The sequence below is a fragment of the Pan troglodytes genome, chromosome 2, assembly GCF_028858775.2.
Source record: "Pan troglodytes isolate AG18354 chromosome 2, NHGRI_mPanTro3-v2.0_pri, whole genome shotgun sequence".
NCBI classification, from domain to species: domain Eukaryota; kingdom Metazoa; phylum Chordata; class Mammalia; order Primates; family Hominidae; genus Pan; species Pan troglodytes.
In genome coordinates, this window is record NC_086015.1 from 105,082,417 (window position 1) to 105,226,595 (window position 144,179).

Here is a 144,179-nt window from a genome sequence, read left to right on the forward strand (position 1 = left end):
TTTTTTCTGAAAAGAATAAGTACATTTTAGAGTCCATTTATTTGACGACAGGCAGTATGACAGGTTGCTGAGGTATATAAAATTTTCTAGAGAAATGCTGAGTTTGATGACATTTTATCTTCAGTTTTGTAGAACAGATGTTAAAATGTTAACTCTCCTGGTGTGCAGAAAGCTGTAATCATGACAGTTGATAATATGCAATTTAGTTTGATTTTATAGGTTTAATTATAAAAGGCTTCACAATATGCATGTTTTAGGAAAATGTTCATTTATTTAGTCATATAATTGTTTGTATATATGTAAATAACTTTATTCTGGAATAATGTGGGTGCCATCTTGAGCGTGTGTTTTTATTTGTTTTGGATTATTTTTTGTATACAAACACCATAATACTGTATTTTCCTGTTATCTACTTAAGTCTAGTTCTACTTTTTCCCAATAATTTCAGGAAAATACAAGCTTGAGATATTATACTATCTCCCTTGGTATTTTTTTGTGTTCAAAGTCTTAGAATTGGATTTATAACATTGATAATAAAAATATAAAACGTTTTTCCTCGGGAGTTAAGATGGTAAAAAGAAAAAAATAGAATGAATATGATCATTTCTCCATCATAAAGGAAAGAAGAGACTTCATTGTGTGTGTGTGTGTGTGTGTGTGTGTTTTCAAGATAGAGTTTCACTGTTGTCACCCAGGCTGGTCTCAGCTCACTGCAACCTCCACTTCCTGGGTACAAGCGATTCTCCTGCCTCAGCTTCCCGCATAGCTGGGATTACAGGTGTGCAACCACAAGGCTCGGCTAATTTTTTTGTATTTTTAGTAGAGATGGGGTTTCACCATGTTGGCCAGGCTGGTCTCGAACTCCTGACCTCAAGTGATCCACCCACCTCGGCCTCCCAAAGTGCTGAGATTACAGGTGTGAGCCACTGTGCCCAGCCGAGACTTCATTGTTTAATGTATATTTTTATTTTTTCCAAACACCAGCTCGAATCAGAGTATATTTTTATTTTGCCACATACCTTTAAAAGGTATTTATTGTGTCATAATGTTTTAAATGTTAAATATATGATACCCTCATTCATGAAGTGAAGCAGAAAGGGTCTGTAAGGAACATTCTAAACGTTTTTAATGATATTGCTTTTACTGATCAAGCTTGTTGTGCCATATTAAAATTAAAAGTCAAATAAACAAAGCAGTCCTCACAGCCTTGGAAAGAAATAGATAATTGTCTTCTTAAGATGAGGTGCTTTTTATCTGTGGATGAATGGAAATCACACTGAATTTTAATTCTTATTTATTTTAGTGGATAGCAGGAATCACTCTGTAGTAGTTTTGTTCATTTTCTTTTCTTTTTCTTTCCTTTTTTTGAGAGAGTCTCGCTCTGTCACCAGGCTGGAGTGCAGTGGCGTGATCTCGGCTCACTGCAACCTCTGTCTCCTGGGTTCAAGTGATTCTCCTGCCTCATCCTCCCAAGTAGCTAAGACTACAGGCACATGCCACCATGCCCAGCTAATTTTTATGTTTTTAGTAGAGATGGGGTTTCACCATGTTGGCCAGGATGGTCTCAATCTCTTGACCTCGTGATCCACCTACTTTGGCCTCCCAAAGTGCTGGGATTACAGGCGTGAGCCACTACACCTGGCCTTGTTCATCTTCTAATTAAATATCTTTGAATGTTTTGTAATAATTTTAATGTTGACAATAAGAGTTTAAAAATAATTTGATTTTGGACTGTATTTAGATTTCTCTTTAATTTTGCTGTAGAAATAGTAAATGATTTAAAGTGGTTATGATGTGTTTTATGAAGGCTTACTATTTTATATTGTACTTATTTAATTTGTATTTGAGTCTCTAATTTTAAATAAAAGGTTTATACATTTGAGTGCTTCATCTGTTTATTTTAGTGATTAGTAGTAATGATTGTTATTCATTGTGCTTGTAATTAATGGATAAAGTTCAGAATAAATTGCAAATAGAACCCTACTAAGCAATGTCCAGAGTATTCTCATTATATAAGTGAATTGACAATAAAACAGCTCTTGCCTTATGAAAATGGATATGAAGTGGAAGGAATGCTAATTCAGTTTTATTCAGTATAGATTTCGTTACCTCTAGATACTCACTAGAATTCTCTAGACAGAGAAGAGCAGACATCCTTCAAAGAGCATAGATGACATTGTCCAGGGCTAGTGAAGATAGTGAGTGTTGGGGGGTAAGTTGAGTAGAAGCCCTCTCATTTGACACTATTGGAACCTGTAGTTGGTTAGTGAATACAAAAATTACAGCAGGGAGTCATAAAAGATTATATAGATATGATATATATATGTATCTATGCATCATAAACTTTATTGAAATATAATTGGCATATTTAAAGTGGACATTTAAAGGCATAATTATTTATTTTTAATTTTTATTTCCTTTTTTAAAACTTTTAAGGCATATTTAAAGTTGCATATTTAAAGTGGACAATTTGGCTGGGCTTGATGGCTCATGCCTGTAATCCCAGCACTTTGGGAAGCCGAAGTGGGTGGATTACTTGAGGTCAAGAGTTTGAGACCAGCCTGGCCAACATGGCGAAACCCCATCTTTACTAAAAATACAAAAAGATCAGCCAGGCATTGGTGGTGGGTGCCTGTAATCCCAGCTACTTGGGAGGCTGAGGTAGGAGAATCGCTTGAACCCAGGAGGCGGAGGTTGCAGTGAACCAAGGTTGCACCATTGTACTCCAGCCTGGGTGACAGAACGAGACTCCATCTCAAAAAAAGTACAAAAAAATAAAGCGGACAATTTGATAAATTTTGACACTTTGTGCCCATAATACATCACAACAATCAAGATGGCAAACGTATCTATTCCAAGAGATTCCTCATTCCCTTCATGACACATCCTATTTTACCTGGTTTCTTTTACTTAGCATGATTATTTGAGATTCGTCTGATTGCTTTCTGAGTAGTATTTCATTGTATGTATTTGCCAAAATTTGTTTATCCATTAATCTGCTGATGGACATTTGGGTTATTGATACATTTTGGCTATTCGAACTGAAGCTGGTGTAAGCATTTGTGACTAAGTCTTTGTATGAACATGTGTTTTCATTTATTTTAGGTAACTACCTAAGAGTGGAATGATTGGATCTTACAGTAGGTATATGTCTTAACTTTTTAAGAAACTAACAAACCAGTTTTGTTTTCCAAAGTGGTGGTAGCATTTTGCATTCCCACTAGCAGTATATGATGGTTCCGGTTTTTCTACATCCTCACTAACATTTGGTATGGTCAGTCTTTTTAATTTTGTCCATTCTAGTGGATACATAGTAGTATTTCGGTGTGTTTAATTTACATTTCCCTAATGACTAATGATGTTCAGCATCTTTTAATTAATTTGCTGTGTGTCTATCTTTGGTTAAGTGTCTCTAAATTTGAAGTATTCAAAAAATTTACCCATTTAAAAAAAATGGGGGCCAGGCACAGTGGGTCACACCTGTAATCCCAGCACTTTGGGAGGCTGAGGCAGGCGGATCACTTGAGGTCAGGAGTTCGAGACTAGCCTGGCCAACATCATGAAACCCCATCTCTACTAAAAATACAAAAATTAGCTGGGTGTGGTGGTGCGCACCTGTAATCCCAGCTACTCTAGAGGCAGAGACAGGAGAATCATCTGAACCCGCGAGGTGGAAGCTGCAATGAGCCGAGATCACACCACTGTACTCCAGCCTGGGCAACAGAGTGAGACTCCATGTGAAAAAAAAAAAAAACAATTAAATTGGGTTGTCTGTCTCCTTATTTTGAGTTGTAACAATTAATTTAGGCCAGGCACGGTGGCTCACGCCTATAATCCCAGCACTTTGGGAGGCCAAGGCGGCCATATCACGAGGTCAGGAGATCAAGACCATCCTGGCTAACACTGTGAAACCCCGTCTCTACTAAAAATACAAAAAATTAGCCGGGTGTGGTGGCATGTGCCTGTAGTCCCAGCTACTTGGGAGGTTGAGGCAGGAGAATCGCTTGAACCCAGGAGGTGGAAGTTGCAGTGAACCGAGATCACGCCATTGCACTCCAGCCTGGGTGACAGAGGACAGAGCAAGACTTGGTCTCAGAAAAAAAAAAAAAAAAAAAGAAAGATTTATATAGTCTAGGCACAAGTCCTTGAACAAATATAAAATATTTTGTCTCAGTCTGTGGGTTGCCTTTTCATGTTCATGATCATGGTTTTTGAAGAGAAAAGGGTTAAGATTTTGATGAAGTCTAATATGTTGATTTTTAAATAGTTTGTGCTTTTGGTGTTGTGTTTAAGAAATCTTTGCCATACCCAAGGCCACAAAGATATTCTAAGTTTTTTTTCTAGAGGTTTTGTAGTTCTGGCTCTTACACTGAAACCTATGATCCATTTCATGTTAAATTTTTATATGGTACGAGATAAAGTTTATGGTTTCTTTATTTTTTACTTATGATTATCCAGGTATCCAGCACCATTTGTTGAAAAAGATTGTCCTCCCCCCATTTAACTGCCTTGTCACCTTTGCAAAAATCAACTGGCCATATATGTATGAATCCATTTCTGGATTGTCTTCTGTTCCAGTGATTTATTTGTTTATATTTCAATACTACACTGTCTTCATTACTATAGCTTTATACTAACTCTTGAAATCAGGTAGTGTTTGAGTCCTTTGTTTTTTTCTAATGTTCTTTTCTTTGAGTATAGATGCTCTGTAGTTCTGTGTCTAAATTTTACCTATAATGCACCATTTCCATTTTTAGTTTCTTTAAAATAGAGTAAGAATTTAAAAGCATGTATAAAGCCATCAGAATGCAGAATACTTCTAGGTTTTTATAATTTCTCCATCTGATTTTTGACACATTTCTTGCCCATACCTAACTCAACTGCAGTTTTTTTACCCTTTTAAGCAATTCACTTTTGAGTCTTTCCGAAACACTCAACTTTGTTTTCCTTGAATATTTTTTGTTTTTACACTAGATTTCAAAGGTTCACATAATAAGTGCTTAGATTGCCAGGTGCGGTGGCTCACGCCTGTAATCCCAGCACTTTGGGAGGCCGAGGCGGGCGGATCACAAGGTCAGGAGATCGAGACCATCCTGGCTAACATGGTGAAACCCCGTCTCTACTAAAAATACAAAAAATTAGCCGGGCGTGGTTGAAGGCGCCTGTAGTCCCAGCTACTCGGGAGGCTGAGGCAGGAGAATGGCGTGAACCCGGGAGGCGGAGCTTGCAGTGAGCCGAGATCCCACCACTGCACTCCAGCCTGGGCGACAGAGGGAGACTCCGTCTCAAAAAAAAAAAAAAAAAAAGGTGCTTAGATTATATTATTATAATCACGTTATAACTGGAATAAACTGGTTTGGAAACAAATACGACTCAAATTGGTGGGAGCAGAAGTCCATATTCTGGAAAGGGAGTAGGATAGCAAAGCTTTTCTTGTATTGTTTCATCTATCTTTGAAGGAAAAGAAAACTTTTTGCCCCTCAAAGAATTGAAGCTGATTCCCAGTTTGGTGATGAAGTGGATGTTGGTGCTTCATCAGATCTGAGTTGGCAAGAGTATTGGTTCCCAAACTTTCTGGTAATCATAATCTGGGGAGTACATATTGTATGATCCTATTTATATGAAATTCTGGAAAAAGCAACACTATAGGGAGAGAAAATAGATAAGTGGTTGTTAGAGATTGAGGAACAGATTGACTATAAAGGGCTTGCATGTGGGAATTTTTAGGGTGAAACTATTTTGTATGGTACTGTGATGGTGGATACGTTTGTCTACAAACTTGTCAAAATCCATAGAACAATACATCACAAAGTCTGAACTTTTTTCAAGTTTTGCCAAAAAATAAATCTCTATTGAGGATGTCAAGGGGATCTCAGAATGGAATGTGGACTATGACAAATGACACCAACTGTATTACAAATTTATGACATAACCTCACTGAGCTAGAGACAAAAAGAACTGTATAGGAACACTGTACTCTGGTTGGTAAATGTTTCTTACAGGGGTACAGGTTGTCTATTCTGTAACTGCATCTATACTAGGCTTAAACAAACAAGTAAATATAGATAATCATGGCCAGCTATCTCACTGTTAGAAAAAGAAATTACAATTATGCAAAGGAGAAATGCAGGAATGAACCCTGTGGTGCTGGATTGGAGTTGGAGATATCAATATGAACTCATGTCTACACAGGTAGTTATGGAAGTAAATATAGACATGTATGTCTATATAAATGTAAATGTATATATAAAGATACAGTGCATATGTTTATACATGGGTTAGTATGCCCATGTACATTTTTAGCTCTGTACAGGCCTAGAAAGAATGATCCTTCAGTAGCAACAAGCATACATAGCACTCATGTCTTGGTCTCTACAATTCTTCAATAAAAGGGAACAAGGCTGTTTGGAGAAATGGTTGATTCCAGGGGCGAGGCAAAGAAAAAAAAATGATCCCAGAACATCTTAAGTGCCAGAAAGTAAGGAAGTGATAAGCAAACAAATGATCAAGCATGTAAAAAAGATACATGAACCAACCTGAAAGAGGTCCCAATGGCAAAAGCTGAAATAATTTGAGCAGCAAAATAACAACAGATTATAAATCAAGGAATAAAATAAATATCCATGAGCGCACCCTGATGTAAATTATTGAATAAATAGCTGGAGAAGAAGGGGCAACTCTTTCATTTTTTTTTCTAAGTTTTTAGTCGTCTCAGAGAGGGTACAGAAGGACAACTCTTAGAGAAGACTTCCAAATAATAAATGCAGAAAGAATGAAGGAAATAGGAAAATCACCATTAGAAAACCACTATAATAATTGCTACAACAGAAATCCACGATGAATGCCTAAATTAGTGGGCAAAACTATAAGAAGAGATAGAATATTTGTGTAGCTTCAAAGTATCTTCCCTTAAATACATATTGATTATTATGGTGGTTTAAACATGTACCCAAAAGATCATTGATACTCCTTCCTTCATAAGATAAAGCTTAATTTCCCTCTCCTGAGTGTGAGCTGGATTTAGTGACTTGCTACTAACGGATGGAGTATGGAAAAAGAAAATTAGCAACTCTATTGCGGAGAAACGTAGCATATAACATCTCAATCGAATGATCACGGTTAACATCACCAGTGATAAATCATGTCACGTTTTCCTTAATCTGATGCAGTGAAGACATTTCATTCTGGTGTTCTTTCCCTGAGTCTAACCATGAGTAAACAAACACCAGGCAAATTCAAGTTGAGGGGTAGTCTACAAAATGCCTGATCAATGTTCTTTTTTTTTTTTTGAGATGTAGTCTCACTCTTTCTCCTAGGCTGGAGTGCAGTGGCGCAATCTCGGCTCACTGCAACCTCCACCTCCCAGGTTCAAGCGATTCTCCTGCCTCAGCCTCCTGAGTAGCTGGGACTACAGGCGTGTGCTACTACGCCTCGCTAATTTTTGTATTTTTAGTAGATATGGGGTTTTGCCATATTGGCCAGGCTGCTCTCAAACTCCTGACCTCATGATCTACCTGTCTCGGCCTCCCAAAGTGCTCACACCTGTAATCCCAGCACTTTGGGAGGCTGAGGCAAGTGGATCACTTGAAAGGCCAGGAGTTTGAGACCAACCTGGCCAACATGGTAAAAAACCCTGTCTCTACCAAAAATTTAAAAAATTACCTTGGTGTGGTGGTGCACGCCTATAATTCTAGCAACTCTCAAGGCTGAGGCAGAAGAGTCGCTTGAACCCGGGAGGTGGAGGTTGCAGTGAGCCGAGATTCTGCCACCTCACTCCAGACTGAGCGACAGAGTGAGACTCCATCTCAAAAAAAAAAAAAAAAAGCTACTGATGTTATTTTGATTATCAGTGGAATTTGATTTGAGGACTACTGAACTGCAGAAATCAAGAGTGGAGGAAAAAAATATTGATCTCATTTTTCCCTAAACTATGCATGTGAGAATAGCCATCATTAATTATAACTTTTTTTTTTTTTTGAGACAGAGTTTCGCTCTTGTTGCTCAGGCTGGAGTGCAATGGCGTGATCTCGGCTCACTGCAACCTCCGCCACTCGAGTTCAAGTGATTCTTCTGCCTCAGCCTCCCGAGTAGCTGGGATTACAGGTGCCTGCCACTATGCCCGGCTAATGTTTTTGTATTTTTAGTAGAGACGGGGTTTCACCATGTTGGCCAGGCTGGTCTCAAACTCCTGACCTCAGGTGATCCACCTGCCTCAGCCTCCCAAAGTGTTGGAATTACAGGCATGAGCACCGCGCCTGGCCAATTATGACTTTTTTTTAAAGGAAAATACGTCCATTAATTTGAGAGCATGGACCAACGCAGTAGTGACATCAACTACTTCACTCACTTTTAGTCTCTTACCCTTGGCAGCCTCCTCCAGTTGTTCATGGTGTTTTGGAACAGGGTGGTTGGTACCTAATGTGACAGTGGTCACTTAATTTTCAGTAGGTAGATGGCCTTGGGGCCCAAATTTCAGTGACTTGTTCAAAGGGAGGAAGCAAAGGAACTGAATGAGGAACTGACTTGGGCTCAGGAGTATGCATGTAGGTGTCCGTGAAAACATCTGAATGAACACAGAGTCCACTGTGGTCAAGAAATATAAAAATACTTAATGTGCTTGTGCCTCAAGCTTCTGCCATCAGGGACAGGTTTATTTGCTTTTATTTGTCTACTCTTAAGATCTATGCTTTGTTTTGCTTAGAGAATCAAGTTTAGCATTAATAAACACTAACTAGTGTGTAAACCACATTTTCAGATGGGGCAGAAATGACCAGTTCCTTTGGTTTCATATCATCATATAAACTTTTTTTTTTTTTTTTTTTTGAGACAGGGCCTCACTCTGTCACCCAGGCTGGAGTGCAGTGGCTGCTCTTATTTGTGGTTATGACTGTAAAATATAGGTAAATATGGGTAAGATCACTCAAATGCCTCAGGGTTATGAGTGCTTGGGGGAGAATGGGGTCAATGAGGTCCAAAACCATGACCTAGAAGTCATCTTGTCCTAAGTATTTTACCACTTGTAAGACAGCCAAGCTGTACATGAGGCAGGGGATCCTACTGGGAGATAAAGCATAATCAGAGCAGAAGTCTAGTATATGGGGCTCTTCTTCGATAGCAGAAGGAAGCTACCTTTTATGTCCTCAAAAGGTCCCAGAGTGCTGTATTTCCTCGAGGAAGAAGGAGTATCAGATCATTACTACAATGGTTGAACTAGTTTACAGTCCCACCAACAGTGTAAACGTGTTCCTACTTCTCCACATCCTCTCCAGCACCTGTTGTTTCCTGACTTTTTAATGATCGCCATTCTAACTGGTGTGAGATGGTATCTCATTGTGGTTTTGATTTGCATTTCTCTGATGGCCAGTGATGATGAGCATCTTTTCATGTGTCTGTTGGCTGCATAAATGAACACTTGGACACAGGAAGGGGAACATCACACACCTGGGCCTGTTGTGGGGTAGGGGGAGGGGGGAGGAATAGCATTAGGAGATATACTTAATGTAAATGACGAGTTAATGGGTGCAGCACACCAACATGGCACATGTATACATATGTAACAAACCTGCACGTTGTGCACATGTACCCTAGAACTTAAAGTATATTAAAAAAAAAAAAAGAAGATCATTACTACAGAAGAGATCTTCCACCCTGTGGCAGAACTTCCTTTTATCCCATTCACGGATCTGGTTGCCCACGAAGCAGGCCTGCCATGAAAACATCTGAATGAGCATGCAGAGTCCATTATGGTCAAGAAATGGAAAAATACTTAGTTGTCATGTATATTAATTATTTTTCTTAAACCATGGGGTAATAGTCCGGGGGCAGGCCTGCTTTTGGGGCCTGTGTTAACCCCACTGTGCTCCAAGCACAGAGAAACACGGTGCAGCCCACAATCCCTTCTGGTTTCCTGAACAAGTGTCTTCTCAGGACTCCTCTCAGTTCCTGAATTTCACAAAACTGCTACCGACGTTTTACCAGTTAGAAAAACGTCCAAAATAGAATAACCCAGAATTGGGGATGGTGGAGGGTGAGGAAAGTATGCTTTGCCAAGAGACCGACATCATGTACAGTGAGAGTAAAAGGAACGGGCTGTTTTACTGGCGAATAGAAGTTGTTGACTAATGTCAAAGCAAGGAAAAGATTCAAAGATCCGCTATATCCGTGCTTATACTTGGCAAATCGCATTTCTCCGGTTCAGGGCACAATAAATTCCATCACTCCACAGGAAAGACTGCCCTACTAGAGTCAACTGCGGTTGTGGGCACTTTCGCTGACAAGCGAAAAGCCTTGAGGTAGGTGGATGCTCCCAGGAAACTCAGACGTCCGAAGTTCACGAGGAGTTGGGTCGTGAGAGGGGCGAGACCTCGGTCGGCGGGGCGACAGCTGCAGTGTCGCGTCGCGAGCAGGAGCTTGGCGGCGTAGAGCGCCAGGGTGCCAACTTCGCTTCCAGGCCTGTGGGTTTCGCCCGGCGCGTGCTGCTGTCAGTCAACGCCCTCGGCCCGCCCCCGCCGAAGCTCCACCAATCGTAGCCGGGGGTCGGAGGTGAGGAGACGTCGCCGGGTGAGGAAGCGGGGGGCTAGCGGCCTGGCGCAGCGGCGACCGACCGGGGCGTCAGGATCCCTGGCCCCTGGAGAGCGAAGGGCGGGCGGGTCCCGGAGGTGAGTGCTGGAAGTGGTCTGTATGCGGACGTCGGGAGGGGCCGCTGCGGGCGGAGCGACCCATTGCCCGGCTCTAACAGCGCGCTACCAGACTGCGAAGCCCCTCCCTCCGCGCGCATCTGCTCCCGAGTCCCCAGCCCCGTGCTGATGGGTGCAGCCCCTGGAGTCGTGGCTATGGGCATAGGTGCCAGGGAGGGGAGGCCCGGGTCGAAGGCATAGGCAGAATTGGAGCCCTGGGTTGCCAAAGCGTCGCAGCTAAGAAGCCGGAGCCAAGGCTAGTACCGGCGGGGCGGGGCGGGGCGGGGCGGGGCCGGGAGCGAGCATCTCCATCCTCAGTTTCCTCGACTTGCGGCAACGCCACAGCTCGGTACAGTTCGGACCTCCACGCCGCAGCGAAAGACTTCTGTCCCCCAGGCACCTTCACTAACCCGGTGCGGAGCACTTGGCGACGCCTCCCTGCCCATCTCATATCTCTCGGCTCATCGCTGCTCTGGGCACCAGCTGCCTCTTGGCTGGCGCTGCTGACACACGGTGGACTGTTCTGGCCTTACTGAGCTGCCGTTTGGGGACATCAGATTCAGGTCGTATGGGGAGAAACGAGTGTAACTTTACAAGGTGTGATATGGAGACCCTGGCCTGTTGCCCATTTCTGCCTGATCAAAGGCCACTAGGGTGGTAATAAGAGGGGTTCCGAGGCAGGATTTATGCAGCATTTGTGCAAAATTGTAAATTTTGTTTGCTTTTCATTATTTATATTAAAGGGGGATTGTTGCCACATTTCCTAAAGATAAAGAATCACACTGCTCTGGTGGGCCTCCCCCCCTCCTCACTGTGGTTAATTATCATTTGGAACATCAGGATATATTTGAAACTGGCAGGGCTCCCAGACCCTGATAATTGTTTGGAGGCAGCAGCATACTATTTCTCCGTAGTGTTTGGGTTCTGCTTTTCTTTGAATTTGTTTAGTATTTTTTTTTCCATGTCTGTTATCCTCACAATCTCTTTGGGGCCAATAGAGTGCTGTTATTTGTTACTGAGAAAGGAAACGAAGGGATAAATCACTGAAATGGGGTTAGCCTTCCCCATTGCCTGGGAATTGGGTTGTCCTGACCTGACAATTTAAGTTACAATTCAAACATTATTTTGGAAAGGCCATCCTTTTACCAACTGAAACGAATAACAGTCCCTGGCCACTCTATACTAGTGGTTCTCCCACTTGGCTGTATGTTGTAATCATCTAGGGACCTTTTTAAAAAAAGCTACTTCTTGGGCCTATTCCTACAGATTCTGATTTAATTGTTTGAGTGGGGCCCAGGTGTTTGTATTTTAAAAAGCTTCCACGATGATTATTAATGTTCATGCAGGGTTGAGGACCACAACCTATCAATGTGTTCAATATTTAAAAAATAGCACTTAGTACAGTGTGACTTATATAACTGATTTTATTACTTCTCCACTTGCTATGTAACCTCCATGAATACATGGGGCCCTGCTTTGGAAGAAGGGCAAGGGAAGGTCCAGATGAGTCAGCACTTTGTGCATGTGAGGCTGCGGGACACGAAGGAGAAATGGAATCTGTGGAAACAAGTCCTGCAGACTACTGCCCCTGCTTCATCTTTTTTCAAGGATTGACCCTATTTGGTTAACCCATCATTGTTAGGGTCCTGGATGGGTCTCCAGTTCTTCGTTCTGTAGATCCTGCCCTGTTTCAAGGTCTTACTCAGCATCCTATGAAATACAGCTACTCTTTGCAGAGTTTGAAATGTATGCATTTAAGTGTAGATATTTTCCATGTAAATCTGTGCTTTTGTCTCTTACTATTGTTCTGAACTATATATTCTGAACTAAAGTTCCAGACACTTGCTGTGACTAGTACAGTTACATTTATTTGGCTAACAGGTCAGAGTAGTTAGGATAGGGACTGCCTCAGAAACTGGACAGTTTCTATGCAGTTGTCCTATAATATATTATCTTTGTGGAATGGTTGCCTGAGAACATTAGCTCCCCAGAGGATAGGGTTGCTGTCTAATTTTCTTTGTTTAATATTGAACTCAGGAATTTCATTTGTGTTACTGACAATTGTAATTCCAAATGATGTAAGTGACTGCTTTGTAATTCTCTTGTGAGATGGGGGTAGGAACCCTAATGGCAGTCTGGGGTTGTTGTCACAGGCCATAAAGAAGTTAGATTGGCCACCATGAGTCTTGGATATGGAAGTAGGCTTAATAAAAATTCGGCAGAACACTTCCAACAAATACTGGGTTCCACATGTAAGGCAGAGCATGCATTTAACTTTTTGCTTGTTCTTTGCACATATTATAAAAATAAAGCATGAGTAAGTGGTGGTCTGACATTTGAAAACAGGATCACTCAAGTTTAGATTCCTTGAATAATAACTTTTAGATCTGTACAGATACCCCTTTTTTCTGTAGGGGAAAACAGGATCATTGGATCATTGAACTAAATAATTATAATAGTTTTTAAGAAAAATAACATTTGGAGCTTTTATCTTTGGTTTATATTTTTTCACTTATATTGCTGTTTATAAAGTTTTGACCTTCAGCCAAGGTCTGAGAGTGATTTGCCATGTTGAAGTTCGTGTATTTAAATAGACTATTTAAATTACTGTTTTTTATTAGTAAGGAAAAGGAAACGTTCCTATGCCCACTCCTCCCGCTATATCATGTATAACTCTCTGCCTGTAAAATTGTACTCTTAATTTCTAATGTTTTTCTTTACTTCATTTTCAGTATCTTTAACCTTTATATCATATGCATATTTTTGTTTCAGCAAGAAGAATTGTACAGAAATGTAAAAAACATTTATGTGTGCTTCAAATGTGGCATGAAAAAAATCAGGACCTCTGGTCAAAATTGCCTGAGTTCAGAATTTCATGCTGGAAGGAAAGTTAGATGTAACTTCTAATTTCTAGTTCCAATAAGCATCTCTTCTTGGAAAATTTCCAAAAAAGGTAAATTACATTGAATTATATATTTTTATTTTTTTGGTTAATCTGAGGAACTTTTTTCTAGAATCATTCCCTGCCAACACTGTTGTTCTTACTTGATTTTAAGGCTCCTTGCAAATAGCTTTCCTGTTATAATGCGTAGGTTTTATGTTTATAGGAAAATACCAGAAACCTGTTACAGTTTTTTTTTTACACTACAATTACCTCATGCCGTGGAATAGTTTTCTTCTTTTACTTAAAAATCTTTCAGTTTAAGTTGAATTGATTTCACAGATGTGATTTAATGCTTTGTTTCTGCTATGTCTCATCTTTAATTTTTACTTTTAGAAATTGGTTTTATTCTTTATTTTATTTCATTTTTTTTTGAGACAGAGTCCTGCTCTGTTGCCCAGGCTGGAGTACATTGGTGTGATCATGGTTCACTGCAGCCTTGACCTCCCAGGCTCAAGCAATTCTCCTACCTCAGCCTCCTGAGTAACTGGGACTATAGGTGCGTACTACCATGCCCAGCTAATTAAAAAAAAATTTTTTTTTTTTTGTGGAGTTGGGGGTCTCACTATCTTGCCTCAGCTGGTCTCTAACTCCTGGTCTCAAGCAAACCTCCTGTCTTGGCCTCCCAAAGTGTTGGGATTATTGGCGTGAGCCACCATGCCTGGCCCAGCTTTATTCTTTGTATTTGTGATTTTTATTTCCCGGTGAAAAATTAGGACATACAGATAAAGGAGAAAACAAAAACTGCCAAGAGGTGACAACTATTAACATTTTAATATATATCTTTTCTTTTTTTTTGAGACGGAGTCTCGCTCTGTCACCCAGGCCGGAGTGCAGTGGCGTGATCTCCGCTCACTGCAAGCTCCGCCTCCCAGGTTCACGCTGTTCTCCTGCCTCAGCCTCCCGAGTAGCTGGGACTACAGGCACCCGCCACCACGCCCAGCTAATTTTTTGTATTTTTAGTAGAGACGGGGTTTCACCATGTTAGCCAGGATGGTCCCGATCTCCTGACCTTGTGATCCGCCTGCCTCGGCCTCCCAAAGTGCTGGGATTACAGGCGTGAGCCACTGCACCTGGCCTGGTATATATCTTTTCAAAGAGAGGTCTGTCTAGTGTGCCTCACGCAACATCTATTTAGGTGTACAGATGGGTCTCTCAAATGTCAGTGCTCTACTTACAGCACAGAGTCAGGTCTTTTCCTGGCACAATCCTCCTAAATTATTGTCAGTAGAAGCCTCTAGCTGGGAGGGACTTCTTGCATTGCTGCCTCTGGTCCTGTAGTTCTTTTGCTTTAGAGTCTCCTGCCCTTGCCCTCTTTCTGCATCACTGACAGCTGTGTGCTGCTGCTGCCTGGCTGAACCACACTGATGTCCTTTAAATGGCTAGTGTCCACACAGTGCATGACCACACCTGCCTATGGTGCAACTAAATTCCTGTGGACTACCATCTTTGGTCTTTTCCCTCTCTGGCCATTGTGGAAACCTGATTTTTTTTTTATGGACAACTTTTTGAGAAGGATTTCAATGGCAGAACAGTTGGGACCCTGATGACAGAGTTATCCTCTATTTTACAGCCAGTTTCTTCCAAGAAGTTATAGACAGTTTGAGGTGGATGAGTGTCTGGATATTGGAGAGAGGAGGTGTCAGGAAATGGAGAAGCACAGTCTTTCACATTTCCTGGCATCCCTGTGGAGGTGGCCAGGACTGGTGGATTTATTTCTCCTTAAGAAGGGACTGACATCTTGTCTAATATGAGTGTAAGCTTTTCAAGGGGAATTTCTGGCACTTAGTACAGTGTGTGGTATAGCGTAGGCCTCCATAATTATTTGTTGCATAGATTGTTGAATCATTGTGTACCATGTAAAGAACTAAGTACCTTGAGCAAATCAGAAAAGTATAATGCAGTATCATTAAGTTGCTTTTCTCTGATACATGGTTTTTTAAAAAAATACAGTCATAATTGGTATAGTCTAGTTTGAGAGATAAGAAATACAAATAGAGGGAGCGTGAGGGAGAAAAAAATACAAATAGAGATCAGCAGAGAAGTGAAAATAATAAGTGCTATGGGAACTCTGAGGATGGAGAGCTTGTTGGAATGGCTCACCCTTGTCTCCTTTGTGAAGCTGATTGGCATTGTCATTGTGGTTGGGACTGGTTCAGACAGGTGAGGCAGAGGAGTGAGAGAATGGGGGCTTGCCAGGTCCAACACAAAGTGGAGGGGAGAGTTGATGCAGCTGAGTTATTCTGAGATACTCTGCACCATGATTTTGTACCCTTTCTGCCTTTATTTCTGTGTCCTGCCCTTCATGGAAAGTCTCCCTGGGGATAGAATACTAGGACATTTTCTGTTTACCTGTATCAAAATGGCAAGTGGAAAGGCATTTGAATTTGTTACGTGGGAGAACAGTTAGGCACTGCTGACTCTGAAGTCCTCTGCCTCTAGCAGGTGTGATGAAGGATTTCGGGATCCTGTTACCCATTTTTCAAGCTTGACTTTCCTCTCCCACATCTTCCAGGCAGGTGTGTGTCTTCCTGTGCCTTATTATGTAGCTGAGGGAGCATCAGGACCACATATGTGGTGGGGAGAGCTGGAAACCTGAAGAGTGTGTCGCATCTCCTGCCATACCTCTGTATGAGAGGGGTAGCACTTCTTGTTTGCCAGAGAATGTCAGGATGCTTTGCACAGTATCCCAGAGCTCTTCATGAAAACAGTTTCCTCTTCATGTTCTTTAAGTGTAAATAATGGAGCAGCGTTACATAACTTAAAGGGAAGGGGAAGGGAAGTGATTTTATTGACTGAGGTCTCTGTAGAAATTTAGCAGTTACTTTTATTTCACGATTTCTGAGTTTGAAGACATACTTCCTTACTTTCTTAAAAGTTAAAACCTAAATAGGCAATAGGGGAAATATTGTATTTACATGGAAGCCTGACACTGGGAAAGGAAACTTTGAGGAGATTGTCTGGAAATGAAAAGACGTTACTGTGCTCTGGCTCTTTGCTTTCTCCTTGTGACTTTGGGCCTTAGATATGGTTAAGGAAGAGGAAATGTGATGTTTTTCCTCTCACCCCACCCTAGGCCATTGCAATTAGTGATGTTCTCTCATCTCTCCTCTTTGAAGGATTTCTTTGAAGAAAAATGTGCTTCTTGAATCAACTGCAGTCTCTCCTCTACATAAGAGCTCTTAAGGGTACTAGCAAGATAGAAGCAAATGAAACTGAAAGCTCATCTGCAGCTCAGAAAAGCAAAGACATGGAATTTTAAAGAGTGAAGGTAGCATAGTGTCGGCCATGGGTGAACAAGGCACAGCCAGACAATGTGGACCAATTTCTTCAAACTACGGCTTTTCTGCTGTCTGCTTGCAGTGTTGATGGTGGTGGTGCTGGTCATCAATGTTACTCAGGTAGAGGTGAGTACCCAGTATAATCCCTCATAACTAAGGGAGCCGAGTCTGGGGATTTGGGGCTAACTAGCCTGGGAAAACGTTGGTTATCGGAAGCTTATCGTAGTCACAGTTCTTGTTTTCATTTATTCGGTAAGGATTTGCGTGCTCACAATGGTTATATACTCTGCTAGTCACTGAGGGTACAGTGAAGACATTTCTTCACTTACAGGCCTTTCTTTCTAGAGCTCACATAATAAGTGTGCATGGAAGAAAAGTAGTAGTAATCATAATCACATAATAATAGTAATGATAATTGGACATTGTGAAAAGTACAAAAAGGAAAGGGAGCTATTCCAGGATAACTTTAGAGTGATGAAGGAAAAACCTCTTCAAGGAGGGGACCTTTCAGTCAACCCATGGAAAAAAGCTGAAGGAGTATTTCAAGGGAGGGAGTAGATGAGTCTGTGTTGGAGATTACTAGATGGTACTCAGGGACCATGTCTTACTGAATCCCTCACAAGGGCCTGTCACTAAGAAGGTACTTAGTAGTGTTCCTTCTTCCCTGTCCCCAGCCCCAACATGAACTCATATAACCAAAATTTATGGTGGAGTTTCTGTATGAAGGATGCTGTCCTTTTGTTTTGTTAGCTTGTGGTACTTCTCAGATTACATATCCAACTTAATTATGGCATTTCTTTTCTTATTGGGTTTTATTAGCCTAAGGTGCTCTAAAAGCTAAGCCATAGGCTTTTAAAAAAATTTCTCCTGCTGGAATCAACTTTGTGGTTTTTAGCAGAACACCTAATCTCTCTGTGAAATGGGCACACTAAGGTCCTACAGATCTTTTTCTGTGCGCTGTGAGTAAAATTTGTTTGGTACTTTGGAGAATGTGAAGTAATTCTGTTAAAGATTCTGTTAAAGATTTCCTATTAGAAATAGGCTTAAGGCATAAAAGCTAGGTATTTCTTCTTCTTTTTCTTTGCTTAAACTGTTCTTGCGTGTTTTACTATATAAGATACTACCAATCCTACACCGATAGTTCCTTTTACCTGGAAGCTGTTGATGATGTGTCTAGATATTTTAGAAACTCCTCTTTTTTTAAAGTATTTTTTGTGGTAAATAACATAACATAGAATTTGTCATTTTAACCATTTTTAGGTGTACAATTGAGTAGCATTAAGTACATTCACATTGTTGTGCAATCACCCCACCATCTATGTCTAGAACTTTTTCATCTTCCCAAACTGCAGCTCTTTACCCATTAAACAGTGATTACCTAGGTCAGGCGCAGTGGCTCACACCTGTAATCCCAGCACTTTGGGAGGCTGAGGTGGGAGGATCCCTTGAGGTCAGGAGTTCAAGACCAGCCTGGTCAACCTGGTGAAACCCCATCTCTACTGAGAATCACTTGTACCTGGGAGGCAGAGGTTGCTGTGAGCCGAGATCATGCCACTGCACTCCAGCTTGGGCTACAGAGGGAGACTGTCTCAAAAAAAAAAAAACACAACAAACCCAAAGAACAATGATTACCCATTCCTGCCTATCCCCTGCCCCTGGCATTCACTCTTCTACTTTGTGTCTCTATGAACTTGACAACTCTAAGTACCTTATACCAGTGGAATCAATCATATGATATTTGTCCTTTTTTTGTTTGTTTGTTTGTTTGAGACAGAGTCTCGCTCTGTTGCCCAGGCTGGAGTGCAATGGCACAATCTTGGCTCACTGCAACCTCTGCCTCCTGGGTTCAAGCGATTCTCATGCCTCAGCCTTCTGAGTAGCTGGGATTACAGGCATGTGCCACCACGCTTAGCTAATTTTTGTATTTTTAGTAGAGATGGCGTTATGCCATTTGACCAGGCTGGTCTTGAACTCCTGACCTCAAGCGATCCTCCCACCTTGGCCTTCCAAAGTGCTGGGATCACAGGTGTGAGCCATGAAGCCTGGCCTGGTATTTGTCTTTTTGTGATTGGCTTATTTCTGTTAGCATAATGTCCCCAAGGTTCACTCATGTAGCATGTATCGGAATTTCTTTTCTTTTTAAGGCTGAGTAATACTTCTCTGTCTACACATAGACGGAGGAATATTATTCAGCCTTAAAAAGGAAGGAAATTCCGATACATGCTACAGCATGTACATACATACCACATTTTGTTTATCCATTCATCTGACATTTGGGTTGTTTCTACCTTTTGGCTATAATGGATAACAAGTATTTCTTCAAGACTCTGCTTTTAATTCTTTGGAATAGGTACCCGCAAATGGAATTGCTGGATTATATGGTAATTTTAATTTTTTGAGGAACCACCATATTATTTTCCATAATAGCTGCATCATTTTTTATCCTTATCAACAGTACACAAGGGTTCCAATTTCTTTGCATCCTCGCCAGTACTTGTTATTTTGTTTTGTTTTTTTGATAGTAGCCTTCTTTGTGGATGTGAGGTAATGTATAACAGTAGTTTTAATTTGCATTGCCATAATTATTAATGATGTTGAGCATCTTTCTATCATGTGCTTTTGGATAAATATCCAATTCCCGTACTCATTGTTTAACGGAGTTGTTTGTTTGTTTTTTGTTGTTGTTGAGTTGTAGGAGTTCTTTATGTGTTCTGGGTATTCACTCCTTATCAGACATAAGATTTGCAAATATTTTCTCCCATTCCATAGGTTGCTTTTTCACTCTGATTTTGTCCTCTGATACATAAAAATTTTTACTTTGGATGTAGTCCAGTTTATCTGTTTTGACTTTTGTTGCCTGTGTATTTGGTGTCATATCCAAGAAATCATCACCAAATTCAATGTTGTAAGACCTTTCCTCTGTGTTTTCTTCTAAGAGTTTTATAGTTTTAGCTCTTACGTTTAGGACTTTGATCTACTTTGTTAACCTTTAAAAAAATTGTGATGAAAACACATAAAATTTGGTATCTTAGTTATTTTTAGGTGTACAGGTCAGTAGCATTACGTCTTTTTTTTTGAGACGGAGTCTTGCTCTGTTGCCCAGGTTGGAGTGCAGTGGCATGATCTCGGCTCACTGCAACCTCCTCCTCCCAGGTTCAAGTGATTCTCTTGCTTCAGCCTCCCGAGTAGCTGGGATTACAGGCGTCTGTCACCAAGCCCAGCTAATTTTTGTATTTTTAGTAGAGATGGGGTTTTGCCATGTTGGCCAGGCTGGTCTTGAACTCCTGACCTCAGGCGATCCACCCACCTCGGCCTCCCAAAGTGCTGGGATTACGAGCATGAGCCACCATGCCTGGCCTCAGTAGCATTAAGTCTTATTTACATTGTCTTGGAATAGATTTCCAAAACCCCTTTTATCTTTTTAATATCTGTAGAATTGTGTTTATCTTATTACTCCTGATCACTCTGACCAGAGATTTGTGTTTCATTGATCTTTTTGAAGAACCAGCTTTTGATTTCATTTTCTGTATTTTTTCTGTTTTTTTGTTTGGTCAATTTCCATTCTGATCTTTATTATTTCCCTTCTTCTGTTTACTTTGGATTTAATTGTCTCTTCCTAGTTTCTTAAAGTGATAGCTAAAGTCATTGTTTTGAGATCTTTCTTTTCTAATTAAATGTTTAATGCTATAAATTTTCTTCTACAAGGCTGGGTGTGGTGGCTTAGGCCTGTAATCCCAGCACTTTGGGAGGCTGAGACAGGAGGATCACCTGAGGCCAGAAGTTTGAGACCAGCCTGGGCAACATAGTGAGACCCCATCTCTACAAAAAATTTTGAAAAATTAGCTGAGCGTAGTGGTGTGTGCCTGTTGTCCTAGTTACTTGGGAAGCTGAGACGGGAGAATCCCTTGAGCCCAAGAGTTTGACTTTATGGTGAGCTATGATCATGTCACTGCACTTCAGCTTGGGCAGCAGGGTGAGACCCTGTCTCTAAAAAAATAAAAATAAAAATAATAAAAAATGTATTTCTATATACTGCTCTAATGTATACCACACATTCAGATATTGTTCTCATTTTCATTTTCATTCAGCTGAACTACATTCTAATTTCCCTTTTTCTTTTCTTGAACCCATGTGTTATTTAGGTTTTTTTTTGCGACAAATTTTCACTCTGTCACCTAGGCTGGAGTGCAGTGGCATGCTCATGGCTCACTGCAGCCACAACCTTTGGGATCAAGTGATTCTCCCACCTCCCCCTCCCAAGTAACTGGGACTACAGGTGTCTGCAACCATGCCCAGCTAATTTTTTATGTTTTTGCAGAGATGGGGTCTCACTATGTTGTCCAGGCTTTTTTCAAACTTCTGGACTCAAGCAATCCTCCTGCCTAAGCCTACCAAAGTGCTGCAATTACAGGTGTGAGCCACTGCATCCAGCCCCATATATTATTTAGAAGTGTTACTTAACTTTCAAATATTTAGATATTTTGCAAATACCTTTCTATTATTGATTCCTCATTTAATTCCCCTGAGAGCATACTTTGTATTACTTGAATTCTTTTAAAACATTATTGAAATTTGTTTATGGCACAAAATATGGTCTATTTTGGTATATATTCTATGTGTACTGGAAAGGAATGCGTTCTGCTTTTATTGCGTGGAGTATTCTATAAATGTCAGTTAGATCAACATGGTTCATGGTGTTGGTTGTCTTCTGTATATCTTTACTATTTTCTGTCTACATGCTCTATCAGTTATTGAAAGGAGAATATTGAAGTCTCTCACTATAATTGTGAATTTGTCTTTTTCACCTTGCATTTCTGTCAGTTTTCACTTCATGTGTTGTGAAATTCTGTTCTTAGGTACATAAATGTTTAGAATTGTGTCCTCTTGATGAATTTAGTTGCTTTATCATCATGAGTTGGCCTTCTTCATGCTTGGTAAAATTCTTTGCTCCGAAATGTACTCTGTATGATATTATATAACCACTCTAGCTTTCCTTTGTTTGCTGTTAGCAAGTATGTCTTTTTCCATAATTTTATTATTTTTTATTTTTTTTGAGACAGGGTCATGCTCTGTTGCCCAGGCTGGAGTGCAGTGGCACGACCATGGCTCACCACAACCTCTGTCTTGCGGGCTCAAGTGATCCTCTCCTCTCAGCCTCCTGAGTAGCTGGGACAACAGGTGTGCGCCACCACGTCTGGCTAATTTTTTGTATTTTCTTTTTAGATACGGGGTTTCGCCACATTGCCCAGGCTGGTCTTGCACTCCTGGGCTCAAGTGATCCAGCTGCCTTGGCCTTCCAAAGTGCTGGGATTACAGGTGTGAGTCACCACACCCAGCCAGTTATTATTTTTTTAAACCTACTTGTGTTTTTATATTTATTTATTGAATTGTATTTTTTTAAAACTTTTATTTTAGGTTTGGGGGTACATGTAAAGGTTTGTTACGCAGGAAAGCATATGTCAATGGGGGTTAGTGTACATATTATTTCATCACCCAATTATTAAGCCCAGTACCCTCTCTGCTCCTCTCCCTCCTCCCACTGTCCCTGCTCAAGTAAACCCCAGTGTCTGTTGTTTCCTTCTTTGTGTTCATAAGTTCTTATCATTTAGTTCCCACTTACAAGTGAGTACATGCCGTATTTGGTTTTCTGTTCCTGTGTTAGTTTGCTAAGGATAACAGCCTACAGCTCCATCCATGTTCCCACAAAAGATATGATCTCTTTCATTCTTATGGCTGCATAGTATTCCATGCTGTATATGTAATATAAGATTTTCTTGCATTTTCTTATATTTTTTATGGAACATAAGATTTTCTTTATCCAGTCTGTTATTTATTTATTTATTTTTGGGTCAGAGTCTTGCACTGTCACCTGGGCTGGAGTGCAATGGTGCGATCTCTGCTCACTGCAACCTCCGCCTCCCAGGTTCAAGTTATTCTCCTGCCTCAGCCTCCCGAGTAACTGCGATTACAGATGCCCACCACCACGCCTGGCTAATTTTTGTATTTTTAGTAGAGACATGGTTTCACTGTGTTGGCCAGGCTGATCTCGAACTCGTGATCTGCCTGCCTCAGCCTCCCAAAGTGCTGAGATTACGGGTGTGAGCCACCGTGCCCGGCCTTATCCAATCTGTTTTTGATGGGCATTTAGGTTGATTCCATGTCTCTGCTATTGTGAATAGTGCTGCAGTGAACATTTGCATGCATGTGTCTTTATGGTCGAATGATTTCTATTCCTCTAGGTATACACTCTGTAATAAGATTGCCTGGTGGAATGGTAGTTCTGCTTTTAGGTCTTTGAGGAATTGCCATAATGCTTTCCACAATCGTTGAACTAATTTACGCTCACACCCACACTGTATAAGTGTTCCCTTTCCTCTTCAACATTGCCAGCATCTGTTATTTTTTGACTTTTTAATAATAGCTATTCTGACTGGTGTGAGATCTCACTGTGGTTTTGATTTGCATTTCTCTAATGATCAGTGATATTGAGCTCTTTGGCCGCATGTGTGTCTTCTGAGAAGTTTCTGTTCATGTCCTTTGCCCATCTTTTAATGGGGTTGTTTCTTGTAAATTTTGTTTCAGTTCCTCATAGATACTGGATATTAGACCTTTGTCAGATGCATAGTTTGCAAATATTTTCTACCATTCTGCAGGTTGTCTGTTTACTCTATTGATAGTATCTTTTGCTGTGCCAAAGCTCTTAAGTTTAATTAGATCCCAGTTGTCAATTTCTGCTTTTGTTGCAATTGCTTTTGGTGTTTTTGTCATGAAATCTTTGCCCATTCCTATGTCTGGGATGGTATTGCCTACGTTGTCTTCTAGGGTTTTTACAGTTTTGGATTTTACATTTAAATCTTTAATCCATCTTGAGTTGATTTTTGTATGTAGTGTAAAGAAGGGGTCCAGTTTCAGTTTTTTGCATATGGCTAGCCAGTTATTCCAGCCCCATTTATTGAATAGGGAGTCTTTTCCTCATTGCTTGTTTTTGTCAGCTTTGTTGAACATCAGATTGGTCATAAATGTGTGGCCTTGTTTCTGGATTCTCTATTCTGTTTTGTTGGTCTCTGTGCCTGTTTTTGTACCAGTACTATTCTGTTTTGGTTACCGTTGCCTTGTAGTATAGTTTGAAGTCAGATAACATGATGACACCAGCTTTATTCTTTTTGCTTAGGATTGCCTTGGCTATTTGGGCTCTTTTTGGTTGCATATGAATTTTAAAATAGTTTTTTTCTGGTTTTGTGAAGAATGTTGTCGGTAGTTTGCTAGGAATAGCATTGAATCTGTAAATTGCTTTGGGCAGTGTAGCCATTTTAATTATATTGATTCTTCTTATTAATAAGCATGGAATGTTCTTCCATTTGTTTGTGTCTTCTCTGATTTATTTGAGTAGTGTTTTGTAATTCTCATTTTAGAGCTCTTTCACCTCCCTTGTTAGCTGTATTCATGAGTATTTTATTCTTTTTGTGGCAACTGTGAATGGGATTGCCTTTCTGATTTGGCTCTCAGTTTGGCTGCTGTTGATGTATAGGAATGCTGGTGATTTTTGTACATTGTTTTTGTATTCTGAAACTTTGCTGAAGTTGTTTATTAACTAGAGGAGCTTTTGGGCTGAGATTATGGGTTTTTCTAAATATAGAATCATGTCGCCTGCAAACAGAGATAGTTTGATTTCCTCTCTTCCTATTTGGATGCCCTTTATTTCTTTCTCTTGCCTGATCCTCTGGCTAGGATTTCCAATGTTGAATATAAGTGGTGAGAGGTGACATGCTTTTCCGGTGCTGGTTTTCACGGGGAATGCTTCCAGCTTTTGCTCATTCATATGATGTTGTCTGTGGTGTTTTTATATTTAAAGCAGATTTCTTCTAGCTAGCATGTAATTGGATCTTGTTTTTTATCTAATCTGACAATCTCTGCCTTTTAGTTGGGGCGCTTAGCCTGTTTACATTTAATATATTTTTTGAAAGCATTATGGTTACATCTACCATTTTGCTGTTTGTTTTTTATTTGTCCCACCTCTTCTCTATTCCCTTTTTCCTTTTTTTCTGCCTTTTTTTTTGTATTAATTGACAAGGTCTTTTTTTTCTTTTTTTTTTTTTTTTAATCTGTGCTTTTCCAGTCTGGCTGGTAGGAAGTACTATTCCTGTATAAACTCAGGTTATTGTTTTTATTTTTATTTTTATTTTTGCTTTCAGTAGTTCTTTCCCCAGCCTCCAATAGTTTCCTTATACACATATGCTTATCATCGCTCTGTTGAATACTTGAGTGGGACTGTCTGCAGATCTCCTGAGTTATTTTTCTTCACAGTTGTTTTGCTTTCCTGTGAATTATAATCACCATGGTCTTTAAGACTCTCAGCCTCATCTCCTTGCCTTGGGTGCTTTGCCATGCTCCACCGGGGCTCCTCTTCCTGTGCTGCAGCCTGGAAACTCTCTCAAGACACTAAGCTAAGGACAGTCCTTGGGCTCACCTCGTTTGTTGACTGTCTCTCAGGCATCACTGTGTTTTATTGTCTGATGCCTAGTGTCTGGAAAACCATTGTTTCATATATTTTGCCTTTTTTTTTTTCAGTTGTTTCATGTGGGAGGCTAAATCGCATTACTGTTTCTCTATCTTTGCTGGAAGTGGAAGTTTGAGGGACTTGAATTTGTGGGGAAAGAGATTATAGAGAAGCTGAAGAGGGGGAGGAGAGGATGAGATCTAGAGCACAGATGGAGCATATAACCTTTTATAGGACAAGGAGCATGAGTATATTGTGAGTATTCTTGTTATTTTATTAACTACATAGGAGGAGCCGTGTTCCTTCCTCTGACCTAAGAGGGAAAGATATCCTGATGGTTGGCAATGCAGATACATTTGCTTAGAGAGTAGGACATTCAGGGAGTTTCTGGCTGTGAAGAAGATGGAAGGTAGGAGGGTAGATCCCAGGATGTTTGTGTACAGGGATTTGAAGTAATGGTTTTCTAGATTTCTAGATGGAGTAGGATGGCAGAGGGACAATAAATTTCAAGACCTTAAGTGTGCATGGCGCTTACTGCATTGGTTTTGTGAATGTGTGTGTTAATTTTATCATATTCAACACACAAAGTATTATAATAGACAAAAAAAGATAGTTGTGTAGTTCTTGGGTAGAGAAGGAGGAAGGTAAAGGGAGAGACAGAGAGACTTGAGAGGGTAGGCCGCAGTCCCACATCAGTAATGTTATAACAGTCAGGAAGGAATGTTAGAAAATTATTCTTTTGTTCTACTTTAGTTCTTGGAAACTTCCGTACTTAATGCCAGCTAAAGGCTCTAATTATTTGAACGAACTAACTCTTCTCTACTGAATGGAGAAGGCAGGTATCAATATTGAATAAACAGTTGTGATATTGAAAATCAGATGCGTCTTTTAGTGGAGTGAGCTATAAGCATTTTCACCTGTCTGAAGAGGTCATCTTGTCCAGCATGATACTGTTGTCATGAATTTTAAGCTGCTTATTACTGTGATGATAATTGATAAAGAAGCTTGGAGTAAATGGGGAAAAGGCTCTGGCTCTGAAATTTGGCAGTCTCTCACTCTAATCCCTTTCCATACTATGCTTCTGACACTCACTATACTCTTATGATTGGAGTATTTTATCAGTTTCTAAAACGCAGACTCAATTTTAATGAAAAATATTACATAAGCTGGGCACAATGGCTCATGCCTGGATTCCTAGCACATTGGGAGGCCCAGGTGGGCGGATCATCTGAGGTCAGGAGTTTTGAGACCAGCTTGGCCGACATGGCGAAACCCCCGTCTCTACTAAAAATACAAAAAAGCTGGGCGTGGTAGCGGGTGCCTATAATCCTAGCTACTTGGGAGGCTGAGACATGAGAATCACTTGAATCTGGGTGTCAGAGGTTGCACTGAGCTGAGATTGCACCACTGCAGTTCAGCCTGGGCAACAAAGTGAGACTTATCTAAAAAAAAAAAAAAAGCAGTCCATATTATGAGAAGGGGGTATTGGTAGCAATATCTAGCAAAAGATTGGAGGGAGAATTGCAGTCTTTTATTTCTCCGATAAACTCTCATTGAGCAAGTTCTGCATTTTTTTTCTTTTGCCTTATTCATTGATATTTTAGATATGTATTATAACACCTGTGTATTAGGGCTTTGGGCTTCAAGTAAAGACGCCCGATTCAAGCTAATGGTAATATATATTACTCATTTGAATAGAAGTCAGTAGATAGGTTGGGCATAGTTCTTTTGGGAATCAGCCTCTGTTTGTCTGTAAGCCTCTTAACTGTGCCTTCTTTTGTGTGTTACCTTTCATCTATGGCATCCTCCTTCATGGTTGATTGTAGGATGGCTACCAGAGCAATGGTGTTTTTGCTTTCTTGTACATGCCCACCTGAAGAAACAGTTGTTCTCTTGAAATGATCTCAAGGTACTGTGTTTTTTCATTTGCAAGTACAATTCAAATAGCTGTTACCAAGGGGAATTAGTGGTGCCTGGATTTGGCTGCATGCAAGCATAAGCCTCCAGCAACCTCACCTGGTTCTCATAGTCCAGAATTGGGTCACATGCCCATTCCTGAACCAGCCGTTTACCTGGGACTACCCCTCCATCAGTTAGGCCCACCCCTGGGCTGACAGGTCAGCAAACAGCATTGCTATGGTTCACTAGGCCAGGAGTGAAATGGATGTGGGACAGGCAATCACCATGTTCACTCCAGCCCATAGGTTATGATGGCTTGAGGAGTGAGCCATCTGTTTGGTATTTCCTCTTAGCTCTAAACCTAAAAAGATGGCGGGTGTGAAGTTGCCCTTGTCTTTAGGAAAATTAAGCAAATTGACATTTTTGCATTTTTGTCATTTGCAAGTAAAATTCAGGGGAATTACACCAAATGTGTGGTGATTTCTGGATTGGGTTGCATGTATCAGTCAGTTGGGCGAGGAAGAGAGGAAAAGGTTAGGAAGAGGAGCTATGCTGTAAGCACATGGTGCATGATTTGGTCCTTAATGGTGTGTCACAGACTTACAACAACTAAAAAGGAGAGGGTGGCTGGAACATTTCCTGAAAGGTAATCAGTGAGGTAATAAAGGGAATTTTTCAAAGTCAGTTTTGTTTTCCCCATGCCATTTTTTAAATGAACAAATACTGCCATATACTCCTTCAAAAGGAAGCCTCCTAAATGAGATTCTTTAAAGTGAAAATGTGTGTATGTTAGTATAAAATCAGAGGGGAAAAATACAGAATCTAAGAAGAGCATTAAACATTCTTGTATCTTGAGATTATTTTTACCTTATGTAGGATTTTGAAGTGGTTTGTTATAGGTGGGGATCCTGAGGCCTTGTTTAAGTGTTTTACTAGAAACAAGGAAATGCTATAGCTATTGAGGAGAGAGATTTTTGGTTTTGCTTCGTTGTTTATTCCCCTGCAGTTTAACCAATTGCATAACGTAAGATGTAGTTTTCTACATCTTAGGTAGATTAGTTATATGCCTCAGGTTAGGTATATAACTTTTTTCCTGCCCATTTGTTCCTGTATCCTGTTTACTAATAAAGTAATTCATGGAATAGATGGAAATTTCAAAGAATGGAGAATGGTATTAAGTACACAGTTGGATCCCCTCCCCATTCTTTACTCTGAGTGAATGTAGTTGCTTATTTTTAATTATTTGGGTAGTTAGCACTAATTATACATTACATACTTATATCTTGATTTGTGAGCTTTACGAGGTATCTCCTGACTTGTTCAGATGAGGCAGTGTATCATGGGTGGTTAAGAACACAGGTCTCAATTCAGACAGCTTGGCTTCTAATCCTCTGCTGCTTCTAACCTACATGGCCTTGAGCAAATTATTAAGCTATTCTTTGCCTCAGTTTCCTTGTCTCTAAAATGGACATAATAACAGGACTTACCACATGTGATAATTTGGACATTGAATTTAAAGATTCATGTAAACTGTTTACAAGAGTATCCAGCACATAAGTGATCACAATAAATGTTGGCTGTTTCTGCTACTGCTGTTTTTTAATTTTTCTTTTTTTTAAGCACAGGGTCTCACTCTGTTGCCCAGGCTAGAGTGCAGTGGCACAGTCATTGTTCACTGTAACCTCTAACTCCTGGGCTCAAGCAATCCTCATATATATACATATATATATGTATGTATATATGTATGTAGATATATGTCTATATATAATGTATATATATGTGTGTCTATATATATATATATATATATATTTTTTTTTTCTTTCTTTTAAAGTTTTTGAGACAAAGTCTTGTTCTGTTGTCCAGGCTGGAGTGCAGTGGCACGATCTCAGCGTACTGCAACCTCTGCCTCCTGGGTTCAAGCAATTCTCGTGCTTCAGCCTCCTGAGTAGCTGAGATTACAGGTGTGTACCACCACACCCAGCTAAATTTTTGTATTTTTAGTAGAGACAGGGTTTCACCATGTTGCCCAGACTAGTCTCGAACTCTTGAGCTCAAGCGATCCCGATCTGCCCACCTCTGCCTCCCAAAGTGCTGGGATTACAGGCGTGAGCCACTGTGCCCAGCCCAGTTTTAATTTATATTTATTTATTTATTTGTTAGAGACAAGGTCTCGCTCTGTTGCTCAGACTGGAGTTCCATGATGTGATCATAGCTCACTACAACCTGGAGCTCCTGGGTTCAGTGATCCTCCCAGCTCAGCCTTCCGTGTAGCTAGGACTACAGGCATATGCCACCATGCTTGGCTAACTTTAAAAAAAGATTCTTGTAGAGATGGGGGTCTTGCTATGTTGCCCAGGTTGGTCTTGAACTCCTGGCCTCAAGCAGTTCTTCTGCCTCAGCCTCCCGAAGTGTTGGAATTACAGGCATGAGCCACTGCACCCGATCTACTACTGTTAACATAATGAAAGATGAGGCCTCTGCTTCATTCTCCTTCCACAATTTGTAAAATTAATTTTATTTCTATATATAACATTAAATAATGTATCTAGTCCTTTTATTTCCCCAACAGCATAATATATCTTAACTTCCTGCTCTAAGTGATGAAGAAAGCACTACTCATTCTTACTTATTTATTTATTTATTATTATTTTTTTGAGATGGAGTCTCATTCTGTCACCCAGCCTGGAGTGCAGTGGCACGATCTTGGCTCACTGCAACCTCTGCCTCCTGGGTTCAAGCAGTTCTCTCCCTCAGCCTTCCGAGTAGCTGGGATTACAGGCGCCTGCCACCACACTCAGCTAATTTTTGTATTTTTAGTAGAGATGGGGTTTCAGCATGTTGGCCAGGCTGGTCTTGAACTCCTGACCTTGTGATCCATTTGTCTCGGCCTCCCAAAGTGCTGGGATTACAGGTGTGAGCCACCGCATCTGGCCTACTTCATTCTTTTATATTTGATTTCCACTAGTTATAATATTACTTTTGCATCATTAGGTGCATTCTTTATGGATTGTATCCTTCAAGGAATTGGTCCATTTCATCTGGGTTATCAAATTTATGGGCATAGAATTATTCATAATATTCCTTTATTCCTTTAATGTCCATGGGATCTGTAGTGATGGCTTCTCTTTCATTTCTGATATTAATAATTTGTGTCCTCCCTCTTTTTTTCTTAGCCTGGCTAGAGGGCTTATCAATTTTATCAATCTTTTAAAAAACCAGCTTTGGGTTTCATTGATTTTTCTTTATTGATTTCCTGTTTTCAAGTTCATTGATTTCTGCTATCATGTTTATTATTTTTCTTCTGCTTATTTTGGATATTGTTTGCTCTTCTTTTTCTAGTTTGCTAAGATGTAAGGTTAAATTATTGATTTTAGGTTGTTTTTCTTTCCTAAAATATGTATAGTACTATGAATTTCCCTCTAAGCACTTCTCTTGCTTCATTCTATAGTGTTTAATAAATTATATTTTCACCTTCACCTAGTTAACATATTTTTAAATTTCTCATGAGATTTTGTATGTTACCCATTTGTATACCATTTTGGGATTTTTCCAGCTCTCTTTCTATTATTGATTTCTAGTTTAATTTCATTATGGCTTAAGAGAAGACACTGTATGATTTTTATTTAAAAAAATTTTTAAGGTGCATTTTATGGCCCAAAATGTGGTCCGTTTTGGTGAATGTTCCATGTGAGCTTGATATGAAGTAGTTTACAGATGTCAACTATATCCAGTTTATTGATGGTGCTGTTGAATTCAACTATGTCCTTACCGATTTTCTGCCTACTGGATCTGTGTATTTCTGATAGAGGATTGTTGAAGTTTCAGACTATAATGTAGATTCATCTATTTCTCCATTAGTTTTTGCCTCACATGTTTTCATACATGTTAAGGGTTGTTTTTTTTTTGGAGAATTGACTCCTTTATTATTATGTAATGACCCTCTTTATCTTTGCTAACCTTCCTTGCTTTGAAATCTGCTCTGTCTGAAATTAATATAGCTACTATTGGTTTCTTTGGATTAGTGTTAGCATGGTATATCTTTCTCCATTCCTTTACTTTTTTCTTGGTGTTTCTCCATCTTAGGTTGGACTGGGTGGCTCGAGTGGGCTGGAGTTGGATATTTCCCTTCTCTCAGGTTGGTTAGGCTCTGATAAAACTCCAATAGGCTAGGTTCTGATAAAGTGGTTTCTCTTGAGGGGCAGCTTTGTTAAGAACAACACAGTGCTCTGCATACTTCAAAATGGGTCCTTTTCCCTTTCTCTTCCCAGAAGCCCAAGGGGATTTTTCTTTGATATTCACTGTGAGAATCTGATTGAGCTCCTGGAGCTAAAACTCACAGAAGTGTGGGGAGCCCTCTGAATTTATGCCAAAATACAGAGACCTATTATAGTGGTAATTTCTGTTGTTTGTGTCTTCTTCTTCAGTACTTGGACCATGAGACTGTTTCAGCCACTTTCATCGACAGCAGTGGACAGTTTGTTTCCTCCCAGGTGACAGGAATTAGCCGAAATCCCTACTGTGGCTATGATCAGCAGACCCTGTCCAGCCAGGAGCGCATGGAGGAGGACTCCTTGCTGGCTGCCTTGCACCGGCAGGTTCCTGATGTGGGCCCAGTCCCCTTTGTGAAGAGCACTGACCCTTCTTCCAGCTACTTTGTCATCTTGAACTCTGCTGCCTTCTTTAAGGTGGGAAGCCAGCTGGAGGTGCTGGTTCATGTGCAGGATTTTCAAAGAAAGCCCAAGAAGTATGGTGGAGACTACCTGCAGGCCAGAATTCACTCCCCCAAGCTGCAGGCCGGGGCTGTGGGCAGGGTGGTGGATTACCAGAATGGGTTTTACAAGGTTTTCTTTACTTTGCTATGGCCAGGCAAAGTTAAAGTGTCCGTATCTCTGGTCCACCCCAGTGAAGGGATCAGAGTTCTTCAGCGCTTACAGGAAGATAAACCAGACAGGGTCTATTTCAAGAGTCTCTTCCGTTCAGGAAGAATTTCTGAAACTACTGAGTGCAACGTGTGTCTTCCTGGGAATCTGCCCCTGTGTAACTTTACAGACCTCTATACTGGGGAGCCCTGGTTCTGCTTCAAACCAAAGAAGCTCCCTTGCAGCAGCAGAATTACCCATTTCAAAGGTGGATACCTGAAGGGTCTCCTAACCGCTGCAGAGAGTGCTTTCTTCCAGAGGTATGTACTGCTTTTTCTTGGGGATAATTTGAAGAGTTCTTTTCCACTGTCCTTGTCCCATTTAGGAGACTTTCTGGTATTCGGTATGTGTTTCTTACCTCTCTCTCAACTTGGCCCAATACAGAAGAGGTAGTGAATAAAAAAAAAACATAGATTTGTATTTTTCATTAGTGTTTTAAAAATGAAGCTTAGTGCTTATCTGAGTCCAAATTAAAGACCTTTTACCCTTGAATTTTTGTTCTTTACCCTCATATCTGTGTTTTCCTTTAGAACCACATAGCATGTTTACACAGTAGCTGTGTAAGTAAAATCCCTTATTCACAGAACAGATAGAAGTTATCCAAGGGTCACGTGTGGTGGTGACTCATGCTTGTAATCCCAGCACTTTGGGAGGCTGAAACGGGAGGATCGCTTGAGCCCAGGAGTTTGAGACCAGCCTGGGCAACATAGCAAGACCCCATCTATTTTATGTAAAGAAAAAAATAATCCAAGAACAGGGCTGGTAGGGCTGGTAGTCAGGCTGGTGTTTTATCTTTGTATCTAATGAACTGAAACTTTAAAAAGTAACATAATAACAGTTTTTAAAATCGTTTGAACCTACTGATTAAAAAACTATGAAAATGGCAACATTGCTGGGTTGACGTAATAAGCATAGGAAGTCAGGAATACCACAGAAAACTATATTTTTTAAGCTAAATAGTTGTTGAAATTATTGCAGTATTGTGTTCAAATTTCTATTTCAAATGTAAGCTTAAAATATTTTCAGCACGATGAGAAATACATGGAATAATGTGCAGAAAGGAATATGGAACCAGTATGAATTAAAATTTGTGTTTTCTTCAACATTCCATAACATCACTAAGAAATAAAAAATTATAAAAGCTACATGGTTAAAAAGTACCATTCTGGCCAAGCGTGGTGGCTCATGACTGTAGTCCCAGCACTTTGGGAGGCTGAGGTGGGAGGAAGGCTGGAGCCCAGGAGTTTGAGGTTGCAGTGAGCTGTGATCACAATTGCACTACAGCCTGGACAACAGAGTGAGACCCTGTCTCAACAAAAAGTGCAATTGTTTGAAAGAATGTATACATGTTTTTTACTTTTTAGTGAAATATATTGTTTTTAAACATTCCTTGGTAGAGAGAATTTTTTTGTTGGATAAAAGGGAGGTATTTTTGTTAAGGATATCTGGGCACCCTAAAAAATTTCATACTTTATGTCCACTCATTACCATATGGGAGAAAAGTTGCTACCATAAAGTATGTGGTTTGTAGGAGCTCCTAAAATAAAACCCTTCAGTTTTCCACCCTGAAGTCAGCTTTTGGTCATACCAGGTCATGTACATATGTAGTGGGTTCATGCCATACTTTTAGAAGGCCAGCAGAGGGAGCACTACTCAATGTACAGTGTTTACTGTACTGCTGAGAAGACTAGTATTTTCTATGGCTCAGTACAAAATGAAAACAAAATTAAATTTCACAACTCCTCAAAACAAAACCAAAACAAAATTTTTCGTTTTATTCGTGGGTTCAGGTTTCAGGCATGCTATTTATTAGTAACTGAGCAGATTATTTTATTTCTGTGTACTTTTTTGCCTATATATGAAGACTACTCAATTACCCTATTTTAGAGGGTTTGTTTGTTTGTTTGTTTTGCAACAGGGTCTCACTTTGTCATCCAGGCTGGAGTGCAGTGGCATGATTGCAGCTTGCTGCAGCCTCAACGTCCCGGGTTCGAGGGATTCTCCCACCTCAGCCTCCCGAGTAGTTCGGACTACAGGTGTGCGCCACCACACCCAGCTAATTTTTGTATGTTTTGTAGAAATGTGGTTTCACTATGTTGCCCAGGCTGGTCTTGAACCCCTGGGCTCAAGTAGTCCTCCTGCTTTGTCCTCCCAAAGGGCTGGAATTACAGATGTGAGCCACCATACCCCGTTAGAGTTGTGTTTTTAGATTTTTAAGTTATTACGGATACATCCTAGTTGCACATATTTTTGAGGTAGATGTGGTATTTTGATACAAGCATATAATATGTAATGATCAAATCAGGGTAATTGGAGTATCCATTGCCTGAAGCATTTATCATTTCTTTGTGTTGGGAACATTCCAATTCCACTGTCATAATTGTTTTGAAATATATAGTAAATGATTGTTAACTATAATTGCCCTATAGAGTTATGTTGTCAGTCTACTTAGTGGCCTAGCAAAGAGGAAGAAACATAGTAATTTACGCAAATTCCAGGTGGAAAATAGAGAAAGTTTAGAGAACTAAATTAGTGTAAAACTTAAAAGTATTTCTGACTATAAATTCTACCATTAAAAACAAAAAAGCACCCGTGAACCCACAAGGATAAAATAATGTGTTTGTCCCTGCTCTTCCTTGCATGTCCTGGGTGAGGCTGGTTGATGGTACATTGTTGTAGAACAATTGCAGAATTTTATTTACCTGGAAGTTTGCTGAGAAAACAATGTCTGAGGTGGTGTAAGTTTTTGGAAAGCAAACATTTGACAGAGTCCTCATAATTGATTTTCATTTTCCACCCTTTATTCTGTTAAAGTTCTGAAATATTGCATAAGGCCATCTGAAAAGAAAAAGAAAAAGATCGAAATTGATTTTTTGGCAGATCTTTGGGTGTACTGTTTTGAACTCATGGCCCAAATATGTTGAGCTGATATCCTTTTTTACTTCTCTTCCTTGGTAACTCATAACCTTACTTAAACCAGAAAGAATTAAGAAGCTTAGCCTTGGTATTTGGTTCCCTAAATGACAGTTGAACAATTAAAATATGTCATCTTTGTTCTTTATCTATAAGGGAATAAAAGTGTTACTTTTGGAAAGGACAACAGGGGTTTCCTTAAAGATCCTATTAATATAAGGGAAGGCCTTTTGAAAGAATGGGCTTATCACCTACAACATTTCCCTTTTATTTTAGCATGATTGCTACTTTTTTCTTTCTAACTTTGTATTTAAAAAATTGAATCTTTAGAAACATTGCAGGAATAATAACAATGAACTCATATACCTTTAACTTAGATTCACTATTATTGTTTTGACACATTTTGCTTTATCTTTCTTTGTGTTTATATGTATCTGTGTATAATTTTTTCCCCTGAACCATCTGAGAGTATGTTGTAGACATCATGGCACTGCACTCCGTAAATATGCCTCTCCTAAGAAAATGGACTTTCTCTAACATATAACCATAATGATCACATTTGGGACATTTATCATTGTTACAGTACTGTTATTTAATATGCAGTTCATATTAGATATTCAAGTTTCTTCAGTTGTCCCAATAATGACTTCTATAGCTATCTTTTTAATTTTAACTAATCTAATATATGCTTACGCAGTGTGTTTGGTTATCTCTTTAATCCAAAAGAATTCTTTAGCCTATTTTGTTTTGTACGACATTGGCAATTTTGATGTTGCTGTTTTGTAGAATGTCCTTTACTTTTTTTTTTTTTGAGATAGGGTGTCGCTTTGTCATCCAGGCTGGGGTGCGGTGCAGTGATCTCAGCTCACTGTAACCTTCAGCTCACTTGACTTCCTGGGGTCAAGTGATTCTTGTGCCTCACCCTCCCGAGTAGCTGGGAGTACTAGGCACGCACCACCATAGCTGGCTAATTTTTGTATTTTTAGTAGAGATGGAGTTTTGCCATGTCGGCCAGGCTGGTCTCAAACTCCTGGCCTCAAGGATATCTGCCTGTCTTGGCCTCCCAAAGTGCTGGGATTACAGGCGTGAGCCACCACGCCCAGTCTACTTTGGATTTGCTTTATTGTTTTCACTTTCCATGTGATTAGATTGAGGCTAAATATTTTGGCAGGAAAATTATAGAAGAAATTTTCCTGCAAATATTTTTACAGGAAATTATGTTTTTGTAAGAAAATTATTATTGTACAATAATAATTATATAATTATTATAACTATAGACAAGTAAATTGTATATTTTTTTCTTACCATAAAACTCTAAACTCATGAAAGTAGTTTATATGTGCTCTCTTAAAAATCACTTTATTTAAGCTATGAAATTCGATTATGCTGTAATGTGGCCAGGCCTGTACACTTCCTTCATTACTTGTTTTTTGTCTGTCTCCATGTCAGCTCCATGAAGAAGGAGATGCTGTGTGTTTTGCTTACTGTAGTAGCCCTGGATTCTAGGACAGTACCTGGCTTAAGAAGCTGAAGAATTATTTGTTGAATAAACAGTTTTTTCTGAAATTGATGAAATAATAAAAAATGACTGTACATTCCCATATCAAGAGTTTGAGAAGTTAACATTTTATGTTTTTGTTTTTGGTCTAAGTACAAGAGACCTAGTTTTATTGTGACTCAGTTTCTGGAATAGTTGCCCCGGATTTCGAGTGCTTTTCTCCTTACCTCCACCCTCCCCCATGTTTTAATGCAGCCCTCCAAAAATATTTACTGAGTATGGACTCTAGACCAGGGCCTGTGCTAGGATACAAAGATGAATGAGGCACCACCCTTATCTTCGAGTAGTATATGTTTTATTTTATTTTATTTTTTTCCCCTGCTGCCTCCCTTGAGTAGTACATGTTTTAGTAAGGGGAACAGACACTAAAGAGTCCTGGTAATGATGAGCAAAGTACTGCATGAGTAAGTATCTGGGGGGCAGGTGTCCCCACTAGGACTCCTGTCAGATCTGCAAAAGGCCTGAGGAATCTGATACATGACTTAATGCAGCGTATACTTGCAGCCTGAAAGCTAAGTAATGACAAAATAGACATTCTTGTCAGTGTGAGCCATTCTCTGAGTCCAAGGGGAGTACATAATTCAAACCAGAATTGGTCATTTTGGAGTTTGCACTCTTAGCAGTATACAGTGGAGTGAAATTTAAGAATCAATTTAATTTCTTTGCAGTTTTTATGTACATAAAACCTGCTTACTACAAGAGACCCAGTTTATTATTTTGTGTTGGTTAACATTCATAAGTATATTTCATCATAATAAGGCTCCGTGAAATTAGTCATTTTATCATTTGCCAATAAAGACATATATCTGAAAATAAATGTTCCTGAACCTGAGCTTGTGCTTTTTTATTCCTCTTAAAGTGGTGTCAATATCAAAATGCCAGTCAACTCCAGTGGACCTGATTGGGTAACTGTGATTCCCAGGAGAATAAAAGGTAAAAAAAAGAATAAGCTTGATGATGTGTTGTTTTTCTTACTAAGTGGGTTGAGGCTCTGTCGTTTCATTTATGTTGCAAAAACTTATATGCCATAGTTACTTCTGGGCACAATTGAAAATATTAGAAGTACTGTTTGATTAAAAAAATCAGATCTTATGTGCATAATTCTGAGTTTTGCTATTTATTGTTATTTTATTTTATTTTTTTTTGAGACAGGGTCTTGCTCTGTTACCTAGGCTGGAGTGCAGTGGCGCAATCTTGACTCACTGCAGCCTTGATCTCCTAGGCTCAATTGATCCTCCCATCTCAGCCTCCCGAGTAGCTGGGACTACAGGCACACACCACCACACCTGGCTGATTTTTGCATTTTTTTTTTGCAGAGACAAATTTTTGCCATGTTGCCCAGGATGGTCTTGAATTCTTGAGCTCAAGCAGTCCTCCCACTTTGGCCTCCCAAAGTGCTGGGATTACAGACATGTGCACGGCCGAGTTTTGCTATTTAAGCTCATGTAAAAGTTTTCTTCTCTTGCCAGCCCTCTTCTGTTTGGCTCCTCAAGAGTCTTTTGAACAACCTTGTCCAATATGATAGCAACTAGTCACTTGTAGTGATTCAAATTTAAATCAATTAAGATTAAATAAAATTCAGAATCTAGTTATTTAATCACACATGCCCAATAACTATATGTAGAGAGCATTTTATGTAGAATTTATCCATCATCTCAAAAAGTTGTGTTGGACATTGCTGCTCTAGAGATATGGGTAAAATTATTATGGAAATGTTTAAATCATCACAAAAAGTTGTGTTGGACATTGCTGCTCTAGAGATATGGGTAAAATTATCATGGAAATGTTTAAAATAACATTGGGTTGGAGAATAGCAGCTGTTCTCAAAGTGTGATCTGTGGATCAGTGGCATCAGCATTACCAGGCAACCTGATAGAATTGCAAATTCTCAGGTCGTATCTCAGATGACTGAAACAGAAACCCTGGCTGGTGGGGCCGAGCAAAAAAGTTTTAACAAACTTTTCGGGTGACTCTGATTTATTGGTGTAGAATATTAATAGTAAAAGAACAAAATTCAGAGCAGTAAATGTAAATTTTGCAGAATAGATATAATTAGCTATCGTGATTTTTAGAAAGAAGGGATGAATGTTACTAGTGAGGCTTATGCAGATGGCGGGCAAGGTCCTTCTAGCTTTTAAAAGTATATTAACTAATAGTACTCCACTCTGCAGATGTTGGCAAACCCTTTTGCTGCAGGGGCTTGATATTTAATGCATGTGGATCAAGCAGAGTGGATATTAGCCACAAGCCTTGTATGAGTGGTGGGGAAGGAACTGAAGAGGAAGGACCATCTCAAGGGGCAGCCTCTTTTCAGTTTCTGCTGCTTTATTACCATGTAGAAAAAAACCCTGTATGGCCAGCTCCGTAGATTTGTTTTTTCCAAGAGAAACCAGAAACTTTGATTTTTTAACTGTGATATCTCCATATTTTAGAACATTGACATCCAATTCAAGACTTTGAAAATATTGTATGGGCTAAATAAAATCTGTTTGGCCCATATGCAGCCAGGGCACTGCCAGTTTATATCTCTTGTCTCTAGTATCATATGCCACAAGAATTCCCAGTCTTTTCCTGATGAAGAGCTGTTTTTGATTTACTTGAACCAAATGAATTACTAATTTTAGAGGATATATATATATATATATATATATATATATATATATATATATGACATTTATCTTTTATCTGTTTGGGCCTCAACCCTGAGGTCAAGATGTCAGTAGACAAGGTGTCCTTCAGTAGTACTGCGCTCTAAACACTCTCCATGTTCGACATCTTCAGGAGGCCCTGTCTCCCACTACTGGATCAGTCCTTCTTTCTCACAGACTCGACTGGCTTGCCCTTATTGTGATGTCCGTAGGTGTCCCAGGGATGGTCAGTAGGAGGAACTTTGGAAAGTTTACCTGTACCTGACAAGTCTTGAGGATCAGCCAGGAAGTGGCTGTGGGTTTATGATGTACTCTTCTGGTTAGAGGGAAGATAGATTTGGTAATTAGTGAGCCTTTTGATATATTTTTAGAGGAAGAAAGTAACTATGAATTAGTAGGAGCAGAATATCCTGGTTTTGAATAGGAAAACCATCTTGTTGTAACAGGTATATAACTGGAAAGAAAAGAGAAGGGCAATTGCTTTATGGACTATGGAAGGAACCCAGCTTGGTAGAACTTCACTGAATTTCACTCTGTGGACCAGCAGGGGGCATTCAAAGACCCTAAATCAAGGGCTCATAATTTTTTTTCCTTCTTTTGCTTCATTCTATGTAAACATTCTGTTTCTGCTTAAACTTTCACCAACTAATTTTAGCATTCATCAAGGTTCATCAGATCTTGCCTGTGGCAATGATTTCTGTGGAATTCTAATTGTGACTTTTAATGTCTCTCATTCTTTCAACATTTATTAGTTGGAATTCTTTTGCAAAGAAGAGTTGTCCCTTCTTCATTTTAAGTATTTATATCAGTGTAGACTCATGATAATTTCATTCCTTGGAATGAAGGAAAAAAAATCATAATCCAATCCAATTCAATCATTATTTTATTTGCTTTTATTTTTGCTCAAATTGTTCCAGTTTTGGCAGTTGGGGAACACTTTCAGTTTGGCTTCTTTGTGCCGTTTTGTCATCCTGTGTGCTGTCATCCTTTTCTTTGTTTTGAGCACTTCCTTAGTTTCTGGCACCACAAGATATTTGAGGCTTGTCTTGTATTTTCTTTGCCTTAGCCTTAGAAGGGGTTTATAGTATTTCTACTTTTATTTCACTTATGAATCCTATATTTTGAAGTTTTTTCCCTATGAAATTGTATTTATGTATTAGCTAATTAATATTCTTACAAGGTAAAACTATTGTTAAGATTCATATTTAGATTGCCTGAGATTGGCAGTGCTACTGCTACTTGTGGGCATAATTCCAGTCAAAAGCAAGGAAAAACAGTTTTTAGTTCTAGTTGACTACCTTTTTAAGAGCAAGCATCTGGTTTATGTCAGGTTTTCCCAGTGCCAGAATTACTGCTGAGTTTTCATTAGTACCTGTAATGTAGTCCCCAGATTATCACAGCTGAGTGGCTCAGGGACCTTGACAGATTCTGACCTCATCAACAACTTGAGGTTATATTTTTGGGGGGAACTTACTGAGAGTTTAGAATAAGAGGTGATCTAATGGCAACAGTATAGATAAGAACAATGAAGTTTTACATTTGTGTGTATCTTTGTAGCTATGGTAGGTTGAATACTAAGATGACTTCCAGTGATCTATGCTCTTACATAATCTCCTTCCCCTTGAGTGTGGCAGCGACATGTAAATATGATGGTATATCATTCCTATGATTTGATTATGTTATATGACAAAGTTGACTTTAAGAGAGTGGCATTATCCTAGGTAGACCTGACCTTAGATCAGATGAGCCCTTAACAGGGGCCATGTTCTTCCTGAAGAAATTCAAAGTGTAAGAAGGATCCCATGTGAGGGAGATTCTTTGTTGCTGGTTTTAAAGATGAAGGGGGCCACATGGCTAGGAATATAGGCAACTTCTAGTAGCTGGAGAGCATCTCCTGGCTGATAACCATCAAGGAAATGGGAAACTCAGTCTTAAAACCACAAGTAACTGAATTCTGGCAGCAACTTGAATGAACTTTTTTTTTTGTTTTTTTTGTTTGTTTGTTTTTGAGACAGAGTCTTGCTCTGTTGCCCAGGCTGGAGTGCAGTGGTGCGATCCTGGCTCACTGCAAACCTCTGCCTCCTGTGTTCAAGCGATGCTCGTGCCTCAGCCTCCCAAGTACCTGGGATTACAGGCGTGCGCCACCACACCTGGCTAATTTTTCTGTTTTTAGTAGAGACAGGGTTTCACCGTGTTGGCCAGGCTGGTCTCGAATTCCTGAGCTCAAGCGATCTACCCACCTTGCCCTCCCAAAGTGCTGGGATTACATGCGTGAGCCACGCACCCAGCCTTGAATGACCTTTTTGAAGGCTTTTCTCCAGAGAACACAGCCCTGATAATAGCCTGATTCAACTTGTGAGACTCTGAGGAGAGAACACAGTTATGCTATGTCCCAAACTCCTGACCTGCAGATCTGTGGGTTAATAAATGTCTCTTGTTTTTAAGCCACTAAGTTTGTGGTGATGTGTTACACAGCAATAGAAAACTAATAAAATAACTACCATCTAGATCAAGTTATTGAACATTTAGAACATATAGGATGTTTCCAGGACCCTAGCATGCGCTTTACTATTCACACTATTACAGTATTGAATTTTCACAATAACCCTTCAAAATAACTAGTAGTTGACCCATTTTATGGATGATGTGACCAAAGTCCAGAGATTTCACTTATTGTGTCATCATTTTGAGTCCTTCTTTGTTAGGCTAGACTCTGAGGGTATAGTTAGGGAATAAGATGAAAATTTAAATGATTTCTGAAGTCTCAAGAGTTGGAAATGTGGAGTCAGACTTAGAGTAGGTCCCGTGACTCTTCATCTGGCATTTTCCCTACTGCCCCTTAACCATGTTTAGGAGGTATGGCCAATGATGTCTTGATGCTTTGGTTTGCCTGCAGTAGTTAATTTTTTTTTTTTTTTTTTTTTTTTTGAGAAGGCGTCTCGCTCTGTCACCCAGGCTGGAGTGCAGTAGTGTGATCTCGGCTCATTAAAACCTCTGCCTCCTGGGTTCAAGCAATTCTTCTGCCTCAGCTTCCCAAGTAGCTACCATTGCAGGCACAATGCCACCATGCCTGGCTAATTTTTGTATTTTTAGTAAAGATGTGGTTTTGTATGTTGGCCACAGCCTGGTCTGAAACTCCTGACCTCAAGTGATCCGCCTGCCTTGGCTTCCTAAAGTGTTGGGATTACAGGTGTGAGCCACCACTGTACCTGGCCTGCAGTAGTGAAATTTATCAACCTTCTAGTATACAAATGATGAAGTGAATGATAGTGTTTCATGTTGTGCAGTAAAAACGAAACTAGTCATTTTGTGGATGAGACCTCATCTGATGTTGATTTCTAGAAAATGGCAGATAAATGTTATAACAAATGGGACAAAGCTATTTTATTTTTTAAAAATTTAACTATCTGGATGCAGCTGTCAAAGGGACAAAGCTATTTTAAAGACAACTACTTTCCAATTACTGGAAAAAATAATTTGATACAGAATATCTTTAATTTAGTTAACCGGGAAAATCAAAGGGCTCATGTTCTGCGTATAAAACTACTAACTGATAGCATTTGAGGGAAGGAAGCCTCCTCAATATATCAGCAAAATGTATTTCTTTGTAAATGGTACCATCTCTACCACTACCTGCCTCTACACTTATTGAGAAACTTTGTCAAGTCACTCTGTGACTTGCTTTCTTCATCTTTAAAAGGTATTTCGACAGCCGGGCGCGGTGGCTCATGCTTGTAATCCCAGGACTTTGGGAGGCCGAGGCGGTTGGGTCATGAGGTCAGGAGATGAGACCATTCTGGCTAACATGGTGAAACCCCATCTCTACTAAAAATGCAAAAAACTAGCCGGGCGTGGTGGCAGGCGCCTGTAGTCCCAGCTACTCAGGAGGCTGAGGCAGGAGAATGGCGTGAACCCGGGAGGCGGAGGTTGCAGTGAGCCGAGATTGCGCCACTGCACTCCAGTCTGGGTGACAGAGTGAGACTCCGTCTCAAAAAAAAAAAAAAAAAAAAAAAAAGATATTTGGACTAGCTACTCTCTAAGGTCCCATTCAACAGTCTATGAATTTATAGAATTTCTATCTATATAGCATTCTTAGCTTACCTCTGTAAACTGCAGAGGTTTTAGGGGACTAAAATATATAGGAAAGAAAATTAAATTTCCAAGGTTTCATAGGGGGAATTCAAGGAGTAAACTCAAACTCAAGCCATTACAATTACTGTGTAGCTGGGCCCTTCTCATATTCCCAGCACTTGACAGAGTGTTCCTAACCAGCTCAATATACACTATCCTCATTCCTCATCCTGCTGAGGGCTATCCCTCCCTACTGACCTTATCCCAAGCTTCCTATGCTCATGGCAGTCTCTGGTGCAGGGAATTGGTTGATCCCATTTCTTCTGTCTTGTTTTCCCCCTTATAAACTGTGTACTCCCCTTTGTCCTGCCTTTTACTGTTCTTAATTCTGCAGACAATTCCATACCATAAAATTAACGGACAGGTTTGCTGCACATCTCACCCCGCAGCCCTCCCCGCCCCGCCCCACCTCAATTCACGTTGTGTCCTTTTCGTCCAGCTCTTTCTGGATGATTTAGGGAAATTTATCTCTCTGCCTTTTTCTCTTTCGTTTTGTTCCATCTTCGGCCCAGACAGCCCTCATTATGGCTAATGGATTACATGGCGTGACACCCTTTGGAGGAAAATGCAAACCATGGGCTTTAAAGAGAAGCCAAGAAATTTTAGAGATGCAGGGACATTACTTTCAAATAATAAAAAATATCCCTTCTGGTTTTGCCCAAATCTTCATATCTGCTTTTACAACCACCTCTGTTTAAACTTCTTCCTTCACCAGCAATTTTCAAAATAACCATAAAGTTGAGTAATAACTCATTTTTATTTTTTGTTTTAATTATTTTTATTCCATGTGAATAGTACATTAGGGGTTATATTATCTATTTAAGAGACTTTCATATCTCAGTTATCTTACATGAAATGCATTGTGAGTTCCAAGAAACACCATTTAAACAGCCACAGACTGCTTAAAAATCATATTAAAATTGTCAGGAAATGTTTTTGTCCCAGTTGACCATAAGGGGGCAACATAGGTATGTGCATTTCATTTAAAAAATATGATTTTTTTTCTCATGTAGCATGCAGCATGTTTAAAGAATTAATGTCAGATTTAGTAATTGATTTGCTTTCCTTAGCTCTGGTAGTAAATATAATTAACATTTGAATGGAAATGGTAATTGTTTCCTGTGTGACATATACTTTTCTTTATAACACATATTTGACACAGAATAACCGAGTCTACCAAATTAACAGTGGTAAAAAATTGTAACATCAAAATAACTTTTAATTCTCATTCTAGTAAATGTTTTCTGTGGGCCCTAGGTGTCGTCTCTGGAGCTCTCTAACTATGCAGCCTCGATGTACTGATATAATGAGGGAGCTTTGCACAAGGTGCAGTAACATATTAAAGCTACACTTGATAACATGTTGAGAAATTATTTTTGAACAAGCCAAGGAAATGTTTACCCTACACGCCCCCAACAATTTTTCTTTGATAATCGCATTTGCCAAATAAAGCTTTTAAAATCAGCATTCAGTTTCCTTTTCTACTTGGGCTCTGAACCTGCAAAGAATTAGCAGATGCCGAAGAAAAAAAGATTAGATATGCACTCTGTGTCAAATAGAACATCATCTTTGGAGGGATAAAAACCAAAATAATTTGGAGTAACACAGATAATGTCAAGTCAAATAAGCTAAAGGTAGTCACAAATAGGGGAGTCACTTAAATTTAAATTTCTGAGTTGTGTAAGCATTTAGAGTCCAAATTGTGGCTTAATAGGTGACTATAGAATGACTGGACTTTGATAAAGGTTGTGTAAGAAAATGATATAACCTGGTGGTTTCTTGAAGATTGTAGGTTTGAATAATTGTTAGAAATGAATAAATATATACCTTCAAGAAAAAAAAAAGAAATGGTTAACATCTATAAACATCTGTTTTTGAGAAGTGATCTAGCACACAGTGGTTAAGATCACGGGCTTTGGGCTCACTTGCTTGGGCCAGGTGCTGGCTTTGCTCCTTACTAGCTCAGCTCTGGGACCTTGGTCAAGTTGTTTAGCTGTTCTGAAAGGTAGGGATAGTGATAGGACCTACTTCAAAGAGTTACTGTGAGCATATGAGATAATACGTTTGCTCAGAATAGTGTCTGAGGCAGAGTAAACTTGCAAGAAATATTAGCCATCACAGTCTGTTTTGAAGCATGTAACGTGTGGCATTTTCTACAGGAGGTGTTAGGGCAGAAGGATGTTGACTTTCCCTCTGAAAGGTCGTTTTGCTTGTGTTATCAAGTGTAACTAGGTTACAACCAGGAGGTACACATTGGTGATGTATTTTTAGCATTGTTCATTATATATAAAGACTTTCTGAACCTTTTGTATAATGGAGAATAATCCGTTAGATTGTCTGCCATTAGTTTGTTCTCCATATTAAGTGGTGTTTTTTTGGAATTAAAATTAAAATTTGAAGATGGGATTCATGGATTCTAACTTTGCTTTTAATGGGCTGAAAACAGTGAACTAATACTACTCTGTATGTGTAAAGTATTAGTCTAAGTTGTTACTTGCCTCACAGGCATGTGGGTGAGAAACTGTTCTCTTCTGGGAGAATGCTGGATAAATGCTTATGTCCACACATTTCCTTTGGTTTTGTCTTCCTTTATATTTGGCTTTGATAAAAACATATGTAATCAGGCTGGACATGGTGGCTCACGCCTGTAATTCTAGCACTTTGGGAGGTCGAGGCGGGCAGATCACTTGAGATCAGGAGTTTCAGATCAGCCTGGCCAACATAGTGAAACCCCATCTGTACTAAAAGTGCAAAAATTGGCCGGGCGTGGTGGATCACGCCTGTAATCCCAGCACTTTGGGAGGCCGAGGTGGGTGATCACAAGGTCAAGAGATTGAGACCATCTTGACCAACATGATGAAACCCTATCTCTACTAAAAATACAAAAATTAACTGGGTGTGGTGGTACACGCCTGTACTCCCAGCTACTCGGGAGGCTGAGGCAGGAGAATCGCTTGAACCCAGGAGGCAGAGGTTGCAGTGAGCTGAGATCATGCCACTGCACTCCAGCCTGGCGACAGAGCAAGACTCTGTCTCGGGAAAAAAAAAAAAAAGCAAAACTTAGCCAGGCATGGTAGTGCGTGCCTGTAATCCCAGTTACTTGGGAGGCTGAGGCAGGAGAATCACTTGAACCCAGGAGGCGGAGGTTGCAGTGAGCCGAGATTGTGCCACTGCACTCCAGCCTGGGCAAAAAGAGTGAGACTCCATCTCAAAAAAAATGTAAGCAGAGGGAATGCTGAAAGTCCCTCCTTTCCTTTCTGTCCACCAATACCTTCATGCCCATTTCAGATCTTCCCATTTTTGTACAAAGGAAAACCTTTTTTTTTTTTAATTTTACTTTTAAGTTCTGGGATACATGTGCAGAATGTGCAGGTTTATTACATAGGTATACATGTAGTTTGCTGCACCTGTCAACCCATCATCTAGGTTTTAAGCCTTGTGTTTGTCCTAATGCTCTCCCTCCCCTTCCCCCCAACCCCCCGACAGGCCACGGTGTGTGATGTTCCTCTCCCTGTGTCCATGTGTTCTCATTGTTCAACTCCTACTTACGAGTGAGAACATGTGGTGTTTGGTTTTCTGTTCCTGTGTTAGTTTGCTGAGAATGATGACTTCCAGCTTCATCCATGTCCCTGCAAAGGACATGAACTCATTCTTTTTTATGGCTGTGGAAAACCTTTTTTTAATCAGGAGAAAAGTCTGGGATTTGAGGTCTGACAGCAGGAAATGTTTCCCACATGCTATCAGGCTAACAAATACATGGGCATAATTGTTTCTTGGGACATTTTTCATCTATTGTTGGAGGAGAATATTAAAATATTTGTTTTTCTTTTTTCTTTGCAGAAACTAACAGTCTAGAACTATCTCAAGGCTCAGGAACTTTTCCTTCTGGGTATTATTATAAAGACCAGTGGAGGCCCAGAAAGTTTAAGATGCGTCAGTTTAATGACCCTGACAACATTACAGAGTGCTTACAAAGAAAAGTGGTGCATTTATTTGGTGACTCAACAATCAGGCAATGGTTTGAATACCTTACTGCATTTGTTCCAGGTTGGTACTTTGCCTTTTGTTTCGTAACTCTTTCCCACATCAGCTTTGAAATAAGCAGACTCACTCAGGTGCCTGAAGAAAGGTTATCAGGTGAGGAAACATATATTTCTGTGTAGGACTAAAGAGGTACCCAAACCCTGGAGAGATGTGTGACAGTTTCTGATCGATAGCTGTGTTGTGTTGTACTCATGGAAGCACTGGGTTCTCATTGAGGTTTATGTCACTGATGAGCTGTATGACTTTGGACAAGTCATTTACTTTTTAGGGCTTCATTTCTCCATGTGTGAGATGAGACAGCTGGACCATGTCACTTCACAGGTGTCTTTCCCTTCTAATATTCTGGGTTGTAAAATAGAGGTGGGCATTTCCAGTTGTTTCTGCCCTAGTTCTGTCTCATCCAACTCCAAGTTTATAGTAGCTTTGAGTAGAAGGAAGCAGCCAGACCTATGGTGGTCCATATTGCATCCTTGCAGCAAAGCCATCCCTGTGTCATCCGTTGGGCCTACCATTGGTGTGACTCTGAGATGGATTTGGCTCCTCCTGAGGGAGTCTGGGTAAGTTCCAACATTCTTAGCTTCTTGATTTCTCTGCTTGGCTCTGGGGCTGTTCTCCAGACTCAGAACAAAACCCCAGTGGTTGGAGGCCCACCCCTTCTTCACAAGGGCATTCTTTTCTTTCTGGAAGGGGTATGGATGAGGTAAGGAAGGAGGGATCCTGAAGGAGCAGAAATAAAGACCCTGCTTACAATTTAGAGAGCTGATAGTTTTGTGGGAACTGTTTTTAATGGCCATGTGTGGGCAAGGCTTTTAATAAAGCCTGATGGTTTGTTGTGAGTTGTTTGTGATTGTTTTTATCAGCCCTTTTATTTATTATGTCAACTTAGTTTTATTGATTGATTGATTGAGATGAGGTCTCACTCTCTCATCCAGGCTGGAGTGCAATGGTGTGATCATGGCTCACTGCAGCCTCAACCTCCTGGGCTCAAGCGATCCTCCCACCTCAGCCTCCCAAGCATTTGGGACCACAGGCGTGAGCCACTGCACTCAGCTAATTTTTCTGTATTTTTTGTAGAGACATGGTCTCACTGTATTGCTCAGGCTAGTCTCGAATTCTCATGCTCAAGCAGTCCGCCCGCCTCAACCTCCCAAAGTGCTGATGGCTCACACCTGGCCTCAACTTAGTTTTAAATTTAATTTTTAGAAGGAAAGGGGAAGTAGATATTGTCCCCAAAAGTGTAAAGTCAGTTCCACTTTTTGTTTTGCTTGTTTTTTAAATTGAAACAGATATAACTAAGCTTTGTTTGATAAAGTATAATTTATACATTAGGAGAAGGGAAATACTTTGTATGGCTTGATGCTAGACAAGGTTTGATGTGATGCTGACCAGTGAGGGCCTTCCTAGTTGTCTGTAGTTGCTTGCTTCTTAAATTCTAATGATGTAGCTTGGTATTTCCTTTGATAGCAAGGATCACACTGACTGTTTTCATCACGCCCCACCATATACTTTACAGACATATCTTCACCTGATAAAAATAAAGCCTGTGTCAGTGCTTGATCTAATCAAAAGAAAGTGGTAGCTTGAGATTTTATTCAGTTAAAATGGGGCTAAATGCTAAGTAGTAGTTAGGTAGGAAAATCTAGAAGAGAAACCTGGAAATGCAAGGAGAAAAAAATGAAACCTACTTTAACCCTTAAGAATATATGACTATATATATATATATATATATATATATATATATATATATATTTTTTTTTTTTTTTTTTTTTTTTTTTTTTTTTTTTTTTTTTTTTTTTGAGACGGTGTCTCACTCTGTCACCCAGGCTGGAGTGCAGTGGTGTGATCTCTACTCACTAAAACCTCTGCCTTGCAGGTTCATGTGATTCTCCTGCCTCAGCCTCCCAAGTAGCTGAGATTACAGGCACCTGCCACCATGCCTGGCTAATTTTTGTATTTTTAGTAGAGACGGGTTTCACCGTGTTGGCCAGGCTGGTCTCAAACTTCTGACCTCAAGTGATCTGCCTGCTTTGCCCTCCCAAAGTGCTGGGATTATGGGCATGAGCCACCTTGCCCATCCTATAGGACAATTATATTCTGATGTTACTTTTTCAAAATTGACCATGAACTCACTGAGGGCAAGGACTATATAGCTTATCCATCTGAGCATTGCTGGCTTGTAGCACCTATAGTAGTGGGCACTAAGTAGGTGCTAAGGAAATATTAGTTAAATTGGATTGTCAACATTTACTTAAGGCACTTAAGGGAATATTTAGGGATATGAGACACATCTTCTTTCCTCATGGGTGCATGTACTAAGTGATGAATTATACAGAGTTTTTTAGGAATAACAAGGACTGCCACTGATTCCTGGGACCTTCAGAATGTCTCCAGGCAACTGGACCTTGAAATACAACTTAGAGGGAGAAAAGGGAATTTTTAATTTGCGATGCTATCTGTGTTATTCTCATGATAGAGATGGAAGTTTTTCTGTAGGACATTAACATGATTTTTCATCTACAGGGTAAAATTGAAAGTCAAAAGAAACAGGGTTGCTTCTTTCTTTTGCTTATTGCAAAAAGAGGTGTTTGTTTTCATTTTTCAAAATTACATTTGAACTTGCTTTAATTTTTAAAAACATTCATTTTTAATCAACAGATAAGTATATTTATGGGGTACAATGTGATATTTTATATATATACATTGTGGAATTAGTACATCAAGTAAATTAACATATCCATCACCTCACATACTTACTTTTTTATAGTGAGAATATTTAAAATCTCTTCTTTTAGCAGTTTTGAAATATATGATACATGATTATTTACTATGGTTACCATGTTGTGCAATAGATGTCTAAAACATTTTCCTTCTGAGACCTTGATTAATATTTCCCCATTGCACCTACCCGTCTAGCAGCCCTCTGGTAACCACTATTCTACTCTCTACTTCAACTTTTTTAAGTTCCACATATAAGTCAGTATAAGGCAAATATTGCATGAGGTTCCACATCAAAGACATCTGTGTGTGGCTTATTTCACTTAGCATAACGTCCTCTAGTTTCATCCATGTTGTTACAAATGACGGAATTTCCCCAAAGAAGTATTTGGTTGCTAGTATGTGCTCATAAAACAGAAGTTAAAGCCCATGTCTTGAGAGAAATAATATTTATCTGTTAGGAGAATAAAATGTAAATGCCAATTTGATTTTTATAATTTAAATTATCATAAACAGACACTTCTCAAAAGAAGACATACATACAGCCAACAAACATATGAAGAAAAAGCTCAATATCACCGATCATTAGAGCAATGCAAATCAAAACCACATTGAAATTGTGGTTCTCACACCAATCAGAATGGCTATTATTAAAAAGCCAAAAAACAACAGATACTGGCGAGGTTGCAGAGAAAAGGTAACAATTTTACACTGTTGGTGGAAGTGTAAATTAGTTCGATCATTGTGGAAAGCAGTATGGTGATTCCTCAAAGAGCTAAAAGCAGAACTACCATTCGACCCAGCAATCCCATTACTGGGTATATACCCAGAGGAATATAAATCATTCTGCCATAAAGACACATGCAAGCAAATGTTCATTGCAGCGCTGTTCACGATAGCAAAGACGTGGAATCAACCTAAATGCCCATCAGTGACAGACTGGATAAAGAAAATGTGGTACATATGTACCATGGAATACTATGCAGCCATAAAATTGAGATAATATCTTTTGTGGGAGCATGGATGGAGCTGGAGGCTATTATCTTTAGCGAACTAACACAGGAACAGAAAACCAAATATTGCATGTTCTCACTTATAAGCGGGAGCTAAATGATAAGAACTTATGAACACACAGAAGGAAACAGTAGACACTGGGGTCTACTTGAGTGGGGGAGTTGGGAGGAAGGAGAGGAGCAGACAAGATAACTATTGGGTACTGGGCTTAAAACTTGGGTGATGAAATAATATGTGACACATTTTCCTATGTAACAAACCTTTACGTGCACTCCCAAACCTAAAATAGAAGTAAAAAAACCCAAACTTTTTAGACATAGATAAAAAAGATTGCAATGATCAGTGCAAATAGCAACATTTCTTGGCCTAATAATTAGAGAAAAATGGGTTATTTTGTTTTTCAGGCATAGACAGGTGTAGTGTAGAGTCTATCACTGATGGTGTTATTTATAATGAATGTTATGTTTACGTAATAATTTAAATAATAAACATTTTAGAATAAAGGCCCATTGATACAAAAAGGGGCAGAGTTCAGTGAAATAGGTATTCCCTTTACATTGATATTGTACCTTTTTGTTGTACTTAAAAAAAAATTGTTATTTGAAGCCACTTAATAAGGTATAATCAAAATATATGTGCTTGGTTTGAAGGTTTTTATGAACTTGAGTTTTCCTTGTTTCAGATTTAGTGGAGTTTAACTTGGGTAGTCCCAAGAATGTGGGTCCCTTCCTTGCAGTGGACCAGAAGCACAACATCCTGCTCAAATACCGCTGCCATGGTCCACCCATCCGCTTCACGACCGTCTTTAGCAATGAGCTCCATTATGTGGCGAATGAGCTGAATGGCATTGTGGGAGGGAAGAACACAGTGGTTGCCATAGCTGTATGGTCTCACTTCAGCACCTTCCCTTTGGAAGTGTACATCCGGCGGCTCAGGAACATCCGTCGAGCAGTGGTTCGGCTCCTCGATCGAAGCCCAAAGACCGTGGTGGTCATCCGGACGGCCAACGCCCAAGAGCTGGGACCTGAGGTGAGCCTTTTCAACAGCGACTGGTACAACTTTCAGCTGGACACCATCCTTCGGAGGATGTTCTCAGGGGTTGGAGTATATCTCGTCGATGCCTGGGAGATGACCCTGGCCCATTATCTACCGCACAAGCTGCATCCAGATGAAGTTATTGTGAAGAACCAGCTGGACATGTTCTTGTCCTTTGTGTGCCCCTTGGAAACCTAGCCTGTCTTGGAAGGGACTGGAGGAATCATATTCAATGACCTTCTCAATTGACCTGAGTTACAGAAAGTGGCCCCAGTGAGAGATGACTGCCCTTAATAAGTATAAAATTTCAAAAAGATCTGGACTTAATATGATGACTTATAAGGAGCTTAGAAAATGCAGGTTACATTTATATCTACCTATAGGATTTTATCCAATGTTGACTTAGCCATGGTAGAACTCTTAACTGCATCTACACACTATATTGCTCTTGTAACCAAAGATGCTAATGAGTGTATTTGAATTAGCTTCTCCTGGGAGGGGTGACTACTTTGCTAAAGAGTATGAAAAATGTTTTGATGGAAGGGACAAGTTTGGTTGGTAGTAGAGTGTTTGTAGCTTATCTGGTAAAGGAAATTGAGTGCATCTGCATGCATAGCACAAGTAATCCATCTTCTGGCGGTTAACTAGAGAAAGCTTATAGTCAGAGGCTCTTGTGAATGCACTGAAGACTGCTGTGTCTCAGGAGTTTCTCTTGATGATCTACCTTTTCTGAATTACTTGAAAAGGCCAATGTGCTTGGTTCGAGTTTTTTAGTGAATATTTACAATTTCCTGCTTTTATCTAGAAAAGAAGCAAAAGGGAAATATGAAAGCAGTATATATAAAATCTGTGCTTTGGAATTGATATTTGTATTTGGTGATTTTTTTTTATTTGATTCAGCTAAATTTTATGTGTTGAATACTTACTCTAGAATAACTACTTTTGGAACTGGAAGGGGGAAATCTGTAAATGGAAATTTATTTTTATGTTCTGAAATTTGAGGGTTTAGGAATTGACTTTTGTGTAAAGAATGCTACGGTATTATAAAGCTGTGGAAGTTTTTTCCACTAGTTTCAGGTGTTTTTTTTTTTGTTGTTGTTGTTATTTTGAACTACTTACCAAAATTAGAAGTTAAAATCTAATTAGAAATTAATAAGATACTAAAATTCATGACAGTTTTTTGTTCGTTTGTTTGTTTGTTTTTTGGTATTTCTTGATTTGGGCATAAAAGGCACACCCATTCTCTCATGCTTGGAAGAAGCTGCTATTCCTACTGGCTATCTAAGAAGAATGGAATTATTAATTTTATTTGACTTATTAATTTTAAACGAGTTTAATTTGGGATCATTTAGTAAGTACTCTTTTCTTTTTGAGCTGTGATAGATTATAGTCTAGTTTAAGTTGCTCCTAAGTAGACAGATGAAGAAACTAGGGAGGCTTTAGAGAGGAAGACAGATGCTTGAAGTATGAACAATATATACCCTTAGAAGAATGGGTCAAATAATTTGGGTTTTTAATTTAAAATAGGAGGGCCCCAGATCTTACTTTCCTGTCCTTGAGGAACACCTTCAAGTTTTTAAAGTATTTTAGAGGGAAAGAAGATTTTTAATTGTTTCTGAGCCTAATGAGGTAATAAAATATATTAAAATAGTTTAATTTTAATGGTCCTTACGCTTTACAGTACCTAAGGATCACTTGTAGTATCTGACAAAAATGCAGAATTAAAGAGTCATGGCAGGGTGTGGTAGCTCAAGCCTGTAATCCCAGCACTTTGGGAGGCCAGGCAGGAGGATTGCTTGAGGCCAGGAGTTTGAGACCAGCCTGGGCAACATAGTAAGACCTCATCTCTACAAAAAATAAAAAATTATCCAGGTGTGGGCCGACAGTCCCAGCTACTAGGGAGGCTAAGGCAGGGTGATTGATTGAGCCCAGTAGTTTGAGGCTGCAGTGAGTTATGATTGCGCCACTACACTCCCACTTGGGCAACAGACAAGAGATCTTATCTCTAAAAAATTTTTGTTAAATAATAAAAGAATTAAGGCCAGGGATGTTGGCTCACACCTGTAATCCCAGCAGGGATTATAGTCTCGGGAGGCTGAGGTGGGCGGATTGCTTGAGCCCGGAAGGTCAAGACCAGCCTGGGTGCCATGGTGAAACCCCATCTCTACAAAAAAATACAAAAACTAGCTGGGTGTGGTGACACCACCTGTAGTCCCCGCTACTTAGGAGGCTGAGGTGGGAGGATTGCTTGAGCCCAGGAGGCAGAAGGTTGCAGAGGTTGCAGTGAGCCTTGATTGTGCCACTGTACTCCAGTCTGGGCAACAGGGCAAGACCCTGTCTCTAAAAAAAAAAAAAAAAAAAAAAAAAGAGGGACCATGATGCCTCTGGGATTTATGAAACCAACCTTTTTGGCGAGTGCTCAGTGATTCTGATGCAATGGTGGTATTCCACACTGTGAGAAACACTAAGAGAAGAGGTAAGATAGAATGAGGGAATAAACATGGCTTGTTTATTATTTTGGGGGATTTACCAATAACTAGTTTAATTCTGTTCATGATCCAATAGTATTGGTGATATTAGCTCCATTTTATAGATGAGGAACTCATGTTTAGATCTGAAATAAGGTATGTGAGAGTCCATATCTCTTTTCAGCTAAACTTGTGAGACTTTCGTAAAGAAGTGTTTGTATTTATTTATTTGTTTTTGAGACAGGGTCTTGCTCTTTTGCCCAGGCTGGAGTGCAGTGGCATGATATGGCTCACTGCAGCCTTGACTTCCTGGGCTCAAGGGATCCTTCTGCCTCAGCCTCCTGAGTAGCTGGGACTACAGGTATGTACCACCATGCCCAGCTAATTTTTGTATCTTTTTGTAGAGACTACATTTTGCCATGTTGTCCAGGCTGGTCTTAAACTCCTGAGCTCAAGCATCTGCCCACCTCAGCTTCCCAAAGTGCTGGGATTACAGGTGTGAGCCACTGTGCCCAGCCGAGAGTTTTTCTTGTCGTGAAAGAACTTGACATTTCCTCAAGGATTTATAAAGGAGGCTGAGGAGTAATTTTCCCAGGAGAATTTTAAAAAGAAAGAGGGCATTGCTCCTCCAGTGGTTTGGAATGATGCCACTTGATTGTGCAAATGATTTCTTATGATCTTGTCTGGTTTTCTGTTATTTTTTGATTTGGTGACATAGCTCTCAAAGATTTGGTGACACAGCTTCTTGAGTCACTTTCATCTCTCTTAAAAAAAATTTTTTTTTAACAACTTTTAAGTTCAGGGGTACATGTGCCAGTTTGTTTCATAGGTAAACTTATGTCATGGGGGTTTGTTGTATAGATGATTTCATCACCCAGGTGTTAAGCCTAGTACCCATTAGTAATTTCTCCTGATCCTCTCCCTCCTCCTACCCTCCACCCTCCAAGAGACCCCAGTGTGTGTTGTTGCCCTTTATGTGTCCATGTGTTCTCATCATTTAGCTCTCACTTATCAGTGAGAACAACTTTCATCCCACATCTAATTTGTCTTTCTTCACTCTGGTGTGGAAATTTGATAGAGATTCCAATATCACTTAAACGTTTCCCAGAATATTTAGATAGAATAATTTAGTTTCTTCTGAAAAGTTTATTTTAGGCTAGTGCCACATGGTTGTGAATATTAGCATGGTAGCCAAATAATAGTTTGTTTAAATGTATATTTCCCAATATAAATATAAGGGGCATCATAATTTTTAAAAACTATAAAATCTAGAAGAAAAATCTATGGATAAAATCCATAATTCTATCATCTGAATGCAATGAACATTAGCATTTAGGTATATTTTCTTGCAGGTTTTTTAACCATATACTTATAGAGAATATGTAATTTGGGTCTGTGTTTTTTACATATAAATATTTTTCTATGTTAAATAGTCTTCATAAGTTAATTATAAAGATCTGCTTAATAGTTCCGCTACTGCAGTTTTCATTATTAGATAAGTTGGTCATTATGGTTGGACATTTAGGTTTACAATATTAAAGCAGTGGTTTATATCAATTTCAGTGGTTTAAAATATGAATTTCTATTTTGGAATGAAAGTATTAATTTAATGTAGTGAATCTCATATTCCAGAACTGAGATGATTGATTTGATGCTATTTGTGACAGACAGAACCCATAATAAAGCCTTTCTATGCAAATTACATTTTATAGAATTATCCTACTAAAAGTAACCTTTCTTCAGTGAATGCAAAACAGACCTTTGGTGTTCCAGTATGATTCATTTTGCCATTCTGAACAACTATCATTTTAATTAAGACCATTTAACTGACACTTCCTGGATTCAGTTATTAAGTTTCAGATTGAAACTTGATCCAGTTTAATAACTGAATCCAGTTTCACATTTATCAATCTGAAAACTTAGTTTGCAGATTGGTAAATCAGGGTACTTGACAAGAATAAATATGGTACGCCTTTATATATTCATGTGTTACATGCCAGAAATGAGTTTGTTTCTGGACCCTGTTCAAGGAAATAGTGATGACTGAGAGAGGTACAGGGAAATAAACACCCAAGGGAAACAACAGAAATAAGCCTCCCCCAACTTTCTAAAAAACTGCTCAGCATTATCTCTGTGGGTTCTGGGTAAATTCAGCTTTTTAACATCAGCTAGTCACTAATGCCAGAAATTCCACTTCAAGTGTATTTATTTTCTTGTGTTAAGCATTATTCTACCTGGTTTATGTCTACAATGTAGTATTAGTGTACTTAGGATTCTTGACACCTCAGTGTGCAATAAATAAAAATTTGAAGTTGTTGTTTTTCATTTGAAGGTGAGACCACAGCCCCTGAGTGCTAAGGGGACCTGGGAATCCTAGGGGAATGGAGGTGGTGGAAGATAAGAGGATGGTTGAGGGCAGGAGTTTAAAGGACACAGAAGCTAGGAGAGCAGAAAATGTACTCCACTAACTTCAGTCTAACTTGTCTCTTAAAAGTGCTTTTACATTTTAACTTTTTTAAAAAATGTGGGCCGGGCACAGTGGCTCATGCCTGTAATCCCAGCACTTTGGGAGGCCGAGGTGGGCGGATCACCTGAGGTCAAGAGTTCAAGACCAGCCTGACCAATATGATGAAACCCCATCTCTACTAAAAATACAAAAATAGCCGGGCGTGGTGGCACATGCCTGTCATCCCAGCTACTCAGGAGGCTGAGGTGGGAGAATCGCTTGAACCCAGGAGGTGGAGGTTGCAGTGAGCCGAGATCATGCCATTGCACTCTAGCCTGGGCAACAAGAGTGAAACTCTGTCTCAATAAATAAATAAATAAATAATAAAAAAGTGTGAACTTAAATATATTTATATGTGTGTACATATATTTTCTTTTTTAATATTCTGGTTAAATGAGAGGCCATCGGGCCTCTTTTTGTTTTAAGAGTCTAATGATGTGTATATCTAATGCCCATTCCAGCTGGATTGTAACACTGCTTGGGGAAGATAACTTAAAAAAAAGTAGTACCGAGATTACAGCAGCTAGTGTCCTAAATGGAAAAGAAGTGAAACTAAATGTCATAGGAGAAATCCTTTCAGTTTTGTGCAGTGGTTCATTTGCTGTTAAATCTACCCCATTACCATTCCCCTTACCCCTTGAAAATAAAGTGATCTTCATGTTACAGGACCATTGCTTTATTTATGTCACAGATTTCTTGTCCTTTAATTAGTCAGTGAAGGCACATGATTGCGATACTACTTTTTGATTGCCGTATTGTAAAAGCTGTATTGTAAAAGGTAACTCCCTCCACCCGCCCACTGCACCCTCACGTTTAGGGGCCACACAGAAAAAGCGAAATAAGATGAGGTGAATCTAATGAGAAGGCAACTTTAATGCCCATCAGGAGATTCACTAGGACATTTTAAAAGGACGTCTTTAAGGAAAAAGTTTTGTTTGTAGATGTTGCCTCTGATTCCTCCCTGCGGCTCCAGTCCAGGTCTTGGAGCCGGCCCTCGAGGGGAATGTCCGGGACTCGGGTCGGTACCTTTTTGGTCTGGGAATTTCCAGTGTGCAGAAAAAAAATCCACAAATCTAGGCCTCGCTGCCCCCTCCCTGCCTCCTCTGGCCCTCCTCAGTGCCCACGCAACCCGGTTCGAAAGAGAGGATGACCGTATTCTGCATTTTAGAAAACAGGCTCTTAGCTTCCCCCGCCCCCGTCCTCACTTGAGTGGAGAACTGAAAGCGAACGCTATAAAGGGCGCCAGTGAGAGGGGCTGGCCTCCTCTTGCCACGAGGTCAGACGGCGAGTTCTTAGAGAAAAAGGCTGCTTAGCTGCTGCTTATCATGTAACCTCAAAAGGAAACTGATCGTCTTTCTCATGCTGTCACGTACTTGGGTTATTATCGCTGATTACAGCTGGAAACAATTGATTTGCTCTTACGTATTTGTGTGACTTGACTCTTCAAACACAAAGGTATATTTTTATTATTTGATATTTTATTAAAATATCTTAAATGGTAAGATTTTTTTTTTCTTTTTCTTTCCTATTCCCATAGTCAGATTCTTAACTTTGGAGTCACTCTCTTATGTTTGAGTAGCCATACTTGCTTTGGGGCAAAATATTGGGGGATAGTTTTTTGGAGAAAGAAAATCTGGGATGTTTTTGTAGTTTAGTAATAGCAAGAATCATGTCTGTTTGCTTTAAAGGCCCAGGAAGGACTGAGATACTAATGGAGGAGATCGATAGAATGGGTGATGAAGTATCATAAATCTAATGTAACACTTTATCTTCTGTCAGTGACCTAGAACTATGATATCCCGAGGCAGAAGTCTCCCAGGAGATTTGATGTGTGGGTTTAGAGGTGTACTTTCCCACCAACCGTAGGCATGAAACTATATGGGAAAATATATCAGAGTAAATTGAAATACTTTATAGCATGCCCTCATTCATTCTTACAGCTGTAAAATTAAAATGTATGAATGGCCATTTTATGAATGAGGAAAACCTGAAATTTGATGATTTGGCTGGACCCCCAGATTCATGATAATCTGTATATGTTAAGGGGTTTTGTTTGAATAAAAGCACATTTCTAAATAGAATGGATTAGAGATTCTCTTCATTGGGATTAGTGAATTCGCTGCAGTGGCTGAAGGTGCTGTCCCAAAGAGGATGACAGTTATGTAAATTTTAAGCATTTGGTAATATATATTTCCTCTATTTAAATCTGACATCTAAAGAAATATCTGGCTGGGTGGAATATTTTTTTGCTTCTGTTAGACAGTAGGTTGTTTAGACAATAAAAGGAGAGAAAAGTTTATCCTAGTCTCATTCACCACCCCGCATAATCCCTGATGGAGCAGGGCATCAGCCCCACAGATCATCTAAACAGGCAGATAACCCTGCCTGTTTATTTATTTGGCCTCAGAATACGGTGTATGGTCCACCACCCCTCTCCACCGTCTTTCTAACATCATCCTGCTGAGGCCAAAGACACAGTTGGGCAGGGTACAGGCGTGGAGCACTGCGGTGGCAGAGTCAGTCTGAGAGGAGTTAGCACATGACATCAGTGCACAGTGCAGATGACGGAAACATTTGGCAGCATCCTCTCCAGTGTGGAGGTAATGACCGAGGTCAGCATAATCCAGCTGTTCAGATACAGACTTTTTCTCACTGAGGAAGAGGAGGCAAATCCTTCTCTTTCTTGTCCTGTAACAGACAAGACAAGAAAGCTCTCAGAGAGCAAAACAAACCCTTTCAGAAGCTACAGAGCCATGGAAAGCATTACTGAGGGGAAAGATTTTCTAATTGTTCTGAGACCAATAATGAATTGCTCCTGAAAACACCATTTTCTTTTGGCTCATAGCTGACACTGATCTGGAGGCCTCTTGATTTTTTTCTCCCAGGTTAACAAGAAGATCTCGAGGGCCCTGGCTGAACTTCACCTTTTGGCTTTCTTGGCCTGATGCTGAACTCTCGAGGGTGAGAAGGGCTGATATTTCTAAACAAGTAGCATCCAGGTGTTACCTAGCTTCTGGCTGATGTCAAAAAGGGCGGTGGGATTTTTCTAAGATTTTTCTCTTAAATTAGACATTTTTTTGAAGTTGCTACAAAATTACTATGAATTTTATTTATAGGCATTTTACTGTGATTTCATGAGAACTAAGATTTTGTGTGTGTGTGTGTGTGGTTTAGTAGTATTTTTTTAAACCAAGTTGTTGAATTTCTGCTATTTTCCATAGCAAGAGGACATATGAATACATCTAAGAGGGGAATTCAGCTCTCTGCTTACTGACAGTTTCAGGGTTATGTAATCTTTAACAGGCTTGGAGAGCATCATGCCCCCTCTCAGTTTTGGTGAAGAGGCTCCTTAAAACTAGCATATGTGGTTTCTGATTGAAGCACTTTCTGTTCCTTTAATTTGGGATTGTCTGTGAAGTAAAATACCTTCCTTTCAAACGTAGCAAATGAAAATATTTACTGCCGCTGATGGAGTTAGTGGATTGGGAATTAACACTTATTAAACACTTGTTTTGGGAGCTTACCAGCAAGATCTCATTTAGCCCTACAGCATTTTTTAGGTAGCTGTAATTAGCTTTATTTTATTTATTTATTTTTGTAACTTCAACTTTTATTTTAGATTCAGGGGGTGCATGTATAGGTTTGTTACCTGGGTGTATTGCGTGATGTTGAGGTTTGGGGTACAACTGATCCCATCACCCAGGTACTGATCATAGTTATTTTTCAGCCCTTGCTTTCCTCCCTCTCTCCCCCATCTAGCAGTCCTCAGTGTCTTTGTTGCCATCTTTATGTCCTTGAGTATCCAATGTTTAGCTCCCACTTATAAATGAGAACATGTGGTATTTGGTTTTCTGTTCCTGTGTTAATTCACTTGGGATAATGGCCTCCAGCTGCATCCATGTTGCTGCAAAGGACATGATTCTATTCTTTTTTATGGCTGTGTAGATTTCCACAGTGTATACGTACCACATTTCCTTTATCTAGTCCACTGTTGATGGGCATCTAGGTTGATTCCATGTCTTTGCTATTGTAAGTAAGTGCTGCAGTGAACATACAGGTGCATGTGTCTTTTTGATAGAATGGGAAATATAACCACGACAAATGGTGAATTCTGTCATGGTTGTATTAAACAATAATCACAATGCTACATTCTCTATACATGATACCAAATATCTGAATTAAACTTATCAAAATACTGTTAATTACCTAGATGTTATATCTATAAAATGCCAACCTCCAGATATTTGGAGACATTAAAAATGATTTTTTCACTGTTTGTTCAGATATTTAGCAACATGCAGGCACTTTTAATATTGGTAGAAGACTTTTGGATATGTTTTAGCATTGAGTAGTTTATGTGCATCCCCATTCCTCTGATTGTTTCAGTCAAGTTTGCTAGACAGCCTAGTACTGTGAATCTGTAGAGGGTCTAATACTGTAAATCATGCGTTCTTAGAGAGGGTGATATTATCTCCAAGAGGGCAAAAATGGGTTCTTCAGGGAAAAATCTTAGCTATTACAATAGTTTGTGGCCCCCAAAGGGCCATAGTACGTAATAGATATACAGTATATCTGTGATATTAAACTTTCATCAGGGGATGATTAGGAAAAAGATGTCTAAAAAGACCCTGTAGTGGGGTCTAATACTGAAAGAAAGGTTGAGACATGTCATTGTAAATGCTCTGCATGTACTTATTCAACTGAGGTCAAAAGATTTTTCTGTGGTTTGTTGTCTTTTTGTGTCTTGCTTTGTGTCTACATCCTCATTTTTCATGGATTTTAAAACTACTGGTTTCCAGAGGGGGAACAACGTTTTTAGTTTCTTTTCTTTTCTCTTTTCTCCTCCTCCTCCTTTTTCTCCTTCTCCTTCTTCTCCTCCTTCTCCTCTTTTTCTTTTTCCTCTCTCTCTCCTTTCTTTTTTTTGGATACAGAATCTCCCTCTGTCGCCCATGGTTGGAGTGCAGTAGCCCCTTCTTGGCTCACTGCAAACTCCGCCTTCTGAGTTTAAGTGATTCTCATGCCTCAACCTCCTGAGTAGCTGGGACTACAGGCACATGCCACCACGCCCAACTAATTTTTGTATTTTTAGTAGAGTGGAGTTTTACCATGTTTGCCAGGCTAGTCTTGAACTCCTGACCTCAAGTGATCCATCTGCCTCAGCCTCCCACAGTTTTGCCTTTTTTTTGAGACAGAGTTTTGCTCTGCCACCCAAGCTGGAGTGCAGTGGCATGGTGGCATGATCATAGCTCACTGTGTCCTCTACCTTCTGGGCTCAAGTAATCCTCCTGCCTTAGCCTCATCAGTAGCTGGGACTACTACAGGTGCATGCCAGCATGCCAAGCTTCTTTGTTCTTTTTTCTTTCTTTCTTTCTTTTTTATTTTTTATTGTAGAGATGGGGCTTGCTATGTTACCCAGACTGGTCTCAAACTCCTGGCCTCAAGGGAACTTCCCACCTTGGACCCCAAAGTGCTGGGATACAGGTGTGAGCCACCATGCCTGGCTTCATATTTATTTCAGGAAAGCTTTATTGATTATATCCTTAAATACTTTAAATATATATTTTTAAATTGTGATGAAAGATACATAAAAGTTGCCATCTTATCCATTTTTAAGTGTACAGTTCAGTGCCACTAACTGTATTACACTTTCATATTACAACTTTTGCCACCACCCATTTCTAGAACTTTTTCATCTTCCCTTTGACTGAAACTGCATATCCATTAAACAATAATTCTACATTTCTCCCTCCCCCAAGTCCCTGGCAACCACCACTCTACTTTTTGTCTCTATGAATTTGATGACTCTACATACCTTATGTAAGTGGAATCATATAATACCTATCTTTTTATGACTGGTTTATTTCATGTAGCGTAATATTTTCAAGGTTCATTCATGTTGTATAAATGTCAGAATTTCCTTCCTTTTTAAGGCCGAATAATATTCCAGCGTGTGTGTAGGTGTGCATACCACACTTTGTTTATCCATTCATCTGTCCATGGACACTTGGATTGTTTCTTTTGGCTATCATGAATAATGCTGCTGTGAACATGGGTGTACAAGTATCTGTTTAAATCCTTGCTTTCTTTACTTTTGGGGATATATCAAGTCATTCCATGTTTAATTGTTTTAGGAACTGCCATACTATTCTACACAGTGGATGCACCATGATGAATTTGTTTTTAATTCATTTTGTGCAGTATTTGGCACAGTGCAGTGAATAAGTGCGTACACCATGAATATGTGATAGAAAATGACACGAAGTTCTGAGTAAATCTGCGCAGTGATTCGGCACCACTATTAAAACACCGTCTCCTATTTATTCACCCTTGCATGTCCACATACTACAGTGCACACACTTATGAAGATGTGCATGGTTGAGAATAACTCCTATGAGAATCATTGAGGTAATGCACTTAGATTCCATGTGGGTCAGATCTTTTTGGAAATTTGGACCGCTGGCAGTGCAGTTCCACATCTTAAACCTAGGGAGGCTTGCTGGAGGTTTAAAAGGGCCAGAGCTACAAAGGTGATCCATAGATGTGGGGATTAGGTCTTGTGAATGAAGATGAACTGAGGACACTTTGAAGATAGGAATTGTGTGAGTTCTGATTTTTACCCTTCTCCTCCCCTTCCACACCCATTCCCTCACCTCTGTAGCATAGCACAGGGTGACTTCATAAATTTTGGTTGAACAAATAACCCAGGGTGGAAAAAAAATGAAATGATGATTTATTTTTTAATCATAACAGCTGTGAAAAGTTGTTCTGAAGGCCATAAGAACTTTCTATGTTGTATGTTTGCTATGGGAAAAGGAGGTGCGTTTAATTTGAGGTGGAAGATAAGAGTTTGGAAACTGAAAGTGATCACTGGGCAAGGCTGCCAAATTTACCCTTGGCATTTCTAGTGTCTTGAGAGATGAGCTGTCTGAAAGATGGCAGAGGCTGATATATCATGGACCTTCCCAACCCTGCTCTTCTGTGGTAAGGTTTCGTATCTTGTAAACAGCCAATGAAAACAGTTCTGTGTGTTTACCTCTAGTATTGAACAGTATCCAGCATTTAGATAAGAAAGGGATTGTTAAACCCAACACTAATGTCAAAATCTAGGGCAGAGTGACAGATTGCAGCCAAATTGTAGCAGGCAGGAGGTGGACTGGGTGGTGATAATAATGTTAAAGGACATGCTTTCTCCACCCCATACCTCACTTAGGTTTGTTGGCTCTCCAAACTTCATGGTTGTTCATTTTTGGGAGCCTCTCTTAAAATGCAAATAACCTTTAAGAAGGGTTACTGTTGATGCCTTGGTGGGAATTAATTTTTAGATTCTTTCTTGAAATTTTACTGGATAAGTAGGGCACAGAGACTGCCCCAATCAGAGTGCAGATAAGGGGTGAGGTAGAGTGGCAGGAGCAGTGCAGGGAACAGAATGTGAAGGTTAAAATCAGACTTGGTACCTCCCCAACTCTCCTTCAGCTGGCTTTCAGGTTTCTGTTCTTTGTGCCACCACTATCATCCTCAAGGCCTTGGAGTTACCTCTGACCCTCATCTCTCTTTTCCCTGCCCAGCCCTGCCCTGCCCTTCCCTTACCTCCTTCTCTCTCTCTCTCCTTCTCTTTCCTTCCTTCCTTCCTTTCCCTTTTCCTTTCCCTTTCGCTTTCCTTTCCTGTCTCACTCTGTTACCCAGGCTGGAGTGCAGTGGCTCTATCTTGGCTCACTACAATCTCTGCCTCCGGGGTTCAAGCAATTCTCCTGCCTCAGCCTCCAGAGTAGCTGGGACTACAGGCACCCGCCACCACGCCCGGCTAATTTTTGTATTTTTAGAAGAGATGGGGTTTCACTGTGTTGGCCAGGCTGGCCTCGAACTCCTGACCTCAGGTGATCCACCCGCCTCAGCCTCCCAAAGTGCCGGGATCACAGGCGTGAGCCACCACACCCGGCCCCTCCCCTGTCTTTCTGTGTTCAGTCTCTTGCCTATAGATTAAATGTGTGAAATCTCTAAACAGTTCCCCTCTTTCCATGCCCAGGAGCACCACTTCAGTTCAGACCTCCATGACCTGTCACATTGACTGTTGCAGAGTCTTTCCTGATCACTTCCACACAGCTGCCACTGTGATCGTGTTTTTATCTTGTTCGAAACCCCTGAATGGCTCCCCATCACATCTGCTGTCCATTGTTTGCAGGCAGCATCAGGGCCCTGAAGGGTTCCAGACTTGACTCTGTGGTCCTCCTTTTCTCCTATGTTCTCTTCAAGTTGGGCCGATGGTCCAAAGAGGCCAAAATGCTTAACAATGAAGTATTAATTAGAACTTTGAAAAATGAGTAATAATTATAACTACCATCATTGAGTGTATATTATGTGCCAGGAGTTGTGCTAGGCATCTCATGACACTACCACATTTAACCTACCTACTAGCTGAATGCAGTTAATATACCCATTTTATGGATGAGAAAAGAGTCTTAGAGAAATTAATTAAAGCTGGATGGTTATTAAGTGAATGGAGCTTGGATTTGAACCCAGGTTTGTTTAACTTCAGAACCCCATGCTTTTAATCAAGGGAAGAAGAATATTACAGGCAAGAATTCTAGCTTGGGTAAAAATTTGGAGGCAAGAATTAGTGTGCTATTTTAGAAGATATTCATAAGGACTGCATGCTGAAGAATAGAGATAGAAGTATGATGGGATAATGTTTTAGTTTGCTAGGGCTGCCGTAACACAATACCACAGGCTGCGTGGCTTAAACAACAGAAATCTGTTTCTCACTGTTCTGGGAGACTGGAAGTTCAAGATAAGGTGTTGGCAGGTTTGGTTTCTCCGAGGCCTCTCTCCTGACTTGTACATGGCCGCCTTCTCACTACGTCCTCACGTGTGGCGTTTTCTCTGTGCATGGGCATCCCTGGTGTCTCTACCCTCTTATAAAGATACCAGTCAGATTAGATGAGGACTCACCCCGACAGCCCATTTTTAACTTACACTCTTTAAAGGCCCCATCTCCAAACATAGCCACATTCTGCGGTACTGGAGGTTAGGACTTCAACATGTGAATTTTGGGGGGACACCATTCAGTCCATAACAGATAGGTTTGATGTAGCTTGATTTTAGAGGATGTGAAAACCAGGCACAGACATTTAGTTTTGATATGGAAGGTCATAAGGTCCAATTGTGGTTCAGCAGGGGAAAACATGAATATCATTGCTTCCTCAAGCAAACTTCTAGCTACTCTTAAACATAAAGGTAGTTAGAATTAGTAGAGTACTAAGGGATGAATGGGGACCATTTCGGAGAGGGAACTATTAACACTTTTCTATAGTGGAATGAAAGAGTAGAAACAGTCAAATCTTTAATTCCTCTAGAGGTTTCTGGAAAAATGAAGATAATCCTTTGGTGAGGGTAGAGGGACAGAGTGGGGAATATGGCAAGTTTCATTTTAGACTTGATTATACTCTTGGCAACATGGAATTAGAACTCAGAGAAAAGGTCAGAGCTAGTAATAGGAATCAACTCTAGACAGGTCAGAACTGAACCTGTGGAAGTGGGTAAGATTGCTCAGACTTCAAAAAGGACAAGAGACAAGAATTCTCACATCTGAAACTGCTTTGTTGTCACACTAGTTTGGAGGATAGTAGGGAGGCTCTCCGGGAACTCTCTACGTAAAATAACACCTCTGGCTTTCTTCCTTGACCTTGCTTTGCTTTTCTTCTCAGCACATCATGGCCACCTGGCATTATCTTATATAGCTTTTTGATTATTGTCTGTCTTTCCCAGTAGAATGTAAGCTCTGTAAGGGCATCGATGGCCTTTCTGTTCAGTACTATATTCGTAGTATCTGGAAGCGTGTCCGGAACATTGTAGGTGGTCAATAAATATTTACTGAGTGAATCCATGAATAGGTGAATTTCTATAATCAATATAATTTAATTTGATAATTAGATTGCTGGATATTTCCCTTTTATCTTTTCTTAAAGTAAAAATTTGTTCTTTAACAAATGTCTTTTAATAAATGAACGTACAGACACATGTGTTTGAGAATCTCTAAATATCCAACCTAAAAACTTGGGTTTGTTTCTGTGTTTTCCCTTAACTTGTACTTTCCCCAAACCAAGATCACCTGGTCTCTTCTCTGCTACATCATTTCTTTATGACAAAGTAGTTATGACTCTCTTTAAAAAGCCAGGCATTTCAGCACTCTGGTTACTTTGATCAGATTATCTATTCATATCTACTTTTATATTTTTTGTAACTTTCAAAGGTTATTTGTGGAGTCCTTGGTTTCTGTGAGGTCTCTTTTCCCTTTGCTCGCCATACCTGTATTTAAAGATTCCCATCTCATTGTACCGATGTGGGTGCCAGATCATATGAACATAAGAAATCTGTTTACACCATTCTCCATTCTTTTCTCTGGGAGTAGTGCCAATTATGGGATGGTGTGATGAAGTCATAAAATACAACCTTAGGTAGGATAGGCATTTAAACCAAGTCCACTCTCTTTCCTTTTTCTAAGGGATCATAATCAAAGGTAAATGTGAATCTACTTGTATTTTATACAGGTGAAGACTCAGTAAATTTAGCTTTTCTTTTTCACTAGTCTGAGTGGTATACCTGGCACTAGAATTATTGTGTTAAGTCATTTAAAGCAGTGACTCTTCAGCAGATGGGGAATTCCTCCTTAAAGGACTATTAAAACATCACTGAGGAAGTGTTTTCAAGGGCCAGACATCCCCTTTTTGAAAATCATAGTGGGTGATTGAGCCACAGCACTTAGCTTGAGCAACAGAGTGAGATCCTGTCTCAAAAAAAAAAAAAAAAAGAAAAGAAAAAAAAAAAAAAAAGAAAAATCATACAGGCCACAGAGCACCTTTCTGATGGGGCATGCCATACCTGTCAGGTGGAAAACACAGGGTTGAGAATCACAGATCAAAGAATCTGAGAGTTAAACTGAACAGAGAACATGTAAAACTAAAGGGTGTCTTTGTTGGTTTCCATCCTCTCCTCTTTACTGCCAAATTAACTTTTGGTCCCCCAGACCCTTGTCTGCTAGAATTTTATGGACGTTTAACACCGTATGGAATGATGTAGGCTGATGGGAAGAGGACACTCTGCAGGGCAACAGGACAAGTCTATAAAATCCAGAATCAGATTAGGAGATGAAATTCTGAGCATGATTGTTGGAAAACAGAGAAAAAGAGAAGGACATCAACAAGAGAACCTGTTTACTGAACCTATGGCCAGTTTAGTACATCTTTAAGAACTGTTCACTATAATAGTTGTCTGACTTACAAATTCTACAGTTATGATATTTTTATAATTATGCTCTTTTGTAATCAGTTTGATTGCATACGTGTGAAAGTGCTCTGGGAGAAAAATTCAATATAGATGCAAGGTATGACTAACAGCTTTTGTCCAACCTGTAATCTATCATTTTCCATTCCCTGTAGCCATATGCACACAAATAAGAGGGAGATTTACTCAATGGTCATAATAATTTATGGGAACACGAATGGAACTAACACTTATTAAGCATCTAGGATGTGTCAAGTACTTGACATACATTGTACATTATCTCATGCCATATTAGAAATTTGATTTAGATACTAGTATCTCAATTTATAGGCAAGTAAACTGAGGCTCAGAGATTAAGAGATTTGCCCAAGGTCACGTAGCTGGTAAATGCTACAGATAGGTATGCAGGCTTCAAAGCCATGATGCTGCAGTGCCTCTAAGCACTTTTGCTTAAAGCAAGGGTTGGCAGACTTTTTCTGTAATGGGCCAAATAGTAAACATTTTAGGTTTTGTGGGCCAAGAGACAAGATGGAGGATATTATGCAGGCACTTATATAAACATTTAAAATGTAATCATTTTAAAATGTAAAAACCATTTTTAGGTGACAGCTGTGCAATAGGTTGGATTTGGCCTGCAGGCCGTAGTTGCCAACTCCTGGCCTAAAGTATCCAGAAAATGTAAGCAAAAGCAATTTTGGGGAGGTAAGGTGATTGTTTGAATAAATAATTGTCATCAACTTTGTATTAAATTTCCATAGTCTTTCAGTAACTGAGAATTCAGTTTTCCTCACTAATTCCAGTATTAAATTATCCCTTCATAAAATTCTTCCTGTTGATAGCCATGCATGTTTGATGTATTTTGTCTGTTAGTATGCATTGTGTTTGGCAAGATTTCATAACTGCATATTTTACCTCGCTCTTTGACCATTCTCCCAGCTGTTACATACATTAGAGATAATGTGTGTATATAAAGTACATAGTATTCCGCATATGGCAGATATTAAATAGTGGTAGCTATTATAAACATTATCAGTGTTCCAAAGTATTATTATATTATGGATCTATAATTTATTATTTTGTTGGTATTAATATATGTTACATATGATATAAGCTGATTTCTCCTCAGATCTTAAATATTTTTATAACTAGTCTTTCTGTCTGGCACACACTACTGTCCTTGTTTACAGAAATTCAATATAAATCCCTAGAGACTTATAAAAACAAACAAAAATTTCTTAAAATCCCCCAAAACAAAAAACCTCAAGTTTTAAATTCTGAATTAAAAGTTCCAGAATTAAAATTCTTCTTGAAAAAATGTGGCATATAAGGCATTCATGCCTTTAAATAAGACATAAAATTATATTCTTATCCCTCATTCAGTTTGACAAATATGTGTTACCTGTATTAAAAAGGGAAGGGGGAAGAAGATTTTGGATATGAAAGTTTTGCAAAACATAAATTCTAATCAACATGTTTATGAAGCAACTATGTACTGAACATTTACAAGTACTGTACTCCATTTCTAGATTAGTGAGCTCAATTTAAGCTCAATTTAACTCACCTTCCAAATTTAGCCTTTTCTTTGGGGGAAAAGAGGTTTAAGTCAAAATATAAAGGAAAAGTATAATGGTTAGAAGTTTCTTAGCTTTAGGCCTTTGCAGATCCATGTAGGCCAAACCTCATACAAAGGAATGGTGAAGGGTCTTTTGTCAAAAATTTTCTTAATTTCTGTGGATCCTAAAATTCAACTATAAAATATTCAGTTCTTTGGGGTTAATTGCCTTCAAAAATTTTTTTCTCCTTAAAAAGTAAATATTACCAGGAAAAGTAACAGTTATCATTTATTTGTAGTACAATGTAAATTAGCTTATTAGTTTTCTTCCTGAAAACTGAGATCCTTTCCCAGAGCATGTACATTTTTTACAGTAGAAGGGTACAGGGATGGGTAATTTTGAACTATGTATTACTGTCTCGAATCTGCGGATTTGTGTAGGAAAGAGTGTCACAAAGAAGAATGGAGAGGAAAAAAGGAGGGAGAAAGGGGAGTTGGGATTAGAAGATACTTTTTGGTCCTTCACCATTCTGTTTTAAGGCAGTTCAGATTTTAGTGTCCTTTAAAGCAGGCAAGAGTTGACAGTATTCCCACATTCAGTGTTTAGGAGGATGCTTTCATTCATATGTGTGGAAATGAAACTTTTGGAGTTGTCAACAAGTCAGAGAAAGCAGAAGAAGCCATGGAACTTGTAATGCTCTCTGCCTTTTTGGACAAAGCTCACCTACCTCATTTTTACCTCTTGGTGTCTATAGTGGATAAAGTTCATCATTATAAATAGAAACCAGAAAACACTCTCATGAGCTAAGAACCATTTACAGGGTGAAAGTTAGGAAAGTGCATTTGTTTCATGTGGACGTTTTGTGTGAGTTTTGATTATTACTATTAGAGAGTGTGGTACACAGGTAGCCCTTCAGACTAACACCAAACATCACTCCTTCATATATATGATTTTGTATGAACCATATGCATTTTATAGTATGTGGATATTTTCTGAAATCAAATGGAAGAACTTTTCATTTCTTTAGAAATGAAATGTTAAAGGGGAAGAAAAATTTGTTTTGTTTTCAGTTTAAACACTTGGATTTCTGCTGGGCTGGAAAGATGGGATGCTGCAAAGGTATTTCAGGGTACTGTAGCATTGCTGTGATTCAGGGTCTGTTTATAAGGCATCTGTTTATTGGGATGTTCAACTGTGTGACCTGACTTTGTGCAAGGTGCCTCTCTGGCCGCCCATCAGGGGACAGACCTTGTGTACCTGCTGGGAAGCAGTGGAGTTACTTTACATAGTGGATGACTCACTCACACATAGTGGGTGCTCAGAAAATATTTGTGAAGAGGACAAAGTGGTATATGGCATCTCCTTTGATGCTTTCATATAAAAGGAAGCTGCAGAGAGATGACTCCGGGGACACTATTAATTTTGTCTTCACACAATCAGTCCATAATATGCAAAGTTGTACATACTATACATACAGTACTTAACGGGGTATCAAGTTTATTCTCTTAGCACTGAGCAGGATGTTCTGAGATGTGCAAACCTTTTGCTAATTCATCTGTATGATGATTAGGTTACTGGTTGGAGAAATTTCCTCAATATGGTATACTGTGCTTTGATATCAGGTGCTAATAATTTGCTGCAAATAGGACCTAGAGAATTACTTTTAAAGACAACCTTTTGATCTTTCCAGATTAAAACATACAAAAGAATAGGTTACACCATTGTAAGGAAACAGCTTACAGAACTTACTAACTACAGCTGTCTGTGTGATAGCCTGGTTGGTCAGGTGGCCTATTGGGAAGTATATAAGTGCCAGTAGAACTGAGTTCATATATCTCAGAAATAGTAATTGTTTCTATTACATGGATACCATATGGACCAGAATGTTCATACAGCCAGGTATAAGCTCCACAAAGACAGATTAGTGTTTGTCTGAGGTACCGCTGTGCCCCAGTACTTAGAAAAGTACCTGACATTTATAAAGCACTACCATATTGAAGAATAACTAGAATTTGAAAATATGTGGACTGATTTACTTATCTGCATTAGAAAAATCTGTTAGGATACCCTGAAGTTTAAATGTTTCTTGAGATGTTGAAGTATGTTTTACATTGCTATGGGGATAATAACAAATTATTATTTTTAAGGAAAAGCATTCAACAAATCAACATATAAGATGATATCTGTTTTGAAAGCTCCTGAAAGATTTTATGTTCTTTACAAAGAATTCTGGGCAAAAGGCAGCTGGGTTTTTATATTTACAAGATAGATGAAAATAGTTTTATAATAATCCAAGTGCAGAGAATGAGGAGATTCTAATTCAAGGGGCCAAAGTATTTCTTTTGATGTCTGTACGGTATTGACATAAAATAATTTTGGAAGCATTTCCACTTGTTTCTACCATCCAGTTAAATACGTACCAAGTAACTACCTACTAAGTAACAGGTACTTGGCTATTGACAAGGGATACATGTCTTGGGAGCTTATAGTGGAATAGAGGAGACAGACTCATAAATGGTTAATTTTAGCACATCCTAAGAGCTATGATAGAAGTCTGTGTGGGGACTGAGAGGAAAGGCCCTTAGTCCAGAAGTGGGGTTGAGAGTTGGGGTCAGGGGAGGAAGGGAGGGTCAGGAAAGGCTCCAGAAGTGTTGGATATTAAGTGAGTCTTGAGTGAGTGTTGGGTATTAAGTGAGCATGAGATTTTGGTTGAGGAAGAGGAGAGAAGAACAGCAAGAGCAAAGTCTCAGAGCTGTGGGAAACTATACTCAGTTTCGTGTTACTGAAGGTAATGAGGAAGATGAAGCTTGTGAGGAAGGCAGGACTTGGACATCTGTCATTCTAAGAAGACTGGACTCCATGCTAAAAGCAGTAGAGAGCCACTGAAGGATTTTTAAAGAGTGTAAAGCAAGCTTGTCCAACCTGTGGCCCATGGGCTGCATGTGGCCCAGGATGGCTTTGAATGTGGCCCAACACAAATTCATAAACTCTCTTAAAACATTATGAGATTCTTTTGTGATGTTTTTTCTTTTTCTTTTTTCATTTTCTTTTCTTTTCTTTTTTTCTTTTTTCTTTTTTTTAGCTCATCAGCTGCCATTAGTGTTAGTGTATTTTATGTGTGGCCCAAGACAATTCTTCTTCCAGTGTGGCCCAGGGAAGCCAAAAGATTGAACACCCCTGGTGTGGAGGAATTCTTAGAAGAATTCCTGGCATTCCAGCATTCCATTGGCATGCTGATGGCAGTCTGGAGGATGGGTTTTAAGTGGGCAAGGCTGGATGGGTGATCATTTGCATCAGGTAAGAGATAAAGGCCTGTCTTGGATAGTGGAAATTAGAGATGGAGAAGAGAGGAGGGTTTCAGAACCAGGTGTTCAACAATTATGAGTCCAATCTGGAACTTTTGAGTTGACTGATAGGACATTGCCTACATTCGATCCCTAAAAATTATTTAAGTCTGTACTTACTAATTTATTTTTAAAAACTGTATTTTCTAAAAAAAAAAAAAAAAACTTCATGCAAACAGTATTGTTTCACATCTTTGCAAATTTCTTAACATCCGGTTTTACAGAAACAGATTTTCATATTTGCTTCTGCATTTAATTTGTTGCAGTTGACCAGGTGCAGGGGTTTATGCCTCTAATCCTAGTGACTTGGGAGGCTGAGGTGGGAGGATCACTTGAAGCCAGGAGTTCCAGACAAGCCTAGGCAACACAGCCAGACCCCATCTCTACAAAACATGAAAAATAAAAAAAATTAGCCAGGCCTGGTGGGGCATGCCTGTAGTCCTAGCTACTGGGGAGACTGAGGTGGGAGGAGAGACTGAGCCCAGGAGTTAGAGGTTACAATGAGCTATAATCATGCCGTTGCACTCCAGCCTGAATGACAGAGTGAAACCCTGTCTCTTAAAAAAGAAACATGTGTCACAATATCTTATGTTGGTGAAAATATAAAGAAAATCTGGTCTCATACACACATGTAGTTGGAAAAGGAAGAAATAGCTTAATAGTCTTTTCAGGTAATTTGGATATTCTAATTTAATATTATACCAAAACAAGTGGTAGTTCCTTAAAGGAGAGATGCAAGATGGAACCTGAAACCATATCAATGAACTTTTTATCTTCTGATACATTAAAATCCATTGGCCACATCTTCTGATACATTAAAATCCATTGGCCACTTTGAATGGCTCTTTCACCCATGTGTGATTTTATAATGTCTTGCATTGTTCATTTGGAAATTATTAGTTAATTGAGTTATGCAAATTTTCTAAATGTTGCCACATTTCATTATATAATATAAAAAAATCACATTTGTTAACAGTGCATCATCACTGGGCTCATCAAAAAAGTCTTCTAGAACTAGGAAGCTATCAAGCTCAAGGTGTCCAACAGAAGTTTCCCAAAATTGTAATTTTTATTTAAAAACTTGAATTTTATTATTGGCAACAAATACTGTTATTTTCCTTAACATGACAGGCTCACTTTGTTCATTAAAACACAAAACCAAACCAAACCAAAAACTGACAAATACCTGAGTCTGAAACAGTTTGTCAGTCAAGTATAATTGGTGTTCCATGAAAAACAGAGGGCAGTTCAACTCACAACTCAAACAGTATTTGATTAGAACAAATGGCAATGACATATTGTTCAAGCTAATAGACAAGTGCATTTCCTTGAGACAATTGTCATATTTCAGGATGCAGCACAAACTTCTATGCATATTTCCCATTTTGCCACATAAAATATTAAAATGATGTATACAAGAGTCAATTAATACTGTTACTGCTTCATCCAGGACTTTTTAGGTGAAACTGGCTTTTATTCTTTTTCTTTCTGCAAGTAGACAGTGGTGAAGAATACAATGATTACTAGTTCATTTTGTTGCTGCTGCCTTGATTTGTTTTAAGGCACCATTAGTTATACCCGTTGCTTTTGTACCATCATTTCAAATGTAAACACAATTGTTTCAGGATAAATGATGAGATTCGAAAAGTTATTGTACATTTTGAATGTTTCAGCATTCCTTGTGTTTGTTGTCATGCATTCAAATAAAACACCTTTGATGACTGGCGGGTGCTGGAAATGAATATAACCGAAATAGCAAGTCCAGACAGTCCGTAGATCTATCCATTTCTAAGGCAAAAGTGCAATTCTGCAGACAAAACCAGTTTGCAGTTAAGTCTTTAATTCAGTGAGCTGCTGCATTGTTGCAAAGTGGCAGTGCTGTGATTTCTTTTGCTGACTTTTCATCTAGAAAGTATTCAGCAAAATTAACTCTACCAGGCTTTATTGGTCTTTCACCTATGATGTTCATTTCTTCAGCCAAAGCAGTACAATAACTTATCCTGTAAGATACTGGCTTTTTCATCTCAAGTTTGAAAAGCTGTTCCAAATTGTCTTTGGCTTTTCAAAAGTTCATTACATCTACACTTAAAAATCCAATTCTGGCTGGGCACGGTGGCTCACGCCTGTAATCTCAGCACTTTGGGAGGCTGAGGAGTGGGGGATCATGAGATCAGGAGATTGAGACCATCCTGGCTGACACGGTGAAACCCCGTCTCTATTAAAAATACAAAAAATTAGCCGGGCGTGGTGGCGGGCACCTGTAGTCCCAGCTACTCGGGAGGCTAAGGCAGGAGAATGGCGTGAACCCGGGAGGCGGAGCTTGTGGTGATCCAAGATCGTGCCACTGCAGTCCAGCCTGGGTGACAGAGCGAGACTCTGTCTCAAAAAAAGAAAAAAAAAAATCCAATTCCTTTTTTTTTTTTTTTTTTTGAGACAAGGTCTCGCTCTGTCACCCAGGCTGGAGTGCAGTTGTATGATCATAGCCTACTGCAGCCTTGACTTCTTGGGCTCAAGTGATCCTCCCACTTCGGCCTCCCAAGTAGCTGGGACCACAGGCATGTGCCATCATGCCCAGCTAATTTTTTAATTTTTAATTTTATGTAGAGATGGGGTCTCATTATATTGCCCAGGCTGGTCTTGAACTTCTGGGCTCAAGCAATACTTCCTGCCGTGGCCTCCCAAATTGCTGGGATTACAGGCGTGAGCTACTGCACCCAGCCCAGCCCTCAATTCCTTTTTTGAAACTCTGGATTATTGGTCTCAAGATAGTGTTACAATGTTAATTGACACCATAAAACTAAAAAATGTTCTATTGCATAAGATACAATAAGGTAAATTATTAACATTTAAGCCTGGGGAAAGATAGCGTTCTCATATTTTTATTTCTTCTTTACAGTTTCTTCCAGTAGCTTTGGATTAGATTTCTCCCCTCTATGAGTTGTCACAGAACTCTCTGATGTATCATTTCATCTTTTTCAGTATCTTTAGATGTAGACAGTACCTCTGAGCCTGGAGTAAATGAATCCTCTAATCTCGTTTTTTAAAGCAAAAGATGAGGCTTCAGAGTCAGTTAGATGAAGATTTTAATCTCTTCTTTGCTTTCGATGGAGCAGTGTAACTGGACAAATTCTCAAGGCCCCATATTTCGTGTACAGTTTTTGTGCATCAGAAATCTCTGAGTGTTTTTGAGGGTTCTGGCTCAAAGTGTCTCGTAAGACTATAGTCAAGATGTTGGCCAGAGCTGCAGTCATCTGAAGGCCCGATGTGCAGCTGGAGAATCTACTTTCAAAGTAGCTCACTCACATGGCGGGCATATTGGTGCTGGCTGTTGGCCTCAGTTGACTTTTCCAGACAGTGTCCTCGTAACATGGTGGCTGTCTCCCACAGCATGAGTGTTCACCCATATTTGATTAGAACAATGGCAGCATCCTATCATTCGACTTAATAGATCAAACTGAATTTGTATTTCAACATTTACATAAAGCAAAGTACATTTAAATTTTTTTGTAGCGATATTAACTGTTTTTGATGTGTATGGGAGGGCTTCTGGGCATTGGGGGTTGTGGTCTTGTCAAACAGTACTATTGCTTTGGCATTGCACAGAAAACTTCATTTTGAAACATTAGTCTTTTGTTGACCATCTTGGTCTAGATTAAGTTCTCCAGAGGCCATGAATTTGTGGCTTGAATTTTCATATCTCATGTAAAATGGGAAGATAATTAATTAAAACAGGAGGATAATTAATTTTGTAAAAAATTACTTTCTATGGATTTATTTGAATGGGCATTTAAATCCTTTATTATACATAAAATATTGGTGGGTAGAAAACAAAATTCAAATAGATTTTATTGAGAAACTCTAATGTATTAGGGTTCTCCAGAGAAACAGAACCAATAGGGTACATATAAATATGTAGAAAGAGATTTATTATGAAGGATTGGCTCACACAATTATGGAGGCCAAGAAGTCCCACCATCTGCCATCCATAAGCTGAAGAACCAGAAGAGCTGGTGATGCAGTTCTAGGTCAAGCCTGAAGGCCTGAGAACCGGGTGAGCTGGTGGTGTAAGTCCTAGTCAGAGTCTGAAGGCCCAAGAACCAGGAGTGCTGATGTTTAAGGGTAGGAAAGGATGGATGTCCCAGCTCAAGAAGATAGCTTCAGGCTTTTTGTTCTATTCTGGCCCTCAGTGGATTGCAGGATGCCTGCCCGCATCGGCAAAGGGGGATCTTACTTTACTCTGTCTACTGATTCAAATGCAAATATCTGCCAGAAACACTCTCACAGACATACCCCAAAATGATGTTTTACCAGCTGCCTGGGCATGCCTTAATCCAGTCAAATTGACACATCAAATTAACCATCACACTCAACATCTTATTTGGAGCATCTTTTAAATGATTTTGGTTTCCAAGGAATTGCAATTACTGAAGTCTTGTGTTTTCCACAGATAAACCAAGGGATTTGTTTTCTTTTTTATTTTTTAAAGTTATCAAAAAGTTAGAGGGGGAGGCAGCAAGAAGTTTTAGGGAAATACACTTGTGAGAAACAAGGAAATACAGTCATGCATTGCTTAACGATGGAGCTACATTCTGAGAAATGTGTCGTTAAGTGATTTTGTCGTTGTTCGAACATTATGGAATGCACTTGCACAAACCTAGATAGTCTAGCCTGCTAGTCACCTAGGCTCTATGGTATAGTCTATTGCTCCTGGTCTATAAACCTGCACAGCATGTTACTGTACTGAATACTGTAGGCAACTGTAACACAGAGGTATTTGTCTATCTAAACATATGGAAACATAGAAAAGAAACAGTAAAAATATGGTATTACAGTCTTACAGGACCGCCATTGTACATGGAGTTCATTGTTGACTTAAACATCATTTTGTGGGGTATGGCTGTATTTACTTTGGACCTACCCCCACCAGGGTCTTATGCCACCTACTAATACTGAGTAACAATCCAAACTCATCGTGTCCCCCACTTCGTCCTAAAACCCGAACATTCTGCTCTGTGATCCCTTGTGATCTGGAGCTGGTGGCCCTGTTCACCTGGTCATGGCTCCAAGCCATGGCCTGACTGGGGACCCTTTCATTTCTCCCCACCTCCAAAAGAGCCAGACCTGTGGGTTCTGCCCTAGCAATGCTGCCCAGCTCTGCTTTCTGTCAATTTACTTTCTCCTTTCCCACTGTATCTGCCCCAGTGCCCAGTCATTTCTCTCCTGGGCTACTGCAGTGGATCCTAATGGCCTCTGGGCTCTTCATCTTCTCTCAACTGCTTGCAGATTAATTTTGCCTACCTAAAATTCATGTTTTCTCAATGTTTATTAAATAAAATTCCAGTGTCTCAGCTGCCGGAGGTGCTCCACCCAAAGGCACCAAGTTATCTTTTATATTTAATGTCATCTTCTCCTCTTGACAATCGTAAAAGGGGACTATACACTCTAATATGAACCCTCTCCTTAATTCTTTGCTCTTGTTCTTTCTGTAAATGCTGTGGGCCCCAATCCCACCCATCCTTTAGGACCTATCTTAAATGCCACCACCCCTGCAAAGATTTTCCTCCTGACCTCCTTTTTCCTCTACCAGACCTGTTGTTTCTCCTTTTAGGTGGCTCACTGAACTTTGTATCCCTTGTGTTATTTAATCATAATCGGTTTATTTAAACATAGCATGTGTGTACTTAACCTTATCATTCCCGCATTTTTTGCTAGTTGGACTTGAACAAATAGTTGTATAAATCCATTGGAAAAAAGTATTCAAGATAGGAAAGGCCAAAATTACTGTGTTAGTTTATCAGATACAATGTAAAGCTATGCAGAATTTTAAAAGTTATATCTACATATAATACAGCACCTACATGTTTGTGTATTTATTATTTTGCTAAGATGGCTTTGTTCTAGTATTGAAGGATACAGAAGTGTGGCATTACTTTTTATTCATGGCTGCACCTAAAACATTATTTGCGTCCCAGCAGATAATTTGAGAACATAAAAATGCTCCAACATCTCTTTCAGTTCGGGATGTTGCCCAAAAACGTCGACAAACGCTATGTTTGAGAAGGGAGGCTACGCTGGGGCGCCGGAGGAGACAGGCCCTTAAGAACCTTCCAGAGATGCCTTAACTGGGCTAACAGCTCGCCGCGCCGGGGCAGGCAGAGGGGTGCGGGGCGCGCTCCTTCCAGGACTTGCCAGTCCCCAAGAACCAGGCCAACCGGTTCCCTCCACTGACTCCCGCCTCCCTCTGCAGGCCCAGCCCTGCGCCGCGCGCCCTCTCCCCGGGCGCCCAGGCCCGGCGGGGGCCTAGAGGGCAGGGATGGCCCGGGCGAGGGACGGGGTCCCGGAGGCGGGAGGCGGGAGGCGGGAGGCGGGAAGCGGGAGGCGGGAGGCGGGAAGCGGGAGGCTGGAAGCCGCGCGCTGTCCGGGTTTCCAGGTGAAGGGCAGGCAAACAACCGGTCGGTCTGGGCGGAGCCGGGCGGGCGGGGCGAGGGCGGAGGGCGGAGGGCGGAGGGCGCATTGCCTCATCCTGTACATTTTACTGGAAATCGGACGCATCCGGAGGAGGGGCTGGGAGGCGGCCCGGGCACCGCCAATGGCCGGGCCGGGCGCCGGGGAGGTCGGCGAACGCTGCGGCCCGTTAAATACCCTGGCAGTCCCGCGCCGCGCACGTACTGGCCCGCGCCGTCCGCCCGCCGACAGCTCCCTGAGCCAGCCCGGGAGGCAGCCGCGCGCAGCGAGCCGGTGGCGCAGGTGTCGGGGTCCCCGAGCGCCCAGCCTGGGAGCATGATTGTGGACAAGCTGCTGGACGACAGCCGCGGCGGAGAGGGGCTGCGGGACGCGGCGGGCGGCTGCGGCCTCATGACCAGCCCGCTCAACCTGAGCTACTTCTACGGCGCGTCGCCGCCCGCCGCCGCCCCGGGCGCCTGCGAAGCCAGCTGCTCGGTCTTGGGCCCCTCGGCGCCCGGCTCGCCCGGCTCCGACTCCTCTGACTTCTCTTCTGCCTCGTCGGTGTCCTCCTGCGGCGCCGTGGAGTCCCGGTCGAGAGGCGGCGCCCGCGCCGAGCGCCAGCCAGGTACCCGCCGGCCCCGCACCGCTGCGTACTCGGGGCGCGCACGCCTAGGAGGTTGGGAGCGGGACTCCCCAGATGGAGGGTGGCCCCTGCGCCCTCCTTAGAGCTAGGACGTACGCACCTTAGCCATCAATTACCACTCCCCGCCTTGCCCGGGCCGGGCGCCTGCCTGACCTACACGCCCTTCGCCGGCCCGCGGAACCGGCTCCCTCCCGCGGGCCTCGGGGCTTCAGAAACCGCTCAGCCGAGCTCTGACTGCCGGGCGAGTGACCAGGAGATCGCTCGCTCTCTAAGAAGCAGCTTTGTTGAGTCATAATTAATAAACTATGATGAGATTTGGGGTCTGATGTAGGTGTAATTTTCTTCTTGTGAATATTTTAGTGGAAAGCTGTAGCAGAGGATAAGGGTTTGGGAATTGCGTTAAAGGTCATGACTTATTTCTCAGTTTTTATGGAATTTTTCAGTAAAAAGACTTGACCGTCAAAGAAAAGGAAACTGCTGTTATCAAGGTGAAGCCGGGCTGAAAACCAACTCAAGTTATGCCTTTAGTTTGGCGAGTTTCGGAAGTCTGCCCGGAATTTTTGCGGTCTTGTTTTTGTTGTGTGTGCCTTAAAAAAAATGGATAAGCCATATCTAGCAGAGAAAGACGTAATGTTATCTTTCATCGGCTGCGAATTGGTTTCCTTTCTTAGTGAACCGAGTTGCATAATTTGGGGGAAAACAGGATGCCCCTGTGGGTAGGCTAGAAAAACGCCTCGATAATTGAACGTTGAGAGTAATTAGCATGATTTTAAAGAACGTCTCTTTCCGGTGTTTCCCACTCTTAGCCACTCCTTTTTTGGTTGTCATTTATTTTAAAAAGTGATTTCTCATTTTCATTTTAAGTCATTTAAAATCATGCGAAAAGCGATTTAAACCACTGCGTAGCAGATCCAGAAAGAATGTGTGTTTAGGACCTTTTCTTCCCCATTTGGCCTTCATCTGGCTGAAACTGTTTTGCTGGTCCCTTGGTTTACCACACAGCCACAGGGGATTTCTGAAACTGCATTTTTTTCTCTCTGTGACGTTGGATTATTAACTGCTGTCATTCCAGAAAAATGCTGTGTTAGATTCTGGCAATTCTGGTATCTCTTGAAATCCCTAAACTTAAAAATAAAGCCAACTAATGTTTCACTTACCCTATCATTGAACTGTTTATCTCATATATTTATGATAGATACAGATGTTCAAATTATGCGTTGTTTCTTGCCCCATCTTATTTTTGTACACTTGATGGAGCGGCTGAATTATTCATTTCCTGACTTTGTGAATTTGTGTTCAACACACATACTAAGAGGTTGTGACATAATAGTGATCAGAAGTGGAGTACTGTACTTGTATACCAAATGCTAAAGTGTATTTCAAAGTTTAAAAGTGAAACAAGCATATTTCCTTTTTACTTAGAAGACCTGTGTAAGTAATTCCAAAAACAGTCAATGAGGGGAAATCCTGTGTGCATATGTAGAAATGTGTTTCAGCTCAGTGAATTTAAGCAGCTTTTTTGGCACAGTTGAATTGAAGGAAATAATAAGACATAAATCTAAGACGTTGTTAATTGTCAGGTTTTCGTACATTGAGATCTTTGAAAGAAGTTGTTTTGTGCCTTCTTAGGTAAGCGGAATTGATAGACTTTAAAATTTCTATGTGAACATAAAACCATTGGTTTAAAAAGCTAAAAGTGCATCATTTATCACTTGCTCCCCAAAGTTTTTCCAAAGTCAAGAATAATTATAGAACTATGAGAGTCAGGATGGCAAAATCTGTCATCCATTCTCATGGGTGGTTAGGGCTGAGAAAAAAATGTGATCCACTCTCATGGGTGGTTAGAGCTGAGAGATAGAGAGGCTTAATTTGAGTTTACCTATTGGCTCTGAGGATCCTTGACCAAATTTTTATGAACTTTAATTTCTTAGGGTACCCAGTGGAGAAAGGTATCAGGCAACTTAGGACCTTTGAGCAGAGCTCGGGACTCACAAGGCCATTGATTGACCAGAGCAAGTTGGAAAGGTTTTGCAATGTGCTGCTTGGGGACTTTATACATGAGGCAACAGCTATACTTTTGGGATTATTAACGTTTATGTCTGTGAAGATATTTAACCAGGAATATGTTTTGTTTTGTTTTGAACAGTTGAGCCCCATATGGGGGTTGGCAGGCAGCAGAGAGGCCCCTTTCAAGGTGTTCGGGTAAAGAACTCAGTGAAGGAACTCCTGTTGCACATCCGAAGTCATAAACAGAAGGCTTCTGGCCAAGCTGTGGATGATTTTAAGGTGACATCTATTTTTCTGCTTTGAGTATAGAATTGGGGAGAGGGGTTAGTCTGTCAGGGTTATTATGATGACCTAGGTCCAGTCATCAAGTAAGTCACTTGAAATTTTTCATAGATGACAAAGTCCATAGGACAGAGACCATATTTGTCTGGTCTGTTGTATCCTCCTTAGCCCAGTGCCAGACACCTGGTAGGTGGGCAAGAGAAACTCAATGAATAAATAAATGAAGGCAAGTTCAGAGGCTCAACTGAAATGGAACATTTTAACTAGAAAGGGAAAAATCAAATGGTCTTATTAATTTCATCTTGACCTGTGTTGAGCTAAGGTGAAAGTGAAAATGAGGAAGTCGCAAGATAGAATAAAAATTGATATAGAAAATAAATATTGATAGAAAAACCATATCAGAGATTTATGGTAAGCTATAAAGGGTGGTAGAGATAAGCCTACTTATTGATGTATATTAAGAGGAAGTCATTTTGTATACACTAAATTGGAAACTTTTTTCTTTATAGACACAAGGTGTGAACATAGAACAGTTCAGAGGTAAGAGTTACTTGTATTTGTAATTTTTTCAGGGCTTTGGAGTAAATAATAGAGTGTAATTATGGGTAACATCTATAAAATAAAATGATGACAGAGGCTGTATTCCTTTGGGTACAGAATTGAAGAACACAGTATCATACAGTGGGAAAAGGAAAGGGCCCGATTCGTTGTCTGATGGACCTGCTTGCAAAAGGCCAGCTCTGTTGCATTCCCAATTTTTGGTAAGTATCTCACCATTTTCCTCTGACTATCCTTTGGAAATTATTGCTGGGATAATTTTAGAAGGAAGTGAGTGTGCAAGTTGCATTTTCCTTCTTTCCAGACACCACCTCAAACACCAACGCCCGGGGAGAGCATGGAAGATGTTCATCTCAATGAACCCAAACAGGAGAGCAGTGCTGATCTGCTTCAGAACATTATCAACATTAAGAATGAATGCAGCCCCGTTTCCCTGAACACAGTTCAAGTTAGCTGGCTGAACCCCGTGGTGGTCCCTCAGAGCTCCCCCGCAGAGCAGTGTCAGGACTTCCATGGAGGGCAGGTCTTTTCTCCACCTCAGAAATGCCAACCATTCCAAGTCAGGGGCTCCCAACAAATGATAGACCAGGCTTCCCTGTACCAGTATTCTCCACAGAACCAGCATGTAGAGCAGCAGCCACACTACACCCACAAACCAACTCTGGAATACAGTCCTTTTCCCATACCTCCCCAGTCCCCCACTTATGAACCAAACCTCTTTGATGGTCCAGAATCACAGTTTTGCCCAAACCAAAGCTTAGTTTCCCTTCTTGGTGATCAAAGGGAATCTGAGAATATTGCTAATCCCATGCAGACTTCCTCCAGTGTTCAGCAGCAAAATGATGCTCACTTGCACAGCTTCAGCATGATGCCCAGCAGCGCCTGTGAGGCCATGGTGGGGCACGAGATGGCCTCTGACTCTTCAAACACTTCACTGCCATTCTCAAACATGGGAAATCCAATGAACACCACACAGTTAGGGAAATCACTTTTTCAGTGGCAAGTGGAGCAGGAAGAAAGCAAATTGGCAAATATTTCCCAAGACCAGTTTCTTTCAAAGGATGCAGATGGTGACACGTGAGTATTCTTTTATCTCATGTTCTTAATTAGGTAAGCCACACTTGTTGGACTAGTGAGCATATAATTTTTCTAGGGTATAACAAGGTATACCTTAGTTAGTGGTTGGCTAACCAAGATGACTGGTGTAGATAGAAACCGCCACTCAGTGATAGCTAGTATGTCAAGAAAGGGTTTTCCTTCAAAAAATTTTTTTGGCTGAACAAATAATCTGTTCTAAATTGATAAAAATATCTGTATCTTCTTGATTAATTGAGTTTGGAAGACCAGCGTAGACTATGTCTATAGAACAGAAACAGTTAGATCATGATTAGGGATAAACTGTGAGTTGGTTTGTAGATTGATCTTAATCTGTCCTGATGTCTTTGTGGCCTTGGGCAAGTTATTTAACCTCCTTAGGTCTCAGTTCCTTGATGTGTAAAATGATAATACCTCTTGTATAGGGGTTTTATGAGTATTAAAAATAATAGATTTAAGGTGATCAGTATGGTGCTTGACATTCTTCTTTTTCTTATTTCTGATAGCCTAACCCATCCTGTTCCAACTGGGGTGTATTATCAATGTAGCAGAAAAGACAAATTATGCTTTGTAATGTTTCATTTGAGTGTACCAATATATAAAAAGGGGGCTAAAGGAAGATTTTTTTTTTTTTTTTTCAAAAGAACAACTTAGTGAAATCAGAAGTGATTCACCCGCTTTCCTTTCCATGTTCCCTAGGTTCCTTCATATTGCTGTTGCCCAAGGGAGAAGGGCACTTTCCTATGTTCTTGCAAGAAAGATGAATGCACTTCACATGCTGGATATTAAAGAGCACAATGGACAGGTGAGGACCTTGACAGAGTCTGAAATGGCAAAGAGGGGGTCATGGTGAAGTGAATGATGACCAGCCTTATGTGTAGATCATCTTAGAGCTCAAGATCAAGAGAGTTCAGTTAATATTAACTTTGAGATGTTGACTTTTTGCTACCATCAACCTTGAAGTTATTAATGTTAACTTTGTAGTTGTTTGACCAAACACTGAGAGTAATAAAGCCACACCCTAGGCTTACTTTAGTTTCCTTGTCTTACAGTATCTGATTGCTTATTCAAAGGATTTATTTTCTCTCTGTGGGTTTTTCCCTCAGTCATAGTTTAGTTTCATATTCCTTGTTATGATAACATTGTATGTTTAAAATGTCTTTTTTCCTCTGGATATCCACAGAGTGCCTTTCAGGTGGCAGTGGCTGCCAATCAGCATCTCATTGTGCAGGATCTGGTGAACATCGGGGCACAGGTGAACACCACAGACTGCTGGGGAAGAACACCTCTGCATGTCTGTGCTGAGAAGGGCCACTCCCAGGTGCTTCAGGTAAGAGGCAGCAAACCAGGCTTCCATCATTGCAAGGCCAGAGAGATAGAGTTGGATATTAGAAGTTGGATATAGGTTGCCTGTTGCAATAATCTATTTTGAGTTAACTTATTCATTTCTTGGGGATTCTAATAGGTATATGCGCAGCTTGTGTTGCTAACAGATGTCTGTTTTTAAAATCTGCAGGCGATTCAGAAGGGAGCAGTGGGAAGTAATCAGTTTGTGGATCTTGAGGCAACTAACTATGATGGTAAGCAACTGAAACTTTATTAGATTCAGAGCCACTTAGGGGGACCCATAAGGTCTAAGGGTGCTAAGTATACTAAGAAGGAAGGTAATTAAAGCTAAAATATTCTGTAGGTAAAATTAGACCCAAAAAGAGACTATATTCAGATTGCCTTACTAGTTCTTGTGGAGTCCATTTATAGGTTAAGTTAGAGGCCATCCTCAACACTTGTCATTATAGAAGGACCAAAAGACCTGATGGGATGCTTGACCACTGCTTGATTATACTTTTCTTCTAGGCCTGACTCCCCTTCACTGTGCAGTCATAGCCCACAATGCTGTGGTCCATGAACTCCAGAGAAATCAACAGCCTCATTCACCTGAAGTTCAGGAGCTTTTACTGAAGAATAAGAGTCTGGTTGATACCATTAAGTGCCTAATTCAAATGGGAGCAGCGGTGGAAGCGAAGGTAAATTCACAGAAAAGGTTTAAGATGGGGTAGGGGAGAAACTGGTTATAGCAGAAGACCTTGCTTCCAAGTACAGATTCAAACTTCTTTCTTTTTTTTCTGAAATTAATGGTGTGAGTAGCAATGTATGGGTGGTTAAGAAGCCCAGAATTTTTTTTTTTTTTGAGACGGAGTCTCACTGTGTCGCCCAGGCTGGAATGCAGTGGTGCGATCTCGGCTCACTGCAACCTCCGACTCCCTGGTTCAAGCGATTCTCCTGCCTCAGCCTGCCCAGTAGCTGGGACTACAGGTGCCTACCACCACACCCAGCTAATTTTTTGTATTTTTAGTAGAGACGGGGTTTCACCATGTTAGCCAGGATGGTCTCGATCTCCTGACCTCGTGATCTGCCCGCCTCGGCCTCCCGAAGTGCTGGGATTACAGGCGTGAGCCACCGCACCCGGCAAAGAAGCCCAGATTTTAACAGATCATTTCATGTGGTTTCTTGATTTGCTTTAAATCCATGAATTATTATCCAAAAGGTCATTTAGGTATAAAATAAATAGTCTTTGAAAGGTCAAGAAAATGCTTGAAATTGATATTGTCATTTTGGCTTCCATTTTCATACACTGAGAATAAAGGTAGTGCTTTTTGTAAGGGTTTCTTCATTGTTGTAGGATGTGGAATTCATCTTCTGGTTTTTAAGCTGGAAAATAGTTTATTCTTTTAAAATTTTGGTTTTATTCACTTGAGTATATGGGGGAAAAATGCCTAAGTCATAAACCATTTGGACCCTTGAGGCTTACTGACTAGTAAAAGAGGTGAGAGATATAGCTAAATATAACTCTACAGGGAGGCTACCAAATCTGGAAATGTAGGTGAATACATAATAAATGGTTTACTGATAGGTTATGACATAGGATTTAAAAATATTTATTTTTCTACATTTTATGGCCACCCTGTATAAAAAGGTACATTGTGACAAGAGGCATATAGGCAAATTAATAGGAAATTTAAGAGGAATAAAAGATTCCATTTAGCTTGGGATTAAGCAAGGCATTGTGGAGAAGGGAGCATTCAAAGTGAGTCTCTGAAGCTGAATCAGACATTCAGGAGACTGGGTGAAAAGTGTATTCTGAGGCATAGTATCTGGATTTTCTTTTTTTTTTTTTCCTCCCTCTTGCCTTTGACAAGGATCGCAAAAGTGGCCGCACAGCCCTGCATTTGGCAGCTGAAGAAGCAAATCTGGAACTCATTCGCCTCTTTTTGGAGCTGCCCAGTTGCCTGTCTTTTGTGAATGCAAAGGTACTTTTAGAAAGCTTTAATAACCACACCAGAGTTGGAATGGCCTTCTGTACACCCTCTCAAAGTTTTTGAGCTCCTTTCATGAAATTTCCCCCTTCCTGATGTCTGATAATTCATTTCTTTGTCTTCAGGCTTACAATGGCAACACTGCCCTCCATGTTGCTGCCAGCCTGCAGTATCGGTTGACACAATTAGATGCTGTCCGCCTGTTGATGAGGAAGGGAGCAGACCCAAGTACTCGGAACTTGGAGAACGAACAGCCAGTGCATTTGGTTCCCGATGGCCCTGTGGGAGAACAGGTGAGAGGCACAGGAGGGAGAGGAAGTACTTTTTGGCACTGCAGTCTGAAACAGAAAGGGAGATGAGGCTGTGCAGGGCGAAGGCCAGCTGTTGCTCTTCAGGTGGACTCTATCAGTGTCTGTGTCTCACGGTAGCCGTCATAGCATTGTGGAGTTACTCTTCGTTTGGAAACAGAGCAATTAAGAAATTTGAGGGATTATCCATAGACTCAAAATGGTTAGAGGTCAGGTAGTATTCTGTGACACACACTTAGGGTTAGAGTAAGTCAGAATGGTTTAAGGTTCGGAAAGAGAAGATACCAAGGTTCCTGCAGATACCAAGGAAAGAGAATCTTAGTCTTGTAATGTATGAACCTTCAAATATTGTGGATATTAAATGAGTTGTTACATGTGGAGTGCTCACAATAGTCCCGGGTACAGAGTAAGAGATCAGTGAACATCAATAGTTAGAATTATTTCTGTCTATGAAGTGATACTGAACAAAAAATGGAAAAATTACTTATGTAATTTCAAACCTAGAAATATTTTGTACTTTAAACAGAATTAATGCTTTACTCATCAAATATGGTTATATATTATCATTGAGTATTGAATAGTTTCATGAGTAAACTTTTTAGATAACAAGAACTTATTCTTTCAAGAACTTAAAATGTTTTTGATGGAACTCTTTTCCTGGGAGGAATGAGGGGGATTGTGGCTGTGGGTAGGTCATTACATACTTTACTAATCACAAAATAAAATATGTGGAATGCAGTTTAGCTTTTTCTTTGATTCTGAGCTGTCATTATGACCATAATGTTATAGTAGCCCCTATTTATAGAGCTCTTTGTAATTTAGAAAGAATATTTCCATAGTTTGTAAAAAGTTTTCATGTATATCATTTAATAGTTAGAAGAACTTTACAAGTTTCAAGTTTCAACTGAGAAAATTGATATTCAGAGAGGTTCCAAGGACCAGAACCATCATTAACTTGTAAAAGGCAGAGTCCTAAGCCCAGTATTTGCTTCTACTTCACTGTTTGTGGTGTGCAGTCATATAACTATGCTCTCAGGGATTATTGAGATATTAAGCCATTTAACTCTTCATTAAATGTTCCCAGATTATCTCCTTTTTGCTTTGGTATTTTGTGTTGGGCAGGTAGAGGCTCTTTTCCCTGGCTTTTATTGTCATACTGTGGTCGTGTGTTTCCTTCTAGCAGCTATCAGTTGTATCCCCTACCCCAATCGCCTTTCATCTAAATTGTTGCTTCTAATCTGCTGGAGGCTGAGAGATAGAAAATAAAATTTGTCAGACTGGGATGTAAAATGAATCACTCTGAATGAGCCAGGATCTTTTCTGTGATCCATGAAGTTACGTGTAGATGCTTTAATACTTGGATATCATGACAGCTGTTTTGACTTGAATGGTATTAAGGATTTACTTGTGTGTGTATCATAAAATGTGGGTTTTCTGTTCCTGTTAGTTGAGGCTGACTTCAAGATAAGTGAGATATTATAATATGCCTTAATTACTGTCTTATGTTAAATGTTCTCACAAATAGCAAGAGTAAAGATTAGGAAAAGAATATAGGTGTTAAGTTTATGGAGATTTTCAACTTCAGATAATTTTTAGTGGAGATGTTTTACTTTCTTGAACTCAGATTATTATAAGAGATCTGAAATAAGCTTTAAAAGGAGTTTAGTATTTTTAAAAGTCACCTCAAAATATTGAGAAGTATTGTGTGTATTTCTTCGTATACTTACAAGTTAATAGGAGTAGTGTAGATGGTATAAGAAAGGAATGAAACTCAGAAGGAAATACACCACATTGGCCATAAGAAATAAACCTCACAAATTTTGTTTGTTTCTCTTCCAGATCCGACGTATCCTGAAGGGAAAGTCCATTCAGCAGAGAGCTCCACCGTATTAGCTCCATTAGCTTGGAGCCTGGCTAGCAACACTCACTGTCAGTTAGGCAGTCCTGATGTATCTGTACATAGACCATTTGCCTTATATTGGCAAATGTAAGTTGTTTCTATGAAACAAACATATTTAGTTCACTATTATATAGTGGGTTATATTAAAAGAAAAGAAGAAAAATATCTAATTTCTCTTGGCAGATTTGCATATTTCATACCCAGGTATCTGGGATCTAGACATCTGAATTTGATCTCAATGGTAACATTGCCTTCAATTAACAGTAGCTTTTGAGTAGGAAAGGACTTTGATTTGTGGCACAAAACATTATTAATATAGCTATTGACAGTTTCAAAGCAGGTAAATTGTAAATGTTTCTTTAAGAAAAAGCATGTGAAAGGAAAAAGGTAAATACAGCATTGAGGCTTCATTTGGCCTTAGTCCCTGGGAGTTACTGGCGTTGGACAGGCTTCAGTCATTGGACTAGATGAAAGGTGTCCATGGTTAGAATTTGATCTTTGCAAACTGTATATAATTGTTATTTTTGTCCTTAAAAATATTGTACATACTTGGTTGTTAACATGGTCATATTTGAAATGTATAAGTCCATAAAATAGAAAAGAACAAGTGAATTGTTGCTATTTAAAAAAATTTTACAATTCTAAGGAGTTTTTATTGTGTAATCACTAAGTCTTTGTAGATAAAGCAGATGGGGAGTTACGGAGTTGTTCCTTTACTGGCTGAAAGATATATTCGAATTGTAAAGATGCTTTTTCTCATGCATTGAAATTATACATTATTTGTAGGGAATTGCATATATTTTTTTTTTTTTTCCTCCCGAGACAGGGTCTTGCTCTGGCGCCCAGGCTGGAGTACAGTGGCATGATCTTGGCTCACCTCAGCCTTGACTTGGGCTCAAGTGATCCTCCTACCTGAGCCTTCTGAGTAACTGGGACTACAGGTGTGCACTCCTCGCCTGGCTAATTTTTTATTTTTTGTAGAGGCAGGATCTTGCCACCTTGCCCAGGCTGGTCTTGAACTCCTGAGCTCATGCCATCTGCCTGCCTTAGCCTGCCAAAATGCTGGGATTACAGGAGTGAGCCACCATGCCCGGCTGGCAGTTGCATGGAAGAGAACACCTCTTTATGGCTTACCCACTAGAATTTCTAATTTATGTGTTCTGTTGAAATTTTTGTTTTTTTACCTTTATTGAAACAACAAAGTCAATATTGAAACATGTCTTCCTGTTTTCTGTTGTCAAATGATGATAATGTGCCATGATGTTTTATATATATCATTCAGAAAAAGTTTTATTTTTTAATAACATTCTATTAACATTATTTTGCTTGCCGCTGGCATGCCTGAGGAATGTATTTGGCTTTGATTACACACTAAGTTTTTGTAATAAATTTGACTCATTAAAAACCTTTTTTTTTTTAAAAAAAGAAAATCTCATTAGTGAACTTACCTTTGCAGCTGAGTACTTAAATTCTTTTTAAAAAGATACCCTTTGGATTGATCACATTGTTTGACCCAGTATGTCTTGTAGACACGTTAGTTATAATCACCTTGTATCTCTAAATATGGTGTGATATGAACCAGTCCATTCACATTGGAAAAACTGATGGTTTTAAATAAACTAATTCACTAATATTATTGGTCTTACATGCATTTTCTTTTCCTAGTGCCTTATTTCCCTAGATAGAAAAAGTACTATTGATGATTTTAAATACCTTTGAGTTAGTTAATTTATGTTAATTTGGGTTTTTTGGAGAACATGTTTCCTGAAAGTATACAAGATTTAACGTCAAAATCTATTTGCTAAGTTTACTAGAAGTCTGTTAGGTTTTGAAATTATCATGGAAGTTTAATAGATGCTGTCGATCATTCACATGTTTAGATGCTAAAAAAAAAAAAAAAAGCTAAGTGGGAGCAGTGAATCATAGGAATAACAGTTTGGAGATTACCAGGATCATCCTTAGAGAGATGTAAACCTGGGAAAGGTTCTTCCCTTTGCCAGCAAGCCATTTTGACGTGTGAGAACAAACACATCAATATCTGTCAGTATGTCGTTACAATTATTGCACATATATTCTAGTTCTTACAGCTGTTTTGAGAATCTGGTGAAAGCTATGAATCCTTTCCCTGGAAAATGCAAATATATGTATACACACAAATGCTGTGTGCAATATTTGGGGCTTCACAACCTTTAGAAGACCATGACTCACAAGAATCCACTTTAGTTTCATTTCTGCACATACTTTTCTTCTTTCGTGTAACAAAATCTTGGGTAATTTGCTTTGCAAATGCAACTTGTTAACCAGAACAGCAGAAATGATGTACTCACACTGAACATAGCTCTACAGTGAGCTTTACCCAAGTGAGCTTCTATGTTCTCTCTTAATCCCAAATTCTGTCATAGTTGAACCAGTATCTAGCAAGTATGTGCGTGTGTGTGTGTGTGTGTGTGTGTGCAAAGATGTAAATAATTTGAGGCTAAGACATATAAGACATTTCTTAGCCTTAAGATGTTTACGTGAGAGACGTGGCATGTACTTTATTAGGTAAACTATGTTAAATAGCATTTAAAAAGGAAGAAGAGATTCAGAAGGGACATTTCTTTCTGACTGGGGAGGATTCAAGGTAGAGCATTTGAACTGTATCTTCTGAATAGTTGATCTGGATGTTCATATAAAGGGAGGAGAGGCAGATGAAAGAAACAAACAGCATGAACCAAAGCATAGGCGTCTGTGGGAATAGCAGGTGATTTTAATATAGTTAGTTAGAATCTGGAGTGGCCAATAAGGTTCATCTTGTGTTCCACCTCTGACTGGTAATATTTTTGAATATCAAGTTGAGAAAGATCCTTAAGCTTGTAGGGGCTTCAGGAGAAGGTTGCTGGATTGAACCTTCAGGAGAGGTTGCTGTGATTGGTGCGTGATATCTGCCACAGGAATATGGGAAATGGCTCTTGATTGAATACATCTTAAAGCCTCTCAGAAGCCAAGACTGTGTGCTCATTGCTGCAACTTCATTGCCTAGCACAGTGCCTGGCACATGGAAATAGTTCATAAAATATTGGTTGAATGAACGAATGTATGCCAATCCTGGTTAGAGTCACTGGTTTTGTTGGGGGAGGTGATGTTTTGAGCCAGAGTTATACTATTAATTACTAATGAATTATTGGCTATCATGGTTCTGAATTTAATTTTGCCACATGATTTCACAGTGACATGGATGATATGTTAATGAAAATGGGCATGGGCATAGTTGGACTCATTAAAGAAAAAAATCAGGCAGTCTGTCTTTGCAAAGGACTGTTAGTGCTGTAGTTTGATATTAAGGAATCCCTACAAGAGTCAGAGACCAAATCTTCCAGCTCAATTTGTTAGTCAAATCAGTAACATTTAATATCTTTTCTATATTTTTACTTAATCAGGACAGGAAAATTTCCTCAAATGTCTGTGACTTTTAACAAATGTCAACTTAAACGTACTACCACTAACTTCCATTTTCTGATAACCTCAGTTGTTCTGTATTGAATACGACCTCAGAGAGAAATCAGCTTCAGTCACTGGCTAAGTTTGTGATGGTTCCTCTGAGATCAGGCCTGGGTACAAGGTTTGAGATTACTTGTAACCATGCCACTAGGTTTTGGCTATACCTGCTGGTGCCCTGGATTAATCCTTGAGAGAAGGGGAGACACTGCCTTATTAGTCATCAGAGGCCCTGCACCTAGCACAGTATCTGACACATTGTAGACATTCAATAAATAGTTCCTAAATTGAATTTAATTTCAACACTTTGTAAAAATTTTTTTTCTTGGCATATTTTATTCTTCAGTGTATAAATATTTTTATTATCTACATACAGTTTATGACTTAATCCAGTACTTTTATGCTTCAAGCCTTTGGAGTCTGTGCAGACCCAGAAACATTGCATGGGTGGCACATTTCTAGGAGGAGTAAGATTGGTTGTTTTTGTTTGTGTGTGTGTTTGTTTTTTTTGAGACGGAGTCTCGCTCTGTCGCCCAGGCTGGAGTCAGTGGCAAGATCTTGGCCCACTGCGGCCTCCACCTCCCAGGTTCAAGCAATTCTTGTGCCTCAGCCTCCTGAGTAGCTGAAATTACAGGCACGCACCACCACACCTGGCTAATGTTTTTGTATTTTTAATAGAGATGGGGTTTCACCATGTTGGCCAGGCTGGTCTCGAACTCCTGGTCTCAACTGATCTGCCCACCTCAGCCTCCCAAAGTGCTGGGATTACAGGCATGAGCCATCATGCCCAGCTGATTGTAGATTCCTCTCAAAATGTGTCTTGCTTTCTTCTTTGTACTCCTTGTCCTCTGGCCTGTCGTCCCTGCTCTCTCCATCACACCATTCCCCTTGCCTGTCAGCTCAAGAGGGTTTGGGGGTGAGATAGTGCAGCTGCTGAGTGCCCTAGGTTCAAAGTTTCAGTCTTTGGTCGACATTAGTATCTTATGTGAAGCTTGTTAAACATGCAAATACCTAGGCCCCACCCCAGACTTCCTGAATCAGAATCTCCAGGATTTTCAGGGCTTCTGGCAGATTATATGTGGTGATTCTAATGCAGTTTTAGTCTAAATTAATTAGGAAATGCAGACTTTGGAGAGTAGCTGTGGTTGGGCAGTAGCCATATGGTGGTAACAGAATGGGTTTCTGGAATGCGTATGGGGATGAAGTGGCAACTGATGAAGATGTGCAGTGTGCCAGGCACGTTGGATCCTATGGTATAGAAGCTAGCTTTGAAGATACAATCATGAGTCACCTTATTTTTTTTTTCCTGCTTTCAGAAATCACTTTTCTAAGGTGATTCTGGTGTTTAAGTTTCTCAAGTATATTAGTTTCCTAGGACTGTCTAACAAATAACCACAAACTTGGTGGCTTAACTCGGAGAAATTCATTTTGTCACAGTTCTGGAGGCCAGAATTCTGAAACCAAGGTGTTGGCAGAACCATGTGCCCTCCAAAGGCTCTAGGTGGAATTCATGCCTTCTATTCCAGCTTCTAGTGACTCCAGGTGTTCCTTGCCTTGTGGCAATATAACTCCAGTGTCTGCTCCATCTCCACATGGCCTTCTCCTCCCTGTGCCTCCTCTCTGTATATCTCTTACAAGGACTCTTACCACTGAATTTAGGGGCCACCTGAGTAATCCAGGATGACCTCATCTCAATTTTATTTATTTATTTATTTTTGAGGGGGAGTGTGCAATGGTGCCATCTTGGCTCACTACAACCTCCACCTCCTGGATTCAAGTAGCCTCCCGAGTAGCTGGGATTACAGGCATGCACCACCACACCTGGCTAATTTTGTATTTTTAATAGGGACGGGGTTTCACCATGTTGGTCAGGCTGGTCTCGAACTCCTGGCCTCAGATTATCCGCCCACTTTGGCCTCCCAAAGTGCTGGGATTACAGGTGTAAGCCACAGCACCCGACCTTTTTTTTTTTTTTTTTTTTGAGACGGAGTCTAACTCTGTCACCGAGGCTGGAGTACAGTGGCACGATCTCAGTTCACTGCAACCTCTGCCTCCCAGGTTCAAGCAATTCTCCTGCCTCAGCCTCCCAAGTTGCTGGGATTACAAGCGTGCTCCACCATGTCCAGCTAATTTTTGTATTTTTAGTAAAGACGAGGTTTCATCATTTTGGCCATGACGGTCTCGAACTCCTGACCTCAAGTGATCTGTCTGCCTCGGCCTCCCAAAGTTCTGGGATTATAGGCATGAGCCACCACGCCCGGCCTCAGTATTCTAAATTGTACAAAGACTTTTTTTCCAAATGAGGTCACATTCACAGGTTCTGAGGATTAGGATGTGGACATATCTTTGGGCAGCCTTAACTTAAAACTTACTACACCAGGAAAGAGGATTTATAATAATTTCTGTTATCATTATTTCTCTTAAAAAATGAGTAAGATTAATATTTCCTTTTTTAAAAAATCATTTTATCATGGTAAGAACATTCTATTTTCTTACGAAATTGTAAAGTGTACAATAATAGGGACAATGTTGTACAACAGATCTCTAGAACTTATGAATATTTCTTTCTGAGCAATCCTATAGCCTGTCTTCAGAATCTATGGTATCTTTTACATATTATTATTGATCTAATGTATGGTAAAATATCTCCATTTCATTTATTAGCTATAATACTAAACATTGACCAGGCAACTCATTTACCATTGATAAACTTTAAGAGAAACAAAAATATTTATTGAGCTGTAACTCAAAAATTATGATAATGATTAAAAGAGCTTTAAGTATCTTAAACTTCCAACAAAGCTTTTATAATTATCTCTTGTCATTTTGCTCCCTGGTACACATGTGAATGAATCTGCTGCTCTTCACCTTGGATCACACTACCTAGAGCTGTGTGAGAAGCAACATGATCCCAAATCAAATTAAAATCCTATGCTTTACGGCATCTGATCTTGGAATGATAACAGTAGAGGAGTTAGTCACTGAAAACTGCAAATGTTTAAAAGTCAAGGGTCAAATCCAGTTTCATACAATAACAATTGATTCCACTTTGCTAAAACTCAATTGAAATAGACTGTTTTAACTCTAGATATTATCTTTTTAAGTGATAGGATTCTGGCTTTTGCTCCAGAAATAAAGATTTCAGCAGCTCTGGGAACTTGGTAGTTGGATCCAGCATGTGTTTACCTGTTGGATCAGCATAGTTCCTGTAGGCTTGACAATCGGGACAAATTTCAGATTGTGAAACAACACTAGATTCCTTAGCTTAATTGATCTGGGGTTTAAGTTTCAAATTACTATTTATTTTTATCAATTCATGGTATCTTAATTCACATGGCCTGCTCTCCCTATTTGCAGCCAAACATCTCTCAGGTAGGACTTTAATTTCAAGTGATTGCGGAAGACTGTAGGGTACTTCCTGATTGGCCTTCGTGGAAGCCCCAGGTGTCGACTGGTCTGGAGGCGAACTGCTATTTTCTTCCAGCACTCGAGGGTTAGTTTTGGTGTTTGCCTCAGTGGGAGTGTGTCCAGTGAGAGTCTGCTTTTCTGAATTGGTGCCACAGGTGTTTTTTTTTTTACATTAGATATCATTTTTCTTTTGTCTTTAAAAAAGGTATCCTTTTCTTTTTGCTCCCAAGAAGTATTCCTTCCAGAATATTTTAAAATTTTCAAAAAATTCTCCTTTTTAGGCTCTCACAGATATGGAAGAATTGGTCGTCTTCAGGATAGCAATTTTGTCTGGTGTAACTTCTTACACCAGGAAATTCAAAATATATCATTTGGGATATATTTGAATATATCCCAATATATATTTTGAAAAATATATCAAAGGAAAATTCAAAATATATCATTTGGGAAAACAAGTAAGCATTTGGATGGTGCCTCTACTCAAAATATTCCTGGAAAATTTTTTTTAAAGATAAATTTTTAGCCAGGTGTGGTGGCACATGCCTGTAGTGTCTGCTACTTGGAGGCTGAGGTGGGAGGACTGTTTGGGCCTCCAGTGTTCCGGGCTGCAGTGAGCCATCCATGATCCTGCCAATGTGGTGTAATAAGAAGATGTATAGACAGAAGTTTAATTTACACAGGTTATTAATTTCTATACACATTCTAATCATACAGGCTAATGAGGTACATCATTTAAAGTGCAGGATTTATAGACAGCTGACAAGTTTTTCTTTTATGACATTATTCTATTTCCCTATCTATATAAATCAATCAGTTTTGTTTCTTCCCTCAGCTAAAGTTATATCAAATTTGTTATCAAGGTCAAAATGTCTATTAATCAGTTAATAGGGTAGCTAAAAAAAGTCCGTTGATTTTTTTTTCTATTTTCTCCGCCACCACCCACATCTAGGTTTTCAAGACTTTATTCTTGGATTACCACAATAGACAGGAACCTGACTTTTTATTACGGAAACATTCAAACACACATACAAGTAGGCAAAATAGTATATTGAACACATACATCTATCATGAAACTTCATCAATTATAAACATTTTGCCATTTTTGTTTCCTCTTGCCCCCATATTTTTTTCTAGAATAAGTTAAAGCCCACTCCAAGCATTATAGATTGTCAGAAAGAGTTGCTAACAGATAAGTAACTTGTGTCCCCAGTAAATAGCTTTCTAATTATTCTTCCTCCAATCTTCCTGCTTTTCTTACCAATCCCAAAATTTCCACTACTTGGCATACTGTTAAAGAAACAGAGAAAGTTTTTCAAAGGCTCAATGCTGCCTGTTGAATCAGATGCAAACTCTTGTCCTGGTTTACAAAGCTATGTTGACCTTAGCTTGACCCTGCCTGTCTAATCTCATCTCATTTTTCCCCAGTGGGCTATCAGGTGGGTCTCTTCACTGTATCAGCTGATGCTCTGTTTATTCCTGTCTCTTGTCATGTCCTCACCTCCCCAAATTCTGTGCATCCTAGAAAGCCCTGCTTGGGTGCCACTTTCTCTATTAAGCTTTTTCCAGCTCTTACTGACTGCTCCTTTCCCTAAACTCCTGGTATTAAAACACAATTCCTCTAACTTTCATATCTGGTATTTTCTGTCATATTCCAGACTTAATTATTGCAATCAGGAAAGTGAGCTCTGAATCTGAATTTTCTCTTCCTTGCTTCCTTTTTTCCTTTCTTCCAACCCTTCTCTCTCCTCTCTCCTTCCTTCCTTCCTTCCTTCTCTTTCTTTCCTTTCTTTCTGCTCCCCTGTCCCCCTCACCCTCCCCTTCTTCCCTCCCTCTCCCCTCCCCTCTCTTTGTCACACTCTATCATCCAGGCTGGAGTGCAGTGCATGATCATAGCTCACTGCAGCTTTGACCTCCCGGGGTCAAGTGATTCTCCCTCCTCAGCCTCCTGAGTAGCTGGGACTACAGGTGCACACTACCATGCCCGGCTAATTTATTCTTGTTGTAAAGATGGGGGTCTCACTATATTGCCCAGGCCAGACTCCTGGCCTCAACCAATGCTCCCTTCTCAGCCTCCCAAAGTGCTGAGATTACAGGTGTGTGCCGCTGCAGCATTTACTTTTTAAATACAACTTTAAAATGTCTGGGTGAGTGGTATTTTTGAGGACACGAAGAAGGTGAGTGGTGCTGGATAGAATCTAGCATTGGAATCGTAGGCAGAATTCTAAGATGGTCCTAGGGCTATCTTTGCCCCAGGTGTTACTCCTGTGATTCTGTTAGGTTACATTGCAAAAGTGATTTTGCAAAGGTAAATAAAGTAATTATTAACCAGCTGACCTTAAGATAGGGAAACTACTCCTCTAATCACACGGGCCCTTTAAAAGCGGAGTGTTTTCTTTGGCTGGAGGCAGAAGAGGAAATCTTAGAGATTCCAAGCCTGAGAAGGACTCAACCCACAATTACTGGCTTTGAGGATGGAGCAAGGGGGCAATGAGCCAAGGAATACAGGTATTTTGTAAATATCCAAACAGAAAATGGAATCTCAGGCCTACATCCACAGGGAATTGACTTCTGCCAACAACCTGATTAAGCTTAGAAGCAGATTCTTGCTCAGAGCCTCCAGATAAGAGCCCAGCCCTGCTGACACCTTGAGTTTGGCGTTGTGTTACTTCATGCAGAGAGTCAAGCCAACCCCGCCCAGACTCTGACCTGCTGAACTGTGAGATAACACATGGGTGGTGTTCTGAGCTGCTAAATTTAGGGGTAATTTGTTACACAGCAATAGAAAGTTAATACAATATATAACACAGGGTTTGAGCTTATAGTGCAATTTTATGCATTTCCTGCTATTTTAATTAAGGCTCCAAATCAGCAAGAGAGGTTTTCCAATAAATGGGGGCACTGGTCTTAGGATGTGTGGTCATTACACAGGCTAGCAGTGTCTCTAGTTTATGATATCTCACTTTTGTCCACCACTTCCCCATTCTAGATGGGAAAATTTCTTTTTTTCTTTTTCTTTCTTTTTTTTTTTTTTTGAGACGGCGTCTCGCCCTGTCACTCAGGCTGGAGTGCAGTGACATGATCGCGGCTCACTGCAACCTCCACATCCTGGGTTCAAGCGATTCTTCTGCCTCAGCCTCCCTAGTAGCCGGAACCACACGTGCATGCCACCATGCCCGGCTAATTTTTGTAGTTTTTAGTAGAGATGGTGTTTCATCAAGTTGGCCAGGCTGATCTTGAACTCCTGACCTCGTGATCCACCTGCCTTGGCCTCCCAAAGTGCTGGGATTACAGGCATGAGCCACCGCGCCCGGCCTGGAAAATTTCAAGGAAAGGAAAGTGTAGCTTCCCTATTGCCAGTGTTTTCAAAAGAATCTATAAAAGGGTCCTGGAGCAGGAGAAGGTGATTAGGACAGCATATCTAACCAGTAGTAGCATCAGCTTACTGTGTTGCCAGACTCTAGCCATTTACCTCTACTGTGAGAGGGGGGCATATTTTGTAGGGCAGTGGTCTCCAACCTTTTTGGCCCAGGGACCAGTTTCATGGAAGACAGTTTTTCCATGGATGGGCTGTGGGTGGGTGGATGATTTCAGGATGACACTGTTCCACCTCAGATCATCAGGCATTAGATTCACATAAGGAGGACACAACCTAGATTCCTTGCATGCACAGTTCACAATAGGGTTCACGCTTCTGTGAGAATCTAATGCCGGAGGCTGATCTGACAGGAGGCAGAGGTCAGGCGGTAATGCTGGCTCGCCCATCGCTGGTACCAGTTCATGGCACGTGAGTTGGGGAACCCTGCTGTAGGGAAAGAACCCCTTAGCTCTGCAGCAGCCAAGATTTCAGATGGTACAACTTGTTTAAAATAAATAGACACACTCACTTCAGAGACTGGTCAAGAAATAGTTGCCGAGAGCTCTTGGAACCAAGATGAGAACTTACATTACAGTTTCTTCTGCAGCCTAGGATCACAGATGACGGGCAGGGGCTTTATTAGTTTAACCAGCATCTATTTCTCCAGTCGTGCACACAGAAATGAATGAATGATTAGACATTCATTTGGGGTGCCTTTGTGTGATTCATAAATAACTTGTTCCTTATAAAATTTATTGCTGAATGACTCATTAAAGAATTATGATGAAGATAATAAGGCTCCTAATTTAAAGGGTTATGCAAGTGTTCTTTTAAAAATCAACTTTGCGAGGTGTAATTAATGCATAAATTTTAAGTGTACAGTTTAACAAATGTATACACCTATGTAACCACCACCCAATCAAGATACAGAACATTTTTGACATCCAAGAAATTTCCTTCATGCCCCTTTGCAGTCAATCTCTCCTTCCACACAGCTATTGATCTGATTTCTATTATATTATTGTAGATTAGTTTTTGCCTCTTCAAAAACGTCGTATAAATAGAATCATACAGTCTGTACTATTTTCTTATTTTCTGGGTTTCTTTCACTCAGCATGATTTTTTTTTTTCTTTTTCTTTTTTTTTTTTTTTGAGACGGAGTCTTGCTCTGTCGCCCAGGCTGGAGTTCAGTGGCGCGATCTCGGCTCACAGCAAGCTCTGCCTCCCGGGTTCACGCCATTTTTCTGCCTCAGCCTCCCGAGTAGCTGGGACTGCAGGCGCCGGCCACCATGCCTGCCTAATTTTTTTTTTTTTTTTTTGTATTTTTAGTAGAGACGGGTTTCACCCTGTTAGCTAGGATGGTCTCTATCTCCTGACCTCGTGATCCACCTGCCTTGGCCTCCCAAAGTGCTGGGATTACAGGCATGAGCTACCGCGCCCGGCCTCTGCATGATATTTTTGAGATTAATCCACATTGGTGCATTGATCACTAAAGTATATTTCTATTGCTGAGTAGAATTCCATTGCACTAATAACACAATTTGTTAACCATTCACATATTAGTGGACATTTCGATTGTTTCCAGTTTGGGACTATTATTGAATAAAGTTGATATGAACAGTATTTGTGTGGACATATGTTCTCATTTAATTTTAAATTCTTAGGAGTGAAGTACCTGGTTCATATAAGTGTATGTTTAGCCTTAAAAGAAATGGTCAAACTCTTTTTTAAAGTGGTTGTGTCATTTTTCTCTTCTAATAGCAATGCGGAAGAGATTTCTCAATCTTCCCTCAAACTTGGTATTGCCAGTCTTTTTAATAGTAGCCCTTCTAATGGATGTGTAGTATTATCTTATAGACTTAATTTCCGGGGTGACTAATGACGTTGAGCATCTCTTCTTGTGCTTACTTACCATTCATATATCTTGTTAGTGAAGCATCTGTTCAAGCTTTTGTCTGTTAAAATAATTAGCCCCTTATTGAGTTGTAACAGTTTTTTAAAATATATATTCTAGATATAAATGTATTTCAGATATATGTATTATAAGAATTTCTCCCAGTCAGTGGCTTGCCTTTTTATCACTTCTTAAAAAATTATTTTGCCCCATTTTCATTTTCTTCTTCTGGGTCTCTAATTATACTTATTTATACCATTGTCTATTGTCCTGAAGGTCTCTGAGGATCTGTTTATTTTTCTTGAATCTATTTTCTCTCCATCCATTAGCCTGAATATTTTCTATTGGCCTGTTTTCCTGTGTTCAACTTCACTGCCTTTCTTCTACCATCTCTGATCTACTGTGATTTCTTTTTGTCATTGAACTTTTCAGTTTCAGTATTTCTATACAGCTCTTTTTTATAGATTTCATTTCTGTGCTGAGATTTTCTATCTTTTCACTCATTAAACCAGTACTTTGATTCTTTGAACATATATCATTTAATTCTTTGAGCCACATTTATAGGTGCTGCTTTTGAAGTCCTTCCTTATGTCTCAGGCCTGTAATCCCAGCACTTTGGGAGGCTGAGGCAGGCGGATCACCTGAGGTCAGGAGTTCAAGACCAGCCTGAGCAACATAGAGAAACCCTGTCTCTACTAAAAATACAAAATTAGCCTGGCGTGGTGGCAAATGCCTGTAATCCCAGCTACTCGGGAAGCTGAGGCAGGAGAATCACTTGAACCTGGGAGGCGGAGGTTGTGGTGAGCCAAGATTGCGCCATTGTACTCCAGCCTAGGCAATAAGAGCGAAACTTGGTCTCAAAAAAAAAAAAAAATAAATAAAATAAAATAAAATAACATAAAAAAATCAAAGTCCTTTCTTGTCTTCTAAACCCAAGATCTCAGTAATGTTGAGACTGGTATTTTCTCTTTGACTGTGGGTCATGTGGATCATGTTTGCCTGGTTTTTGTTTAATTTCTACCAATTTTTAAAGTGTATGCTGGACATTGTTGGTAATACATTGTGTAGACTTTAGGCTCTGGATTTTGTTTTCTTCTTTTGAGAAGTGTTACCCTGTCTTCTATTAGGCAGTTTCATTACCTGCAAATTACCTTGCACTTCTGTAGGCTAGTTTTCATGCTTTGCTAGGGTACATCTCCGGAAAACTCAATATATTTCCCAAGTTCTTCTATCTTGGCACATTTCGACCTCCAATTCTGCAGATATTTTAAAGGCTTGGTTTTGGCCGGGCACAGTGGCTCATGCCTGTAATCCTAGCACTTTGGGAGGCTGAGGTGGGCGGATCACCTGAGGTCCATGACCAGCCTGGCCAACATGGTGAAATCCTGTCTCTACTAAAAATACAAAAATTAGCCAGGTGTGGTGGTGGGCGCCTGTAATCCCAGCTACTTGGCAGGCTGAGGCAGGAGAATTGCCTGAACCTGGGTGGCAGGGGTTGTAGTGAGCCGAGATACCACCATTGCACTCCAGCCTGGGCAAAAGAGTGAGACTCCATCACATGAAAAAAAAAAAAAAAAAAAAAAAGACTTGTTTTTTAATTTTGTTAGTGTGGGCCTGGAGTGGACCTTACTCTAAAGCATGGTTCTAATCTCTTCTGGTATCTCAGATGCTTGGTGTGTTAATAAATTAATAATAAGATCTTGTCACTTTGGATTGGCCAAAACTTCAATATTCTTCAGCACTGTTTAATGTCTACAATTGCTGTTCTGTACTTGTCTCTGCACTAACACTTCTCTATACTTACTATAAGACCCGGGTAGTCTTGACATGGGCACGTGCACCTTAGCCCTGAGTCAAGAATTCATAGAGAATCTTCCATACAACTTCTGGGATCCACCTTCTCACCACCCCCAAAACACCTTTCTTTTTGGTGCCTTGCTCTACAGATTCTTCTGAACTCTTATCTCTGCCTTGTCAGCTCAGCAGAACTACTGTGCTCAGATTGGATTCTAGCTTGCTATGCTGTGGTTGGAAAATTGTACCCTTGCAGAGATCCAGGATAATCATGGGCCTCACCTAATGAATTTCTCCTCTCTCAGAGATCACAGTGTTTAATTTCCTGTTGTCCAATGCTGAAAAACAATTGCCTCATATATTATTTTCCATTTCATTGTTTATGGGTGGAGAGCTAGTCCTATACCAGTTGTTTCATCATAGTTGGAAGTGAAAGTTTGCAAGATGTGTTCTTAAAGATTAAATTATGTAAACAGAAACGGATTTACCAAAGAGGGGGCCCAAAGATTCTGTTTGGGCTGAAAAAGCATTTATAATAGTCATGAGTCCCATCCTATGACTCAGACACTGACTCCATTCATAGGAAGTTAGTATAGTGGAGTAGAGTGTAGTTTCTCTGCGTTGTTTCTAAAAATTGAGTCTAACAGCCATCTCCCCTCTCTAGGAAACAAAAAGAAGGTTTCTAAAAATAATAGTAGTAATAATAACTTACTATTATTATATACTTAATGTTCTAGGTTCCGTCTCTAAGGCTTTATATTTATTAACCAATTCTTTATAATAAATCAATCACCAATTAACTACTAGTTAGTACCTGAACATGATTAATTACTAATTAAAAATTCTATTTACAGACCAGCCTGGGCAACGTAGCGAGATCCTGTTTTTACAAAAAATAAGCACATTAACCAGGCATGGTTTTGCATGCCTGTAGTCCCAGCTACTTGGAAGGCTGAGGTGGGATGATTGCTTGAGCCCAAGAGTTTGAGGCTGCAATAAACTATGGTTGTGCCAGTGTGCCCCAGCCTGGGTGACAGAGTGAAACCCTGTCTCTAAAAAAGAAAAGAAATGTTATATAGCATAAAGGATTCTAGAAACTCAAATTATATTAACCTGCATCGTAAATTTGTGAGGGAATTTGTGAGCACATGTGGGTATGTGAGAACTCCTACCTCGGGGTCTTTCCGAATGTTCTTTCCCTTGAGCACAACCTCTTCCCTGTCAATCAACTGAAATGTATAATTCAGAATTTAGCTTCAATATTACTACTTCCAGGAAGTTTGTTACATGCTTTCATAACTGTATTTTTTAAAATCACAATTGTAATTGAATTTACATAAATATTTATTTAATGGATGTCTTTTCCACTAGACTGTAGGCTCCATGAAACCCATTTCCTACCATGTATCCAGCACCTAGCACAGTTTTTGACATGGCGTATGTGTTCAATAAGTATTTGTTGAATAAATGAAGGAATGTCAAAGAGTGAGTAGGCCTCCTGTCTCAGATTCCTATGAACTTGATTTATTATTGAGGATTGTCTATTTTTTGCCTTTCTCTCCTATTTAAAAAAATTACATACAGTAAAATTTATTCTTTTTGGTGTATAGGTCTATGAGTTTTTACAAAAATCTAGAGTCATGTCACCACAATCAAGATATAGAACAGTTTCATGTCCCTCTGCTCCCCACCAAAAAATTCCCTCTCGATAACTTTTGTAGTCAAACCCCCAACCTTTAACTGCCGACAACCATAGAGAATTGTTTATTTTACATTACCTTGGACTCTTCTTTTCTTTTCCATCCTGCTTGGCCTGTATTTCAGCTATCTTACTGCTCAGTAACACTTCTAAATATCAGAGATGTGAAATCGAATTTAGACTGCTGTCTTAGCATTTATGCCCTACGTGGAATCATTTGAACAAATAATTTGACTACTTGGAAGAATCAGAAGAGGGACACTAGGTCAGCTGAGCTTTGGTGAATGGCCTATTATTTCTACTCAGAATTATATCTACTCGGAACAGCTCTAACATCTGTACACATCTCTATTTCAGTATTCCTGCCTTAATTCAGGCTTTATGATCCTGTCCAGATCATTGCAATGGTCTCTATCCTGGTTTTTCCGTGCCTCTAATATCTCTTTTCTTATATTCAGTATCAGCTCTAAGACTTTTAAAGTTCTTCATTGGTGTCCCATTGAGCCTTACTTAGCACCTAGCATATCATTTACAGCTTCTCATGAGGAGTTGCTTTTTTAGAATCATCCTTATTAGGTCTTGTCGCTTGCAGTCTGTGATGTTCCAGTTGTCCCAAATTATTTCATTTTTCCAAAGGTGCCATGTATTTCATGACTGAGGCTTTTGTTCATGCTTCCCTGAAAGTTTCTATTCACTTTATCCGCCAGTGAACACCTACTCATTATTGAAGACTTGACACAGGCTATCTCCTGCTTTCTTTCCAAAGACCACTTGAATATTCCCTCTTTTGTTCCCACAGTTACCTGTCCATCCACCTGCTATAACACCCATAATTCCTTATTGCTAACCTATGTTCACATATTTGTCTCCTACCTACAAGAATCAAAGCTCTTTGGGGTAAGTCTGTCTATTCATCTTTGAATCCCCAGTGCCTAGAACAGTAACTGCTGTATAGTAAGTACGTGATCAATAAACATTTGCTGAATGCATCAATGAATACAGTTCTTACTGCATTTTTAGCTGAACACTTTAATAATTTTCATAAGCTTATTTTAAATGTGTATCTTTCTGGTGTTTTAGAAAATATTTGATCAAGGACTCTCCCATTTTCATGAGACACTGACGATCCTATTTTTCATGGCCACATGAAGTTCTCTCCAGCTTTCGGTCAGACACTATGCATTTACCTTTGTGTGACCTGGTCAGCTGGCACTACTTCAACTGGGCTTACCCGTGGCTGTCTGCTTGCGTATAGAAACTCAACTTGCAACTGTGGAAGTGAAAAAGGGAAAAACATGCGATGCTGAAAATGAATATGAATTTCCCATTAGTTGCTAACTGTCTTTGAACTTCCTCTCCATCGAGGCTCAGAGTATAAAGAGTAAACTCGGGCCTCGCCTGGCTACAGGTCACACTGTGATTCAGATCTTTATCTGTTGTGGTCAGTGCCATTTTGAACTTTCACCCTAGGGATCTTAGTCCCAAGCTTTTTGTGTTCATCGTATTTACCATGGAAATGGAGATTTAGTTCTTCCTTGTGAAAGTGAAGATATTACATTCTGTAAATGTATTCTGCCTTTAATCTTTTTTGTTGACATAAAAAAGAGTATTCTGCCCAACTAGTTTTGTCATTTTATTGCAAGCCCCCCCCCACCCGCCCACCAACCCCGAAAACAAACTAATGCTGACATAGGATATGATTCTTATTGATGAAGTAACCACATTTGTGACCAGCCGGCTCTTGGTTGGCCAGGAGTGAGGGCAGGTGGGGAAGGGAGGAAATTGTCTATATCTTCATCTCATCTGGCCAGGCATAGGGTCTGAGTTGGAATCTGCCTCTTGTTGAATGCTCACAAGTATAAGCTTGGAGCTCTCTGGAAAGGAAACTGCCATCTCTTAGGGCAATTAGATAGTCTGGGAGAGATCCAAGTTGTGAAGAAAATGTTTAGTGCCTTAGCACCATGAATTACACCATGATTTTGAATGATTGTACCACCAATTTAGGCTGAAGCAATATTTCTCTAATTTGCGTTTTTATTAGGATCAACTAGGAAGCTTGTTAAAACAGATATCCCTGGTTTCTACAGGAAATTCTGTAGATTCTGGTTCAGCAGACTTGGAGTGAACTCTGGGAAAGTATGTTTTTAACAATTTCCCGAGGTGATCCTGTTGCACGAAGACAGAAAACTTTTTTTCTAGGATTGTTGGAGATGAGCAGGGCAATGTGATCATTATGAAAGGAGCCCTTAGTGTTCTGAATTTATTGCTATCCCAATGTACTTTTGTAAAAACAGGTTCTACAAACTGGGGCTTTCTGATCCAAACCTCATCTATTTTCAATATCTGAAAGTCCAGTTGATCTTGTGGAAAATACCCATGAGCAGAAAGCAAAGGTGGCACCCGAGAAGGAGTTGCAGTCTTGTTCAGTGAAATTTAAGGGTAGATTTTTCAATTTACTCCTGACGTTTCTCCTCAGGCTGTAGACTATGGAGTGAGTTGAGTTAGCATCATGGCACCCTCCTGCTATGACTCATATAATTGTTATAAGGGTAGTGCCAACCTAAAGTTTGGGCATATTTGACATGGTGGTAGTACAAATAGAGTGGAGGCAGAGCAGGGATAAAAGATGCACAGCTACTTGAAGAAATGAGTGGATATATTGATATGCTGTCTCTGAACCTGCTTTCTGCTGTGAGTTGAATTCCAAAAAGTTGGTTCAATCCTCCAGGTTTGGTGCAGGTCTCCAAAAGGTAGATTTGGTCTCAATGTTTGTAGCATTTTTCTGTTGTATAAGCTCTGGAATTAGGGGTGTCCAGGGAAAGGGCAAGGGAATGGTGAAACTTGAGGATTTTTCCTTAAATTTAATTAAATAAAATCTTATATAACATTCCTGAGAAGCATGACATTTTCAGAGAACTTTTAACCAGCCATTTCTTGGATGCTATTTTGATCTTGGGAAACTTGGGCTAGGAGGGTACACCCAAACCTTGTGGCAGACTCCAGAAATGCTTTAGGATATCTCAGTAACACAGATGTTATATCTATAGAAGGACTGGGTATTGCTGTGGTTTCTTTTTGTTTTTTGTTTGTTTTTTTTTTTTTTTAATTGATCATTCTTGGGTGTTTCTCACAGAGGGGGATCTGGCAGGGTCACAGGACAATAGTGGAGGGAAAGTCAGCAGATAAACAAGTGAACAAAGGTCTCTGATTTTCCTAGGCAGAGGACCCTGCGGCCTTCCGCAGTGTTTGTGTCCCTGGGTACTTGAGATTAGGGAGTGGTGACGACTCTTAACGAGCATGCTGCCTTCAAGCATCTGTTTAACAAAGCACATCTTGCACCACCCTTAATCCATTCAACCCTGAGTGGACACAGCACATGTTTCAGAGAGCACAGGGTTGGGGGCAAGGTCACAGATCAACATGAGCCCAAGGCAGAAGAATTTTTCTTAGTACAGAACAAAATGAAAAGTCTACCATGTCTACCTCTTTCTACACAGACACGGCAACCATCCGATTTCTCAATCTTTTCGCCACCTTTCCCCCTTCTTTCTATTCCACAAAACTGCCATTGTCATCATGGCCCGTTCTCAATGAGCTGTTGGGTACACCTCCCAGACGGGGTGGTGGCCGGGCAGAGGGGCTCCTCACTTCCCAGTAGGGGCGGCCGGGCAGAGGCGCCCCTCACCTCCCAGACGGGGCGGCTGGCCGGGCGGGGGGCTGACCCCCCCACCTCCCTCCCGGTGACCCCCCCACCTCCCTCCCGGCCGGGGCGGCTGGCCGGGCAGAGGGGCTCCTCACTTCCCAGTAGGGGCGGCCGGGCAGAGGTGCCCCTCACCTCCCGGATGGGGTGGCTGGCCGGGTGGGGGGCTGAGCCCCCCACCTCCCTCCCGGACGGGGCGGCTGGCTGGGCGGGGGGCTGACCCCCCCACCTCCCTCCCGGATGGGGCGGCTGGCCGGGTGGGGGGGCTGACGCCCCCCACCTCCCTCCCGGATGGGGCGGCTGGCCGGGTGGGGGGCTGATGCCCCCCACCTCCCTCCCAGACGGGGCGGCTGGCCGGGCAGAGGGGCTCCTCACTTCCCAGTAGGGGCGGCCGGGCAGAGGCGCCCCTCACCTCCCAGACGGGGCGCCTGGCCGGGCGGGGGGCTGACCCCCCCACCTACCTCCCGGACGGGGCGGCTGGCCGGGCAGGGGGCTGACCCCCCCACCTCCCTCCTGGACGTGGTGGCTGCCGGGCGGAGATGCTCCTCACTTCCCAGACGGGGTGGCAGCCGGGTGGTGGGGCTCCTCACTTCTCAGACAGGGCGGTTGCCAGGCGGAAGGTCTCCTCACTTCTCAGACGGGGCGGCCGGGCAGAGACGCTCCTCACCTCCCAGACGGGGTCGCGGCCTGGCCGAGGCGCTCCTCACATCCCAGACGGGGCGGCAGGGCAGAGGCACTCCCCACATCTCAGACGATGGGCGGCCGGGCAGAGACGCTCCTCACTTCCTAGATGGGATGGCGGCCGGGGAGAGGCACTCCTCACTTCCCAGGTGGGATGGCGGCTGGGCAGAGACGCTCCTCACTTTCCAGACTGGGCAGCCAGGCAGAGGGGCTCCTCACATCCCAGACGATGGGGGGCCGGGCAGAGACGCTCCCCACTTCCCAGATGGGGTGGCGGCCGGGCAGAGGCTGCAATCTCCGCACTTTGGGGGGCCAAGGGAGGCGGCTGGGAGGTGGAGGCCGCAGCGAGCCGAGATCACGCCACTGCACTCCAGCCTGGGCACCACTGAGCACCGAGTTAACGAGACTCCGTCTGCAATCCCGGCCCCCCCGGAGGCCGAGGCCGGCAGATCACTCGCGGCTAGGAGCTGGAGACCAGTCTGGCCAACACAGTGAAACCCACCAAAAAAACACGAAAACCAGTCAGGCGTGGCGGCGCGAGTGCAATCGCAGGCACTCGGCAGGCCGGGGCAGGAGAATCAGGCAGGGAGGCCGCAGCGAGCGGAGATGGCAGCAGCACAGTCCAGCTTCGGCCCGGCATGAGAGGGAGACCGTGGAAAGGAGAGGGAGAGGGAGACGGGAGACGGGAGACGGGAGACGGGAGAGGGAGATGGGAGAGGGACACCTGTGGTTTCTTTTTGAAGGAAGGATTTCATGAAACCATCAAGAGCGATTTTCTACATACTATATCCTCATTCCTGGGGCTGAATAAGTTATTAGAAATAGTACTGTTCTTAAAATAATGTGATATAATTACTTTTAGGTTTGGAAACCTAGAAAAGGGTACCAAAAATCAGGGAGTTATGAAATACAAGAGGGGAGGAACTTTATTTTATTTATTTATTTATTTATTGAGACAGATTCTCACTCCGTCATCCAGGCTGGAGTGCAGTGGCTCTATCTCAGCTCATTGCAACCTCTGCCTCCCAAGTTCAAGTGATTCTTCTGCCTCAGCCTCCCGAGTAGCTGGGATTACACGGCCACCACGCCCAGGTAATTTTTGTATTTTTAGCAGTGATAGGGCTTCACCATATTGGCCAGGCTGGTCTCAAATTCCTGGCCTCAAGTCATCTGCCTGCCTCAGCCTCCCAAAGTGTTGGGATTACAGGCGTTAGCCACCATGCCCGGCTGGAACTTTAGAGGTCTTGGGTTCAACCTCCTGAAATCACCTTTGTCTTTCTCTTTCAAGTCTTTGCCTGGTTTCATACTGATAGACAATATAAGCCAATGCTACACTTCTCTACTAAGTCACTAAAATTTACAGGGGATGGGCAAGGACCTTTGATCCGCCCTTTGTCTCTCTGGAGTGCAATACTCCAACACTTACCATCACCGACATCAGAGTTTGACTCAAGTTTTGTTTGTTTTTTTGTTTTGCCAAGAATCACTTGGGTAGAACTCCTGACACAGTCTCTTTTGTCTGAGAAACAGTATTGGCATTGAAGCCAGACACAGCAGTAAAAATTTCCTAGTTGTTTGACTTTAAGTATGTAATTCAATCTGTCAAGCCTTTGTGTTCTCACCTGTGAAATGTTATCACTGATAACTTGCACGAATTGAATAATAATATATATGTAAAATATCTGGTATACAATAAAGACAATAAGTTATATCCCTGTTATACAATAAAGACAATAAGTTATATACTTTGCTTGGGTAAATAACATTTTTATGATAATATTAAAATTACTCTCTGTCACTGATTGCAACCTTTCAAAGTAGGACACCCATGAGACTAGATTAAACAGAGAATGCTGAGAAGGAAAAACAAATGTAATTTAGACAGGCAGTTAAAGGTGAGCCCGTTGAAAGACAGCAACCAGAGCCACTCTCTTTATAGGGAGTGTCCTGTTGGCACTCTGGCAAAAGCATGTGTGGGCAAACAAATACCTTATTTGACACTGTCTTCAACAGGCCAAACTCTAATGACAAGGTTTGCATCTCTGGCAAACATTTTCAAAAAGATAAGTTCTTTAAAATATGCAGACACAAATTGTTGTGTTTTACGCAAAATAATTTTTAGTAAAAGTACATTTTTACTTCTTTCGTTTTTTTCACATGACTCTGCATAGGTCCATATTATTGTCTCCCTAGCACTCTTTTCTCAAGCCTAACTTTAACCTTTCCTCCCCTGCCCTCGAATCCTTTCCATAACTTGTCCAGTGCCTTCTTTGTTCTCCCCAAATCCCAACTTCCCACCGTATGCATATTTTAATGGAAGGGTATCCAGAGTTGGTAACTTTACACCATCATGATAGCAATGTAACTTATATAAACCTCCTTGCTTTACAAACTGATTTCATAGGCAAGATTTGGTTTTCTCCTCCTACTAACCCTGTGTGGTAGGTTATCTCACTTCTGAGAGTGAAAAGGTTGAGGTCAGGAGAGGTGGCAAAGCAAATAATATCAGGTCATGGCACGGTTCATCTTACCTTTTATTATGCATCTGCTTTATCTATCATACAACATTGTCTCCTTTGCAGAGAAAAATCTTGTATTGACCAGTGGATATTTTAATCTGCATTTAAAAATTATGATTCTAGGTATTGCTTTACTTAGGGCAGTACTTTGTAGAGACTCCAATGTTGTATATATGACTATATTTGGATGGCCAGAAAAGGGAAATTGTCTTGGTCGTTAAGAAACTGCTGAGTATCAAAAAAAGGAGAAGGAAATATATTATTTCATACAGAAAGAGAACGTTTAAGTTACCAAAACAAAACATGATTTGAATAATTAGGAGTTCATAATCCACATGGGCTTACAATCTTGCTAGTGAGATTTCCCGAAAGGCTATTATTCTAGAACCTTGCTCAGCAACTAGTGAAAAAAAAAATGATTGAAAAAACAAAGATGATTCTGCCAGTTCCCTGTTGTGGTTATATACTTTTGCTTGGATAAAATTTTATATAATAAATTTGCTTGAGACAAATTTAATGTAATAAAGTGCTATGTAGAGTATGAGCTATAGTTTTATACAGCTGACTTAATTGTAGAGAAAGCACATTGAACACTTTGGTTGAAACTTATGGTACCACATAAATGATTTAAATCTCACAATGTCCCTGAAAGATTGGTAAATATATATGTATTTTTTGTCACAGAAGCCCAGATGTGAATAATGTTAACTAAAATGCTACTCCATTTATAAAATCTTTACTTCTCTTCTGCATAATTTGCTACGATTGAAACTCATCCTTTATATTAGTAGAATTGCGCTAAGGAGGCAACAAAGGAGCAGGCAGACCCTGTGGTGCTTGATGATTATTTTGAAAGTTAAGTTGTTACTCTGGTTTTGGTTGATGGTTGAATGACGGACACCCCCATCTCCTTTTTTTTGAGACAGGGTGTCACTTTGTCACCCAGGCTGGAGTGCAGTGGCGTGATCACTGTTCACTGCAGCCTTGACATTCTGGGTTCAGGCTCAAGTGATCCTCCCATCTCAGCCTCCTGAATAGCCAAGGCTACGGGCATGCACTACCATGCCCAGCTAATTTTTTTGTTTGTAGAGAGGAGGTCTTGCTATGTTGCCCAGGCTGGCTTGTACTCCTGGGCTTAAGCAATCCTCCTACCTTGGCCTCCCAAAGTGCTGTGATACCAGGCGTGAGTCACTGTGCCTGGCAAATGACAGATATTCTTTTTATCTGAAGTGTGAGAGGCCATGGTTACCAGGGAAGAACTCCAAAAGCTGCAGCACTTAACGCAGTGTCCTCATACTCTTTTATTTCTTCTTGGTACGTTGATACCTGTACACACAGATTCATACGCACTTTATACATACCCACTATCGATTCTAAAGTAATATGACTGTTTGACAAACACACCTGAACTTATATATCCAAATGTAGCCTACCCCTTTCCACATGAAAGCATATTTCTACATTCTGATTTTCCAGCTTCGGGAATTTCACTTTTTGGGAATGTTTTATTTGTTTGTTTGTTTTGTTTTGTTTTGTTTTTTTTAGACGGAGTCTTGCTTTGTGGCCCAGGCTGGAGTGCAGTGGTGCGATCTTGGCTCACTGTAAGCTCCGCCTCCTAGGTTCACGCTGTTCCCCTGCCTCAGCCTCCCGAGTAGCTGGACTACGCCTGCCACCATGCCCGGTAATTTTTTTGTATTTTTAGTAGAGATGGGGTTTCACTGTGTTAGCCAGGATGGTCTTGATCTCCTGACCTTGTGATCCGCCCCCTTCGGCCTGCCAAAGTGCTGGGATTACAGGCGTGAGCCACCGCGCCCGGCCGAATGTTTTGTTTTTTTAAAACCTTCCAGGGTAGTAAGTTTTGCTCCTTAGAGTGGGTTTGGTTTTTTGAGAACAGCTTAACATCATTTGAAACCAAGTGAAGTAGACGAGCAGTCTGAGTAACATAAATAGTGGTAGAACATGAGCAGAGGGCCTGAGCAATTCTGCCTGAGGAGTTCCCATTTCTTGTTGCTCTAATCTCTTTTATAAAGAGCTGCCAGAGTCCACTTTTAAAATCTGAACTCTGGGGATGAAGTTTTTTGATTCCAAGGCCTCCTCTTTGCAGAATAAAAGTATCAAGACCTTCCCTAATTAAGCTCAACCTAACTTTACAGACTTACTTCCTATGCTAGTGCCATTAACTCTGGTTACTTACATTGAACTACTTGACTTTCAATGTGTACCAACCTGATGCCTTTGCCCACGTTGTTCCTTATGGAATAGCCTTTCCTTATTCCCATTGATTTATATTTATTACCCCCTTTTTGCAGAAGTTTTAATGTGGCCTTCATCATTCCTGCTGAATTCCTACTTATCTTTAGAGATCTATATAATGACAGTTTCCCTGTTTTCCAAGTTGTAAGTTAATCTCTCTGAGCTCTAATAGTACTTTGTGTTGACTTCTATCTTTTAGTATAGCTACTAGAACTACTAAGTTTTTGGTTTAAGTGCCTTCAGTTTTGTATGACTAGCCTTTAGCAGTGACTTATATTAGTATATAGTAAGTGTTCAATGTTTTTAGCATTGATCCTGAAGACAATTTCTTTCTTTTTTTACTAGAGACAAGGTCTCACTATGTTGCCCAGGCTGGTCTTGAACTCCTGGGCTCAAGTGATCCACCTGCCTTGGCTTCCCAAAGTGCTGAAATTGTAAGCATGAGCCACCATGCCAAGCCCTGAAGACAATTTCAGAGGGGACCCCCCAAGACATTTTGAGTAATGAATGTAGCTTTTCAAGGATATTTTAAAGATAATACTTGTTTGGCATATATATTCTATATTCAAATTTCTTTTTTTTTTTCTTGATTCCATACCATTAGAGAGATCCATAATGGCAGATTGCTTGTTCACTAGCTCTTCCTACAAAGTGACTTTGAAAATCTTCCCATAAAGAGGCAGGATCCATATTTCCTACCCTCAAATCTGGATTCAGAAGTGATGCTACATTACTCCTGAAGCTAAGTCATAAAAGCAATATGGCTTCTGCCTGTTTCTCTTGAGGCACTTGGGACCAGCCACCATGCTGTAAAGAAGCTTAAGTAGCCTGCAAAAAGGACTGTGTGGAGGGGAATCTGGCCCACAGTCCTGACTGAAGTCCTAATTGACAGCCAGCACCAGCATACCAGCCATATAAGGGAGCCATTTTGAAAGTGTATCCTTAAGTCTCCCAGTGAGCTGCCCCATCTGAGGAACCATGGAGCTGAGATAAGCTGTTCCCACTGAGTCCTGTCCAAGCTATAGATTTATGAGCAAAATAAGTGATTTTTGTTTTAAGCTACTAAATTTTGGAGGTTTTTGTTATGCAGCAATAGACAACTGATCTATCTTGTATATAGGTCATAGATCACAAAATTTTGATTTGTAAGTCCTAGGCATGATCTTATTTCCCTGTTTCAGAGATAGGAAATGAATAATCCAGAGTGCAAGTAGATTTCAGGTATACTATTATTGTGTTCATCTGGCTAGAGGAAGATGGTTTGAAGAAAAGACTCCCGGATCTGAAGTCAGGAGCCATGGGCTTGAGGTGGAATTTGGGCAAGAGGCCTAATCTCCCTGAGCCCAGTTTATTCTCCTGTTAAATGGGAATAATAATAACAGACCTATATTCATCTTTCTTCTTCCCCCATTCATTCACTTACTTAACAATGATTTATAGATTAACTGCAATGAGCTGTGCAAGCAATAAACATATAAAGATAAATATTACAAATTTCTTGTTTTCATGGAGTTCATAGCTTACTGGGAGACAGTAACATAATGAAGCTATTATTTCAAAACAGTGCAATAAGTACCATTATAGAAATAAGTATAGGGTTAAATTGTGACTAGAGGGGAGAGTAGTAAGTTCTGCCTTTGAGTGGTGGGGGCAGTTTCATAGAACAGGAGACACTAGATTACTCTGTCAAAGGATGAGTATGTGTCACCAAGTAGGCAAAGATCAAAAGGGCATTCCAGAGAGGAAAGATATATAAAGGCATAAATGCATAAGAAAGCATTATGTCTTCAGTCAACTCTAAAAATTTGAGGCCTAGAGGGTAAGAAACAAGATTAGAGCCAGGCAAGGAACAGATATTGGAGAGCCTTGTGTACCATGGAAAAGAGTTTGGGTTTTGTGTAGGTGAAAGGGAACCTCCAAAATAATTAAACTACAGAGGTAACAGGATTGGGCTGTAATTTAGAAAGGTATGTAGTAGTGGAGAATGGACTTTGAGGGAGGCAGTGGAGACAGAGGAAAAAGAAAAACGAGATGCCAGCTGGTCTGGCTGGCTGTTTAGGATGCTAATATAAAAATCCAGGTGAGAATTGATCAAGGCCTAAGGTAAGGCAGAGGCAAAAAGAAAAAGGGAGGATAAGTCAGGTCTGAGAGAGATTTAACAGGCAGAATAGACAGAATTTCTGATGAGGCTTTAAACTGATACAAGGATCAAATGTAATAATATATGCTCAAGTATAAAGTATGTACTCTACAAATATGAGAAACAATTAATTAGTGATAGAATTTGTAATATAAAACATTTTACATATGACTCCAAAGAAAACATATCAGCACTGTGTGCCTGATCAGGACATATATTTTCTCCAGTGTATCAAAAAACTATATGTAACCTTAGTAGGAAGGGTTGAAGCAATTAATATTTAAATTAACAATTACTTTCTGCTAAATCTTTAATCCAACTCCAGTGACTGTAAAACACTAAACTTGGTGGAAATGGTGGACGCGAGATGGAGAGAAGTAGGAAGAAGGATGGAGAGGAAGGGGGTAATTAGTGTAGAGCTCTAACAGATCCATGTCCCACACTCTATAAGGGTCTACAATAGTGTGGACCTTTGCTACCTAGAATCTTCAAAGAAGAAAGTAATCTTTACTGTCCTCCTCAATGGCATTAAGGAAAAGCACCTTCTTAAGTCTCCCTCCATCATATTCCCTCTAGGCAAAAGAGGGCTAACCACATTGGCTGAGAAGTGTTGCTTTGTTCATTCCCTACAAAAAAATAAGATCTGGAGGAGTTGATTACACATGTGAGTTGATTGCGCATGGCAATATAAAAATGAGCAAGAACTTGCCTGTTCCTCATGGCTTCATTTACATATTGCCCCAGGGTCTAACTCAGGAAAATCCCAGGATTGACCACACCTTCAGGTAGTATGGGTTTGTCAGGTAGTCAGTCCAACATAGGAAAGAGGAAAGATATGTACAAAAGGCACAGAGATATGAAACAGAATTTTGTGTTGACTTATTTGCAAGAGTCTGAGACCTGGCATGGTGGGAAATGAGATGGGAGAGAGAGAGAACAAGGGCTAGATCTTGGAGGGCCTCATTGACTTTGAAGGAAATTGGGATGTAGGAGAGAAGAATCCCCAGAAATAACTCAGCCAAGGAAGAACCAGGATCAGGTCATAATTTAGAAAGACCTGAAGTCTGTGTGGAGGATGTTGTGGTCCACAGAAGCCTGGGAAGATCAAGATTTCAAGTCCCTGTTTCCCCAGGAAAAACACATGGGACCTGATCAGGGTGTTTGCATTATAATGCTGTCCAGGTCTGGGCGTTCTTTTTTTTTTTTTTTAATTATACTTTAAGTTCTAGGGTACATATGCACAATGTGCAGGTTTGTTACATAGGTATACATGTGCTATGTTGGTTTGCTTCACCCATCAACTCATCATTTACATTAGGTATTTCTCCTAATGCTATCCCTCCTCCAGCCCCCTACCCCGCAACAGGCCCTGGTGTGTGATGTTCCCTGCCCTGTATCCATGTGTTCTCATTGCTCAACTCCCACTTATGAGTGAGAACATGTGGTGTTTGGTTTTCTGTCCTTGTGATATTTTGCTGAGAATAATGGTTTCCAGCTTCATCCATGTCCCTGCAAAGGATATGAACACATCCTTTTTTATGGCTGCATAGTATTCCATGGTGTATATCTGCCACATTTTCTTTATCCAGTCGATCATTGATGGGCATTTGGGTTGGTTCCAAGTCTTTGCTATTGTGAATAGTGCCACAACAAACATATGTGTCATGTGTCTTTATAGTAGCATGATTTATAATCCTTTGAGTATATACCCAGTAATGGGATTGCTGGGTCAAATGGTATTTCTAGTTATAGATCCCTGAGGAATCACCACCCTGTCTTCCACAATGGTTGAACTAATTTACACTCCCACCAACAGTGTAAAAGTGTTCCAATTTCTCCACATCCTCTCCAGCACCTGTTGTTTCCTGACTTTTTAATGATCGCCATGCTAACCGGCATGAGATGGTTTTGATTTGCATTTCTCTGATGACCAGCGATGATGAGCATTTTTTCATATGTCCATTGGCTGCATAAATGTCTTCTTTTGAGAAGTGTCTGTTCATATCATTTGCCCACTTTTTGATGGGGTTGTTTTTTTCTTGTAAATTTGTTTAAGTTCTTTGTAGAGTCTGGATATTAGCCCTTTGTCATATGGGTAGATTGCAAAAATTTTCTCCCATTCTGTGGGTTGCCTGTTCACTCTGATGATAGTTTCTTTTGCTGTGCAGAAGCTCTTTAGTTTAATTAGATCCCATTTGTCAATTTTGGTTTGTGTTGCCATTTCTTTTGGTATTTTAGATATGAAGTCTTTGCCCATGCCTATGTCCTGAATGGTATTGCAGGTCTGGGCATTCTTAACTCAAGGGATCCTTGAGTAAAAGTGATAGTGGGATCTTTACACTGATCCCACTAACAGCAAGTTACCAGGTCTTCATTTTCTTGCCATCCTTTTAATCACGGATAAGTGTTCTTCATACTGGCCTTGCCTCTCATCTCTAGCCGGAAAATCATTGGTACTTGCCCCAGGTAGGAGGAGGAGCAGAGAACAGAAGGTTTCTGTGGAGCTGCGTTAATCACCAAGGAGAGGCAGATGGCTCCAAGCCCACAGAGTGTGACCCAGGTAAGTTTAAAAGTGTGGCCGAAACCCAACAAACACCTCCCTGTAATTTTGCCCTCTCTACCCTTAGGTGAAAATGAGTCAAGCAAGGGAGTAGCCAAGCAGAATGCTGGGACAGTCATGGTTCTTTACAGACAAGGAGGCCCCATGGTCTTCATTAGGGAGAGAGGAAGATTTTCAAGGGGTTCTGGAATTTTCTGATTTTTCAATTGTTTTCCTGTTTCTTCTTTTTTTAAATTTAATTTAATGTAATTTTTTTTTTTTTTTTTTTGTGACAGGGTCTTGCTCTGTTGCCTAGGCTGGAGAGCAGCGGTTCAATCATAGCTCACTGTAACCTCAAACTCCTGGGCTCGAGCAATCCTTCTGCCTCAGCCTCCTGAGTAGCTGGGAATGCAGGTGCGTGCACCCACCCCTGGCTAATTATTATTATTTTTTTGTAGAGATGGAGTCTTACTATGTTGCCTAGGGTCTTGAACTCCTGGCCTCAAGGGATCCTCTCACCTCGGCCTCCCAAAGTGTTGGGATTACATGTGTGAACCATTGCGCCCAGCCTACTTTTCTATTTCTTTAGCTTTCTTTCTCATTTTGCTCTCTAGCACAGTAAATTTTCCTCTATTATTTAGAAAACCTATCCCTGTGCCGAGTATTTAATAGATTATTAAAATTTGCCATGAACTTATTTTATTTTAAAAGGTTAAATAGGAATGAGGAAGCAAAATTTAGATGAAGTAGATTTGTTAATCACTGGAGGTAGAAAGAGAGTTTCAGTAATCTGTTGCTGCAATCATTGACTCTCTAGTCCAAGAGGCATCTTGAAGACCAGTGCCTCTGATTTGATTTTCCCCTACAATCCTAAGCAGTGGTTTCCCTGATGACCATGAATATATATAGCATAGGCATCTCATTGCCTTTCCAAGCAGCCCCTCTGACAGCCAGAACTGAAATCTGCTTCTCATAATGGTCACCCACCACTCAGAATTCTACTCTCCTACATGAAATAACTTTTACCATTTCCTTGTAGTAGAGTAGCGGAACAAACAATGACACTAAAATCACAAGCACAGCAACCAATGCAGCAAAAGCTAGGACCAGTGCCACATGTTTTGCCATCATCACTTTTTTGATTGACTGCATTTGCTGTCCTTTGCAAACTGTTGCTCTGTCCCTCCTTCCCTTTAGTCTGCTCTTCCAATATGTAAAATATGGAGAATCTGGTCTTTACTAAGAGTAGCATAAATGTAGTTCTTAAGTCATTCCCAATTTGGAGCACTCTACACTATACTATCCTGAGCTTCGGATTAAGGCCTGAGTTTTCCTGACTTGAAATTTGAAGGGAATTCTTTTTGTTGTTGTTTTTCCTGGTAAGACTCTGCAGCTTTGCTGAGAAGAACCTAGTGGATAGGGAATATCCAATTTCTTATCTCCTGGCAACATGAGATTTCCAGAATCTTCCACAATCACTAAAGGGTCAGATCTTTGGGACTTCATCCCTTTGTTATAAGGTGACTTAGCAACAACAGTTTGGTTGCACTTGAAGATGCAGTTTTGAAGTATTGTCTCTTTTTGTGGCCTTTCTTCCTCCCTCTCTAAAATGAGTGAGTAGGTGGGTGAATGTGTATGGCAAAAGATGGGAGGAAAAGGTGGGCCAGGCAGTTGGAATTGTTTCTTAGTGTGGTTGGGTCTCACAGCTTTTTATGGTTGTTTTGCTCCTATCCTCCAGGCCCCTTTTGCCAACTCCTTCCCCACCCTTTCATCCTAAAGCCCCCAAAACCACAACCACAGTCAAATAATTAAACACACGAAACAAATAAAACTGCCTCTGTGTGAATATGTTTCTCTGGTCATGCCATCCCTGTGAGAGACGCCTCCCTCGTAAACAGTAACAGGCAGAATTTCTCTAGCAAGGCAGGCACACAACAGACTCTGCACCTTCAAGGCAGAAGCAGAAGGGAAGGCCAGTGCCTCTAGGTTAGGGCCTGTTGGTTCTTGGAAGGCACTCCCAAGAATCCTGGCAAACTCTGCAGGGAGAGGAAGACAAAAATTTCCAGTGTTTGCAGCCAACAGGGCCACGTGTTCATTCAAGAAAATTTATGACTTGGTTGGTCTCTATGGGCTTCTGGCTGAGTGAAGGTGAGAGAAATCTGTGGTAATTGCAGATCTGGGATGACCAAAGATGAGCCAATTTTAAACAACCTTCTAATGTAAACTTTTAAGGAGACGTTTAAAACTTCGAGCTTGAGGCTCATGTCTGTAATCCCAGCACTCTGCGAGACCGAGGTGGGAGCATTGCATGAGGCCAGGAGAGTTTGAGACCAATATGAACTACATAGTGAGACAGTCTCTATAAAACATAAAATTATGCCTTAGTCCTAGCATCTTGGAAACCTGAGGTGGGATGATTGCTTGAGCCTGGGAGTTTGAGTCTGCAGTGAGCCATTACTGTACCACTGCACTCCAGCCTGAGCCACAGAGTGAGGCTCTGTTTATAAAAGACAAAATAAAAAAGATAAGAAAAAACCCTGTCTCAGAATCCTAAAATCCAACTAAAGGGTTAAGTTCTAAAAATGATAATTATGCATTTTGTAAATTTCCTGTCCTTATAGTCCCAGCATGGAGTGACAAGGTTATTGGTGAGCACTAACACTCAACTGAGAAGCTTTCAGAAAATACTGTTATCTGGGGCTTACCAAAGACCAGTTAAATCAGAAATACTACCAAGTGGGGTATTTATATCCCTGTAAAAGTTCTCCGTGAACTTAATGGGCAGTCAGGGTTCAGCATCACTGCATTGAATAAACCAGTCTATGAAAGTCTTGCTAGAGGTTTTCTCAGGCTTTTTTTTTTTTTTTTTGAGACACAGTCTCACTCTGTTGCCCAGGCTGGAGTGCAATGGCGTAATCTCAGCTCACTACAACCACCGTCTCTCAGGTTCAAGCGATTCTCCTGCCTCGGCCTCCTGAGTAGCTGGGACTATAGGCGCATGCCACCACACCTGGCTAATTTTTTATTTTTAGTAGAGACAGGGTTTCACCATGTTGGCCAGGCTGGTCTCAAACTCCTGACCTCAGGTGATCCACCCACCTCTGCCTCCCAAAAAGCTGGGATTACAGGCGTGAGCCACCGCGCCCGGGGGTTTACTCAGTTTTAACATTGTGCCACATTGCTATATTTTGTGACTAGAGATGATATGGGCCCTCAGGGAGAGGAACTGATGATAGCTGCTGGAGTCTGAACAGGGCTTAGTCTGAGGAAGGAGGAAAACCAACAGAGAACAGAGTCAAGGACAGCAAAGGAGGAAGAAGACGTTTTAAGGAGTATGGCCTGGTCAAAGTGGTCTGGTCCCACAATGCAATAACTTAAAATGTCTCCATATTGTACAACAGGTGGATTATTGGTGACCTTAGTGAGATCAGTTGCAGTGAGATTTCACTTGGCCGAGGAGATAAGGAAACAGAGATAAGTGTGGACTAAAATTTTCAGAATTCTGGCCAGGCGCAGTGGCTCACGCCTATAATCCCAGCACTTTGGGAGGCTGAGGCGGTCGAATCACGAGGTCAGGAGTTCGACACCATCCTGACCATTGTGGTGAAACCAAGTCTCTACTAAAAATACAAAAATTAGTCAGGCATGGTGGTGCCTGCCTGTAATCCCAGCTACTCAGGAGGTTGAGGCAGGAGAATCACTTGAACCCAGGAGGCAGAGGTTGCAATGAGCTAAGATCATGCCACTGCACTCCAGCCTGGGTGACAGAGTGGGACTTTGTCTCAAAAAAAGAAAAAAAAAAGTAATTTTAGAATTCTAGCTGAGAAGCAACAGAAAGTCTTAAAAGATGTCAAAAGACAGAATTACAATAAATTTAGTTTAAAAATTGAATTGGCTTTATTTGCAATTCTAGAATCAGCAACACCTCATTCTGAGGGTTCCAATTTGCTGAGCAGAGGAGGTTGGCTTTATGGGCAGAAAACGGCTGAAGAAAGTGGAAATGAACAACAAAAAATAGATTGGTTGTTTCAAAGTGACTTTCCTTATAGGGTTAAAACAGAGGGGACTTCCTTATTACACTGACTCAGGTTGACTGGAATCTCCTAATTTTTAGAAAATGAGCTCATTTCAAAGTTCACTTTGATTATGTGGCACTTAGTACAAGTGACCTCATTCTGGTTTGGTCTGGCCTGCCAGGGCCTAGTGCAGGAGGCTAGCCCAAAACAATAGCCTCCCATAAATTTTAACAAAAGGGATACAGGATTCAGGAATTTTAATTTTTTAATTTTGTATTTATTCAATAATGGGTTAGATCTGAGTGTGTGTGTGTGTGTGTATATATATAAATAATATACGTATACTATACGTATACTATACGTATAGTATACGTATAGTATACGTATAGTATACATACACGTATACTATAGTATACGTGTACGTATAGGTATACGTATACTATACGTATACTATAGTATACATATACCTATACGTATACTATACGTATACTATAGTATACTATAGAATACGTATAATATACGTATACTATAGTATACTATAGAATACGTATACGTATAATATATGTATACGTATACGTATATGTATAACATATGTATACATATACGTATATGTATAACATGTATATGTATACATATATGTATACATATGTATAATATATGTATATGTATACATATATGTATAATATATGTATATGTATACATATATGTATAATATATGTATATGTATACGTATATGTATAACATATGTATATGCATACGTATATGTATAATATATGTATAACATATGTATATGCATACGTATATGTATAATATATGTATAACATGTATATGCATACATATATGTATAATATATGTATAACGTGTATATGCATACATATATGTATAACATATGTATAACAATGTATATGCATACATATATGTATAACATATGTATAACATGTATATGCATACATATATGTATAATATATGTATAACATATGTATATGTATACATATATGTATAACATATGTATATGTATACATATATGTATAATATATGTATAACACATGTATATGTATACATATATGTATAATATATGTATAACACATGTATATGTATACATATATGTATAATATATGTATAACATATGTATATGTATACATAACATATATATAATATATGTATATGCTAAGGAGAGGGAATGGATGAAAATATAGGAGGCTAGAGGGAGTAACATGGCTCCTGAAAATGTACAGGAATGGAAGTAGTAGCCTTGGACAGGAAGAAAGAAGAGACTTCACTGTCATTGTAACAGAGAGGAAGAAGCAGTCACTGGTGTGGATGCAAAATGTTTAGGCAGGGGCATGGGTAGGAATGTGAGGACCTGTTTGCCTCATGGCCTCTAATTCACTGTAAAGTGGAGGTAAGATCATTTGCAGGGTTTCTTAGTAAAGCCATTGCCCTCTGAGGTCTCTGGAACCATTGAGATAGAATGAGGCCACAGCTGAGCACACCCTCATTTCTCACTCCCTCCTGACACACAGAAGAGAGGACAGGTGCTATGTCTGCTGGGAACTGAGGTGCGGGCAGTATGGGAGACAGTTGGTTCCCTCTGTGTGGCTTTCTCCATCTCACATCACTCCTTACCTCCACTCATGCATTCGCCTGCCTCCTGCAGACTGCAGAGCCCTTCTGTTTTCTGTCTGTTCATTGTTCCTTCTTTCCTTCCATTGTGTCAGAATCTCCGCCTTTGATTGGCCACCACTGCTGCTGTCCTTAAGTGTCTTTGCCTTTTGTTATAAATGCTGAAAGTCTGATAATGTATCACTATTGATAGGTAATCAGAGGGCTCTTTTCCTTCCACAAGGCTTGCTGATAAATAAAGGGTATTGGAAGTCATTATATACCATTCGAAACATTTCTAGCCTTCTCAAAAATAAAAGACCAAATTCAATGATGAGTATGAATAAATAATGAAGGGCCGGGTTTCTGGGCCAGTGATCTTTCATCCTCATCTTGCTGTTTCTGTTCTTCACTTCTCCAAGCTCAAGCCTGGGAAAGGTGTGATGAAGGCTATCAAAGATGAATTCAAAATATAGTATGCAACAGCTACCAAAGGGCAACTTCATATCGATTTTCCTTTCAATGAACCACAGGTCTGGCTTACTTGGTTTAACATCCTGCTAGAATCAGGCAGTCTTTGGACTCAGTTCAGCAGTTTCTGGTTGGCATGATGATTCATCTAATGGAGAAATTGAGAACACTAAAGAATCTTTAATTGTGGTAAAATGCACATAAAATTTACCATCCTAACCACTTTTCAGTGTACAGTTCAGAAGTGTTAAGTATATTCACTTTTTTCCTTACATGAATACATAAGTAGCACACTTTGTGTGTGTGTATGCAACCAATCTCCAGAATTCTTTTCATCTGTAAAACCGAAACTTTGTATCCATTAGACAACTCCCAATTTCTCCCTCCCCCTAGCTCCTGGCAGCCACCATGTACTTTCTGTCTGTATTAATTTGATGATTCTTGGTGCCATATATGAGTGGAATTATACAGTATTTGTCTTTTTGTGACTGGATGATTTCACTTAGCATAATGTCCTTAAGGTTCTTCCATGTTGTAGCATGTGTCAGAATCTTCTTCCTTTTTAAGGGTGAATAATATTCCATTGGATGTATATGCCATATTTTGTTTATCCATTCATCTGTTGATGAACACTTGGGTTGCTTCCTACCTTTTGGCTATTATGAATAATGCTGCTATGAACATGGATGTATAAGTATCTGTATGAGTTTCTGCTAATTCTTTTGGGTGTCTACCCAGAGCTGGAATTGCTGGATCGTATGGTAATATTTTTTAATATTTTTTTTTTTTTTGAGACGGAGTCTCACTCTTGCCCAGGCTGGAGTGCAGTGATGCTATCTCGGCTCACTGCAAGCTCCGCCTCCCGGGTTCATGCCATTCTCCTGCCTCAGCCTCCCAAGTAGCTGGGACTACAGGCGCCTGCCACCACGCCCAGCTAATTTTTTGTGTTTTTAGTAGAGATGGGGTTTCACCGTGTTAGCCAGGATGGTCTCGATCTCCTGACCTCATGAGCCACCCACCTTGGCCTCCCATAGTGCTGGGATTACAGGCATGAGCCACTGCGCCTGGCCTAACACTTTTTAATTTTTTAAGGAACTGCCATACTGTTTTCTACAGTGGTTGCACCATTTTACATTCCTACTGGCAGTACACAAGGGTTTCAATTTCTTCACAGCCACACCAACACTTTTCTATTTTTTGATAGTAGCCATCCTAATGGGCAGCATCTTGGGGTTTTGATGAACATTTGTCTGATGCTTAGTGATATTAAACTTCTTTTCCTGCGCTTATTGGCTATTAGTATATCTTCTTTGAAGAAATGTCTATTCAAGTCATTTGCTTATTTTTAAAGTCAGGTTTTTTGTTGTTGAGATTAAGAGCGTTTTAAGATTTTTGCAGTAAGTATTTAGAGCAATATTGTAGGGTCTTATTAAGTCCAAGGCTTTTTATTTTTCTCCTGTGACTCCGCCACAGTCCCTGCTGTAAAATACAGTGGCTCTTCATGGTAAATTCCAATTTTAAGTAGCATTAAATGTGGCTGTACTCAGTTCTTTATTTTTAACTCATAATATTTGGGTCAGCATTTTTAGATAAAACGGATGCTATGTCTTTTGCCATAGCAAACAGGAAGGTATCTATTATTCTCTTTGCTGATGACATGGTCCTTCACTGAATGGTTGGTTTCTATCAGGAGAAACAGCTTGGTGTCAAGCATGCCATTTTTAGAATGTACTCTTGTTTAATAGAGCTTTATTAAACAGATAGATAAGTATAGTTATATTTCAGGGGTGGTGCTGTGTATTTTGGGACCAGCGTCACCCATCGGAGCCATGGAGATTCAATTCTGCTTCAAATTAATAGCTCCACAGGATCCACATGAAAGTTCTCAACTGGCAGGTACAGATGGAAACTAACTTCTATCCTAAAAATCCTTCAGGCTAGGTGTATCTCTTACGCTGTAGGTGCAGAAATTTAGAGCTTCACCATACTTGTTAGTGTCTTGGAGACATATCCAAAGTTGCTTTGTGGAGAAAAGTCTTATTTACCTGTAGATTTTCTTAGCCTACTCTATGTTTAAGGCCATACTCCTGGGTAAGAGCATAAACTGGACTCTACTTTCCTTAACTATCTACATGACAGGTGTTTCAGCCCAATACTTTCAATCAGGTATGAACATTATGAACTCATTAGTAAACATAGTTTTGGATTGTCTTTTATGGAAAACTTATTAAAGCCCATATGGGAAAAATGTTATGTGAGAAATACAGCCAAAAAGAGATGCTAAACACTCATTCTTTAGCTTCTCTGAGCTCCTTCCTGGTATTGAGTTGCTATACCCTAAACTCAGTTCTGCAGTGTATTATTGCTCTGTCTCAACAGAAAATTCTGTGCCCAAATTAAGACCTAACAACATGCCCTCAAATTTTACAGACTCTCTCTCTAATATTTGGAACACGGGATTTTTTTTCTTTATTCGGTGGAAGTCAGAAGCAGAGAAAAAGTTGTTTCTGAAAAAAGTTGCTATAGTTTGAAGTTTCCCTCAAAAGTTCATGTGTTGGAAACTTAATACCCAATGCAACAGTGTTGAGAGGGAGGTAGGGCTTAATGAGAGGGCTCCAACCAATGGATTAATGTCATTATTAAAAGAGAGAGTTAGTTATCACAAAGCAGGTTGTTATAAAGTGAGTCCAGCCTTTGATGCCTCTCTGTCTAATGTAATTACTTCTGTCTTCTTCCCTTTCACCATGAGATGACCCTTACCAGACACCATGTTTTTGGACTTACCAGCCTTCAGAACCATGAGTTAAATAAACTTTTGTTCTTTATAAATTACCCAGTCTGTGATATTCTGTTATAGCAGCAGGAAACAGATAAAGAAAAAATTTGTTTTTTAATTTTTATTTTAATTTTTTTTTGAGACAGGGTCTCACTTTTTCACATAGTCCAGAGTGAAGTGGCATGAACAGAGCTCACTGCAGCCTCAACCACCTGGGCCCAAGCAACCCTCCTGTCTCAGCCCCCAAGTAGCTGGGATTACAGGCGCATGCCACCATGCCCAGATAATTTTTGTATTTTTTGTAGAGATGGGGTTTTGCCATGTTGCCCAGGCATGTCTCAAACTCCTAAGCTTAGGCAATCTGCCTTCCTCAGCCTCCCAAAGTGCTGTGATTACAGGCCTGAGCCACTGCACCCAACCAAAGACAAAAATTAAGCTTTTTTAAAAAAAAATTTTATTCCCATAGGTTTTTGGGGAACAGGTGATATTTGGTTACATGAGTAAGTTCTTTAGTGGAGATTTGTGAGATTTTGGTGCACCCATCTCCGGAGCAATATACACTAAACTTAACTTGTAGTCTTTTATCCCCTACCCCCTTCCCACTCTTACCTCTGAGTCCCCGAAGTCCACTGTGTCATTCTTATGCCTTTGCATCCTCATGGCTTGGCTCCCACTTATGAGTGAGAACATAAACATTTAGCCTTTTTTTAAAAAAAAAATTGAGATGGAGTCTCACTATGTTGCCTAGGCTGGTCTCAAATTCCTGAGCTCAAATTATCCTGGTCTTGGATTCCTGAGCTCAAATTGTCCTACTGCCTCAGCCTCCTAAGTGGCTGGGATTACAGGAATGCTTTTTTCTTTCTTTCTTTTTAATTTTTTAAAACAAAAACAATGTTATATAGCCTCATGAATGTCTTTGCCTTTTGCCTTGACTGTCAGAAAATTAGTTTTAAATTCAAGCATTCTTTCAAATCTAATTTTGTTTGATGTTAGTATTTGCTGACTTTGCTTTTTATTTGATGTATGTATTCTTTTTAATAGCTTTATTGAGGTATAATTTACACACCATAAAAATCTGCCATTTGAACTGTACGATTCAATAATTTTTAGTAAATTTACAGAGTTGTGCTGCTATCATCACAACCCAATTTAGAATAGTTTCATCATCCTGAAAAGACCCTTTTTCCCAACCCCAGGCAACCATTAATCTACTACTTTCTGTCTCTATAGATTTGCCTAATCTGGTTATTTCATGTAAACAAAATCACACCAGAGTCAAACCATTTGTGGCTGGCTTCCACTGCTGAGCATAACAATTTCAAGGAAAATCTATGTAATAACATGTATCATTTACATGGTATCTTTTAAAGTGCAAAACTTAAAAATTTTGATAAATTCCAATGAATTTTGATTCATTTTGAGTTTTTTTGTGTGTATGATGTGAGATAAGGGTTTGAATTCATCCTCGTCCATCAGTATAGGTGCTCCTTGATTTATGATGGGGTTACATTTTGATAAACTCATTGTAAGTCAAAAATATTTTAAATGGAAAATGCATTTAATACTGTGATAAACCGGTTATAAAGTCAAAACTTGTAAACCAGGGGTTATCTGTACTTCATTCTTTTCATTGCTGAATAATATTCCCTCGTATGGATATACCACACTTTATTTATCCATTCACCAGTTGATGGACATTTGGATTTTTTTCAGGTTTTGGCTATAGTATTAGTCCATTTTCACACTGCTAAAAATAACCACCTGAGACTGGGTAATTTATAAAGAAAAGAGGTTTAATTGACTCACAGTACCACATGGCTGGGGAGGCCTCAGGAAACTTACAATCATGGCGGAAAGCAAAAGGGAAGTAAGGCATGTCTTACATGGTGGCAGGAAAAAGTGAAGGTGGGGAGTGCCACACTTTTAAACCATCAGCTCTCATGAGAACTCACTCACTATCATGAGAACAGCATGGGGAAAATCTGCTCCCATGATCCAATTACCTCCCACCAGGTCCCTCTCCTGACCTGTGGGATTACAATTCGACATGAGATTTGAGAAGGGACACAGAGCCAAACCATATCAGCTATTATGAGTAATCTTCTATGAGCATTCACATACAAGTTTTTGTGTGGATGCACATTTTTATTTCTCTTGAGTAGATGCCTAGAAGAAGAATTGCTGGATCTTATGGTTAATTTATGTTTAACTTTTAAACTGTTTTCCAAAGTAGCTGTACCATTTTACATATCCTGCAACGATGTATGAAGGTTCCAGTTTCTCTATGTCTGTACCAACACTTGCTATTGCCTGCCTTTTGGATTATAGCCATTTTAATGGGTGTGCAGTGGTATCTTACCTTGGCTTTAACTTGCATTTCCCAGCTGGGTACAGTAGCTCATGCATGTAATCCTAGCATCTTGGGTGGCTGAGGCAGGCAGATCATTTGAGCTCAGGAGCTTGAGACCAGCCTGGGCAATGTGGTGAAACCCTGTCTCTACAAAAAATACAAAAATTAGCCAGGCAAGGTGGCACACACCTGTGGTTCCAGCTACTCAGGAGGCTGAGGTGGCAGGATCGCTTGACTCCAGTTGAGACTGGAGTGAGCTGTGATTGTGTCACTGCACTACAGCCTGGGTGACAGAGTAAGACCCTGTCTCAAAAAAAAGAAAAAAAAAAGAATTTGCATTTCCCTAGTAACAAATGATGTTAAGCATCTTTTCTTGTGCTTATTGGTCATTCAGATATCTTCTTTAGTAAAATGTTTATTCAAATGTTTTGCCCACTTTAAAAATTGAGTTTTCTTCTTACTATTAAATTGTAAGAGTTCTTTATATATTCTGGATACAAGTCCCTTACCAGATACATGACTTACAAATATTTTTCTCCCAGTATGTGACTTACCTTTTTATTTTGTTAATGGTATCTTTTGAAGTGCAAAACTTAAAAAAATTTGATAAATTCCAATGACTTTTGATTCATTTTGAATTAATTTTTTGTGTATGATGTGAGATAAGGGTTTGGATTCATGTTTGTCTTTCTGTATATCTAATTATTGCAGCACCATGTGTTGAAAAGATGGCTTGTCTTTTGCTGGCTTCACTTTTATTTTATTTTATTTGTGCCTTTAAAGAAAAGGTGAAGTAGGCATAAATAATTTATGAACAAAAATGAAGATGCTCTCTGTGTTGAATTTCTAAATGCTTACATGAGAGAATGAGCATCAGACTGACGTGTTAACAATAATTTGAACCACAATTTTATTTTGTTCCCTTCATCTTCCCCATTCCCTCCCCAACCCTGTAGTTAACATCTGCTTCTCTCCTGTAAGAGGAAGTGAAAGATTTAGGTCAGGCCCCAAACCAAACTATCTTTACTGCACTCTTCCCTTTTAAGAAAAAAAAAAACCCACCCTGCTGGGTCCGTTTAGCACTAAATTACCCTACATCAACGGTTCTATTGTGATTTTTGGAAGTTGGCCTTCCCCCGGAAGCAGAACTGCTGTTGCTGGGACTGGGTGTTATGAAATCAATCTAGCTGGTCACTTTGAAGGATGCTGACAGGAGTCAAGAGAGACGATCCTTCAAGTATCACAGGACTTTCCCTTATATTTGCTTTACAGATGAATTTCTTACAAGAAATATCTCAGAGGAATATTACCAGAGCTGGAGATCTTCCACATTCAGACCCTACATGTATCTGTGGTGCTGGGCAGAGGTAACCCCAAATAAGAATAGGTTCAGTTGACTGATACAAGGCAGCAAGACTGGCATCCTTGGGGAAGTCTGTCTCTGGAAAGATATTATCCATCCTGCTATCTTAAGTCATTATAAAGAACAGGATGATTGCATCTTCCTTTATGGATATGTACTGGGTTCCTCTCTTTTATGGTGCTGACCTAGCAGCTATAACTGGGATATCTTTCTACTCTGGCTTTGACAAATATCCCTCACAATCAGGGCTGTGGCATAATAATGATAAAAATCATAGCTAATATGCATATAGCACTTATTATATACCAGCAACCCTTTTCCTGTCTTACATATATTAACTCATATAACTGTGTCTTGGCTATATGTATTAAAATGAATTATTGAGAGGAGTAGTGATATAGAAGCAATTGACATATTATTTGGACTGTATGGGGAACTCCATCTCCTAAAAGAGCTTTGAGACCAGAAGGAAAGGCCTGAGACAGTACTTGAGGGGTAAAGGTGAACAGAAGGGTCGTTTTTTAGGGTCTCATATTCTTTCATCTCTAGAACTCATTCAAGACAAAAGTTACAGGGAGAAGACACTGATCTTCATTTCCCAGCTTTGGTTAGACATATTCTTTTAGAATCCTTCTTCAAGGGCCTCCAGAATCCCTGTCATCCCTCATTTCCAGGCATTCACCTTAGTGCCTGCTTTCCCTGCTGTGGCATGGGGCCATTCCCCAGCTATCCAGGTTTGTCCTTGGCAGGTTGGGGTCTCCCTCGATGCTTTCCTGTCCTGTCTTTCAATGTGACAACTGTTTGCTAGAAGGGGGCAGTTTCAGCATTAAGGGTGAGGTCCTGTAACATTTTAACTCACTGCTGGCCCAAACAAAAGATTTCACCAAGTTTAAGATTTTAGTAATATACAAACATTTTGGCTTATTTTAGGCTATTAGCCAGTTTGTTGCATTTTAGTATAAGATTCAGAAGCTAGTTTCTGGGAGAAAACGAAAGGAGAGGGGAGAGGCTGAGGGCATACGGTGTCTGAAACAAGAAGAGCTGAAAAGGAAGGAAAGATTGGAAAGCCTTTGTCTACATCAAAATTTTGCTGAGGTCTTTCCCTGACAGAAAGGCTAATAAGAGATGCAGGTAGGTCCTTCATTCCTGCCCCCAGATCACACCAATGTTATTAACTATGGTCTCCTACAAACCGTGCACTCAACTTTGTTGTCTAACACAGGAGAATGACTCAAATGAGGGGAATGTCCAGACCCATGAAAGTCAGGTTATTGCAAATGGAGGTAGGCAACTAGTTTTAGACAGGTGCTTCCAGAGAAGACATGCTTTAGATGGCAATCTCCTCACTGATACATGAAGGCAGACCCTGCCAAGCTGGGTATATGATCAAGATGGTCTTAAAGTTCCCCTCAGCTTGACTAAATTTTAGACAGGCTTCTTCCCGAGTATAGGCCCTTGAGCTCTCTTTTTCTTAGAGCATGTACTTCATTTTTCCTTTCTTTTTTCCCCCCTTTTTCATAGAACTGTAGTTCAGAAGGAAGAATATTTACTGTAGAAAGCTTGTAATTGTAAATTCTTTGGCCCTCTGAGAGGTCAATCTTCTCCCAACCTCTTGCAAGTTTTATAACCCAGGAATGTCTTTCACAAGGACCTGGGAGCCGCCACTTTGCAATGTAATTATCAAGAAAGACAGCTCCCCTATTTCCCAGTCTCTGTGGGACCATAGGAGCCTAGCTTTAATACATGAACAAGCACCAGCTAGCAAACACAGATGGCCTACTCCCACTGGCCAGTGCTAATGTCCTCTAGTACTTTTCTATTTGCTCACTCCAGTGCTTAAAAATTCTCCCTCTTTTTGTTTTCAAGTTTAACCATTCTCCCCTATTGCAATAGACTTGACTCCAATGGCAATAAGTATTGAATACAGTCTTTCTTGCCTGTTTAGCTCTATGCTGTGCAATTTTTCTTTGATATATAGAAACTTGCACAGTATTTTACCTAAACCGACTCCAAATGAGTTTGAAAAGCCATTAACCCAGAACACAGGATAACTTTGTCATGGTACACTGTTATTTGGACTAATTTTTTGGGGGGATTCTGACATATAAAACATTTTGCATAATATCTCCTTTAATAAGTCCAAAACCAAAACCAGAATGCTTCTCATCTTTCTTTGTCATGAGATATCCCAGGTATTCAAAAATACACAATTCTATACACGCACACACACACACACACACACACACACATACACTTAGTAGCTATTTTTTTTGTAGGCCTACTTTATGCTAGGCACTGTGTACTTTCTATACATAGTACTTTATATACATTTCTTCATTTAATTCTTATGGCATCTCTATGATTAGGGCTCATTATTTATTTTACAGATGAGGAAGCTGGGGCTCAGAGAGGTTAAGTAATCACCTTAAATCACAGCTGGTACACGTCAGAAGTGTGATATTAATTCAGTCCCTGAGTCTATAAATCATAAAATCATGCTTTTAATGGTTGTTTTCCAAGGATTCACTGGGCTACCTTGTTAGGATTCTGGCCCAGAGAGAAATCTGTATTTCCAAAGGGATTAAGGATGAGCTTCTGTCAAGTTTTGCTTCTGTCTTACCTCCTGGAGGCATTGTACTATTTCCCTGAGTAAAGATTTACTATTTCTTGGAGGACTTCTTCCCAAAGTATGTCCCCCATACCCCTTCCCGCCCCTGTTTTCTCTGTATCCATGTATCCCACCCTTGTTTTCTCTGTATGCTTTGTGGCCTGGTCCAGTCTCTTGGAGCAGCCATTCTGATCTTGCTTTCAGGGTTGCTCTGACAAGAACGGCTGGGGATCTCCCCTGGTGCTTCCAGCATTCAGTATGTGCTTCCTCAGTAGACCTTGAAGATGGTAGCAATTTCCTCTCTGACTCATGCATAGGAGGAGATTCCAACATTTTCTCTGTCATTCTCTCAATCATCTGTCCTCTCAGCAGCACTTGGGTGATGACTAGGGCTCAAATAATGCACTATGATATCACCAGCTCACAACTGATGACATCACAAGGCACAATAATAACAAAAGCATCAGGAAGCAGGCAGAGCAAGGGTTTCGATGTATTTCAACATATCTGCAATGCCAGAGAAACCAATCCCTGTTTAAAAACCTAAGTCTTTCTAGCTTCCAAGTTTTCTCTCTGAGATGGAAGGAAACTTTCTAGTATTGACTACCTTCATTAAATACCTGTTATTTCTGAGTCTATGCTTAAAAGTATCCTAGACAGAATCTCAGAACCACTTCACTGCCTAGAAAAACCATCTCTGGGACTGTGAATGGCTCTGTGCTCCAGGCAGGTGATAAGTCACATTTTTGCTATAGAGCCCACCTGTCATATAGGGTGCTGTAAGGTTTTATTTTGTGGACCTGTAGAAAGCACTGTGTGGGTTTATGAACCTGGGCCGCTTGAATTCAGGGGAGCAATGATGAGGGCACTAAAATTCTCTGCTTCCAACTTTTCTCCTTTCTTCTGTTGGAGTGGCTCCCTCTGACTAGGCCTCCAGCACATGCAGCCCTTGCCTTGGATGAATCTAAGAATTTTACTTCTATTTATTACTGATACCAGGGTTTAGATTATTTTCAGTGTTAATGAGGCATTTTATGGAAATCAACATATATTGTCATAGACAAGAGAAGTTAAAATTATTTAAAATAATACTTTTCTCTAGCTATAAGAACTTTGTGGAAAATTTGGAAATTGGAAAATACAGAAATAAAAAAGTTATGCACAATCCCATTAACCCAGAAGCACCCATTGCTAACAGTTTTTTTTAATCTTTCAATCTTTTATTCTGAAGCTCTTTTGTTTTCAAACAAAAAGACATGGCCCCTAAGCCCTAAAACTTACAACTTCAAGGGCAACACAAATGAGAAAAATTAAGACAAAATGAGATTGAAAACCCAATAACATATGGAATATTGGTGATAATAGAACTTCAATCCTTCTGTGAGCATATCTACTCAATTTTTATTTTAAAATGAGAAAATTCTAAAAATCCATATACAGTCAATTTGGAAAACAGATGAGTCTGTCAAGCTCTCAGTGGACAAGCTACGGCTAATTAGTGGCTACAAAACAATTAATGGATAAGCATAATGAATAAGTTTGGGGTTGATTCAGAAAAGAAATATGAGGTGACTTAGTAAACACTGCATTTTTGATATGCTCCCTGGCTTGTAAAAGTGCCATTGAGACACATATTGCCTGGAATCAGTCACATCCTGTCTTGTTTACCACTTATTATATATCCGTAGGCAGGTTACTTAACCTCTCTAATGTTTTCTCATCTATAAAGTAGGGAAAACAGGTTGTTGTGACTATTAATTGAGATAATTCCTCTAACATGTTTAATGTAGTCCCTGATGTGTGACAAGTGCTCAAGAAATGCTGAGTATGATTAGAGGTAGTGGAAGGTAGCGGGTAGGACAAGCTCTGGTCAGACTGCCTTGCCACTCTTGTGGCATTTTTTCTACTGGGTTGTAAGACTGGATCATCAACAATGATGTGAATTTGAAAATGAACCAGTTTTGTCTTTGAATTGCTTTAAGGTAAATTATTAATCAAAGAAAGCACTCACAAAATGCTTCTGGGAAGTCCAGATTTTTCTTTTCTTTCTTTCTTTTTTCTTTTTTTTTTTTTGAGATGGAATCTCTGTTGCTCAGACTGGAGTACAGTGGTGTGATCTCGGCTCACTGCAGCCTCTGCTTCCCGGGTTCAAGTGATTCTCCTGCCTCAGCCTCTGAAGTAGCTGGGATTGCAGGTGTGCGTGCTACCACACCTGGCTAATTTTTGTATTTTTAGTAGAGATGGGGTTTCACTATGTTGGCCAGGCTGGTCTTGAACTACTGACATCAGGTGATCTGCCCACCTCAGCCTCCCGAAGTGCTGGGATTACAGGTGTGAGCCGCTGTGTCTGGCCAGTCAATTTTTTCTAATGAAGACTTTTTTCATCATTATAGACTCTTAGAGAGTAGCAGTTATTTACTTTTAATGAATCCACATACAGTTTCACCATTAAGATGGTAAAACCAAAAGCCAAAAAAGCAGTTCTTTACTTTGGAAAATGTACTGTTGAATACATTTGGAGCCCATTATAACTTGACCTCTTGTAGTGCTCAGAGCTGCCCACTATGAACCAGTTATTGGTGGAAGGATGGACAGAGAGAAAGAGTCAGAGAGAACCTGAATATATGTTACACTGTGATATTTGTGGAGAAACCAAAACCTTTTTTTTGTTGTTTTTTTTTAAATTATACTTTAAGTTCTGGGATACGTGTGCAGGACATGCAGGTTTGTTACATAGGTATACACGTGCCATGGTGGTTTGCTGCACCCATCGACCTGTCATCTACATCAGGTATTTCTCCTAATGCTATACCTCCCCTAACCCCCCCACCCCCAGACAGGCCCCAGTGTATGATGTTCCCCTCCCTGTGTCTGTGTGTTCTCATTGTTCAACTTGCACTTAAGAGTGAGAACATGTGGTTTTTGTGTTAGTTTGCTGAGAATGATGGTTTCCAGCTTCATCCATGTCCCCGCAAAGGACATGAACTCATCCTTTTTTATGGCTGCATATTATTCCATGGTGTATATGTGCCACGTTTTCTTTATCTAGTCTATTACTGATGAACATTTGGGTTGGTTCCAAGTCTTTGCTATTGTGAACAGTGCTGCAATAAACATACGTGTGCATGTGTCTTTATAGTAGCATTATTTATAATCCTCCAAAGGATTACCCAAGTACATACCCAGTAATGGGATTGCTGGGTTAAATGGTATTTCTGGTTCTAGATCCTTGAAGAATAGCCACACTTTCTTCCAAAAAAAAATTTTTTTTTTTTTGAGGCAGAGTCTCGCTCTTTTGCCCAGGCTGGAGTGCAGTGGCATGATCTCGGTTCACTACAAGCTCCGCCTCCCGGGTTCTCGCCATTCTCCTGCCTCAGCCTCCCGAGTAGCTGGGACTACAGGCGTCAGCCACCGTGCCCGGCTAATTTTTTGTATTTTAGTAGAGATGGGGTTTCACTGTGTTAGCCAGGATGGTCTCGATCTCCTGACCTCGTGATCTGCCCGCCTTGGCCTCCCAAAGTGCTGGAATTACAGGCGTGAGCCACCGCACCCGGCCAACTTGTTTTTTTTTTAATTATACTTTAAGTTCTGGGGTACATGTGCAGAACGTGCAGTTTTGTTACATAGGTGTACACATGCCATGGTGGTTTGCTGCACCCATCAACCGGTCATCTACATTAGGTATTTCTCCTAATGCTATCCCTCCCCTAACCACCAACCCCCCCGGACAGGCCTTAGTGTGTGATGTTCCCCTCTCTGTGTCCATGTGTTCTTGTTGTTCAACTCCCACTTATGAGTGAGAATGTGCAGTGTTTGGTTTTCTGTTCTTGTGGTACTTTGCTGAGAATAATGGTTTCCAGCTTCATCCATGTCCCTGCAAAGGACACGAACTCATCATTTTTTAATGGCTGTATAGTATTCCATAGTGTATATGTGCCACATTTTCTTTATCCAGTCTATCATTGATGGGCATTTGGGTTGGTTTCAAGGCTTTGCTATTGTGAATAGTGCCACATTAAACATGTGTGCATGTGTCTTTATGGTAGAATGATTTATAATCCTTTGGGTATATACCCAGTAATGGGATTGCTGGGTCAAATGGTATTTCTAGTTATCAATCCTTGAGAAATCGCCACACTGTCTTCTACAATGGTTGAACTAATTTATACTCCCACCAACAGTGTAAAAGCATTCCATTTCTCCCTATCATCTCCAGCATCTGTTGTTTCCCGACTTTTTAATGATTGCCATTCTAACTGGCATGGATGGTATCTCATTGTGGTTTTGATTTGCATTTCTCTAATGACCAGTGATGATGAGGTTTTTTTCATATGTTTGTTGGCTGCATAAATGTCTTCTTTTGAGAAGTGTCTGTTCATATCCTTCACACACTTTTTGAGGGGTTTTTCTTTTCTTGTAAATTTGTTTAAGTTCTTTGTAGATTCTGGATATTAACTCTTTGTCAGATGATGGATAGATTGCAAAAATATTTTCCCATTCTGTAGGTGGCCTGTTCACTCTGATGATAGTTTCTTTGGCTGTGCAGAAACTCTTTAGTTTAATTAGATCCCCTCTGTCAATTTTGGTTTGTGCTTCCATTGCTTTTGGTGTTTTAGACATGAAGTCTTTGAATATGCCTATGTCCTGAATGGTATTCCCTAAGTTTTCTTCTAGGGTTTTTATGGTTTTAGGCCTTACTTTCAAGTCTTTAATCCATCTTAAGTTTGTTTTTGTATAAGGTGTAAGGAAGGGGTCCAGTTTCAGTTTTCTGCATATGGTTAACTAGTTTTCCCAACACCATTTATTAAATAGGGAATCCTTTCCCCATTGCTTGTTTTTGTCAGGTTTGTCAAAGATCAGATGGTTGTAAATGTGTGGTATTATTTCTGAGGCTTCTATTCTGTTTTGGTACCAGTACCATGCTGTCTTGGTTACTGTAGCATTGTAGTATAGCTTCAAGTCAGGTAACGTGATGCCTCCAGCTTTGTTCTTTTTGCTTAGGATTGTCTTGGCTATATGCGCTGTTTTTTGGTTCCATATGAACTTTAAAGTAGTTTTTTCCAATTCTGTGAAGAAAGTCAATGGTAGCTTGATGGGGATAGCATTGAATCTATACAATACTTTGGGCAGTATGGCCATTTTCACAATACTGATTCTTTCTATCCATAAGCATGGAATGTTTTTCCATTTATTTGTGTCCTCTCTTATTTCCTTGAGCAGTGGTTTGTAGTTCTCCATGAAGAGGTCCTTTACATCCATTATAAGTTGTATTCCTAGGTATTTTATTCTCTTTGTACCAATTGTGAATGGGAGTTCACTCATGATTTGGCTCTCTGTTTGTCTGTTATTGGTGTATAGGAATGCTTGTGATATTTGCACATTGATTTTGTATCCTGAGACTTTGCTGAAGTTGCTTATGAACTTAAGGAGATTTTGGGCTGAGATGATGGGATTTTCTAAATATACAATCATGTTATCTGCAAACAGAGACAATTTGACTTCCTCTCTTCCTATTTGAATATGCTTTATTTCTTTCTCTTGCCTGATTGCCCTGGTCAGAACTTCCAATACTATGTTGAATAGGAGTGGTGAGAGAGGGCATCCTTGTCTTGTGCTGGTTTTCAAAGGGAATGCTTCCAGTTTTTGCCCATTCAGTATGATATTGGCTGTGGGTTTGTCATAAATAGCTCTTATTATTTTGAGATATGTTCCATCAATACCTCGTTTATTGAGAGTTTTTAGCATGAAGGGTGTTGAATTTGATTGAAGGCCTTTTCTGCATCTATTGAGTTAATCATGCAGTTTTTGTCATCGATTCTTTTTATGTGATGGATTATGTTTATTGATTTGCGTATGTTGAACCAGACTTGCATCCCAGGTATGAAGCCAGCTTGATCGTGGTGGATAAGCTTTTTGATGTGCTGCTAGATTTTGTTTGCCAGTATTTTATTGAGGATTTTTGCACTGATGTTCATCAGGGATATTGGACTGAAATTTTCTTTTTTTTGTGTGTGTCTCTTCCAGGTTTTGGTATCAGAATGATGCTGGCCTCATAAAATGAATTAGGGAGAATTCCCTCTTTTTCTATTGATTGGAATTTTTTCAGAAGGAATGGTACCAGCTCCTTTTCGTACCTCTGGTAGAATTTGGCTGTGAATCCATCTGCTCCTGGACTTTTTGATTGGTAGGCTATTAATTACTGCCTCAATTTCAGAACTTGTTATTGGTCTATTCAGGGATTCAACTTCTTTCTGGTTTAGACTTGGGAGGGTGTATGTGTCCAGAAATTTATCCATTTCTTTGATTTTCTAGTTTATTTGCATAGAGGTGTTTATATTGTTCTCTACTGGTAGTTTGTATTTCTGTGAGATCAGTGGTGATATCCCCTTTATCATTTTTAATTGCATCTGTTTGACTCTTCTCTCTTTTCTTCTTTATTAGTCTGGCTAGTGGTCTGTCTAGTCTGTCGATCTTTTAAAAAAGCCAGCTCCTGGATTCGTTGATTTTTTTGAAGGGGTTTTTGTGTCTCTATCTCCTTCAGTTCTGCTCCGGTCCTAGTTATTTCTTGTCTTCTGCTAGTTTTTGAATTTTTTTGCTGTTGCTTCTTTAGTTCTTTTAATTGTGATGTTAGGGTGTCGATTTTAGATCTTTCTAGCTTTCTTCTGTGGGCATTTAGCGCTATAAATTTCCCTCTAAACACTGCTTTAAATGTATACCAGAGATTCTGGTACATTGTGTCTTTGCTCTCATTGGTTTCAAACAGCATCTTTATTTCTGCCTTAATTTCATTATTTACCCAGTAGTCATTCAGGAGCAGGTTGTTCAGTTTCCACGTAGTTGTGCAGTTTTGAGTCAGTTTCTTAATTCTGAGCTCTAATTTAATTGCACTGTGGTCTGAGAGCCTGTTATGATTTCCATTCTTTAGCATTTGCCAAGGAGTGTTTTAGTTCCAATTATATGGTCAATTTTAGAACAAGTGCGATGAGGTGCTGAGAAGAATGTATATTCTGTTGATTTGGGGTGGAGAGTTCTGTAGATGTCTATTAGGTCTTCTTGGTCCAGAGGTGAGTTCAAGTCCTGAATATCCTTGTTAATTTTCTGTCTTGTTGATCTCTCTAATATTGACAATGGGGTGTCAAAGTCTCCAACTATTACTGTGTAGGACTCTAGGTCTTTTTGTAGGTCTCTAAGAACTTGCTTTATGAATTTGGGTGTTCCTGTAGTGGGTGCATATATACTTGGGATAGTTAGCTCTTCTTGTTGAATTGATCCCTTTACCATTATGTAATGCCCTTCTTTGTCTTTTTTGATCTTTGTTGGTTTAAAGTCTGTTTTATCAGAGACTAGGATTGCAACCCCTGCTTTTTTTGTTGTTATCCATTTGCATCGTAAATATTCTTCCATCCCTTATTTTGAAACTATGTGTGTCTTTGTACATGAGATGAGTGTCCTGAATACAGCACACTGATGGGTCTTGACTCTTTATCCAATTTGCCAGTCTGTGTCTTTTAACTGGTGCATTTAGCCCGTTTACATCTAAGGTTAATATCGTTATGTGTGAATTTGATCCTGTCATTATGATCCTAGCTGGTTATTTTGTCCATTAGTTGATGAGGTTTCTTCATAGCATCGATGGTCTTTACAATTTGGTATGTTTTTGCAGTGGCTGGTACCAGTTGTTCCTTTCCATGTTTAGTGCTTCCTTCAGGAGCTCTTGTGAGGCAGGCCTGGTGGTGACAAAATCTCTCAGCATTTGCTTGTCTGTAAAGGATTTTATTTCTCCTTCGCTTCTTATGAAACTTAGTTTGGATGGATATGAAATTCTGGGTTCAAAATTCTTTTCTTTAAGAATGTTGAATATCGGCCCCCACTCTCTTCTGGCTTGTAGGGTTTCTGCAGAGAGATCTGCTGTTAGTCTGATGAGCTTCCCTTTGTGGATAACCCGACCTTTCTCTCTGGCTGCCCTTAACATTTTTTCCTTCATTTCAGCCTTAGCGAATCTGATGATTATGTGTCTTGGGGTTGCTCTTCTGAGAGTATCTTTGTGGTGTTCTCTGTATTTCCTGAATTTGAATGTTGGCCTGCTTTGCTAGGTTGGGGACATTCTCCTGGATAATATCCTGAAGAGTGTTTTCCAACTTGGTTCCCTGTCACTTTCAGGTTCACCAATCAAATGGAGACTTGGTCTTTCCACATAGTCCCATATTTCTTGGAGGCTTTGTTCATTCCTTGTCATTCTTTTTTCTCTGATCTTGTCTTCTCACTTAATTTCATTAAGTTTATCTTCAACCTCTGATATCCTTTCTTCCACTTGATTTATTCAGTTATTGATAGTTGTGTATGCTTCAAGAAGTTCTCATGCTGTGTTTTTCAGCTCCATCAGGTAATTTACGTTCTTCTCTAAACTAGTTATTCTAGTTAGCAATTCCTCTAACCTTTTTTTCAAGGTTCTTAGCTTTCTTGCATTTGGTTAGAACATGCTCCTTTAGCTCAGAGGAATTTGTTATTTCCCACCTTCTGAAGCCTACTTCTTTCAATTCGTCAAACTCATTCTCTGTCCATTATGTTCCCTGCTGGTGAGGAGTTGTGATCCTTTGGAGGAGAAGAGGTGTTCTGGTTTTTGGAATTTTCAGTCTTTTTGCGCTGGTTTCTCCCCATCTTCATGGATTTATCTACCTTTGGTCTTTGATGTTGGTGACCTTCAGATGGGGTCTTTTGAGTGAATGTTTTGTTGTTGTTGTTGTTGTTGTTGTCGTTGTTGATGTTGATGCTATTTCTTTCTGTTTGTTAATTTTCTTTCAACAGTCAGGCCCCTCTGCTGCAGGTCTACTGGAGTTTGCTGGAGGTCCACTCCAGACCCTGTTTGCCAGGGTATCACCAGCGGAGGCTGCAGAACAAATATTGCTGCCTATTTCTTCCTCTGGAAGCTTCATCCCAGAGGGGCACCTGCCAGATGCCAGCTAGAGCTCTCCTGCATGAGGTGTCTATGGGCACCTACTGAGAGGTGTCTCCCAGTCAGGATACATGGGGGTCAGGGACCCACTTGAGGAGGCAGTCTGTCCCTTAGCAGAGCTCAAGCGCTATGCTGGGAGATCTGCTGCTTTCTTCAGGGTCATCAGGCAGGGACGTTTAAGTCTGTTGAAGCTGTGCCCACAGCTGCCCTTTCTCCCAGGTGCTTTGTCCCAGGGAGATGGGGGCTTTCCTGAGAGGGGCTGCTGCCTTTTTTTCAGAGATACCCTGCCCAGAGAGGAGGAATCTAGAGAGGCAGTCTGGCCTCAGTGGCCTTGCTGAGCTGGGGTGGGCTCTGCCAAGTTCGAACTTCCTGGTGGTTTTGTTTACACTGTGAGGGTAAAATCGCCTACTCAAGCCTCGGCATTGGCGGATGCCCCTCCCCTCACCAAGCTTGAGCCTCCCATGTCAACCTCAGACTGCTGTGCTGGTAGCAAGAATTTCAAGCCAGTGGATCTTACCTTGTTGGGCTCCATGTGGGTGGGACCAGTCAAGCCAGATCACGTGGCTCTCTGGCTTCAGCCCCTGCAGCTGGCTTGGTGTCTGCCCAAACGG

At 40.2% G+C, this 144,179-nt stretch overlaps 2 protein-coding genes across 30 annotated transcripts; both read left to right on the forward strand.

Annotated features, from left to right (window-relative positions):
- The first annotated feature begins 10,512 nt into the window (after positions 1 to 10,512).
- Positions 10,513 to 57,908, forward strand: NXPE3 (neurexophilin and PC-esterase domain family member 3). 26 transcript variants are annotated; one of them, XM_063806083.1, is made up of 10 exons: positions 10,522 to 10,658; positions 11,073 to 11,273; positions 12,160 to 12,422; positions 13,449 to 13,629; positions 13,999 to 14,116; positions 16,737 to 17,024; positions 31,719 to 32,473; positions 37,544 to 37,617; positions 47,304 to 47,510; positions 51,919 to 53,446. In XM_063806083.1, exons 6-10 carry the CDS (start codon positions 16,932 to 16,934, stop codon positions 52,467 to 52,469), a joined length of 1,680 nt encoding a protein of 559 aa, XP_063662153.1. In that variant the 5' UTR covers positions 10,522 to 10,658; positions 11,073 to 11,273; positions 12,160 to 12,422; positions 13,449 to 13,629; positions 13,999 to 14,116; positions 16,737 to 16,931; the 3' UTR covers positions 52,470 to 53,446. The 26 variants fall into 26 exon arrangements, with proteins under 26 accessions (XP_009444353.1, XP_001149373.1, XP_054538105.1 ...); XM_009446078.5 differs by lacking the exon at positions 12,160 to 12,422 and having other exon boundaries at positions 10,513 to 10,658; XM_009446081.5 differs by lacking the exon at positions 12,160 to 12,422 and having other exon boundaries at positions 11,073 to 11,239; positions 51,919 to 57,908.
- A 433-nt stretch (positions 57,909 to 58,341) lies between these two features.
- On the forward strand, positions 58,342 to 91,603 carry NFKBIZ (NFKB inhibitor zeta). 4 transcript variants are annotated; one of them, XM_063806078.1, is made up of 13 exons: positions 58,342 to 58,700; positions 60,131 to 60,206; positions 82,653 to 82,792; positions 83,305 to 83,335; positions 83,453 to 83,556; positions 83,658 to 84,430; positions 85,148 to 85,253; positions 85,632 to 85,778; positions 85,965 to 86,028; positions 86,303 to 86,472; positions 87,646 to 87,756; positions 87,888 to 88,055; positions 89,910 to 91,603. In XM_063806078.1, the coding sequence occupies exons 3-13, from the start codon at positions 82,664 to 82,666 to the stop codon at positions 89,961 to 89,963; spliced, it is 1,857 nt and encodes a 618-aa protein (XP_063662148.1). In that variant the 5' UTR covers positions 58,342 to 58,700; positions 60,131 to 60,206; positions 82,653 to 82,663; the 3' UTR covers positions 89,964 to 91,603. The 4 variants fall into 4 exon arrangements, with proteins under 4 accessions (XP_063662148.1, XP_063662149.1, XP_063662147.1 ...); XM_063806079.1 differs by lacking the exon at positions 87,646 to 87,756 and having other exon boundaries at positions 58,361 to 58,700; XM_516633.7 differs by lacking the exons at positions 58,342 to 58,700; positions 60,131 to 60,206 and adding an exon at positions 79,956 to 80,488.
- Positions 91,604 to 144,179: the final 52,576 nt, after the last annotated feature.

Coding starts and splice junctions, on each gene's coding strand:
- NXPE3 (XM_001149373.8), top strand. CDS start 16,932: ATGTGGACCAATTTCTTCAAACTACGGCTTTTCTGCTGTCTGCTTGCA. Junction 37,618..47,303: donor GATTCCCAGGAGAATAAAAG/GTAAAAAAAAGA, acceptor TTTTCTTTGCAG/AAACTAACAGTCTAGAACTA. Junction 47,511..51,918: donor CCTTACTGCATTTGTTCCAG/GTTGGTACTTTG, acceptor TCCTTGTTTCAG/ATTTAGTGGAGTTTAACTTG.
- NFKBIZ (XM_516633.7), top strand. CDS start 80,200: ATGATTGTGGACAAGCTGCTGGACGACAGCCGCGGCGGAGAGGGGCTG. Junction 80,489..82,652: donor CCGCGCCGAGCGCCAGCCAG/GTACCCGCCGGC, acceptor TGTTTTGAACAG/TTGAGCCCCATATGGGGGTT. Junction 86,473..87,645: donor GAGCAGCGGTGGAAGCGAAG/GTAAATTCACAG, acceptor GCCTTTGACAAG/GATCGCAAAAGTGGCCGCAC.